The 138706-nt window shown below is 44.5% G+C and overlaps 10 protein-coding genes across 19 annotated transcripts; 4 read left to right on the forward strand and 6 right to left on the reverse strand.

The window, feature by feature from the left end:
* Positions 1-2572: 2572 nt before the first annotated feature.
* On the reverse strand, positions 2573-57753 carry LOC141500272 (DNA (cytosine-5)-methyltransferase 1). Of its 3 annotated transcripts, none has more exons than XM_074203341.1 (34): positions 57589-57753; positions 48805-48847; positions 47705-47812; positions 47243-47483; positions 46479-46551; positions 45884-45968; positions 42507-42547; positions 40593-40641; positions 39673-39756; positions 38969-39078; positions 37469-37587; positions 35642-35734; positions 33655-33806; positions 33212-33399; positions 31719-31908; positions 26890-26987; positions 25228-25375; positions 21447-21562; positions 21012-21213; positions 20779-20912; positions 20300-20473; positions 14349-14570; positions 13407-13599; positions 13017-13107; positions 12601-12732; positions 12123-12405; positions 10469-10610; positions 8110-8276; positions 6411-6588; positions 5919-6114; positions 4384-4547; positions 3847-3963; positions 3397-3487; positions 2573-2946 (listed from the first exon to the last, which is right to left on the reverse strand). In XM_074203341.1, exons 1-34 carry the CDS (start codon positions 57666-57668, stop codon positions 2912-2914), a joined length of 4539 nt encoding a protein of 1512 aa, XP_074059442.1. In that variant the 5' UTR covers positions 57669-57753; the 3' UTR covers positions 2573-2911. The 3 variants fall into 3 exon arrangements, with proteins under 3 accessions (XP_074059442.1, XP_074059443.1, XP_074059444.1); XM_074203342.1 differs by lacking the exon at positions 57589-57753 and adding an exon at positions 57336-57452; XM_074203343.1 differs by lacking the exons at positions 46479-46551; positions 47705-47812; positions 48805-48847; positions 57589-57753 and having other exon boundaries at positions 47243-47329.
* Positions 57754-58322: 569 nt separating this feature from the next.
* On the reverse strand, positions 58323-69465 carry S1PR2 (sphingosine-1-phosphate receptor 2). 2 transcript variants are annotated; one of them, XM_074203344.1, is made up of 2 exons: positions 69267-69465; positions 58323-64271 (listed from the first exon to the last, which is right to left on the reverse strand). In XM_074203344.1, exon 2 carries the CDS (start codon positions 64163-64165, stop codon positions 63113-63115), a length of 1053 nt encoding a protein of 350 aa, XP_074059445.1. In that variant the 5' UTR covers positions 64166-64271; positions 69267-69465; the 3' UTR covers positions 58323-63112. The 2 variants fall into 2 exon arrangements, with proteins under 2 accessions (XP_074059445.1, XP_074059446.1); XM_074203345.1 differs by lacking the exon at positions 69267-69465 and adding an exon at positions 68578-68665.
* A 10090-nt stretch (positions 69466-79555) lies between these two features.
* Positions 79556-85766, forward strand: MRPL4 (mitochondrial ribosomal protein L4). Its single transcript, XM_074203346.1, has 9 exons — positions 79556-79658; positions 79775-79832; positions 79918-80080; positions 84366-84417; positions 84501-84618; positions 84742-84848; positions 85045-85154; positions 85335-85408; positions 85562-85766. The coding sequence occupies exons 1-9, from the start codon at positions 79593-79595 to the stop codon at positions 85705-85707; spliced, it is 894 nt and encodes a 297-aa protein (XP_074059447.1). The 5' UTR covers positions 79556-79592; the 3' UTR covers positions 85708-85766.
* A 2353-nt stretch (positions 85767-88119) lies between these two features.
* On the forward strand, positions 88120-97603 carry LOC141500275 (intercellular adhesion molecule 1-like). The gene is made up of 7 exons (XM_074203347.1): positions 88120-88235; positions 88873-89163; positions 94688-95023; positions 95196-95489; positions 95597-95839; positions 96003-96242; positions 96909-97603. Exons 1-7 carry the CDS (start codon positions 88166-88168, stop codon positions 97094-97096), a joined length of 1662 nt encoding a protein of 553 aa, XP_074059448.1. The 5' UTR covers positions 88120-88165; the 3' UTR covers positions 97097-97603.
* An 88-nt stretch (positions 97604-97691) lies between these two features.
* On the forward strand, positions 97692-102069 carry ICAM4 (intercellular adhesion molecule 4 (Landsteiner-Wiener blood group)). Its single transcript, XM_074203348.1, has 4 exons — positions 97692-99759; positions 100377-100643; positions 100909-101223; positions 101480-102069. The coding sequence occupies exons 1-4, from the start codon at positions 99696-99698 to the stop codon at positions 101620-101622; spliced, it is 789 nt and encodes a 262-aa protein (XP_074059449.1). The 5' UTR covers positions 97692-99695; the 3' UTR covers positions 101623-102069.
* Positions 102070-103893: 1824 nt separating this feature from the next.
* ICAM5 (intercellular adhesion molecule 5) lies at positions 103894-114378 on the forward strand. 6 transcript variants are annotated; one of them, XR_012471899.1, is made up of 11 exons: positions 103894-104688; positions 105014-105334; positions 105790-106086; positions 106197-106451; positions 109058-109306; positions 109633-109878; positions 109975-110235; positions 110327-110566; positions 110688-110954; positions 111881-111973; positions 114292-114378. XR_012471899.1 is itself a non-coding variant. In XM_074203351.1 (11 exons), the coding sequence occupies exons 1-10, from the start codon at positions 104268-104270 to the stop codon at positions 111432-111434; spliced, it is 2862 nt and encodes a 953-aa protein (XP_074059452.1). In that variant the 5' UTR covers positions 103894-104267; the 3' UTR covers positions 111435-111481; positions 111881-112765. The 6 variants fall into 6 exon arrangements, 3 of the variants coding, with proteins under 3 accessions (XP_074059452.1, XP_074059451.1, XP_074059453.1); XR_012471897.1 differs by having other exon boundaries at positions 111130-112180; positions 114292-114346; XR_012471898.1 differs by lacking the exon at positions 114292-114378 and adding an exon at positions 112096-112765.
* Positions 113458-116339, reverse strand: ZGLP1 (zinc finger GATA like protein 1). The gene is made up of 6 exons (XM_074202165.1): positions 116120-116339; positions 115316-115991; positions 115023-115102; positions 114628-114721; positions 114080-114204; positions 113458-113800 (listed from the first exon to the last, which is right to left on the reverse strand). The coding sequence occupies exons 1-6, from the start codon at positions 116337-116339 to the stop codon at positions 113619-113621; spliced, it is 1377 nt and encodes a 458-aa protein (XP_074058266.1). The 3' UTR covers positions 113458-113618.
* FDX2 (ferredoxin 2) lies at positions 116222-119212 on the reverse strand. Its single transcript, XM_074203355.1, has 5 exons — positions 119023-119212; positions 118844-118907; positions 118656-118762; positions 117783-117870; positions 116222-117512 (listed from the first exon to the last, which is right to left on the reverse strand). Exons 1-5 carry the CDS (start codon positions 119174-119176, stop codon positions 117356-117358), a joined length of 570 nt encoding a protein of 189 aa, XP_074059456.1. The 5' UTR covers positions 119177-119212; the 3' UTR covers positions 116222-117355.
* Positions 119213-119378: 166 nt separating this feature from the next.
* RAVER1 (ribonucleoprotein, PTB binding 1) lies at positions 119379-127228 on the reverse strand. Of its 2 annotated transcripts, XM_074203353.1 has the most exons (14): positions 126779-127228; positions 125649-125715; positions 125053-125522; positions 124568-124759; positions 124282-124414; positions 124095-124195; positions 123454-123541; positions 122934-123124; positions 122761-122842; positions 122522-122637; positions 122132-122215; positions 121730-121864; positions 121381-121464; positions 119379-121292 (listed from the first exon to the last, which is right to left on the reverse strand). In XM_074203353.1, the coding sequence occupies exons 1-14, from the start codon at positions 126995-126997 to the stop codon at positions 121146-121148; spliced, it is 2109 nt and encodes a 702-aa protein (XP_074059454.1). In that variant the 5' UTR covers positions 126998-127228; the 3' UTR covers positions 119379-121145. The 2 variants fall into 2 exon arrangements, with proteins under 2 accessions (XP_074059454.1, XP_074059455.1); XM_074203354.1 differs by lacking the exon at positions 121381-121464.
* ICAM3 (intercellular adhesion molecule 3) lies at positions 127081-134249 on the reverse strand. Its single transcript, XM_074202166.1, has 10 exons — positions 134159-134249; positions 132937-133180; positions 132360-132446; positions 131750-132010; positions 129863-130180; positions 129470-129754; positions 129102-129353; positions 127639-127887; positions 127389-127551; positions 127081-127297 (listed from the first exon to the last, which is right to left on the reverse strand). Exons 2-10 carry the CDS (start codon positions 132962-132964, stop codon positions 127081-127083), a joined length of 1860 nt encoding a protein of 619 aa, XP_074058267.1. The 5' UTR covers positions 132965-133180; positions 134159-134249.
* Between the last annotated feature and the right edge of the window lie 4457 nt (positions 134250-138706).

Here is a 138706-nt window from a genome sequence, read left to right on the forward strand (position 1 = left end):
AATGTATGAAAATGATAATATTGTTAACATGTTCTTCAAAATTTATTATCACAAACATCTGCGTACCTATACTTTTATTTTTAGGTTTTTGCTAGGCAATGGGGTTAAGTGGCTTGCCCAAGGCCACACAGCTAGGTAATTATTAAGTGTCTGAGACCGGATTTGAATCCAGGTACTCCTGATTTCAGGGCCGGTGCTTTATCCACTATCAGGTGCTTTATCCACCTAGCCACCCTATACCTGTACTTTCTATCTAGACTGTGATTTCCTTAGGGTAGGTAAGTTCCTATGAATTACTATCAAGTGTCTAATGTGTCAGATGGGCCAAGTGTCAAGCCTTAAGTCAGGCTCATCTTCATGAATTCAATTTGGCCTTGGGCACTTACTAGCTTTATGACTCTGGGCATGTCACTTAGTTGCTTGCCTCGGTTTCCTCATGTGCAAACTGGAGTAGGAAATAGCAAATTACTCCATTATCTTTGCCAAGAAAACCCCAAATGGGGACAGTAAAAAACAACTGAAAAATGACTCCAAACAATAAAAATGTGCTAGGCTCTATCAGTGAAGAAATTCTATCTGCATAGTTCTGCTAATATTCTTCCCCCCTCTAGTTTCAGTATGTCTCAGACAAGTGACTTGCTTAGATTAACTCATAAAAGTACCTATGAGGTAGAATTTGAACCAACAACTTTTTGTCTCTGAAGCAAGCTTTATCTACTACACCAAAATGTCCCTATATCAAATCTCCAGGATATTGGATGATGTATGAGTAACTATAAAACACAAGACCTTGAGAAGTTAAGGGGAGGGAGTCTTAGGATAAATAAAATTTAAATAAGTTTATAAGATACTGGGATAAAGTATAAAACTGTAAAAAACCCACCACATGCAATGTGGCCTGGGGTGAGGGAAAGAGGCAAGAGCAGTACAATAGGATGAGAAAGCCTGAACTTGAGATATATGAATCTCCCCTTGCCTCCTTTAACAAAAATTATTTGATGATCATTCATGTACAACTTTTACTAGATCATTCACCACCTTGGGGAGGGTGGTAGAAAAATAAGGAAACTCAAAACTCGAAAACGGGTGAATGTTAAAAACTACTTGCATGTAATTAGAAAAATAAAATTTCAATAAAAGAAAACTCAAAGATTTGCCTAAAATGGATTCCCTCCTTACTTAAAACCTCTTGAGAATCCTTATTGGGCTGCTAAATAGTGCAGTGGATAAAGCACTAGGCAAGAGCACCTAAATTCAAATAGGCCCTAACCCTAATTTCCTCACATTCAGGGCCACTTCCATTTGTCCTGATCCATATCTGGCCACTGGACCCAGATGGTTCTGGAGGAGGAAAAAGAGGTTGGTGACACAGTTCCATCTCACTCAAATCCAGTTCATGTGCTTGTTGTGGCATCACCTCCCTGAAGTCAAGGTCATTCTTTGAGGATGAAGAACAAACATCATCACAGAATCTTTAGCTGCATTCCAGGCTGAATTTAGGTGAAATCTGTAGAACCTTACCAATCTCTCTAATTGTTCATTCTGCCCCCCACCCCCCAGTAACTGCCTTCAGGGAGGGTGTGGTTCCTTTTTAAATCCTTAAAACCTAGCACTGTGGCTTACAAAAAGCGGGCACTTAACCAAGGCCATGAAATCACATTTTAGAAAATATCACATTCGGGCACATCCCTGAACCCTTCAGTCATCCTTCTTCATGTGTAAAATAGTTTTCTAAGGGAAAATGTTCTATAAATTCTAATGCATTAACTACAGTCTTCCCCACTCCCATCCCTGTCATTAGTTTTGAAGCCAAAGCTGGAGGACTACTTGTGAATTTGGTAAAATTTGTCACACTGTCAATCTGACTAGAGTTCTAAAAATGAGGAATGCTTCATCTTAATTATTAGATTCTCTTTTTGATTAGAATTTAAGCCTGACATATACTATTTTTTTAAGGGTTTTTTTTGCAAGGCACATGGGGTTAAGTGGCTTGCCTAAGGCCACACAGCTAGGTAATTATTAAGTGTCTGAGACTGGATTTGAACCCAGGTACTCCTGACTCCAAGATGCTTTATCCACTACGCCACCTAGCTGCCCCTGACATATACTATTTATAAAACGGGAAAGCAAAGCAAAGATGATCCAATGTAAGATAATTTCCTAACAAAGCAGGGCTAAAAATGAAACAGGACTGTCAGGAGGGGGTAAATTCCCTGTCATTCAAGCAAGTATTCGAATAATGTTGAGGGATTTATTCATTAGTCAGAGCTAGCTCTAGATTATCAAGGTCCTTTCTAAAGCTGATTCCAAATGACTTGTCCAAGATACTGATAATAAGTGACTGATAAATAAACTAGAGTCAGAGTCAGGTGAAGGAGACTTCAGCTATCAAGCACAGGAATGAGAGCAGAAAACAGGGCCAGGAAAATAACTCCCACACTAAGTTTCCTGAGAATCATTCTAGGAGCTAGAGGGAAAAAATACACATCATTTTCCTCTGGGTAACAAAAGAAGATTAAATGTACACAGCCAGAAATAACTTTCACCAATACAGGAAACAGGAATACAGGATAATTTATAGGAGAGATTTATTTGAAGAAATATTACAACATATAAAAACTACATAAAGTATTAATTTCCACTTGTATAAAGTGGTAGATTATTTAATACAATGCATAATAAAAACAGATTTAAAAATCCAGAATGCACAAAGGGCACCGCACAGTTTGATCACTAAATGATTATTAGTTGATAATCTGAACATCACAAAACAGCTCAATGTCAGCCAAGGAGACAAACACTGTTCACAAGGACAGCTGAACAAAAACAGATTTCGGCATGTTCAAAAAAACAAGTCAGTGCATGTTGGAGATCCTGGTGCCAGAAAGGAAGATGATGGGAGTTCCAAAGGCTAATCCGTGGACTCTAAATTTTGTTTGATTTTTTCTGAGGAGAAACAAATTGAAGATATATTGAATAGAAAGACAGCATAGCATTATGACCACCAAATATGACAGTTTACATTTCTGGAATAAGAAACAATCCTATTTAAAATCTGAAAATGCTGACAGTCACAAATTGATGACAAACACTCTCTCTCTCTCTCTCTCTCTCTCTCTCATAAACTAGAACCCAGAGTTCTCCACAGAGTGGCTGCTCTCTCAGACACAGCCGGGTAAGGTATTAGAATCCTCAAGTCTTAGCATCAGGCACTCAATAAAGGAAGCCCACCCAGAAGAGGGGTGATTTCTTTCCTATGACTATGGTCTGAGCTGAATCTAATTGACCAATGAGGGGAGGAAAGGAACAACTGAGTTAACACACATTACCCTTAAAATGTAACAGTGCATAATCCATTCCCACAACACAAAGTCCTCTAGCCATACTAACACTTACCTGTGGCAATCTCTTTTAGTCTGGTCAACATACAAAGCTTGATCTCCAGGCCTATGGCTTTGGCGAGGGGAGGTGGCACTGCATTGCCCACCTGTGTGGAAAGAGAGGGATAAAACTTGGTTTTTGTGCAAAGGGTCCAATGTCTAGAAAGATCTGTGAACAACTTGCTTTTTCAGCATGCTATAAGGAGACAACATCAGTCTGACCAGATCTCAGAGGACTTGAATCAGGATACCACTCTACCCCAAGGAAGAATTCTCCTATTTCCCAGTCTGCTTTTGAGTAGGTCTTGTTCTTAGAGGCCTCAAGGCCACCTGCATTTTATATCAGATATTCACTTGGCAAGAAGACACTTCATTCTGTCCATGTATCAAACTATACTAAACTATGACAGAGTTCCTAACAAAACTACTTCCAAGTAACCTCAAAAGAATAGAGGTTAACACTGACCTGTCTATGTTTATCTAGGATGTTGCCAAACAATCTGTAGGTATCTGGGAATCCTTGGGATCGGGCACACTCCCGGACGCTCACTACTCGATGCTGTTCAGGGTGAAGTACTCGACCCTGTGAACACAAGAACCCATGCCATCAGCTCCCAAGTTTTCCTTTCATTAGAAAGCATGAAATTGTAGGAGCCTTAAAGAAAAGTAGAGAAAGAGGATTCTTGACAATTCTTCCTGTAACACGATGGCCAAACAAAACAAAACAAAACAAAAAACGGATCACTGCTTAATTGAACAAAGCTTTTGAAGACAATCTCCTGAAATAGGAATTTCCACTGGGATATGGATCATTGGAAAGGAGAGAAGTAGCAATGAAAATAATGCTCTGAACTTAACAGCCACCCCAAAGTGACAAATGGGCCTCAAAATGTAAGGTCATTTGTGGAGCAGCTCTAGGATAAGGAGTATAACCAATATTTTGAAGTTCCACAAGGGTGGGAAAACAAGTGAATTCCACTTCCTCTCCCTGACATTCCCTCACCTGCTTTCCCATGGGTTCAGGATTAGTAACTGTAGTGCTGAAGAAGCCATCCCATTCCAACCTTCCATAGAGTCCTGCCCAGTGATTGTGCCTGTTCCCAGTATGGGGCAGGCACCATGGAATCAAGGTGTTGAACTGTCTGTCTGCAGGATCACATGGTTTACCTGAATGGAAGGAAAAAACAAGATGAAATTTGGTGGTAAATGGTTATCTTGTATTTAATTTGATTGAGCATTACATTGAAAGGAAGCAATGGGATCAGAAGAGCCTCTTTCACCAAAGATCACAGTAAGCATCAAATGAATATGTAGGGGCAGCTAGGTGGCACAGTGGATAGAGCACCTGGAGTAAGGAGTACCTGAGTTCAAATCTGCCCTCAGACACTTAGTAATTACCTAGCTGTGTGGCCTTGGGCAAGCTACTTAACCTCATTTGCCTTGCAAAAAAAAACAAAACCAAAAACAAAAACCTAAAAGAAAAAATGAATATGTAATCTAAACATACAGGATCACATCATAAGGATAATTAGAATGGAAAGGATACCCTTTTCACACCTATGTCCAAACAGAGAAAGTTTTTTTTTTAAATAAATCTTTTAATGTATCCCTCCTTCCTATCTAAGGCAGAGAGTTCTTAACCAAAAATGGACAGATGTATCATACAATATAAAATGGACACTCTGAATTATAAGAACTGAAAAGCCTTCGAGAAAGAAAGCAAGAAATGTAGCTAGAATAAGAGAAAATAATAGAAAAAAAATCTTTGCATCAATTCTCATTTTACAGATGAGGAAACTGAGGCCCTAAGAAGTATAATAGTTTTCTCAGGGTCACAGGGCTAGTAAGTAATCTAGGGAAGGGTAAAACAAAGTATTCACAGCAGTATGGCAGTAAAAATTGGTTAAGATGTGCCATAAAAATTGACAGATGAGGAATCTGGAGAAATACTATAAGACATGAAAGGTAACAAAAACAGAGGCAAAAGAATATACAGGATTACAAAATTAATTCTAATGACAAAATGTAACAATCTTGATCTTGAAGGACTGATAAAGAAAAGGATATTTCCTCTCGGACAGTTAGGGATGAGTTATCAGATGCAGTTGCAGTCTGTTGGTTTGACTTGAATATTTTTGTTACATAGTCAAAAGGCAACAACTTTTTTTTTAGGTTTTTGCAAGGCAGATAGGGTTAAGTGGCTTGCCCAAGGTCACACAGCTAGGTAATTATTAAGTGTCTGAGGCTGGATTTGAACTCAGGTAAGCCTGAACCCAGGGCCAGTGCTCTATCCACTGCACCACCTAGTCGTCCCAATAATACTTTAAAATGTAAAACTATTCTAAGTAACCAAGTTTGAAAGAGACAGTTAAATTATTGTCTGTCAAATGTATTACAACAGGAAGACCCCATGTGTAATTCCTAGGATCTAAATGTAGCTGAGTAATATGAAGATCATTTAGAATCAATAAAGGAAAACTAGTCATTAATTTTCATCCCCTTTGAAAGAACAATTCCAGAAGAAACAAAACTACCTACCTTCTGCACAGGAGCAAACACCTCTGAGAGCTCCAGTGTTGCTACGCCCATTCTTCTTCTCATGATGGGTATATCGCAGTTTCCTGGTTGTGGTGCCATCTGATAGACGGATTTCAATGTTGGGTAGGTCACGCCAGTCTGATCCTGGGGCGAGGGGAATGTGTCTCATTCGACCAGCTACCAAAGCACTCATATCCTGCAACCCAAATCATCATTACATTTCTATTGTTATCTCAAACCCTCTTCCCACTCAGGTCTATCAGATATCAATAGAACAGATTCTGAAAAGTATTTTGGAACTTAAGATCATGCATTTTAAAGCATGATCTTTTACCTTGCAAAAGTAATATTGATAAGTACTTTTCCTTATGGAATACAACTATTCACACAGCAAATGATAACTAAATATCTAAAGCATGTAAGGTTTACATGACCAGCTACCAAACTAGACCAATGGAATACATGTGAAACTTCAGCTACATTTTGTCTTACCTTGCAGATATGATCCCTGAGGATGGGTTGATACTGTGAACCCCTGATCTGCCTTTGGAACCAGGACTGTGGTTCTCCATTGTATGAGATCTCCAGAGCAGAAGCACCATTCCTAATCTCGGGGAGGTCTGACATTGTGTCCCGTACAGTGATGGTTCGGAATGGAGCTGAGTTCATTCTGAAATACAGTACAACCACAGGTGGAAATTGAGATGCTGAAAACTATTTTGACCATACATCATCAATAATAATGCAGAAGGGAAATGTTGCTTTTGTAGTCATTCTAATGCAGAATCTCTTTTTTCTCCTCCAAACTTCTCTTGGTTCTCCTCCTACCTAACCATTTATTCTTAATTTCCTTTGCTGGACAACGATCATCATGTCCCACACCCCTGATAAGGGTTTACCTCAGGGTTTCGCAATGTGTTCTTCTTTCTACACTGTCTTGTGAAGAAGTCATAACTTCTAAAAGGTTTGAAAATCATCTCTAGGTAAATGACTCCCAAATCTATAGATCCATCCTTCACTTCTCTCCTAAGCTCCAAGCCCAAATCACCTACTTCTTAATATACATTTGCACCTACCTGAATGTCTCATCAATATGTTAGATTCAACATGTCTAGAAACAGAACTTATTTCCCCCCAAAAGATCCATCATGTTTTTTAACTATTTCTATTAAGGACACCACAAGTCTTCCAATCTCCCAGGTTATAAACCTCAGAGTTCTCTTCAAATCTTTATTCTCCCTCATCCCCCATATTTAATAAGTTGCCATGGCCTTTTTTGAACCTGTCCTCTTCTTTCTCCTCAGACAGACACCACCCTGGTCCAGGCCTTTATCACAGCTCAAATGAACTATTGACTAACCTCCAAGGTGGTCTCACTGTTTCCTGTCTCTACCCATTCCTCACAGCTGTCAGCATCAGTCTAACTCTTAATGCCACTCCCCTGCTTAAAAAGTCTCAGTGGGTCCCTATATTATCTATGGAAAAATTTCTGCAAATTTTGCTTGGCATTTAGAGCCAACTTCCTAATCAGGCTCCAGCTTATCTTGAGAGACTTATTTCACATTATGTCCCCACACACTCCATGTTCCAGTCAATCTGCTGGCTTGCTTATTTGTCACGTTTCCATGGTCTCATTCAGCTGACTCTGCTCAGAATGCTCTCTGAACTGAGCAATCTTATATCCTGGAATCCCTGGTTCTCTTCAAGTTTCAGGAAGCCCTTTCCTCTGGTTATTAGCAATTCTCTCAAACTTGAAATTAGCCTGTATATATTTTCTATCTATTTATCTGGGCACATGCTCTTTCCTATTGAACAATCTCCTGGAAGACAAGGGATGTTTTCTTTGTCTTTGAATCACGCAAGGCCTAGTACAATGCCTGGTCCAAAGCAGGTATTTAATAAGTCACAGACTTGAATTCTTGACTACAGAGTGTATACAGCAAACACTGCCCAGTCACACAATATTAAGTAGACTAGCACTAAGATAGGCTACCATAAAAGGCAGAGCACTCTATTACTCTGTATTGCCTCCTCTTTCCTTCTTCCTTTTATTAAAACCTAGGACCTAAGGCCCACTAGTGACACCTATAGACATTAGCTCTGAGGATTTTACGTAAGATTAAAGAGCTGGCTGACACCTGCAATAGGGATTGGTTCCTAGGATAAATGGAATACTTCTGCATTCCTTTACCTTGTTATATTGCTAACAAATTTTTTGTCATCCACCACTACACTGAGCTGGCAGGCTCGGGGTGCGAATACATGCAGGGGCTCCGGAAACATGGGGAGTTTCTCGCCTGGGGCTGCAGCCAGGATGATGGCCCTTCTTCGAGTTTGAGCAACACCATACTGGCCAGCCTGGACACAGAAGACAAAGCATAAATTCTACAAAGTTAGACCAAAACACTAGACATTATTTAAAAGTAAAGGTTATCTGTATTTCTGGATTCTAGGTCTACCTGTTAAAGGGAAAAACTGCAAATATGTATGGCAAGGGAGATAATGACTTAGGAACAAGTTAGATTTATTGAATTTTTATTAGTTAAATCAACCACACAGTTTTAAAGTTAATGCTGAAGTCATGCTAATTTATCTAACCATTTATATTTAAGTCTCTCACCAATGTAAGCCACTCTAGATCATCTGCTTGTGGCAGTAACCAGAAGCTCTCTCCTTTTCAACATAAGTTTTGCAGAGATTATGAAAAAGGGTAAAAACATCACTTGTACAAAAATATTCACAGAAGCCCTGTTTGTGGTGGCAAAGAATTGGAAATTAAGTGAATGTCCTTCAACTGAAGAATAGCTTAACAAACTGGTATATGTATGTCATTTTTTTTTATTAAAGATATTATTTGAGTTTTATAATTTTCTCCCAATCTTGCTTCCCTCCCCCCACCCTCACCCCACAGATAGCACTCCGTCAGTCTTTACTTTGTTTCCATGTTGTACCTTGATCCAAATTGGGTGTGATGAGAGAGAAATCATATCCTTAAAGAGAACAGAATTCTCAGAGGTAACCAGATCAGACAATAAGATATCTGGTTGTTTTTTTTTTTCCAAATTAAAGGGAATAGTCCTTGTACTTTGTTCAAACTCCACAGCTCCTTATCTGGATACAGATGGTACTCTCCTTTGCAGACAGACCAAAATTGTTCCCTGATTGTTGCACTGATGGAATGAGCAAGTCCTTCCAGGTTGAACATCACTCCCATGTTGCTATTAGGGTGTACAGTATTTTTCTGGTTCTGCTCATCTCACTCAGCATCAGTTCATGCAAATCCCTCCAGGTTTCCCTGAAATCCCGTCCCTCCTGGTTTCTAATAGAACAATAGTGTTCCATGACATTGTGGTATATGTATCAACCAGAAAATCATTGTACACCCTAACAGCAACATGGGGGTGATGATCAACCTTGATGGACTTGCTCATTCCATCAGTGCAACAATCAGGGACAATTTGGGGCTATCTGTGATGAAGAATACCATCTGTATCCAGAGAAAGAATTGTGGAGTTTGAATAAAGACCAAAGACTATTACCTTCAATTTAGGGGAGGAAAAAAGTTATCTTCTTATGTAATTTTGCTGTCTCTTATACTTTATTTTCCTTCCTTAAAGATATGATTTCTCTCTCATCGCATTCAACTTTGATCAATGTATAACCATGGAAATAATGTAAAAATTAACAGACCGCCTTCGGGGGGGGGGGGGGCGGCGAACAGAAGCAAGATTAGGGGAAAAATTGTAAAACGCAAAATAAATAAAATCTTTCTAGAAAAAGAATTAAGTGTTTCCAATGTCTTTTGTTTTTACATTAATCAAATATGTATATACCCTACCACCCCTGGAATTCAACCCTACCTTGTAGCAAAGAAAATAAGTTAAAACACAAACACTAATATAGTGATCCTGATTGTCAAACAATGTATACATTATTCTGCTCTAGCAAAGGATTTTCTTTTCTTTTCAAAGGAACCATCATTTGTTTTCCATTCTCTCAGAGTGAGGACTATGGCCATAAGACACTGCATACACTGTCATACTTATTAGCTGGGTACGTTAGTTTTGTTAACTTTTTGGTGAATTTCATTATAAGAAATAGTTCTCTGGAAGACCATACTTGAAATAAAGGTCAAAGAAAAGAAAACAAAATTTCTTTTTTTAGTTAAGGAAGATTGATTTTGGGATCAGAGGAACAACTAACCAGATGTACACAAATCTAAAAGATATTAGGTATTAGAAACCTCTTCTTGAAGTATCACTACAAATAAATTTCACATCTTCTATCAAGAATACAATTAGCTTAAGGAAAACAGGATATGAGAAAGGCTATCAGTTGAGGGAAAAAAAGGTAGTTTTATTTCACCTAAGGAGAGAAATGATTTAAAATGATATAGGTAACTAGATTGTGTGTCTTACACACCCACAGAAACCATGAGAAGCAGATATGGTAATAACAAACAACAGCACACTCAAGAACAGAGTGCTCACTAACACAACAGCATCAAATTCCTTGGTTACCTCTGTCTCCCCTGTATAGTTTCAGCATACCTGTAATACACCAAATGTGCACTGATATCCCATTCGAACCAAACATCGGAGGGTCAGCTTCAAGACCATGGAACGTTTGAATGACACAAAGTTTCTTACATTCTCTAGCAGGAAAAACCTGGGTCTGTAGTAATCACAGTAGCTGCAGGACAATGGAAATGAGTTGAATAAGATTCTTTGCAAAAGGAAAAATCAAAACAACTGAAACCCAGACACCTTTATTGCTAAATAATCCAATTAACTGAATTCTTTAAAAGAGATAATGTGGTAGACTGACCCACATCCTCAGTTCTCACTATTTTGTGTTATATTTGAATATGCCCTAGAATAGAACTTTCAGAACTTAAAATATAAAGCAGTGGTCATAAAAAAAATCTGGTACTGGTAAAAAGTAGAGAAATATATCAACAGAAAAGACAAGATAAAGAAACAGAAACAATAAAACTTAATTCCATGTTCAATAGAAGATTTCTTTCTTATGAAAGAACTCCAATTTAGACTCAGACAACATTAGACATATTCAACAAAACATTTGTGCTATTAATATAGTATGATCATGCTATCAAAAATTTAGAAGAGAAGCAGACCATATTCTTAACCAAACAAAGAAATGCAATTACAAAAAAAGTTAACTGATTATAAGAAATTGAAGTTTGAGCACAAACAAAAATTAATGTACCTTGGATATAGGGAAGGGAAAAAAATAAACATTAATATAGCACCTACTATGTGCCAGGCACATTGCAAATATTATCTCATTTGACCTCACAACAGGCCCAGAGGCCAGTGCTAGTATTATCCCCATTTCACAGTTGAGGAAACTGAGACAAATAGATGTTAAGTGATTTGCCCAATTTCACCCAGCCATTATGAACTCAAATCTTTCTGAACCCAGGCTTTTCACTGCCATAAACAATTGCATCTATCTGCTTATAACAGTGAAGGGAAATGGAGAAGATTGGACAGGGAAAAATATCTTTTTATCAAATTTGATAAGGATTTAGACCAAGACAAAGAAACAATTAAATAAATGATAATACCAAGAGTCATTCCCCAATAAATAAGTGTTCAAAGGATATAAACAAATAGCTTTGTGTATTTTCAAAAATAACATGAATTCCCCCCCATACATCTATAGTATCACTTTCTGTGGCAAAGAACTGGAAGCAAAAGTAATTGCCCAGGGGTTGGGGAATGGCTAAACAATTTGTGCCATACAAATAGAATGCAATATTAATGAGATAAAAGAAATGATTAATCATTACAGAAACATAGAAAGAGCAACATGAACTTATAAACAGTAAAACAGAAGAAGAAAACAATATACATAATGACAACATAACTGAAAGGAAACATACCCCCCCTAAAAAAAGAAAAAAAAAGTGAACATTACATATCTTTTTTGTCTATAAACAGTTTTGTTATATGGGGTGGTTCTCTGGAAGGGACAAGGAAAAGGATACTGGGTAAAACTATGATGATCTATGAAACAAGAGACAGCAATAAAAGTCATTTTATAAAACTTCCTGCTCTGGAGTGAGGCCATTCTCACGAGCAATGTGAAGATGCCCTATGCTTGCCACCCCCAGAGTAAGCTGCAAGCAAAGACTACAAAATAAAGATGAGGGAATAGTTATTCCCCAGTGCCATTCACCTGAGGAAGGAGACAACTAGAGAGTTCTTGAACTTGGAATAAGTGCGTGAATTGAAGCGGTTCATGCCACTAAACCCTTGGCAGGGTGGGCCACCACATAGCATTTCTACATCTCCTTTCTGAGGCAGCTTCTGGCCCAGGGAGTTGGTCTTCTCCCCAGACATAACCAACTTCAGGAGAACATTACAATCTTCTGTGAACACAGTGGTTCCAGGATTATTCAGACGGAATGCCTGGGCTGCAGGCTCCCACATTTCAATGGCCCACAATGTTTCAGATATTCCTGAAGGGGGGAAAAAAATATTTCAGGAGTTGCTTAAAGAAGATGTGCTGTGCATGTCATGCATTTTTAAAGCAAGATAAAGTCTCTTTAGCTAGAAAGATGAAACAAAAAGTTCAAGAGCCCTTAAAGAACCCCACATGGAAAAATGAAAGGCTCAAACTGTAGCTTCCAAGGGCAAAAACCCGCTACCTTTACCTGCTTGGTGAAAGCCTTCAGACAATCCCCCACAGCCAGAGAAGACATCCAGGGTTCGAAGTTTGGGCAGCTTTACTTCTATTGTTTCCTTTTCGCTTGGCTCCACTGCTACAGTTTTTCCCCTGCTTTTGCCTGGAGGTAAGAAATACTCATTGTTTATTAGCTCACAAAGTCATACCAAACACAAGGATTCCACTTTACCTAGAAACTCCCAATGCCTTACTATTTCAAAGGGAATGGCAAAAAAAAAAAAAAAAAAAGAGAGAAAAGGAGGAATTTGCTGAAATATAGCACAGTAGATTTCCTAAGGAAATAGCTTACAAAGTAAATTAAGAAAATAAGTTTGTTTCCTTTGGAGTAAATTACAAAACAGATGGAAAAAAAGTCTTTGAAAATAAGCCTGTAATACAACTAACCTTTTCCCTTCCCTTTTCCTTTCCCTTTATTCCTAGGACTACGAGCATGATTTGGAGGATCTTCAAAACTTTTAGTTTTTGCATTATAAGCCTAAAAAGACAAAAATCTGCCATTAGTTATTTCAAATAAAAGAGTAAGTCAATATAACAAACATTTCAACTTTGTTTCAGGGAGAAACTGAATTGGAGAGGAAGCTTGCTGAGATCTTTTCATGCACTGATTTTTTCATTCAATGTTAGCTCATTCTCCCTCCCAAAATTGTGACTTGAGTAAATCTGACAAGCCCACCCAAATAAATTCAGAAGAAAGTTGGCTGGATAAGAGCCAAAGATACATCCTGGGGGCACTCTACTAGACTACCTCCTAAGGAAGTACCAATTAATCATTACCTCAAGAAAATAGAAGCGATCGGAGCCACCAGCAGAATAATCCTGGATACATTCTGTTAAGTCTTCCCCATACTCTATGACACAACGGCCTTGCACAGCCTTGAAGTCCACAATTGCTTCCTCATCACTCCAGTATAGCAGATTAATATCTGCATGATGACTTGCTTTCATCGATTTGTGAGTATTTTCCGGTCTGGAATAGAAGAAATCTGTTGCACAATACCCTTCTAGAAAAAAAAAAATCTAAAGGGGTGTCATGAAACCAACTTACCCCCCAAAACCTCTCTAGTGACCAAACATGTGGCCTTAACCCCCTAGCTACCCAATATTTATCCCTGAGAAGGAATTCATTTTAAGATGTCCCAGTTAAAAACACACATAACCTGGGAAGAGTTACCAATGTTCTTAGCCATTAACAAGGAAAATGTATGAACTGCATGGTGCCTGTAAGTGATTAAAATTCTGAAGGAATGCAATATAGGATAGATAAGTTTTGGTACAGTAAGGGTAATGTTATGTGAATGAACATCTCAAAGAAAAAAAAAAGGTTAGTGACTGTAGAAGATCCAGAAGCACAGGGAAAAGTAGTAAAATGGCAAAGTTGAGTAGTTGCAAAAATGCATCAAGAGACTAGAAACTGATAAGGTGTTGAGGAAAGAGGAAAGGGTTCCAAAAGGAGAAGGGAAACCCTTGTTTCCTTCAGATTTTTGTCTAGGCTGATCCTGCAGAAACAAAGTACTTTGCGAACTACTGTATTAACATCAAAGTACTGATACTACCAAAAATAATTGGATTCTCACTGAGTCTATGCACCATATTTATTCTAAGTGCTAAGGAAAACCTCAAATATGTGAAGTTGCCATAGAAAGGTTCATTAATACTAAGCAATTTCTTAGAACTTTCCCACTTTCATGACTTCTCAAATTTATAATTGCTGCCAACCTGTAGAATTTGTTAACCCTGAGTTTGATGTCTGCTTCATTTGGTTTGCCATTACTACGTTTGTTACAAAAGATCTCTTTGATGCGGCCAATGCGATATGGATCAGGGGCATCCTGGTTGCTGCCTTTAATATATTCTGAATATTTCCGATAATGTTCTGGGTATAGTTCCTCATCCACAGACTCCTTCTTTGATCTCTTGGTTGGGCTACACAACTTCATGCTGCAAAAGGTGAAGGAAACTTTATTCAGGAAGATCAGAATAAATACAACATTAAATAAATAAAACAGATGTAAAATTTTTAGTTTTGTAGGCTTTTATCACCTGGGGAAAAAGAATTCAATCCATGTTATTTTGTTAGATACATTTACATTAGAATCTAATCTATCCTTCTACACTATAGTAGAGTTTCTATTCCAGTCTCAATTTATACAGAAGGCTGGGGTCAACTCCTAGTCATGCTTTCACTGAGGGCTATCACCACTGGGTTGACACCTAAACAGAGACTTGGTCTTTACTATACCTCAGATGACAAATATCTCTTTCAAGTTAAGCTAGATGTCATATCAATAACACTTAAGTGGTAACTACCATCTACCCTAATAAACAGCACCACTTCAGTCTGGACAAGATTCTGTTAAAATGAATAGCAACACTTCCTCTCAATTTTTAAAATTCCTTAGTTGTTTTCTTTCTTAAATAACAAGTTCACACACCTATTTAAGTAGTTCACATAGCAGGATGAACCTTTCATCTGGCTTAAAGGAAGCTCCTTACTTCCTTCAATGTCAAATAACAAAACACCAGCAAGTGTTTATTGGGCAACTATAACAGCGATCCTCAGTCACACTCCTCCACTCATGCTTCACTGTAATATAATAATCCCATAAAACCCTGACATTTAGTAAGATCCTGTGATAGAGAAAAGAGTCACTTGGGGAAAATTGCAGAGCTAACAGACTGAACTGGAAAAGGCAATAAAGAGATGTGGCTTCAAGTTTCCGATTGGTCCCTTCTGAGCCTCAGTTTCTTCAGATGTAAAATGAAAATAATCCTTTCCCAGATTATCAAAGAAGTTAAAAACAGATAAAATCTTATTATATGAAAAACAACATATGGGACTATATGCTTAGAATGCTTGCTGTTACTTCTGGCCAAGATAACAAAGAGAAGACAGGCACAGTTCTAAAGTCTCCTGTTCTTTCCCCATCTATCATATGAAACAAACCTCTTAACAGAAATCCGACCCACAAAACCCAGAAAGAAAAGCCAGGAGAAAGAACATCTACCTCAAGATTTGTCTCCTGCAGCAGCATTGGACGAATTAGGGCAGGCCCCAATCAGCCAGATTAGCAGCTGAATTGGAGCTGGGGAGTCTGGAGGCCCGAGAGGCGGACCTGCTGGATCAGTGGTGAGGCTAGACAGTGGGGGCTTGAGTCAACTAGGGAGCAGGGGCGCGCTGACCCTCTGGAGCTTGCCAACAGGGCTGGGTGGAGAGCTGCAGACATATCATCCCTAGGCTCCTCTGGTCTGAGGAACTCTAGAGTCCACACCTCCATTGCAGCTGAGGCCTCTTCCCAGAGCAAACATTTGCAGACTACTTCTGCCTCAGGTACAGGTGTGTGAGCAGAAGAACCAGCCCAGCTGACAATCAAGAGAGGAATGACCTCAGGTCAGGGCAAAGACCACCACTGATTGAAGGCAAAAGGACTCATTAGCTCCAACTCCTCCCTTCAAGCTAAGGGAGAAGGCCTCAATCAAGGTCACAGACACTCCAGAGAAAGCAACCAGCACCTCCTACTGGCCAGCCAGAGAAACTGCACTCAGTGAGTAAAGGCTCTATTGATCCCAAGCCCAGGTGAACCAGCCCCCTCCCCAACTCAAGGTCTTAGCAAAATGAAGAACGATCAGTGGAAAGATGGATCCACAGAAAAATTCTTGGAAGGGAAAGACCCTAACTCAGAGAGACCTGGAATCTCTGAGGAGAATACAGTCTGGTCTACAACACAGAAAGACTTCCTTGAAGAAATAAGGAAGGATTTTAAAAATCAACTGGAAAATTTGGGAGAGAATACCTTGCAACAAGAAAACAAATCCTTAAAAAATACAACTGGACAAATACAAAATGAGAATAAATCTCTCAGATCAATTGGACAAAGAAAAAATGAGAATTCAACTCAGATCCTCAATTGGGCAAATGCAAAAAGAAAATAATTCTCTCAAAACCTCAATTGGTCAAATGGAAAGCTCTTTCAAAAGTAGAATGGACCAATTGGAAAAGGAGTTGCATAAGGTTAATGAAGAAAACTCCTCTCTAAAAAAAAAAATGGAGTCTGCAGAAACTAATGACTCCAGGAGACAGCAAGAGCCAGTTAAACAAAACGAAAAAATAGAAAAAATAGAAGAAAATGTAAAATACCTCATCAGCAAAACCACTGATCTTGAGAATAGGTCGAGGAGGGTCAACCAGAAAATTATTGGACTTCCTGAGAACACTGAAGAGAAAAAAAGCCTGGACTTAATATTACAGATGTAGTGATGGAAAACTGCCCTGATGTCATGGAACCAGAGGGCAAAGTAGATACTGAAAGAATACATCCTTCCCCTCCAGAAAAAGATCCTAAAATGAAAACACCAAGGAATGTTGTGGCCAAATTCCAGAACTATCAGATAAAAGAGAAAATCCTGCAAGCACCCAGAAAGAAACAATTTAAATATCAAGGAGCCACAGTAAGGATTATGCAGGCCCTGCCTAGAAGGAGATATTTTGAAGAGCAAGGGAGCTTGGAATGCAGCCAAGAATCCACTATCCCACAAAGCTAAGCCTTCTCTTCCAGGGAAAAAGATGGACATTTAACAAAATGGAAGAATTCCAAAAATTCCTGATGAAAAGACCAGAGCTAAATAGAAAATTTGGTCATCAAACAGGAGGTTCAAGAGACACATGAAAAGGTAAAAAAAGAAAAAGAAAAAAAAGGTGGGGGCGGTAAAAAAAAAATTGCTATCCAATAAGTTGAAACTGGCTATATTCCAGCATGGGGAAAAAGATTCTCATAAATCTTGAGAATTGTAACTCTAGCAGAGAGAATACCTAGCCAGAAGTGATGAACATTCATGACCTATCCATGAGACTGCTATCCAATGGGATGTAACTGGCTTTAACCCCACTTGGGAGAAAGACTCTAATAACTCTCAAGAATTTTAATTCTATTAGACAGAATGTACATAGCTAGAAGTGACAGATACTCAAAATTTTCTATGACTCAGAATGATCTAAAAAAACACTACCTCCTTAAAAAGGGGGACAGGAAGGAGAAGGGAGGGGATTCAATGGGGTAAATTTCATTACACTAAGAAGTACAAAATACCTATGGTAATAGAGGGGGAAAGGGGAGCAGAGGAGAAACACCTATATCTTCTTCTCATCAGACTTGGCTTAAGGTTAACTTACACATACTTAGTTAACTTAAAAAACATATAACCTTTCAAGGATTAAAAGGGGAAAAGGGGAGGGGGGATGGAGAAAGGGAGGGGGAGTGGGGGGAAATAGGGGAACTGACAAAAGGAAGGGAAGGGAAAAAGGAAAAAGAGAAAGGGGAAAGGAAGGAGAGGGGGTGATATAGGAGGGCAAACACACTGAAGGGGGTGGCATTCAGAAACAAAATACTGGGGAATATAGATAAAGGGAGGGGGAAGGGGAAAATACAAAAAGAGGGAAGAAAGTATGGAGGGCAATAAAGAATTAGTAATCATAACCTTGAATGTGAATGGGATGAACTCTCCCTTAAAATGTAAACAAATAGCAGAGTGGATTAAAAACCAGAATCCGACAATATGCTGCTTACAAGAAACTCATTTGAAGCAGAGAGATACATATAGAGTAAAGGTAAAAGGTTGGAGCAAAATATATTTTGCTTCAGCTGAAGTAAAAAAAGCAGGTGTAGCAATCCTTATCTCAGACAAAGCAGCAGCAAAAAAAGAGATAAGGAAGGAAACGTTATCCTCCTAAAAGGTACCATAAACAATAAAGCTATTTCAATACTGAATATATATGCACCCAATGAGACAGCATCCAAATTCTTAGAGGAGAAGCTGAAAGAACTACAGGAAGACATAGATAATAAAACTCTACTAGTGGTAGACCTCAACCTCCCGCTCTCAGATCTAGATAAATTGAATCATAAAATAAACAAGAAAGAAGTTAAGGAGGTAAATAAATTGTTAGAAAAACTAGATATGGTAGACTTATGGAGGAAAGTGAATGGGGATAGAAAGGAATATACCTTTTTCTCTGCAGAACTTATACAAACACTGACCATGTACTAGGACATAAAAACCTAATAATCAACTGCAGAAAGGCAGAAATAGTGAATACATCTTTCTCAGATCACAATGCAATAAAAGTCATATGCAATATTGGGCCAAGGAGATATAGACCCAGAACCAATTGGAAACTGAATAACCTCATTTTAAAGAATGAGTGGACCAAAAAACAAATTATAGAAAGAATTAACCATTTTATCCTAGAAAATGATAATGAAACAACATACCAAAACCTATGGGATTCACTCAAAGCGGCTCTCAGGGGATATATAATAGCTTTAAAGGGAGGAAAAGGAGAAAAATATGGAACTTGGGGACAGCTAGGTGGAACAAAGGAGAGAGCAACAGTTCTGGAGTCAGACAGACCTCAAATTTGACTTCAAATGCTTAATAATTACCCATTTGTGTGACTTTGGCAATTCACTTAATTCCACTGCCTTGCAAAAAAAAGTGGAACTCAAAATCTTGCCTCCCCCCAAAAATGAATGTTGAAAATTATCTTTGGACGTAGTTGAAAAAATAATAAACTGACATATATATGCATATGTATATGTTTTTATATATTTATAGAGATTTAGCTAACCCAGGCAAACATGAATTTGCTTTGAAAATATAAATTCCATACGCCCAAAGGGCAACAAAAATGTGCATACCCTTTGATCCAGCAATATCACTACTGGGTCTATACCCTGAAGAGATGATGAAAAAGGGTAAAAAAAATCACCTGTGCAAAAAATATTCATAGCAGCCCTGTTTGTGGTGGCAAAGAATTGGAAATCAAGTAAATGTCCATCAATTGGGGAATGGCTGAACAAATTGTGGTATATGTATGTCATGGAACACTATTGTTCTATTAGAAACCAGGAGGGATGGGAATTCAGGGAATTCTGGAAAGATTTGTATGATCTGATGCTGAGTGAGATGAGCAGAACCAGAAAAACACTGTATACCCTAACAGCAACATGTGGGTGATGATCAACCTTGATGGATTTGCTTATTCCATCAGTGCAACAATCAGGGACAATTTGAGGCTATCTGCGATGGAGAATACCATCTGTATCCAGGAAAAAGAATTGTGAAGTTTAAATAAAGACCAAGGACTATTACCTTTAATTTATCTTATTTTATTTTAGGTTTTTTTTTTTTGCAAGGCAATGGGGTTAAGTGGCTTGCCCAAGGCCACACAGCTAGGTAATTGTTAAGTGTCTGAGGCTGGATTTGAACTCAGGTACTCCTGACTCCAGGGCTGGTGCTCTATTATTACCTTTAATTTAGGAAAAAAACTGATATCTTATACTATGTAATCTTGCTATCTCTTATACTTTTTCTTCCTTATGGATATGCTTTCTTATCACATTCAATTTGAAAACAATGTAAAGACTGCCAAATTGGCTTCGGGGGGGGGGGGGGAAGGGGAGCAAGATTAGGGGAAAAATTGTAAAAGTCAAAATAAAATCTTTAAAATAAAAACAATATAAATTCCATATTTGAAAAACATAAACCTCTGGTGACTCTATTTTTATGATGAAGACTTTTTATGTTTAAATCATGTTTTGTAAAAATAATTTCTAATAATTTCATGAAGTTATAGAAATAGATATGGATACCCTGATTGGGTGAATACTAACTTAAATCCAAAAGCTTCTGGCAAGAAGAAGACTCCATCTCCTGTCCTATACTGTACTCCATTTTTCATTGCCAGACCATAGAGCACCTTGTAGTCCAGCTCCTCCAAAGGCTCTGCTACTTTGGGAATTTCCTTCTGCCTCATTTCAGCAAGACGAGCACAACTTATACAAAACCTAGAAGAGAGGAATCAAAATATCAGTGATTTAAGCAGAAGAGAATAAAGACTAAATATCCAACCTATTGGTTTTGTCCTGGCATAGGTACTGATTTTAGAAAAAGGGAGAGGACCTTTGCTGTACTGGATTCCTAGACCTTGATAGTTCTGTCTGTTCCACATTTTCTTCAATATTCTATTACTCCAAGAGATACAACTCCTAATGTTCTCTGTGGCAATGGTCAGAATTAAACAATGGAACCTTGGACTGAACTGCAAACACAGACTTCAGACAAACAAGAGACTTCATTCCTAAACACTCACTTGTATTTGTTATCTTCTGTAGGCTGGATGTTTGGAGGAGATTCAAACCTTGCATAGTCTTGATCATACCACATCTGGTAGAAATAGGTCCTGCCATCATCTTCAACCATTTTAATCTCCATGTCCAATCCCCCCTTTAGAGATAAAACAGGTTTTTCATGCATGAATGCGAACATTTTAAGACAACAGAATGTAGTAGCACAGCAAAGCTAAGTCACAAAGTTTGTGCCTACCTCCATGGACCAGTTTTCTGAGGGAGCTTTATAAATAACATTCACTTTGCCATGGATATAGGAGAGCTGCATATCTTCACACTCATCTACCAAGAAGAGTTCCAGAGGGTCTGATGTTGCCCCAAGGACAGTATCTATTCCAGCACAGAACCAATGAGCATGGAACATCTGTCCACTGCTATCTTCCCATAATGCAGTGATTCTAGAATTTAAAAGAAAAACAATTCTAATTGCTCAATTAAAGAACATTATGTCACATTAAAAAAAAAGCTATTTGATGCTTTCTCCTTTAGAAAAGTCTAAGTCAGAATATTATGTACATTGTCAGTCAGGATCTCTGGGTCAGATATTTTCACTTCATTTTTAATTTGTCACAAGAAAGGATTTAATCTTGAAGGGTAGATGGAAATCTAAAATGAGACAAGCAACACAAACCTTGCTAAATATAAGGGTTTGGTGGGATCATCAGGACTGACAGAAACACAGTCTCCTACTTCTAGAGTTTCAGAGTCAATGCACACTTTCTGATAGTAATCCTTCTTCCCATCACTCTGTAAAACAAAAACATTGTTTATAGACCATATATGTATATATATAGACAGCTTGATTTCTGACCCTAAAATTCTAATTTTGGGTCTCCATTCCTTCATCCTTTTCTCTATAACTAAAAATTAACAATTACTTTATATTACTCAAAATACTAGTCTTCAGAAGTTGACCAATAACCCACTTCTTAAACATATGAGAATATATATCACTTTGGCTAGTGACTACAAAAAGAGTAAAAATATCTTGCTCTCTTACTATATGTAGTGCAGGAGAAAAGGGGACATCTCTCCAAATCCAAAAGGGGAATGATCAAAACAACCTTCCTCAAGCAGGCATTTGTGAAGCCAAAGAGAGGTATTAGTGCCAACTGCCAACTCTCCTGAAAATGCCTCAAAAACCAAGGCTGGGAAAAGTTTAAATAAATTTTAATAAATATTTTAAAATGTGTAAATATTTTCAAAAATAAATTGGAGGGGCAGCTAGGGGATAGAGCACAGGCCCTGAAGTCAGGAGGACCAGAGTTCAAATCTAACCTCACATAACTGCCTACTTGTGTGACCTTGGGCAAGTCACTTAACCCCATTGCCTTAAATTTTAAAAAATATTGGAAAAAAATATACTCTTCTTAGAACATTCATTCAAAACCTCAATTTCTTGTGACTAATTGGCTTGACTAAGCAGTTAACAAATTTTACTATTTCTAACTTCACATCTCAGCTGGGACAAGCTGTGTGATCTGATCCCAAGCAATATTTAACTCTGTGCCTCAGTTTCTTCATCTATAAAATGAGCATTGGCTCTCAATGTTGTTATGAAGATCAAATGAGATGTTTGTACAGTGCCTAGGCACAAGGTAGGTGCTTAACAAATGTTTTCCTCCCCCTACTTACAAAAGCTACCACTATAGAACAGGCCCTCATCACTGCACATTTAGATTATTGTAATAGCTTCCTAATTGATTACACAGGCTCAAATATCCCTCCCCTGCCTCAGTACTACAATCCATCTCACACACTACTACCAAAGTAATTTCATTAAAATATAAATCTGTAAACCTAAATAATTTGAAAAATATTAATTGCTCATTGGTAGATTGGGCCAACAACAAAAATGGCAACACAACCTAAATCAATTTATTTCATCAACATCATGCCAATCAAATACCAAAGGTTTGCTTTATGAAATAAAATAATAACAATATTCATCTAGAGGAACAAAAGTTCAAGGACCTCAAGGAATGGGGAAAAAAGGAAACCTAGCATTACCAAATCTCAAATCATATACCTAAAAACAGTATTCATCTAGATGATCTGCTATTGCTTTAAAAAACTGAGTGATAGATTAGAAACAGATCAGGTCTATAATATACAAAAGCAAACAATAATATCCTATTGGTTCAGAAAATCCACAGACCCCAGTGACAAGAGTAAAGACTATTTGACAACAGGAAAGTAGAAATTAGGCTTTTAACATTTCATATGATATAAAGAAAATTTCAAAAATTGATTAATGATGTAGACAAGAAAGCTCTATCATAAGCAAATTAGAGACATTAGAAATTATCTTTTCAATCAAGAAAGCTCTATCATAAGCAAATTAGAGACAGAAGAAATTATCTTTTCAATCTATCAATAGAGGAAGAATTCCTGACCAGTCAAAATATCTGGGGCCATAGAAGATAATGGACAATCTAATTATACAAAAATAAAAAGTTTCTGCACAAACAAAACCAATGCATTAAAATCAGAAGTAAACAGATTAACTGGGGTTGAGAGGTGGGGTGAACTCTACAGCAAGTTTCTCTGATAAAGATATTAGGAAATTATTCAAATTTTTAAAAAAGTAAAAAAAAAAAATAAAAAAACTTTCAAAAGTAAATAATTAAAAGGTATGTAGAAGTAGCTTTTAGAGGAAGGAATCCAAGCTATATGAAAATTATAAAAATATAAGTTAAAGCAATTCTGAAGCTCCCTACTCACATAGCCCCATCATATTGGCAGAGATGGGGAAAAAAAAAGAAAATTACAAAATATTGGAGAGACTATTGGAAAAGAGGAATATTATAGCATTGTTGATGAAGTGTTATGAATTGACCTAGACATTCTGAAAAGCAATATGGAACTACGTCCCAAAAATCGCTAAACAATACTTTGAACTAGTGATATGATCAGGCCTAAACCTCAGGGAGAACAAATTTTAAAATATAGGATACATACATACAAAAATTATTTATGGCAGCTCTTTTAATAGTTGCAAAAAACTAGAAACTAATCTGAAGGGGAAACTACATATTAGGAAATGGTTAAATAACTTAAGGCCCATAAATGGAATGGAATACTATTGTACCATTAAGAAATGACAAAAGGGACAGGTTAAATGAAAATTGGGAAGAACTCTATGAATGATAAAGAGTGAAATGAGTAAAAACTGTAACAATCTGTACAATGACCAAAATTCTATAAAGAAAATTTTTTTTTAAATTTTAAAATTTTAACCAATGTTAATAAACTACAATTTCAGAAGATCCTTAAAGATAAGTACACCTCCTGACAGAGGAGAAATGCTTTAACATAAAATGGAAAAATACATTTTTTTGGCCTGGCCAACGCCAAAATTTTTTTTGCTTGACTATAATTATGAAGTTTCTATTTGTCTTTATTTTTGTGGTGGTTGAAATTGAAAACAAATGAAAAAAATTTTTTTAAAGTACAGAAATGACCATATGGCTCCCTTAATTAACACCAGTGGTTTTCTATTGTCTCTATGGTAAGATATAAATTCCTAAGTATTTTATACTCTGCTCCAACTTTTCTTCTAGACTCATTGGAAATTATTCTGTGCCTTTTCCTGTACTATACATTCAAGTCAAACTGATGTTCTTTCTGTTCTTCATATACAACTTTGCCATTTCCCATCTGTATGCCTTTACAGTCTCTGAACCACATGGCTTGGAATGTCCTCGTTCCTTACTCTTGTCTCAGTGCCTCTCTCTTCCTTTAGGTCATAGGCTAAACATCACATTCTATATAAAGCCTTTGCTAATTCTACTCAAAAGTTTGTGCCCTCCTGATTACTTAGCTGGGACTTGGACAAATCACTTAACCCCATTGCCTTGCAAAACCCCCCAAAAATTTGTGCCCACCCTCTCAAACTGCCTTGTATTTAACTACTTTGCATATAGTTGCATTTTGATTTTATATTTAATATATATATATATGTATATATTTAAAGATACTTGTCAATGAACACTTCTTAAGGACGGGCCTCTGTTTGTATCTCCAGCACCAAAGCATAGCATTGGCATATAACAAGCACTTAATATCAATTGATTCTAAAAAGGTACTAACAATAGTCTCTACCCTATTTGCATATATCAACTTAAAGTCTGCCAAGTGTTTTCCTGACAATAACCCTGTGAGGTAGATAGTGCAAAGGATTATACAGGTTTTTTTGTCAGAGGACATCCTGGGAGGGTTGGTGAGCTGGGTAACAAAATCTTCCAGCTGTTCCGATTTCCAAAAAACCTGAAAAGTTAAGCATCCTTGAAATTAAATGAAGAAGAGAATTTTTTGACCACCAGAAACCTCCATGTGTTTCTTAGAACAGAAATATTAAAAAATATATATATTCCTAAGAATGAGAAAAAAGAAACTTTTTAAACTATTACCTTGATTGGAGCTCCAACCCAGGAGATCCTTGTCTTGTTCTGTTTCTTTTTCCTCCCTTGAAGCATTTTTTTGGGTGAGGGCATTTCAGGAATATTATCATCAACTTCTTCATCTTCATCAGCCTCTCTCACAGCCAGATTTGGACACCTAGAAAGTCACTGATCTTCAGTATAAGATTTTAAGATGAACTCTGGTGACTAGGAATAATTCATGTTTATTATATAGAAAAACAAAGAGCCTCTTTGCAAGAACAAATTACAATAGCAGCTCTCTGAACTAAGTCAAGTCTGTCTCAAATGTTTCATTAGGAATCTGGGATCTTAGAGCCTGCCTTTCGCTGCAGAACAATAAGCATAAGCATATTGGTAACAGACTCTACCAAACTGAACAGCCTTCAAAAAAAGACCCAAATGGAACCATGAATTCATCCAATCTTTCTGGAGAGAAATTTGGAATTATGCCCAAAGGGCAACAAAAATGTGCATTCCCTTTGATCCAGCAATACCACTACTGGGCCTATACCCTGAAGAGATGATGAAAAAGGGTAAAAACATCACTCATAGCAGCCCTGTTTGTGGTGGCAAAGAATTAGAAATCAAGTAAATCTCCATCAATTGGGGAATGGCTCAACAAACTGTGGTATATGTATGTCATGGAACATTATTGTTCTATTAGAAACCAGGAGGGAAGGGAATTCAGGGAAGCCTGGAAGGATATGCATGAACTGATGCTGAGCAAGATGAGCAGAACCAGAAAAACACTGTACACCCTAACAGCAACATGGGGGTGATGATCAACCTTGATGGACTTGCTCATTCCATCAGTGCAACAATCAGAGGTAATTTGGGGCTTTCTGCAATGGAGAATACCATCTGTATCCAGAGAAAGAATTATGGAGTTTGAACAAAGACCAATGACTATTACCTTCAATTTAGGGGGAAAAAAACTTATCTTATTATGTAATTTTGCTATCTCTTATACTTTATTTTTCTTCCTTAGGGATATGATTTCTCTTCCAGCATTCAATTTAAATCAATATATACCCATTGAAACAATGTATAGACTGGCAAATTGCCTTCTGGGGGGGGGGGGAGCAAGATTAGGTGAAAATTCAAAATAAATAAAAACTCAAAATAAATAAAATCTTTGGGGGAAAAAAGAGACCCAAAGATGACCACATAATGATTTTCTAGGGACCAAACTACTTAGATTGAGAGAATCACCACATAGTTTGACTACAGGATAAAATATGATTCAGACCCCAGTGGCTCTTTAAGGCTTTTAACTTAATACTTTTACAAGTTTTTATGGAAAAAATAGACAACAAATTTTGATTTTTCATTTTAGTGAGAGCCCTGTGATAGCTCAGCTTCTTTTCCTAAAGCTTTTAGTAAATGCATAGAGGACCGCATAAAACTGTACTGTGAGCTGCCATTTTGGACAGTCCTGTCCTAAAGTATAGAAGATGAATACCTTCAAAGACTGGACTTCAAGCCTTGCAGGAAAGTGATCAAGAACTGGACATGAATGAAAAGTTGAGAGGAGTCTTTTATATGATGAGCCCTAACGTGGGACATTTCTTTATAAATTTGTGTTATCCTAAACAAGAAAAGAAAGCACCCAGTACATGACATGGCTCCTAAGAAAAGCTGTGTTTTTACCTCCTCTGTAGACAAGCCTGCTTGCTGCGTCCACTGCCACCAAATTTAATCATATCCTGACAGGCTTTACATTTTCCACACTCGGGTTGTTGGCAAACCTGGAATAAAAGAGTATCTTGTTTTCAAAGGTTATGACTGAAGCTAATAAATCTATATTAAAAATTGAAATCATAAAGAAATATAAAAAAGCCATCTGAGGAGCAGAGTTAAGATGGCAGCATGAAGGCAGGAATTCCAGAAACTCATTCACCAAAAAAACTCCAAAAGCCATCAAATTATAACTCTAGCAAAATTTAGGGGCAGAACCCACAGAAAGACTGAGTGATACAATTTCCCAGTCTAAGACAACTTAAAAGTTCCACAGGAAGATTTGTTCCACCGGGACTGGGCGTGGGTAAAAGCCACAGCATAACTGCAGTAGCAGCGCAGCACAGCTGGGTAGGGCACCTGAGTCTGTGGCAGAGGGGGCAATTTCCAAACCTTTTCACCCAGGGATCATTGGGGACAGCCAGAAGAGCTAGTGAGAGAAATTGGCATCAGGCTATGACAGAGCTCAAAAAAAGACTTTGAAAATCAAATGAGGGAGTTGGAAGAAAAACTGGGAAAAGAAAGGAGATGCAGGAAAAACATGAAAATGAAGTCAGCAGCTTAGTCAAGGAAATCCAAAAAAATGCTGAAGAAAATAGCATGCTAAAAACCAGCTTAGGTCAAATGGATAAAACAGTTCAAAAAGTTACTGAGAAGAATGCTTTAAAAAGCAAACTTGGCCAGATGGAAAAAGAGATAAGAAAACTCTCTGAGGAGAACAAATCCTTCAGACAAAGAATAGAACTCAGGGAGATTGATGAATTTATGAGAAATCAGGACTCATTACTTCAAAACCCCAAAAAAATGAAAAATTAGAAGAAAATTGAAAAAAAAACTGATATAGAAAACAGATTTAGAAAAGATAATTTAAAAATTATTGGAATACCTGAAAGTCATGATCAGGAAAAGAGCCTTGACATCATTTTCAAAGAATTACTACAGGAAAATTGCCCTGCTATTCTAAAAGCAGAGGGCAAAATAGAAATGGAGAGAATCCACCGATCCCCCTGAGAAAGAGATCCCAAAAAACCAACCACTAGGAATATTATAGCCAAATTCCAGAACTCCCAACTCAAAGAGAAAATATTACAAGCAGCCAGAAGGACACAGTTCAAATATCGTGGAGCTGCAGTCAGGATCACACAGGACTTAGTAACAGCTACATTAAAAGCTCGTAGGGCTTGGAATATAATATACCGGAAGGCAAAAGAGCTTAGAATGCAGCCAAGAATCAACTACCCAGCAAGGCTGAATGTCCTCTTCCAGGGAAAAAGATGGACTTTCAATGAACCAGGGGAATTTCAAATGTTCCTGTTGGAATGGCCAGAGCTGAACAGAAGGTTTGATCTTCAGATACAGGACTCAGGTGAAGCATGGAGATTGGAGGAGAGGGGGAAAATATGAGGGACTTAATGATGAACTGCATGTATTCCTGTATAGAAAAATGACACTGATAATAATCATATGAACCTTCTCAGTTAATAAAGCAGGTAGAAGGAGATTTTATAGTTGAAGCACAGGAGAAACCTGAATTTGAAGAAAAAATAGGTGTAAAAATGGAGTCAATAGAAAAAAGGGAAATGTAATGGGAGAAAGAAAAAAGAGAGGGAATAGGCCAAGATATCTCATATAATAAGATTTTTTTTATTACAATGAGCTATTGCAATGATATGGAAGGGGGGAGGCAAGGGGGAATGAGGGAATCTTCGCTCTCATCAGAAGAGGCTTGGAGAGGAAACAGCATATATACTCAATGGGGTACAGGCATCTGGAGTAAGAAGGAGAGGGGGGGACAGGGGGAAGGGGGGTAATGTGAGTGATAGAGGAGAGGATGGACCATGGGGGGAAAGTGGTCAGATATAACACATTTCACTTTTTATTTCTTGCAAGGGGCTGGGATTGGATGGCCTGTCTGGGACCACAGGGCCAGGTGGATTCTGGGCCTAAGGGGTGGTATGGGGGCTGGAGGCCTCTTGGCCCCAGAGCCAGGGATCTGTCTGCTGCACCACTCAGCTACCCTACAGCAGAGTCAGAGTGAAAGGAGAGAAAAAATATAGTACATGGTAGCAGAGAAATATGAAAGGAGGGAGTTGCAATCAACAATGGCAACAGTGGAAAAATATGGAAGTAAGTTTTGTGATGGACTTATCATAAAGAATGTGATCCATCTGCGACAGAATTGTTGGTGTTGGAACAAAGACTCAAGCACATTTTTTTATTATTATCATTTGGGGAGGGGGGTGCAGGGCAAATGGAGCTGGGTGGCCTGCCTGGAGCTGCATAGCAGGGTGATCGTTGGTTGTCTGAGGCCAGATTCAGACCCGGGTGCTCCTGGCTCAAGGGCCAATGTTCTGTCCGCCACCCAGCCACCCCTACTAGTATTACTATTTTATTTTATTTTGGGTCTTTTTTTGGTTTCTGCAGGGTAGTGGGGTTCGGGTGGCTTGCACATCACACGGCTGGGTGATTGTTGGGTGTTTGGGACCAGATGTGGGCTTGGGTGCTCATGGCTCCAGGGCTGGTGCTCGGTCCATTGAGACACCTGGCCATACCTACAATTATTACTATTATTTTTTTTAATTTTAATTTTTTTCTCTCCCCTTTACTTTATTGCTCAAGTGAGTCTATATTTATGGGGGGAGAGGGTATTTTGTTTACTCTTAAACAAGAATATTTTATTAATGTATAAATAACATTATTTGTACAAAATGAGAATATTAAATAAAAAATTTTTTTAAATTAAAAAACAAACAAAAAAAAGAAATAATATGGCAAAATTTCCCCTGAAATCCTAGAAGTAGAGGATAAAATAGAAATTGATGGAATTCACCAATCACCTCCTGAAAGAGATCCCAAAAGAAAAACTTCCAGGAACATTATAGCCAAACTCCAAAACTCCCAAGTCAAAGAGAAAATACTAAAAAGTTGCTAAAAACAAGCAATTCAACTACTATGGCTCTATAGTCAGGATTACACAGGATCTAGCAGCATCTACATTAAGGGCTTGTAGGGCTTGGAATATGATATTCTGGAAAGCAAAAGATCTTGGTTTACAACTGAGAATCAACTACCCAGCAAAACTGAACATCCTCGTTCAGGGGAAAAGATGGGACTTTCAATGAAACGGGACTTTCAAACTTTCCTATTAAACAACCAGAGCTAAACAGAAAGTTTGATCTCCAAGTACAGGACTCTGGTGAACCATAGAGGGGGTGGAAGAGAAGGACTAACTATGAGGAACTTAATGATGTTGAACTGTTTGTATTCCTGCATGGGAAGAAGATATTGATAACTCATATTAACTTTCTCATTTATAAGAGCTGTTAGGAGCATATATAGACAGGGAACAGGAAGAAGCGGGACATAATGGTGTAATACAGTAAAAAGATGGATCAATGGGTGATAAAGGAGAAAGTACTGGGAGGAAGGAAAAGGAGATGAAGAAAAAGCTAAGAAATTTCACATAAGAGTCAAGAAAAAGCTTTTTCAATGGAGTGGAACTGGGGAAGGTGAGGGGGAATGAATGAGCTTTCATTTTCATCACAAATGGCTCAGAGAGGAAATAACAGGCACACTTAATAAGGTATAGAAATCTATCTTACCCTAGAGAAAAATGAGAGGAAAGGGGTAGGTTAAGAGGGAATGAGGAAGGAAGGGGGGAGTAGGTGATAGAAGAGGGAAGATCATAGGAGAGGGCACTCAGATTCAACACACTCTGAACACTCAGAATAAAAGAGAGAATAGAACAGATGAGAGTGAGGAGGAACAGAGTGGAGGGAAATACAGCTAGTGATAGTAACTGTGGGAAAAATATTGAAGCAACTTCTCTGGTGGTTATGATGGGTAAGGCAACTCATCCCAGAGACAGAGCCATTGGAATCTGAACACAGACTGAAGTACACTTTTTTTTCCCTCTTTCTCACTACTCTTGAGGTTTGTCATCTTTTTTGTGGGGAGGAGGGAGTTTTATGATTACTCTCACAACAAGATTATTGTAATAATATAAAATAAACAAAAAAAAGTCAGATGAAGTTTCATTAAATAGTCAGACAACACAATTTTCTCCTAGAGATGGAAAGATAGCATTGACTTTAGAGGAACATTTCTCTAAGACCTACACACTCTATAATGTTACTCCATAAGAAGGAATGGAACAGTACTGAGAAGAAATTAAACACTTTGTGCTCCCTGAGTGAGGGTTGTCAGAGACCATCCTAAGCTTAGATTGATGGAAAGTGCAGCAGAATTTTGAACACCTAGAAGGCTGACAAAGCACCATCACTAATAAAGATTTTACAAGTCTACAACATGAAGAAATGAAGTCCTGGGGGCGGCTAGGTGGCGCAGTGGATAGAGCACTAACCCTGGAGTCAGGTATACCTGAGTTCAAATCCAGCCTCAGACACTAATAATTACCTAGTTGTGTGGCCTTGGGCAAGCCACTTAACCCCATTGCCTTGCAGGAAAAAAAAAAGAAAAAAAAGAAAGGAAATCCTCAAAACTGCTTTTTCTGAGTCATCAAATACCTTGAATACTCAAAGATAGTTCATCTAATCTAATTACATTAGCTTTTAGGCAGTTGATATTTGTTACCCACTGAAAACCATTTATTATCCAAAGAATAACATTCAGGACAAATATCTTGTTCATCAAGGATCATACTTACAATCTCAAAGAAAGTTGTGTCCCTAAAATTTTCTTTGTACTAACTCAAATTTTAACTCTATCCAAGTGTGTGTTACCTCACAGACACCACAGCGCCGCCGCTTCATGGCATTCTCCTTGTCTTCTTCTCTTTCATTCTTTTCAATTTGCTCTGAGAAGAAAGTATCAAAAATCAAGTAGACTAGTTTGGTGGTAGTGGCTTTGGTTGGTCCTTTTTCCTTGTCTATTTTGGTAGGATGTCTAATAGCTTGTCGCCTTGCAGCTCGTCTGAAAGTCAGAAATCACAATAACAAATAAGAATGCTTTGATCAAGAGGCAAAATAAAGGGTCAGCATACAAAATAAAATGGAATGGAAAAAAATTATCTTTCTAAATGTATAGATTCAGTGTCTGCACTGCAAAAATAATTAAGCCAAAGAATTGGAAATTGAGGATCCCCATCAACAGGAGAATGGTTGAAAAAGTTATATGCTAAGAAATCAGGAGCAGTCAGATTTTAGAGAAGCATGGAAAAGAATTGCATAAACTGATGCCGAGTGAAGTGAACAGAACCAAGAGAATATCGTACACACTAACAACATCTTGAGATAATCAACTGTGAGAGGCAGCTCCTCTCAGCAGTTCAGAAATCAAGGAAACTCTTCAGAGTCCGGCTATGGACAATGCCATACATATCCAGAGAGATAATTATGGCATCTGAATGCAGAGCAAGGCATACTATATTTGCTTTTTTTTTTAAGGTTTTTACAAGGATTTGAACCCAGGTACTCCTGACTCCAGGGCCAGTGTTTTATCCACTGCGCCACCTAGCCACCCCTCATATTTACTTTTAAAAAACTTTTCTGTTTTTTCTTTCTCATTTCTTTCCCTTATCCCTTAGTTCTAATTCCTCTTTCACAACATGACTAATATGAAGGTATCTTAAACATGAATGTACATGTACAACTTTGACCAGACTGTTCAATGCCATTGGGGGGGGTGGGGGAGAGGGAAAGAGGGTAGTAGAAAAATGTGGAAATAATAAATATGCAAATGGATAAATGCTGAAAAACTACCAATGCAAGTAATTGGAAAAATAAAATTCAATAAAAAAAAAATTTCAGGCGTTTTAATTCAGAAAAGATGCAATCGATCATCAAATCAGAAAGATCACCTCCTATTACACCACCAGTCATACCAAGGAGGCACTAGAAGATTTTCACCAAAATGCCCAAACCAGGGAAATGAACATACAAGGAATTCTATCTCCCTCTAACAATCTAAGTCTGTCATATGGATTATCATACTAATAAGTAATTTCAAGATTTTACAGAATAACGCTTTAGAATTAGAAAAGTTTAGTCTTTGTGACTATCAAAATGGAAATAATTCCTTTTTAAAAAAATATATCATTTTTATCTTTTTGTTTATGCTTAGGGTTTTTTTGGCAAGGCCACAGAGTTAAGTAACTTGCCTAAGGTAATTAAGTGTCTGAGACTGGATTTGAACTCAGGTCCTCCTGACTCCAGGGTCAGTGTTCACCCACTGAGTCACCTAGCTGTCCCAAATTATAATTCCTAACAATCCTTACCTTTTCCCCAAGGTGACACCAGCTAATTTAATTAAATCTCTCATGCAGGGTGTAATAATGACAGGTTGCTCATCACTATCTCCAGCTTCATCATAACTTTCTACTTGTTCCACCACAAATTGAGCATGTCGAAGAAGAGAATCTTCTGTGAATCGATTGAAATTCAGTCCAGCTGGAGGAACAGTGGTCTTTTAAAAGGAAGGAGACACAAATAAAAATAAAAAGTTAATCTTCTCTTATCAACAAGCAAAGCTACCAGTCTGAATTTAAGGTTTTATATTGGAAACACTTCTCATAATCAGAAAAAGATCAGCCTGGCATTATGTCAAACTTTATTGATATGGAATAATAGGAACAGATTCTTTAAGAGCCCCAAATTCTATTTTCTATTTGCAATTAGCTTAGACCTTGCATTCGGCAAGTTAAGGATTGAGCACACTTACTTCAATCTTATTGAGCAAATCTTCATAACTGACATCAGGGTTATTCTGTAAGAATTCAACAACTATTTTACTCATATAGATCTTCTCCTGCATAAGTGCAAATATAGGTGCATATTCCTCACTAGGAGCCATCAGAATATAATCTGCAAATGCTAGAAGATAAAATGGATTATATATAGTGAGGAAATGACACAGGGAAACACAAATGAAAAACACTTAAGGCAACAAATTCAGCTGAAATGGAGTGAGTACAAGAGCACCAATGATGAATATATCAATTTTGAGACAGCACCTGCTTTCCAAAAGACCCTGAGATCCTCCAGCCTGGAAGCTACTGGATGAGGTAGTGCAGTAGGTCTGAAGTCAGGAAGACTCATTCTCTCAAGTTCAAATCTGGCCTCAGACACTTACTAGTTGTAGGACCCTGGGCAAGTCTCTTAACCTCATCTGCCTCTGTTTCCTCATGTGTAAAATGAGCTACAGAAGAAAATGGCAAACCACGCCAGTATCTCTGCCAAGAAAACCCCAAAAGGATCATGAAGCATCAAGAGTAGCATAGCGGGTAGGGGGCGGCTAGGTGGCGGAGTGGATAAAGCACTGGCCCTGGAGTCAGGAGCACCTGGGTTCAAATCCAGTCTCAGACACTTAATAATTATCTAGCTGTGCGGCCTTGGGCAAGCCACTTAACCCCGTTTGTCCTTGCAAAAAAAAAAAAAAAAAAAAGAGTAGCATAGCGGGGCGGCTAGGTGGTGTAGTGGATAAAGCACCAGCCTTGGAGTCAGGAGGACCTGGGTTCAAATCTGGCCTCAGACACTTAATAATTACCCAGCTGTGTGGCTTTGGGCAAGCCACTTAACCCCATTTGCCTTGCAAAAACTTAAAGAGTAGCATAGGTTAGGGACAGCTAGGTGGTGAAATGGATAGAGCATCAGCCTTGGAGTCAGGAGTACCTGAGTTCAAATCTGGCCTCACACAATAATTACCTAGCCGTGTGGCCTGGGCAAGCCACCTAACCCCATTGTCTTGAAAAAAAAAATCTAAAAATAAAGAGTAGCATAGGTTGGTACTAAGAGTACAGGATTTAGAGTTAAAAGAGTTAGAAGGTCTGGCTTGAAATCTTATTATTTCTCAGTCTCAACTGCATCCATAAAATGAGGGGATTAAACTTGAAGACAAATAAGGTCTCTTCCAGCTCTAAATCTATGATTCTATGATTCTCTTGAAAAGTAGTAGACTGCATGTACAGAATTTCAAATTCATTATTTGTCAGTTTATTTTGCTTAATTGCTCTTTGCTATAACAGTGACATGAAAACCAAAAATGTAGAGAAAAGATTTAACAATGTAAAATTATCACCAAAAATGAAAGAAAGCTTTTAAAATAAGCAAATCTAGAATCTCAGGCTTACTGTGAAGTTTTTAAGCAAATACTTAAGAACCAAGGTATAGTTGGAACTAGCTTTAAGAAAACAACTAAGCTAGCTTTTCATTAAAAGGTGAATCCAATTTGAAAAGAACAAAAATTTGACTTTTTTCTTTAGTTTTGTAAATTTTCAGGTTGGGATGGGGCGGGGGGGGAGACCAGCATTTATGAAGTACCTATTATGAGAATCTATTTGTACTAAGTTTTCTACAATTTTATCTCATCTAAACCTCACAACAACCCTGTGCTCTTATTATCATTCCCATTATACAGTTGAGAAAACGCAGGCAGAGTAGAATCCCTCAGCTAATAAATGCCTGAGAGTGGATTTACACTGGGGTCTTCCTGCCTCCAGGCACAGCCTTCTGTCCATCTGGCTCTAGGACATCCATGTAGCTGAGGCAGGGACAGCAACCCCTAACTTCTGCACACACTCAGCTCTGGTCATCTGAAGACCCTGATCAAGGGGGTTGACTCAGAGAGTTTGTAAATACCCAGTTTTAGAACTTGATGCTTTAGAAAAATGGTGCCAAGCACATCAAACCAACTCCCACTTTGACAGTACCTGTGGTGAAGCCAATCAAAGCTTTCTCGCCACCATCAAAACCAGTGATCCACCATGCATTTATGGGGCCAAGTTTTTTGGCTCTAACACCACCTAAGGAAAAAACAAAGAATATACATTTAAGTCCTTTTTTTTGTCTTTTAACAAGAGGCAAAGAATATTTGAAGTTTGACTAATGAAACCACAAGTAAAATGTCTTGTGTTCTGAATGGTATCAACAACCACAATTAAAGTCTGAGATTCCTCACTGTTACAGCTTGGTGGCCCTAGGTCTTTCTAGTTCAAGTCAGGTAAATATAAGTTCTGCCAAGTTGGAATGATTTCTGGGACAGATTTCGTGGCGGAGTCACCAAAGGCCCTGTCTCACTATTTGGTGGATTCATCACCAAAAAAGGTGAATAACAGGTGAGAATTTAGAAACCACAGAAAATTCACAAAGACAATTTAATATATCTAGTGATTATAACTGTCAAAAAAAAGAATATTTATATCAGTGAATCAATGATTCTTTTTTACTAATTCACATTTAATGTCAAATATGTCATTTCTAAGTGGTCAAATGACACCAAAAATTAGTCCCTCAGATTGTTATTATAAAGATTTTGGTAAAACCTTCAAATTCTAAGAATTTTCTAACACAACTAAAACGTCTAAATGAAAGGCCTAATGTCCAAATGAGTGTACAGCACTAATATAAAGAAAATGGAATAATATTAGTCAATTAGAATGGGTTCTTTCATAAAAACAGAAAAAGATCGTAGAATAAATTTTATTAAATGAAAGGTACAAAGCAAAAAACAAAACAATCAGAAGAAAAATCCTATTTTTAGATACTTCAGGTAAAAATGTTTTCTTAAATATCCAAAAATTTACATAATTTTATTTTTTTAAAATCCATTTCCAAAAGTATAAGAACTCTTAAGAACAGATATAGGTATAAAAAACAAGTCACCAGAAAGCACCTGAAGACTTGCTCAAACTAATAATAAAAATACAAATTGGGAATGAGCTACTATCCTTCAAGTTTTAAACTGGTCAAGATGGTAGGGCTATGACATTGCTGATGGGAGTTGTAAATTGGTACAATTTTTTAAAAAGCAATATGACAACATGCAATAAGCTAATGAATTGTCCATATCCTTCAATGCACTGAACGCTTAGAGTACAGTCATTATCCCTTAAAACTGGATGTCTTTAAAAAAAGGAAAAGTTCTGTTGAAACAAAAATTCATGGCAGTTTTGAAAAGCCAAAAAAACTGAAGAACTCCTATATGTACAACGATTAGGGTATTACTGAAGAAATGCTATATAGGAGGAGAATGTACTGGAATATTATGTCAAAGAAAAAGGACAAAAGCTAAAGAAAAGACATGAGGGGCAGCTAGGTGGCGCAGTGGATTGAGCACTGGCCCTGGAGTCAGGAGGACCTGAATTCAAATCCAACCTCAGACACTTAATTGCCTAGCTGTGTGACCTTGGGCAAGTCACTTAACCCCAGTGCCTTAATTAAAAAAAGTTTATAAGAAAAGACATGAAACTATGCAATGTGCTTTCCATTAGTAAAGAAGCTGACTACAGACACCAGCACAAAGAATAATCAAATTCAAATATACACAGATCATTCAGAAGAGGACTCAGAAGTAATGTAACTTTTATTAATAATCAAGAGTTAACATGCCCTTCAAACATTTTTCCGTGATTGAAGTTTATGGCATTACATATGATCTTTATTTAAATGTTGGTTGATGGTTATTCAATTAATAACAAAATCAAGGCTGTAAAATACTGTCTGTCCCAAATATGGTACCCTAAAATATGTATTCTTACCATCCAGACATGGGTTGTCATCGTAGATTGGTTTTACTGTCCCACTGAAGTAGAGTTCTATATTCTTCTCAATTAGGCCTGTATCAAATGGGCACAGATGGCCCTTCTTATCATAAACACTAGTGAGGGAGGGAAAAAAGGACTTTTTTGTAACTATCCTACTACAAATTTAAACCAGATACTGCAGTACTATGAAAGCCAACTCCTTTAATTTAAAGGGATTATATCTGAGTCCTGGGCTCAGTAAGCTCTTATAGCTATCATAACATGCACATACTTCCCCCAACCAAGGATAAGAAAACACAGCATCAAATGTATACAGAAAGTCCTCATTAACTTTGGACTTCTCTAAAGCAATGCTCATATATGATCATATTTGAAGCCTCCCTTGAATTCCCTCCTTCAAATAAGAGAATCATCTCTTTCTTTCAATTCTCACTGAATTTTTTTATTTCTTATAACAACATACTTTTTTTTTTAAGTTTTTTGCAAGGCAAATGGGGTTAATTGGCATGCCCAAGGCCACACAGCTAAGTAATTATTAGCTGAGGCTGGATTTGAATCCAGGTACTCCTGACTCCAGGGCCAGCGCTCTATCTACTGCACCACCTAGCTGCCCCAACAACATACATCTTATAAGGAAGTAACATGCCAGAGCAAAAAACCCAAGATTCGATCCCAGCTCTATTTACTATCTGTGTGATAAACCTAGGCGAGTTTCCAAATTCTCAAGTTTCAGTTTCTTCACCTAAAATTGAGGTACATTATGTACACACTGATATTTTTCTACCTCACAAGATTGTCATGATAATCCAAAGAGAAGGTATAAAAAGCACCCTATAACTATGGAATGCTATCTATGGCAAACTGATATATGCATAAATGATCTCCCCTATTGGATGTCCCTGAGAGTGGGCACTATTTTTTATTATTTCCTATAGTCCAACCCTTCAAATATTTGTCAAATGAAGAATTCCTATCATTGTCAAAGGGAAGGCAACCTCCAAAATGTGGAGATGGATTCAATTCAGAAACAATCCAAGGTAGGCTTCCAAGACAAGGACTAAAGAGGATTCTCCCATAACTACAGTTAACAGACATATTCTAAAAGTGCCACAACATAGAAGTATCTTCCATGAAAAGCTATTGGGGTAGACATGGGGATAAACTAGTTCTCCTCCTTCAATTTTTCCCCTATCTTTCTTTTCCTTTTGATCTCAAACCTTTATTAAGGCATAACTTAGAATTCTATTACAGTTCTTACTTGTATTTACTAAAGAGTTTCAGTGAATAGTATATAAAAAATACAAAGCAAATAAAATGTATTTCTCTAAGCAAAAAAATAAATTTTGAGGCCCTCAATGGATTTTTCTCCTGTGGTTACTTACAGGAAAAAAAGTTTCTCACCTCAGAGTCAAATATTTTCCCTTAACTGAATCTGTCACAATGATTAACACAAGAATCACAGTCCCAATTTCATCTCTCCAACACTCATGTTACCTGAAGGATGTTACTCTATGCTGTGGGAGATCATCATAACTTTCAAAACCATCTTCGTTGGCATCAAAAATGGATAATCGTTCATCTGTTAACATCTCTGGCTCATCCAACTAAGAGACATTTAAGAATTATGCAAAATAATTATACATAATAAATTCATTTCAATTTATTTTTATGTTATTTTAGCTTACCATACATTTTCCTAACTACTTAAAATTCTCTCATTTGTTCTTTCTTTTTTTAAAATCTTAAACAGGGTGGTAATATAAAAAAACTAATTAATAATAACTATTAAACCATCCACATCCTAAGTTCCTTTCTATATTTCAATTACTTCATTCCAAGAAATCTGTTAAGTTATTCAATCATCCCTCAACTTAGTCCTACTTCTGTGCATATACAGAAAATTTTCCCCATGCCTAAAATGTATTTCAATTCTTTCTTATTACATGTCTTACAAGGCTCATCAAGCTCTTCCTCAATGTAGTGGTCTCTGATCCACAGCCCACCCTACCCCATCCCTGGTTACTAATGTTCCTCAATTTACCTTCCTATCGCTCATCACCAAACAGAACAAAAACTCATTCAGGGCAGGAACTGGCTTTACCAGACTTTTTGTTTTTAATATCCCTTATGCCCAGTATGGTATCTTACATAGAAGTCATTAATAATTGTTAGATTGGAAAGGGGGAAAAAAAACTTACTGCACCATCAGGATCTCCTTGAAAAAATTTTAGATCAGGGTCATCCAGGTACTGCCTGCAATCCATACACTTGGGAGGGGTGGACTGCAGGGATCACATAAGTAGCATTTAGAAATAGTTAACAGTTCCCAATTTCTAGCAATTATATTAGAAACTGACATATATACTTTTTTTGAGACAACAGAGATAAATCCTGATTTAGGTAGCTACAGTCATATTTTAAGTTTACCAATAAATGTTTCCAACAATTTGGTAATAAATTATTTTTGAAGGAAGATAAATCACATCTCAATTTAGATTAAGTTCAGATTTTCTTAAATGAGGCAACTCCTAAAAAACACAAAACTAGATCTTTCTGAAACTAAACTTATCCCACAAATCCATCCCCTAAACACTGGCCATTTAACTGTAGTTTCAAAAATAGTGCTATATAAATTCTTTTTTTTTGTTGTTGATGTTGTTTTTATTTTTTGCAAGACAATGAGGTAAAGTGGCTTGCTCAAAGTCACAAAAGTACTAAGTATCCAGTGTCTGAAGCCAGATTTGAATTAAGATCTTTTTGACTCCAGGGCCAGTGCTCTACCCACTGTACCCCTAGTTGTCCCAAAATCAATTCTTGAAAAAAGTGCTTGAAGTTTAGTCCAATGGTCCAATATTATTAGCTGGAAGAGAAACTCTTTCTACCAGTTTGAATAGTGATAATTTAAAGCTGAAAAATTATGAATTATCTAATCCAACCCCTCAGTTTATATTAGAGAAAAGGGATCCCCAAAAAAGGCTAAAAGACTTGTCCAGAGTTATCTATTATTAGTTTATCTACTGAACAAATTTAGACTTTTAGTTCTATCATACTGGGTTGTATATACAAGAATAATGCATTTACTAAATACACTAGTATCTCCAATTCACAGACAACTTACCTTTACAGGTAGAACAGCTTTGCTTTGAACTACTTCTTTTATTTCAGATCTGAATAAAAGGCACAAGATAAGCAATGAAAATTCAACACTAAGACTCAACTTCTGCTAAATAACTTCTCAGTAACTCCTCATTCCATCTCTCCTCCCAAATTCTATGTAAGCCTAGGAAAGCTTCTACTTCTGTCTTCAATAAAGAATGCTCTAGTTCCAAATCTAAAATCCGGAGACTAAAAAAAGTAAACAGTAACCAGTAGTAGAAATATAGCTAATCTATCAAAATTTAAATCTCATAATCTGATGCCTTGGTGTGGTGTGGGGCACACAGGCTAGTGATCTAAGATATTAGATGGAGTTGTGAACTGGTCTAGTCATTCTTGAAAGCAATTTGTAACTGTACCTAAAAAAGTAACTGCATACCCTTTGACCCAGTAATGGCAATATATGTGTGTATGCAATATAGTGCATGTGTGTATAAACACACACATGTATATACACATACATATATGTGTATATATATCTCAAGGATATAAGATATAAAGAAGAAAAAAGAAACAAATCTCTACATACAAAAACAAATATAGCTGTTCTTTTTATAATGAGGAACTAGAACCTGAGGGGATTCTCATCAATCAGGGAAAGGTTAAAACAAACTATGGTATATGAATATGATGTACTACTGTGCTATAAGTAATGATGAATGGGAGTTTTAGAAAAATATGGAAAGACCCATATGAACTGGTGCAAAGTAACGTGCAGAATCAGGAAAAGTATTTTATACAATAACAACATATTATAAAGACTCTTGTTCTTGAGTAATACAGTTCATAAACTTTTTTTGTAATTTAATTTTTTATTCAGTTTTAAATTTTTTCCTTTTCCTCTGTCACTCCCCTAATCATCAAGAAGTACAAGAAGAAAAAAAGCAGAAATGTTAAAAATATTTAGTCAAGCAAAGCAATTCCTGTATAATCCTTGTGTTTTTTTAAAAAAGAAAGAAAATATGCTCTGAGTGTATTCTTGAGTCAATTAGCTGGAAATGCATAACTTGTTTCATTATGAGTTCTTTGAAATTGTGGTTCCTAAATCTTTCAAAATTATTTATTTGTCTTTATAATAAAATAAAGCCTCTAAAGAGGCTTCCAACCAAGCCCAGGTATCACTATATCTGAGGACCAACATGGCTAAGCTAAAGTTTGGTCCAATGGTCCAATCTTAAACAGGGTGGTGAGTAATCAATAACTATTAAATCATCCACATCCTAGTTCCTTTCTATATTTCAATTACTTTACTCCAAGAAATCTGTTAATTTATTCAATCATCTTGAACTTAGTTAGTCCTACTTCTGTGCAAATACAGAAAACTTTCCCCATTCCTAGTGAGGAGGTAATAATTGACAAACTCTTTGGGCATAGCAATTTATGAACAAAGGAAAGATTATCATCTGTATAAACAGGGGTACCTACGCTTAAGAAATTAAAGATCTTTCCCAAAGTATCACAGTGCAACTCCCCTGCTTACTAACAAAGAAAACAGGTTCAAAGAAGACAAGAGACTTGTCCATGTTCCAACAGAGAAAAAAAGCATAAGTGAATCCCAGGCCTACATCTCATTACACTGAACCTCACTGCTTGGGTCAGTAATAAATACTAGTTCCAAAAGGATACTATTTATTTTTATAAAACTAATTTTATAAAAATTATTCCCAAGAATATAAGAGATAAGAATCCAACCCAATAAAATGAGAAGTCCACTTTCTAATTTCTTCAGTAAGGTCTCAGAGTATCTCAATTGATCTGACTGCTGACTAGCTCTGGCCTCCTACTAGAAATCCCCTGATATCTTTTCCTTGCTCCCCAGAATAAAATAATTGTAAATAACACAAGATCAGTAAAACCAAAAATACACGTTTCTTACCCTTCTTTGACTTCAAATTTCATTTTCTTTTCCCCTTGTTCCTAAAATGGATAATTAAAAATGAAAAGATAAAAAACTTCATTAAAAGATTATGCTAAGAAAGGTACCAGAGCCAATTGACTGATGCCTGCTACTTTACTAGAGGATATGGGAAATGTAAAGACAACATGATACTCCTGACCTCAAGTAGTTTACAATATAGTTGGTGTGAATAGTGTGTGTGTGTACACACACACACACACACACACACACACATATTCATCAAACTATGTATGCATATATGCAATCCACATAAATGTACATATTCATATACATTTATTTATTTCCTATATAAAAAGTGGTAGACTTTATGTTACTAACTAGAAATACTACTGGAATTATAAAGAAAAAAATGAGAGTAACCTGGAATATTTAGGGAATCACTTTTATAAGGAATCTCCACTCAGTAATAAAAATATTCCTAAAGGACAGTTATTTGTCAAGGCATACAGCCTTTCTACTTTGATTAGAAACCACTCTAAAGTTGTCTATCAAAGTGAAAATCATTTTTAAAAGGATACACAATATGGCCCTACATAGACAAAGATTATAAAATAACTTTCATATAGTTATTAATAAGCCAGCATTTCTATAAGTGATAGCTAATGAGTCAGTATAAGATTCACTTGTAAAATGGTATAGAAGAATTATTATGAAAAATAAATCAAGGCTAGCTGGAAAAGCTAAGTCTCCCTTCAAAATCAGGCTTAGCTTGAAATAGCTACCTTTATAACTTTAAGAGCATAGGCACTTATGTGAAAATAAAGAACTTCATAGGAAGACTAGATTATATTTATATGCTTATTTTACAAATTATTTTCTTACGTAATATAAAGAAGTAGGAGAACTCCCATTTTACATATGAGAAAATAGGTTCAAAGTGAAACCCTACTAGTCATACATCTAAATTAACAGTACAGTCCTGTCTAGAATTCACATCTATCAGTCCAGTATTCTTTATACTATATTACCTTTAAAGACTTCTCACCTACTTCTAATCTCAAACCCCCCAATGAATAGCTTCAGGTCACTCCTATGGCTAAAATCTTTATTTGACCCTGCCATTTTCTTAACATATTATCAATCTTTAATTTTCCTCTCAGTCATATTGTACAGAAAATCTATTTATAATGGCTGTCTTTACCTCCTCATTGTCCACTCACATTTCAACTCTTCAGAAGCTGGCTTCAACCCTGTAATTCAATTAATCTATAATTCCCAAATCAAAATGCTAAATCCAATAGGTTTCCTGGCCTTCTTGACCCCCTCTCTACAGCTTTTTACACTGCTAATTACCTCCTTACCAGATGCTCTCTCCTCACTTAAGTCTCAATGACAAGGTTCTATCTATATATTCTCTTGCTTACTTAAACTGACCAAAGTTGCTCAGGTTCCTTTGCAGCATTTTCCTATTTTATCCTTTTAAGTGATTATGACTCAAGGCTCTCTTTTGGGTCTTCTCTTCCCTCTCTATACTCTCTTCCCTTGGTAATCTTATCATTTCATATGGTCAATTATTAGCTCTATACAGATATCTAGCTCTTATCCTTCTCCTAAGTGATAGACCAAGATATTCCATAGTCACCTCAAACGAAACATTTTTCCTAATTTTTCTGTGTCAAAAGAACTAATGAACTTTTCATTTGCCTACATCTGCAACTTGGGAGTCATACTAAACCCTGCACTCTCCCTCACCATCCATTATCTAAGTTTTCAAATCTTACTATTTCTACAACATCACTCAGCCTTCCTCAGCCCACCCAAATCAAATAACTTTCACTCTCATCTAGCCTGTTGCAAAAATTTCCTAACTGGTATTCCTGTCTCCAGTTTCAATCTCCTGCAATCTATTATGTACATGGCTGTTGAACTGATACTCTAAAAATATATAAATGAGCATGTCATTCTTTTGCAAGAAACTTTAATGGTTCCCTATTGACTCTAAGATTATATAAAAACTCTATCTGGTATTTAAAGTCATTCTTAAGCTGGACCCACTATATCTTCCTGGGAAACTGTTCGTCCATCATTCTCAAAAAGAATCAGATTACACCTTACTTCATGTATTTGACACTCCAAAGTTTTTCCATAGGTATTATTCTGTCTCTCAAGTCTATGCCTTGACATAGGCTTGTCTACATGTATAGAATGCTCTCCCTCCTCATCTTTACATCTTGGAATTTCCTAACTCCCTTTATGACTAGCTCAAGTAAGCTTTTCCTGATTCTCCAATGCTTTCCACCTCCCATTCCCCTAAACTTATTTCTGTGTGTTCATGTAACATAGATATCTCACATACAGTTAGGTATCTACAATACAAATAGGTTATATCTGACCCACAGTTTTCTACTCCAGCTAGGTGATATAGTGGATAAAGTGATAAAGCAACGTTCTTGGGAATCAGGATGAGATTGGAATCCAGCCTCATGCACTTATTAGCTTGGACAAATCACTTAACCCTGATTGTCTTGCATCCAGGGCCATCATCAGTCCTGATTCATATATGACCACTGGACCCAGGTGGCTACAGAGGAGAAAGTGAGACTGATTATCTAGCATAGCGCCCCCCCCATCCAATTCATGTGCTTGTCGTGGTATCACCTCCCTGATGTCATGGTCTTCTTTGAGAATGAAGGACAAGGGGCTGCTAGGTGGCACAGTGGATAGAGCACCAGCCCTGGAGTCAGGAGTACCTGAGTTCAAATCCAGCCTCAGACACTTAATAATGACCTAGCTGTGTGGCCTTGGGCAAGTCACTTAACCCCATTTGCCTTGCAAAAAAACTTAAAAAAAAATAATAGAGAATGAAGGACAAAACATTCCTACTCCAGTATAATGTCAGCTCAAGGGAAAGAACTGCTTCATTCACGGATTTGCAATCCCAGATAGTAGATACTACACAAATACTTGCTGAGTTGAATTAACAGAACCAACAGCAAAATTTAAAAGCTATGCCTAGGTGGAGTAGTGGATAAAGCACCAGCCCTGGAGTCAGGAGTACCTGGGTTCAAATCCGGTCTCACTTAATAATTACTTAGCTGTGTGGCCTTGGGCAAGCTACTTAACCCCGTTTGCCTTGCAAAAACCTAAAAAAAAAAAAGCTATGCCTTGATAATGTGGGTATTTCTTACCCCTCCCTCAGTCAAAGAATATTATACTTCCAACATGAAGTATTATCTTAGTTTCAAAACCCTACCCAAGGAAGAGAGGATCTTAAGAAGCTGCCAATTTGGGGGGTAGGTAATTCCAAGTAGAACCATATATCTCATGGTCCCAAAAGGGCCATGCATACAAAACAGAAAGCTGTAATTGGTAAACTTCAAAATTCTTCAAGTTACCTTTTCATCAAGATCTTCTTCCTTCTCTATATTCATTTCTTGCTTTATTTCTCCAGTTGCCCCTTCTGACTTCCGTTTACTGGATCTGTCATTCAAAATGCAACAATTTGAAAAGGAGGCCAACTTTTCATATCTTCATTAATATGATACTGCTCCCATAACTCAAGAGAACAGCAACTACAGATTTTACACTTACCTTGTGTACAAAAAGGTCCACATAATTTTATGTCACAGTTAAAATCCCAATCTGTTTGCACGTAATCTTATAAATTGTCACTATCTTCATCCCCAAAAAATGATTTTATAAAGGTGTTTTTAACAGCACTATTTTTCCACTCACATAATGAGATCTCCAAAAGATATTAACAAACTCATAGGTAACATTTAAATATGGTCTTCAGAAATAGATTTTCAATTTGCTATGTAGATTATTGACCAGGGAAAGGCCCCCTACAAAGGGAGAACTGGGTGCCTCATAGGTTACCAAAATAAATGAAATCCTCCAAATCCCTTCCACCAATAGTCTAACCAAAAGAATATTTAAATCACTATTAGTAAAGAAAAGTTGCCTAATTAAGGCACAGGCCATACTGACCCTTTTGAAAACAGAGATACAATAGTAGGTTGCTTGCCAGAGCTTCTCGTAACCCTTGAGCTAGCTGAAGATTCTGTTTAAAAAGAAAAAGAAACTCAAGGTAAACCCTCATTATATAAATGAAAACAGCACCTGGTCATAAGTACAATTTTAAAAAACCTAAAGGACAGAAGTTTAGTACTTCATCAACATGATCAAACCATAAGAGAAAAGAGAATGGAATGAACAACATTCCATGAGATATAGGAGACATCCTATTTTTCATCCATTCAGTTAACCATACCTAGCCTATGATTCCTATAGAAGGAAATATCATAATACAACTCATTGGTCTATTTTATGTTCTAAACTGGGATGAAATTGCATAACATTATCTAACACTTTAGCAATAAAACTTAAGTGAAAAGTTGTAGGCAGACAGTGACAAAGATGGCATTTGGGAGTTTAAGAGAACAAGCAGTAGGTTCAGAAATACATAGATTTAAAGGTTTTGAACCTATTTCTTTTATTCTCTGTGGTCTAATTAACTCATACTCAGTTATGAGTAAATTTGTGTTTACTATTTTTATTCAAGAAGTCTTGAGTGTTCTATCCTAAGATCTGTTTTATACTCAACTGGAGCGAAAAGGATCCAAAGATAGCACTACCCATGGGCACACTCTCACATTTGGTTAGAAACTAGAGAGTCCCTCTGCTTCAACACCAATGTAACATTAAAAATTGCTATAAGTAGCATATATATGCCAAAGTTTAAATGTGATTACTTTTAGCCTCGCCATCTGATTTACTTCTTCTAGGTTTTCTGGTTTTCGACAGAGATGTTGATGATCCAGTTGCTTCCTCCATCTCTACTGCACTATCTTCTTCAATACTTTTCTCAAGATCGTCGTCACTGGTGTAAGTACCGTTTTCTAAACAACCATTCACTTTTGGACTGAGAGTATGGTCTCCGTTCTCCAAAGATTCTTTATTTAACAGGAATTTTACTTTTGCCAAGTATCCCTCCTAGAGCAGGACAGAAACAATTTAAAAATAATTAGTATGTGAAAGCCTATAATAAAGCCCAGGTACTTTCCATTTTCTCTATCACCTTATTTAATAATATAAAGAAATATCAAGCAAAGGATTGTGGAAAAGATTCATTTCATCTCCCTGCTTCCTTCACAAGTACCCAAATACATAAGGGAAGGAAACAGGAATATTAAAAGTGGAACACTAAGACTTACTTCAGAAAGCTCTTCTTTGTGCAATTTGATCTCCAAATCAAATAACTGATGCTGTACCTCTGCTTGCAGAAATTCATGCAGTAGACTTAATTTTTTCTTAATAAACTCCTGGAGAAAAGAGTGATGATTTAGAGATTCAAGAACTTTCCAGGCAGTTGAATTGCAAAAATGTAGATGAATGACACTGGTAGCACACACAATTTAAACAAACAAGGCACTCAATAGCAAAGGAAAAAAATAAAGACCCACAAGAAAGAATCATTCTAAGACATATTTCAGTGTGATCACTAACCACACCTATTATGAAAAGGACCTTAGGACATAGCCTCTCATTTGAATTATAGGGGAGCAAAAAAGATCAAGGATATAGAAGATGAAAATCCCATTTCTATGAATGAAGTCAAGTTAAATGGTTTCATTTCCTTTTTTTCCTTCACCTTCCTTTCTTTTAAAGAAATCTTAAGATATCAGTTAATTGCAGCTTTTGAAATTGTTTAAGATAGCAATTTTCAATTCAACTATTCTAAATGAGGATTAGTTGAATACATGTTAGTTTTAATAGCAGCATAGGTTCTGGTAAGATATTTGGAAATCTATTCTTTTTGAAATATGTCTTCTTCTAGGATTAGGCTTTGATGATGACAAGGATATCCAGATCAGATTTCCCTGGATGGAAATTCCTTCCACCAATGCAAAGTGACAACCTTCTGAAACATTTTATCTTAGATAGTTGGAGCAATTATACAGCTACTATATATTAGAGGTAGAACTTGAACTCATCACTTTCTTACACCAAAGTCAGCCCTCTATCCACTAAAACCACATTATTTTAACAATATTTTAACAAAAAAAAAAATTCAAGGGGCAGCTAGGTGGCACAGTGGATAGAATACAGACCCTGGAGTCAGGAGTAGCTGAGTTCAAATCCAGCCTCAGATACTTAATAATTACCTAACTGTGTGACCTTGGGCAGGTCCCTTAACCCCATTGCCTTGCAAAAAAAAAATTCAAAATGATATTTCTCAATAAAAACTATCTTGGATATTGACAAGTAAACAGTACAATATAAAAAAGAAACAAATCATTTAAGAAAGAATTACCTTTTCTGTAAGAATATCCTCATCTTTTTCTAAATCTTTAAGCCTGAAAGAAGAAAACATAGTTATTATAGTACAAATTTTCCTATAGTTAAAACACAGATATACCTCCTAAAACCCATTCAAAGTAATAGAAATACATGTTTCTTAACCTTATACCTGGGCCAGGGATGGTAGATAATGTCAAGTTCTTAAGTCTCAAAAATGGATGCAATCAAAACACAACTACCAGAGCATTCCACAATATCACCAACATAGCTAGTTAGGTCAATGCATTCTTTAAAAGTCAAACTGTGTCCAGGGAATACTTTATCAGTTGATATAAATGAAATCTAGAAGACTCTCCTTTGCTGATTTATCATCCATCCCATCCTCTAACTGTGGGTATTCTCAAGGCTTTTTCCTGGACCTTCTCTATTTTTTTTCTTCACAATTTCACTAGCTCCCATAGGTTTAATTATCATTTTCGTGAAATAATTCTCAGATCTGTAATCAAGTGGGGTCTCTCAAGTTCCAGTCCCACATTGCCAACTGCTTATTGGACACTTTAAACTATATTATATTCCCTAGATTATCTTAAACTCAACATGTTTAAAACAAGAATTTATGCAGAGTGAAGTGATAAGAATCAGAACAATTTATACAATGACCTTGTTGTCATTCAGTCATATCTGTCTGTGACCATATTTGGGTCATAGTTTGCTATTTCATTCTCCAGTTCATTTTACAGATGAGGAAACAAAGGTGTCCAGGTTTAAGTGACTTGCTCAAGTTCACACAGGTAGTAAGTATCTAAGGTCAAATTTCAACTCAAGTCTTCCTGACTCCCAAGACCTGGTGTTCTATCCACTTCAACACCTAGTTGCCCCATAGAATGAATACCATGCTATAAAAGAAAATAACCATGAGATTTAAGAACCATGATTGATGCAATGGCCAATCAAGATTCTAAAAAGATTGGTGACAAATCACACTTCCTACCTCTTCGAAGAGAAGTAATGGATTAGAAGTACAGAAGGAGGCACATACTTTTCAGCCACTGTCAAAAAATCATTTTGACTCTAATTGTTACAAGGGAGGGATTTTGGTGGGGAGTTGAGGGAGAATTGTAGTGACAATAATAACAAAAAAGGGAAGAAAACCAAAAAAGAATGTCAATTAATAAAAAAAAAACCTAGGAGAGCAGAACAAAGGTCAGAACAGACAAAATTGCAACTACCATATTAAACCTGAAATAAACACTAAAAAAATACCCTCATGCTGTAGAGAACAGAGATTCATAGTTTCACATGCAGGTTTTTTTTCCATTTCTTTTTTATGTAGGGAAATGTTTGTTTTTGTTGATGTTTGCCAAGTTTATAATAACAAAAAAGAAAATTAAAGGCACACATTCTAAGTTTTTAAACTCCAAACTCTGGCACTTAAGTTCCATTTATTTAATGTAATTATATTGTCTTCTCCAACGAAAATAAAATTCCTTCAGAGTAGAGATTATTTCTTTTGTTTTTACTCGATGTGAATGGCTTCCTATCCCCCAAGGTGACCGGTGCTTAAAGTATTCTTATTGGAAGGATATGGCAAGGGTTGCTGGTTTAAGGAATTAGATACAAATCTTAAATTTCCAGAGACACCAATATTGAATTTGTTGGTCCTTTATGAATCACTTAAGAGTATAAAGAGTCAGGGCGGCTAGGTGGCGTAGTGGATAAAGCACCGGCCTTGGAGTCAGGAGTACCTGGGTTCAAATTCGATCTCAGACACTTAATTACCTAGCTGTGTGGCCTTGGGCAAGCCACTTAACCCCGTTTGCCTGGCAAAAACCTTAAAAAAAAAAAAGGGGGGGGGAGTTTTTCCAAAACTATGAGTTAATATTGAGGTTCCATGAGACAAATAAGGGATGGTGGGGGGGGGGAAGGAAAAAAAGATTCCCTTCCTCTCCCTTCAATCTCTTACAAAGTCATTTCAAAGCCATCTTTTCACTCTAAAGGGAAGCATATACTACACACAATCTCCTTTTTTTAGGGGAAGAGAGGAGTCAAATGGATAATTCAGAAGTTGGGAAGAACTGAAATTAAATGACTTCAGAAACCAACGACAAAAAAAAGGCAACATAACCCATTTCACCAGCTGTCTATCACTACTAGGAGAGTGAAATCCCTTCCCAGGCTCTATTTCACCTGTTTTGGCTAATTAAGGTGGAAGTTTTTACTTAATGGGCCAGCCACTATTGGGGGATGGGAATGGAAGGGAAGAGGAGACAGGTTTTCTATCTTAATTTATGAAGCTCTCAAAAATGCATCTACATTCACTTTTTAAAATTTCTCCTATATATTTCTTTTCTATCTCACGGTTTTCTTTTTCCCTTAATCCTAATTCCTCATATGAAAAATGACTAATCTGTAAACATGTTTAACACAAATGTATATGTACAATAGTCACCTGACTGCTGCTTAGGGAAGGGGGGGGTGGAAGGAAATTATATAACTTTAAAATTTGCATATGCATGTGCATGAATGTTGGAAAAATTTTCATAATATATAATTGGAAAAAGAAAAAATATCAATTGAGACAAAAAATGCATCTGTACTGCAGGCCAGATAACAGCAAAGATCCACCTGAAAAATATGAGTGCCTTAAAACTGATAAAAGATGGGAGACAAGCTACTGAAAAGAAAGTCACTACACAACCAAATGGCATCCCTAACCTCAATCTGGGTTTACTCGAAGTAAAGGACACATTACAGCATCAGTGTCTGCATATACAAGTTTACCATGACATTGGTTGGGTTTTATATGGCCATGAAATTATCAAGGAGCATGGAGGAGAGAAGAAAAATAGGGAGAAAATAGGCTTTCTCTATGTGAAGGAAAGCAACTGGATTTCAATGTCAATAGCAACAATCTTATCCTGCACAATTAGTGGGTCAGCAGCACTAGGCCCTGGCTCAGAATGGTTTTTACACATTACAAAAGTAAATCACAAAAGTAAATCAAAAGTATCTAAGGACCAAAAAATAATTTCAGTGATTAGGTCACTGTTCAACAGTGGGACTAAATATGTGAATATTCCACTGTTACAAAGTACTGATTATTGGACAATTGACAAGTTATTTATATTACTGAGACAATTAGGACAACTAGTTTATAATGATCTCCAACCACCTGCCATATTCCATCTTAAAAAAAACATCAAACATGGGAATTGATCTCATACAAATTTCTTCTCTCAATCACTAACCCTATGGAATTTGTTTAAGAAAAAGGAAGGCATTAGGATTGGTTCAAATGGGAAAAAATCATTACTTAAGAAGCTACTGGAGACATCTGGTTCTAAATTACTCAGGACAGGTTGATCGAAGCCTGTGCCCCTGGATACTAATTTGCAGATTAATAGAAATAACAATAGATTTGGAATCTAAAGACCTGGGTTTAAAATGAGTTCTGCTATTTCTATCTGTGTGATTTCTGGTGACATTCCCATACACACACCTTTTGGTCCCTTTAAAGGAAAAAAGAGGGAATGGACAGGATGACACCCCCCCCCCAAATAGTTCCTTCCCTATTATCTTACTGACAGAAAATAATCAATAAAATCAGTGGTAGTATGCAAACTGAAAAGATTCAAGGTTCGAGACCTACCACAGATTTAAATATAACTGCTCAAAACCCAGACTGCTGCCAGCTACAAATGCTATGTTCAAGACTGTAAGCAAGTGCACTGACACTGAAATAATGGACATGCAAAGAATGGCTAGCATGATACTCACATAGTTGTGGAACAGTGAGTTGAACTGAGATATTCACCAGAAAGAGTAAAGAAAAATGTCATTAAAACCAATTTAGGCAATAAATGTGGATTGCTGAAATTAAAAAATACTTTACCTTTGCCTATTTCATTTTATTTTTTAATAATATACTTTGAAAGGGTCAGAGGAAAAGCTTCAGTTAGCTTCCTTTTCCTGAACCTGTCTTTGATATGCCTAAAGTTAAAAGCTAGCCAGTGACAGAGAATACAATTAAAAAAAAAACCACTCTATAATAGTACTAGCAGATGCTCTTTTGAAATTAGGTTTCAAGACAACCCCAATCTGAGGAAAAACTGAAATTAGACATAGGTTTTGTAAAATGAGAGTAGCTGTCCTAAAGAAAAAGATCACTATCAAAACTAAGCAACAAAGAAAAAAATCAGCATTATATACTGGGCTTGTCAGTTTTATCCAAAGAAATAAGATATACAAATGCAACTACTCTCAACTTTAATAAGGTTACTAATACTGAATATTATACTGTTACAGGAAATGAGTTTTATATCAAATTGAATCAAAACATTAATTACTCTTCATCATAGCATAATAGCATTAAGCCATCCATCTTCCCTAGACACAAAATCCTATGCCTGTGGCTACTTTTTAAAGGAAGCTCCCTCTCTCATCTTGCCCCAGTCATGAAATGAACCAATACAAAATACAAATCTTTTCTTCCCACCTCCCAACCCCTGCTGTAATGTTGTAGAGGGATGTTTTATCAGGAACTCTGCCTTGTAAAGTCTAGTGGCCAGGTTGTGAGGCTTGGAACTTCTGCAACAAGGTTAAATGAGATGTATTTGTAAGAATAAAACTCATTTTATTGGTCTCTGCTTATCTTTGTCAAACTGGAAAGATATAGAAGCATGTTTTTAACGTTCAGATACTAAGTTGGATCTTAGTTTGATCCTTAGGTTTCCAGCCTAAGGCCTCCAGCATTCTGATACCTCTGTAGGTCATGCTCCCAAAACATCAAAGGGAAAATGAAGTGTTCTCATAGGCAATAGTCTTTGGAGTATATAAACAATAATCAAAATATTGCTTTAAGTAGCAATTACTTATGTGTAGTTTACAAATACTTAAATGTCTGAAATAAGTTGTTAGAAACTTAAATGCTATAAAATTCTTTAAACATTCAAAAGCTTAGAGGCAACAAAAGGCCTGAAAAGAAGAAAAATAAACTTTCCTGTAATTTTTGAAATGTCTTAAATGTATAGATACAACTTTTAAAAAATGTTTTTCAATCACGTCTGTCACTATTTAGAGGTCTTCTTGGCAAAGATACTGGGAGTGATCTGCCATTTCCTTCCCCAGCTCATTTTGTAGATGAAGAAAGTGAGGCAAATTGGTTTGAATGACTTGCCCAGTTAAGTAAATGTCTGAAGCCATATTTGAAACCCAGGTCTTCCTGATTCCAGGTCCAGCACTCTATCCACTGCACCTCCTAGCTGCCCCAAAATACATCTAGAAATTTTACTGGAGTCATTTTGGATTGCTTGGAGTTTATCTACTACAAATATGCAAGTGCTTTATTTTGTCATTTGTGATGGAAATCTGTCTTCTGCCAGCAAACACTAAGTCTGTATACTGGACAAGGCCTTGTACTAGAACAACTTCCCAGTTTTCTAACTAGAGAATATATGAACCTAATTAAACCATCAAGGTCATCTATTTGAATATCTGTGATTGTGGCGTAATACTGGAATCCCTCAAGGACCTACAGACTGTGAAAAGGGCTGTTTGCCCCTTTTCTAAATGGCTCCCAACATTCATGTTTTTTAAAATTCTCAGGTTAGTTTGTTTAAATAACTTCTGTGAGATCATCTGAGTACCTGCACACCTAGCAACTCCTCTGTCCTTCTAATTCCTAGGTTTGGAAGACAGATTATCAAATTGCTTTTAATTTTATACAAAGTTAAAAGTAAACAGATGGGGCGGCTAGGTGGTGTGGTGGATAAAGCACCGGCCTTGGAGTCAGGAGTACCTGTGTATGTTCAAATCCGGCCTCAGACACTTAATAATTACCTAGCTGTGTGGCCTTGGGCAAGTCACTTAACCCCATTTGCCTTGCAAAAACCTAAAGAAAAAAAAGTAAACAGGCCTGAGCCCCTGAAAAGGTATCATCCTACAAATGCATAAACTTTATTCTGTATGGATTTTTACATATACTTCTGTTTTCTCAGAAGCATTTTATACTTCCTACATGGTATTAATCTTTATTCTGAATAAGTGAAGCTCTAAGGTATCCCAGTTCCGGATGCCTGAAGTGCTAGTGTACATGATTTAAATATCTATATAAATTTTTATTTCACATTCTCTAAAAATTTAAGTTATTTTCATTTCAAATTAATCTATAAACATTCATTGTTTTGCCTAGCACAGGTACACTTTAATACTATTAATAAACCTTGCCCAAACAAGCTACTTAGTAAACATCTGCTGTACTTAACTGAATCAACAACTTTCCTGAATTTTAGTATTAATTTCTTTTGAAAAGTGCTAACTACAAATACAATTATGAGTACAATTATCATCATATACGATAGTTTAGTGTTCTCCAGAGGGCTCTTCCACTTGAATTTATATAGTAATGACTAAAAATTAAACTGAACTGGATATAATGACCACCGTGTTCTTCAAAAGCCATTTTTTGAGTCCCTACTCTCCACAGAATATTGGACAAGGGTTGGGTTTTGTATGGATAATTATAAAGATCCCAGGCCTGGGGGGAAGGAAGGCTGAGAAGAATTAAAAGTCAAATAATTAAGATGGTATAAAAGAATGCAAATGAAAAAATTTAAACACAAATAAGAGGCAGGAAGGACAGAGTAGTGCAGTCAGAAAAGGCCTGTGATCTAGTCCTGAGGCTGAGATTAGCTGTGACCCCTTTTCTTTCTAGAATTAGTACATGTTATTTATTTATTTTACAGGATTTGTCTGAGAAAAACATTTTCTAAACTAAAAAGCACCAAATAAATGAGAATTCTGGAGCTATCCTTAGTCCCACTTCATCACTGGAAGTCTTTAAGCAGAAGCAGGACAACTGTTTGTCAGAGATACTGAAAAACCTCACCAGTTCACACCTGGTAATGGTAAGATCAATGATCAATGTCAACTTCTCATCTCTGATATTTTAAGAGTAATGAAAAGTGCTGCTTCTGTTTTCTTATTAAGCCATGTTTTAATTCAGTCTGGCATCAGAGAAACTGAGCAATTTATGACTTTGAATGAATATATGTAAAGAATTTTCTAACAAGGCAATCCAAAAGTGAAATGATCATCAGAAGATAGTAATTAATTCCCTGTCAAATGCAGGTATTCCATCCAGAGCTTGAACTCATCAAAGACAGAGATGAGAAAGGAGGAGGCAGGTCATTAATAAGACTTCCCAAGGTCTATGATTCAAAGTGACTTGCCCATAGTTAACTAGATAAGTAACAGATACAGAACCAGAATCAGATCTCCCAATTTGCAATCCAAGTACTAACAAAACTAATATATTCTCATTATTGTATTTTGCATCCTGATCCTCAAGTTCTAAGACAAACTGTAAAAAAGCCCTCACTTAAAATTATTTAAGCTGAGAGCCCACTGACTTGTTTTAAAGTCTCTAAGCTCAATGCTTAAAATGCTTCTCAACATTTCTCAAAAATGCCAACTCTGAGTTCAACTAAGATTTGAAACTCAATTCAATATTGTTCAATGCCTTAGTGCAATCGGTATCAAAGTATAATTAAATAGGTTTTTCTGATCCTGAGAGCCGTCTCCCTCTTAAAATACTATTTAAAATAAAGATCAAGTAATCAGACACTTCATATTACACTTTGTAGATCTTACTAATCACAGCAATTCCTATAGGAGATAAGTATTTTCTCCTCTGTGAAATGGGAACAAGGGAGGGAATGATTTAGTTAGTTGCTGAAGGTCACAGGGTGAGTCACTGGAATGCCAGGATAAACTTGAAGTTCTCGGTTCCAACCACGAAAGAAGGCATGGTGGCAAAGGCATCTCAAAGACACCCACTACTTTTTAAAAACGATCTACACTGGGGGTGGGGTCACCAAAAGAAAAATTTCTGCCCAAGCAGACTAGGTAGCTGACCTCTGAGCTCGTCACCAAGAAATGCCTCTTTACAGTGACTTCATTCAACATCTTCACCTTGCTGGAGGAGGGAGCCAAGAAAAACTGCAAATTACCGCAATAAACCAAGTTAATCAAAGGCTCTCCTTCCACACTGAGGAGAATCCTAACGAATTAGTTAATGGGAACTGGAAGGGCACTGGAAAGCGGGCTCGACAGGCGCCCTGCTTCCTACCGCTACTCCACGAGACACAAATGCCCTCCCTGCCAGCCAATCAATTTGCTAAAATACTATTTCTAAATGCGCGACTCTGCCAGCCATCCGGGGAGGGACGGCCGCCGGCCCGAGGGGTCGTTCCAGGCGCTGGGCAAGTCCGTGCCCGGGGCAGCTGCGCCTGGCCACCGCGTGCCCCGAGGAGTGCCCAGGGCAGGCGCGGCGCCGAGCCCGGGGGCCTTCCCAGAGGGGCCGCTGCGGCCTCCCCAACGTCCCGGCCCGCCCGCGGGGGCCCCCCACTTCCTGTCACCGGCGGCGCCCCCCGATCCCCCCCGGCTCTGCGGGCTCCGGCTGACAGCGCCGCCCGGGGCCGGGGCCTCCGGCGGGGCCGCGGGGCTCCCGGGCCGGGGCCGGCCGCTCCCTCCCTCCTCACGCACCTCCGAGGCGCGACACGGCGTTTTGGCGCCAAACGTCCCGGGGAACGGGGCAGGCGGCGGCGGCGGCGGCAGCTGCGCCAGACGGGCCCTCGCGGACCCACGCCCCCGGCGGGAGCCGCGGCCGCGAGCCCCGCCAACGGCCAACCGCCGGCGCACGCGGGCCCCCGCCCCGACCCGGGGGCGGCCCGGCGCCGGCCCGGCCTGTCAAACCCGCGCGCGGCAGCCCGGCCCGGCCCGGCCCGGCGGCACTTACCGTCTGCGGACCTCCTCCGGCAGCGGGAGCTCGGGCGAGCCCGGCGCGGCCACCGGGGCCGGGCCGGTGCGGGCGGGCATCTCTGGTGTCCGGGCGCGGAGCAGGCAGCTGGGCCCGGGGGGCGGCGGGCAGCCGGCTCCGGCCACGGCGCTGGGGAGAGCGCGCGGACCGCCGGCTTTTCGCGCGGAAACCAGAACCGCCGAGAGGGGAGGGGGAAGGGGGAGCGGAGAGGGATATACCAATTAGGAGGGGGGCGGCCGGCCGGCGACGGGGCGGGGGCGCCGGAGCGACCATTCCGGGAAGGACTGTACCAAACGCAAACTCCCGGCGGGGGTGGGAGCCTCCCGCCGCTCCCCGCCCCACGCGACGCAGCAGGGGAGGGGGAGGGGGAGGGAGGTGGGTGTCAACGCCGGGTGCCCGAGAGGAAAGCGGGGCGGCCTGTACCATTGGCGCCGAAGAGGGAGGGGGAGGGAAAAAATGGACTGGCCCAACGTGCCTTTCGGGAGCTCGGGGGCAAGAAGGAGGGACGAGGGGGAGGGGCAGCCATTAGCCCCTGCTACCTGCGGGGAAGGGCAGAGCCTGAGGACCCAGGGCGCCCTCTAGAGGCGGGAGCTGGTCTGGCCGCGCTCAGGACCCCGGCTCGGATGCGGCGTGTGCGCCCACGGCTCCGGCCTGGGCCCGCCTGCCTGGCCCACCCCCGCCGCCAGGCCGGTGGGCTCGGCCCGACCCTCCATTCATTCCGGGGTGTCGCCCTTGACCGTGGTCAGGCTGGGCTCGCCGGTGCCAGCATCCCGGGATGTTGGGATGCTGGGCTAGAGATGGTCTCACTCAAACCCCTCATCTTACAAAGGAGATAACAGAGGCGACAAGGGCTCAACTCGTCCTTTTAGGGCGAATTGGCCTGTAGCTGTCAGTGAATGCGACCCATTAGTTCCTGTTGTCCATGTGATGCTGCTGGATGCCTAGGAATCAGCAGACCCCCCCCCAAATCTTATTGCCAGCTGGTTAGCTGACCCCTATCCTATTAAAGCTGTGGTTAGCAATCTTGAAATTAGTCAAGAGAGCAGTAATTGAGGAAGATATCTGGCCTATAAAAAAACAAATTGAAAAGCTAAGGTGCACCCCAAAATACAGGGTTGATCTGGGTCCCCTGGTCTTTTATTAATAGACTCAAGAATATTGCTGTTCAGGGGGTGGTTAGGTGGATAGAGTACCAGCCCTGGAGTCAGAACCAGAGTTCAAATCAGACACTTCATAATTACCTAGCTGTGTGGCCTTGGGCAAGTCACTTAACCCCATTGCCTTGCCAAAAAAAAAAGCTAAAAGAAATATTACTGTCCCCTATTTTCAGAAATTTTTTTATTTTTATTATTGTCACTGTGCCACCTAGCCGCCCCTCAGAAATTCTTTCAAAAGCTCTGGGCTTGAGTTTGAAGCCTTCCTTGCGATAATCAAACCCTCCTATTTCTTGCTCACTAAGGGAAAAGAAGGGAAACTTATCCAATGGTCTGGAGGTGAGTGAACTTTGGAAAGGTTGTCCCTGCCTAGCCAGAGTGGAAAAGAAGTACAGAACTAGAAAAGGCTTTAAACTAGCCCTAGAATTTTTCTCTTTGAACAATGCTTCCTGTTCCCAATTGCAGTCGCCTGCTGTGTTCCCAAGGGTAGAGGCAGAGTTCAGAAGCGGAACAGTCCAGAATCTGACTCTCAGCCAAACCAAGGTCAGACAAGAATAGGAAATGTATATTGCTGGTGACATAGTGGTCAGTCAGCCAGGAGACCAGTGGAGCTGAGTCACTGACAGTTCAGTGGGGTTAGTCACCCACACAGACTGGCACCGTGACTGAGCCACCTCTCCCAGGTAGAGGACAGCACATATAACCTAGCCCATAGTGAGAACACCTCCCCTTCTCAGTCCAGCTGAACCAAGGAAGAACTCAGACAAGCCAGACTTCAGAGTGTGCTGTCCCGGGCTTTGCCTGACCCTTTTCCCACACTTCTAATTCAATCAAATTGTAGAAATGAGTTTGGCACAAATTGATGTCCCAATACATTCTCCTTGAAATGCAACAGAAGCCAAGTGAAATACCCCCTCTTATTATCTGGGGCCCAGAGAAGGCTTGAGAGGGTGTGTGTGTTGGGGAGGGGTATGTGTATGTAAGGAAGGGGTGGGGGATAGGATTAGTTCTCTGTTCTATCCCCAAGCCATGACATGGGATGTGGTCCCAGGCTTTCCCCAGAACATTTTGTGTCCATGCTCAGCTCCCCACTTTTCTTATGGCCTGAGTTTATGGAAAGCACTCCTTCCTCTTGAAAACTGGAAGAAATAAGTTCTTCCATTTCTATAGGGTAATTCTGGATTAAAGAAAGCTGACTTAAAAGTTATTTTTATCACTGGGAGCTGGGTTAATGTTGCTGCCATTCCACAGAGGGGTAAAGTGAGGCACAAAAAAGAGGGGAACCAGAGAATGCAATGGCTGACTTTAAAATGTGGGTTTCCAAGCTCCAAGCTTCACATCCAAGTATCTCTTCAAAATTCCCCCTTCTGCCCCCCCCCCCCAGTCCTTGGGGTTGTGTCACTGGAGAAGCTGCTCCACAATGCCTCTGGTCAAAAGCTCAAGTTTCTAAACAAAGTTGTCTCATTTTTCCAGGCCTTAAGTGGAATTTGAGGCCCTTGATTAGTCTAGAAAGAGTGTGTGGCTGGGCCAAGAGGAGACTGTCTTTCTGAAACATGGCTCTTTTTGCGTCTACTAGTTTTCTAATTGTATCTGTGCTTGTAGAAAGCTGTCTCCTTTTTTTCTGTGCCTATATGGAGGTATGCTTGGTAATACACATGTTTTCTTTGGATTTGTGACCTTTCACATATCTAAGAGCATTCCTTATGTGTCTTTGGTTGTATATTGCTTTGTCTTAACAGAAAAATAAGGGTTCAGAACTTAGAGAATTATTCTTCTTCCCACCTTCATTCCAACCCTTATTCCATCTGCCCTGAGCTCTAGAGGAAATCCATGGCTCACCAAAAAGAGGCCTGGCTAGGTTCTAAAGAGGTGACTGGAGCTTCTCTGCACCTGGGTTGAAGTTGGCAGCCTTTACCTTCCTGTGGGGATGAGGAAATGGGGGAACACTGACTGTGGTCGTAGATGGGTAGAAAACCACTGCTCTTCTAGCTCCCCAAAATTCTGGCATGTGTTGATGACTGGAAAGCATACTAGGGGCTTGGATGTCTGGGTTCTCCTCAGCAGTCTTTGGCAGGAGGTGGTCCTTCCCCTGTGCTTCAGTTTCCCCAGAATACTGTCAGGCCTGAAGAGGGCAAAAAGCTTTGTCCTAGAAGAATGTCCTGCTAACAGGGGAGGGGGGAGGGTGAGGAAGGAATTTGTCTCTTCGGGGAGTGGCTCAGTATGTATCAAACCAGCCTCCTGAGAACATGGTGTTTCTGAATTTCTTGAGTGTCATTCAGCTCTCCTATCCTGCTGACGAAACTATGGAAAAATCTCTGGATAGCAATAAATGGTGGAAATCAATAAATCACTACATTTCAGTTTTCTTCGAGGAGGAGGAGTGGCTACCCTGAGTGAAAGGACAACCCTGTGGATAGGTCTGTCCCCAATCTTCTGTTCTTAGAAGCCACCCAAATCCTGTTTTGGAGTATGGGGAAAGAGTCTGGCAGGAGCTTGACCAGAGGAGGGTTTCTAGGGCAGCAGAGTCAACAAATCCACAAATAATCTAGAGAGACTTGAGAAGAAAGGCAGGCTGGGGTTGGAGGGGCCTCTTCAGTTTAGACATCTCCACCACCCCACCCCCTCCCCAACCAAGAACCCCTGAGTGTGTCTGTGTCTGTGTCTGTGTGTATGTCTGATTGTGTGTGTGTGTGTCTGTGTGTGTGTATGTCTGATTGTGTGTGTGTATGTGTGTGTGTGTGTGTGTCTGTGTGGCCAACTCCTCAAAGCCTGAAGGATAAAAGTCCACCCTTAGCAGCAGGACCCAAACAGAAGACAGTGCTCAAAGAGGCGACACTGAGAGAAGTCGAACTGAACCGTTTAATCAGCCCAAGGTCAGGGGCTGAGGGAAGGGAGAGGCATGTGAGATCTCCCAAGAAGGCAGACTTCTGGATCTTCTCTCAAGAAGGTAGACTTCTGGGTCTGTGGGGTCTGTGCCCCTCCTCTCTTTTTAAATCTTCATTGCAGTTGTCTTTGGCAAAAAAGTCTCCTCTCAGAGTCCAAAGAGGGCCCTTTGGCTCTATTAGTGGACAATAGGCAGCTTGTGATATCCCTACCCCACCCCACCCCCAATGGGAATGGCTTCCTAGCCATTCCACAAGAAGCTTTAGGACCGGAAGGAGAGAACTGTTCCCCCCTCCCTTGGGTTACTTCAACAAAGACCAGAGAAACAAAAATGTGGAACACTCCAACTACAGGTCACTGAGGAAAAACAAGGTGGGAGAGAGGGGAAATGGACACACACACACACACACACACACACACACACACATTTCTCTCTCTCTCTCTCTCACATAAATATATATTTTTCATTTGTACCGTTTTGATTCCCTTTCCTCCACAGGATTACAAGTTTTCTGTGGAGTTGGGTGGTGGGGAGGGACAACAACCCAAAGGCATCTATTTTTCCACTCCCTTTCAATATAACTTGAACTGGGTAATAGCAAGTCTCCTAGGATTAGAGGTCTCATGTGATCTAGGGGATGTGAAACCTTATGCAGTATGGCAAAGGATGGATAAGTGGGGAAGGAAGCTGGGAAGGGAGGACTGAGCTTGGGGTCCATGGTGAGAATAATATATAACCCTCACATAGTGAGAATATATAACCTCCACAAGAACTAACCCTAGCTTTTTTCACCCCTGATCTGGGATGTCAGGAGTACTCCCCTACTAACCAAACTGGTCTAACCAGTGAGGGGGGAGATGACAGGAGACCTACAGGGGAACCTGGCTCCTGAGGGGAGACCTTCAACAGACTGGCCTCCTCCCTGTTCCCCCAGTCCTCCAAATCAGGTCTTTGAGATCTCAGTTTCTTCTTACTTCATTCTCCACCCCACAACAGTGTACTTAGCCACAGAAGCCCAAGAATGGGGCCTGGCAGCCCTTCCCCTTCCCATCTTGTGATTTCCCAGCATGTGGTAGGGTGAAGAAGGGAAGGAGCTATAACCGTCAGCTGTCAAGATTTGGGGAAGCTGTGGACTTACACAGTTGGAAGAATAGAAAGGGAGAAGTCTCTAAACCCTTTAGAAACTGGAAGGGAAAAGTGGAAATTAAAGGCATTAGATAAGGGAAAGAATGAGTAAAGGGATAGTGGTGGAAAAGATGGGGTATCTACAAGGACAGTGCCCTTGTAGTGACCCCTCATACCTCTCTAATCTTACTTCAGACTCTTTGGGAAAGAATTCTATCTCATTTCTCATTCCCAATCTTCCAGAGATTGTGGGCTTTGACCAATTCCAAAGAGTCATTTACCCTTCAAGTTACCTATATGCCCTCTGGCATCTTCTTCTGACCTCCCAGTCAAACCTCATTCACACCACTGTGTTTCCCTCCATGAATGTAGGTGATGTGGGCATCTGGGTGCCACGCTCCAGGGAGCTTGAGCTTCGAAGGGGCAAGAGGCAGTGCCCTGGAGTCCCTCCGTGGCCCTGCCGGACTCTCGGCCCACAGCAGCACAGGGGCCGAAGCACCTCCTGCCTCAAATCCCGGCTTCGCCACGTATAGATGACAGGGTTGAGCAGTGAATTGAATGTGGCAAAGGCAAAGAAGTAGTGGGCTTTGTAGAGCACAGGGCAGGCCCGGACGGGGCAGGAGGTGTCCAGTAGGAGTATAATGAAGGCTGGAAGCCAGCAAAGGATGAAGATACCCAACACAATGGTCACTGTCTTCAGCAAGGCCAAGGTTTGTGGTCCAGCCAGCTCTGCATGGCTAGATCGTACCACACAATAGATACGTACATAGAGGGCAACTATAGCCAGTAAGATGGCAGTAAAGATAGTCACCACAAAGCGGATGTAGGACTTCGCATAGAGTGGCAATACTGTGGAGCAGGCATCCAGATGACCAAGGCAGTTCCAACCAAGGATGGGCAGACCCCCCAGGGCCAGAGAGATGACCCAGCAAGCCCCGATCAGCAGCAGCATCCGGCAACTCTTGTCGCTACCGTATACCTTCACTTTTGCAATAGCTACATGTCGCTCAATGGCAATAGCCAACAGGCTGAAGACTGAGGCAGACAGTGTGATGAAGGCTGTGCCCTCTCGGACAAACCAGAGCACAGGGGTCAGCTGCATTGTTCGGGAGCCAGACAGTAGGGTATTGGCAATGAAAGCTGCACCCGCCAGCAGATCAGAGGCTGCCAAGTTGCCCAGAAACAAGTACATGGCTGAATGAAACTTACTGTTCCGAGCAAAAGCAGTCAATACAAACAGGTTCTCTAGGATGATGGCACAGCAGAGCAGGACGATAAGAATTGAGGCTAGATGGCGAGATGACGTGTCTGGGGGTACAGGAGTCTCCTTGGTGAAGTTGTAGTGTTCAAACACCTTGTCTGGATTCAGGTAATCTTCAAAAGGGCTGCCCATGGCCAGCCCCCAGCTGGGGTGGGGTGTTGTCCCACACCCCACCCCCTACTCCCACCAAAAGCCAGATGGGACTCAGTAGCCACTCAAGGCCATGGGATTATGAGAGCTAGGGAAAAGAAAATACAAATCAGTGAGCAACTTGGGGTGGGGGAGGAATGGGGAGGAATGGGGAGGAACTGATTTCTACTCCCACCCAGAGTCATTAACAACATGTACTTAACCTTGGAGAATAGACCTGGCATTCCCCCCCCCCCACACACACACACACCCTGCAGCAGGAACAGTGGCCTATATCCCTGGACACTCTACCCATTGGCCCATCATCAGGGGCAGAGCCTCATGGTGCAAGCATAGTCTAAGAGATTCAGGTTGGCATCAAAAAGGATCAGGCAGAAATTTTCAGTGTTTGTCAAATGTACATCTTGTTCAGTTCCACTTCCCAACTTTTTATTCATCACCACTTCCCATCTGTTGCCTTTCCATCAAAATTGTTTCATCCCTGCCACGAAACCCATACCTGACTCCCCTTTCTCTTTTCCCTCAACACCAACAGACTCAATCTCAACTATGACCATTAATATCAATGAGTATAGTCTTTTGCTGCTTTTGTGTGCTCTAAGTATTATATCAGACATAAATTTCATTTCCTCACCCAAATTGTTTACCCTTAGATGTAGTCCTTTCTCTTTACCCTCCTCCCAAAGTGTCCAGATCTGGATTTTTGCATACTAGAAGGATGGCCCATGATGCTCCTTGGGCTATTGGGCTGATAGCACACTTTTTTACCTGATCATCTTTGTTACATGTTCACCATCATTTCCCAGTTGGGGTTTCAGTTCCATTAACTTTATATGCCCACAATGATAATGGTCCCAGTGATTACAGGTGGGCAAAAGGGATACCAGAGTCTAGCTGAACCCTAGAAATAGCTAACACATTTCTTTTCAGAGATTATTCTACCCCTCTCTTTGTTCTACTGGGTCCTCCAGACCAAGAGCTTGAGTTCATCCACGTCCACTCACCCCACCCCCAAACTTGAAGGAATCTGATGGTAAAGACTTTCCTCTGGCCTTAGAAGGGAACTTTGATCTAAGAAAAGGGACACACACACAGTTTGTCCAATCTTGTGCATTAGGGGGATGAGGATGAGGGGCTGAGTCAGGGAGGAGAGACAGCTTTTTCAAAAACAACCCTTTGTCATCAGCAGGATGGGGGCGGGGTGGGGGAGGGGGTGGAGGGTGAGCTCAGACAGGGTGTCCCAGGAGGACGCAGGCAGGAGGGGGGAGGACCTTGTGCTGAGATATATTCCAGATGTGTGAGGCCTCTGGATTGGGTGGAGCCCATGCTCCAGTCACATCCGGTCCAGGGAACTGATGAGGGAGAGAAGACTGGGGGGATGGGCAGCATGAGGGAGATCATGGGAAAAGGGGGAGACTAAAGAGAATGAGAAGTTGGGGGGGAGTGTCTAGCCTCAAAATGAGAAATTTCCAAACATAGCAAATGGGGACAATGCTCACAGGAGGAAGGAGAGATGCATGTTGGGGATGGGATAGCCAAACTCTTGGAGAAGCAGATATTATGAGTCTCCTGGCCCAACACAAAACAAGAAGGGGCCTCTTCTAGGTTGCTTAGAGCAAGGGGAGAGGGGCGGGGAAAGAGAGTCTCTCTACAGAGAAAGCTCCCCAGTTCATCCAGTTTCATGCTCCCAGTCAGACCAGCCTCTCCCATATGGGAGTATAACCCTAACCCGCCCTTCTCCCCACCCCCACCCACTCAACACCTCACATTTCAGAAGGTTCTACTCTATAACCCAGGGGCCTCCCCTTATGGGATAGGGCATCAGATCAAGGTAGTAAGGAAACAACTCCCCCAAACTCCATCATAACAAGAAATAGGAGTTGGTGCCTTCCCATAGTCAGTCTGGCTGTGCTAGTTCCTAAAACTGCAGCAGTGATCCTGAGCGCTAATACCTACCTCTGGATCTTCACCTTGTGTGGGTCCCTATACCTTCACACTAGTGCTGCTTTCTGAGTCTTCCCGGGAACCCCTTGAACTGAGACTCCCCCAGCCTTTTCAACCTCAGGGACAAACCATGACCAAGTCTGAGGGTCTGGTCCTGCATGGTTGCTTTGGCTCTTGGCCTAGTTCTCTACCGCCTGGGGTAGGGAGGGGGGGAAATCTGAGGCAGGAGAGAGGGCATCAGTCCTGGTTTGGAAACAGAGGAGGATTTGTCTGTCTCCCTCCCAGGACTGTAGCCCTGCCCAGCTTGGTTGACAGAGGCCCCTTGTTCCTGGGACTCAACCTTGGGCTCCATGACACTCTCTGCCAGATGGAGTTCAACCAGAGGCAACTCTTTCTTGGAGCCCAGACCCCTCAGCCCAGGACAGGACTTACATGCTTGGTCTCAAACTGTGGGAAAAGACTCATAAAGGAACCAGTTCATCTTTTGGGTTATTTCCAAATCAGAGAGAGACCTATTGCTTGACTATTTCCTTCTACAGACTCCTTATGGTGCCCTCAGAGTCCAGCAGGTGACAATGTCCCTTTGAATTCTGATTCTTTGGCTACATTAAGAAGGCAAACCGCAAACTCTGGATTTCCTTAGAGGAATGAATGCAATTACTGCCATGTCAAACCTGGGGCTGGATGGAAATTGAGACACTGACCAAAAGCACCAGAGTCCCATCAGGCCACCCTGAACCTTCCAGAACCGTAACTTCTCAGATCTGCTCCTTCCATAGACTCGTTAGCAACGAATACGAGTTCTGCCTCTTTGAACACCCACTCCCATTGGCTGTTTTTGCTATCTGCTGGATTATTGCTCTTTTTCCAGATGTAACAGACAGGTGGAACTGCTGAATCGAATAACACCCACAAGCTCTGTATCAGTCACAAAGTGAAGGGCGGTCCCTATGACTCCTTTCCAGGGCCCCAAGTCCAAAGATTGATTGACGATTGATTTCAGAAGGAAGGAAAAAAATCCTCATCAGTTAATGGGCCAGCAGATTCCTCCCCTTTCCTCCTCCCAGATACCAGGGCAGTTATCTGGTTCCTGCCCTGGCCACCTGCTGCCGGTTCCCACAGCCTCAGAGGCTGGTGTGGACCACTCTGGAAGTGAGTTCATCAGATCCAGGGTCTCCACAGGAGGCCTAAGGAGCAGAGGCGTCACAGCCGGGTAAACCGAGGCACTGGCTCTCCGGATCCCAGTCCTGGTGGAAAAGCATCCTGGAGACAGAGCTTCCCCTCCTCCTTCCCGGGCAGCCTCGGGGCTGGAGCTGAGACCCCGGGTGTGGAGGGGCAGGAGGGGCGGGAGATGCAGGCGCTCGTCCCGGTCCCAGGCCCCTCCGGCTCGGCCTCCAGCTCCGGAAATCTCCAGGCCCAGGGTGGAATGAGGGGTCAGCGCCGGAGCGCCAACGGCCCGGTCTGCGCTTGGGTGGCCCCGGGGGCCTCCCTCCTCCCCCCCGGCCCGAGGCAGCCCCGGGCGCGGAGGCCTGCCGTCCTCACGGCCAAGCCCGGGGGCCCGCAGCACCTGCCGCCGGGCATCTCCCCGGGATGCTGCGCCGCGTCGGGGCACCGGGGGCCTCCCGGGCTCCCAGGCTGCGCGTCCCTGCGGCAGCCTGCCCCCTGCCCGGCCCCTGGGGTCTCCCCGCCCCCCTCCGCCGGGAGCATCTGGCGGCCCCGCCCCCACGGCGCCTCCCCGCGCCCCTGGAATGCCGGGCATCCGCGCCGGGCATCCGCGCCGGCCTGGGCTCCCCGGCGGACTCCGGGGCTCGGGGTGGGGAGGGGGCCGGGGAGGAGAAGGAAAAGGAAGGAGGGGGCGGGAGCGGGAGGAGGAGGAGGAGGAGGGGAAGTGGCGCGGCCCGGAGGCCCCGGGACGCGGGAGGGGGCGGGCGCTGCCAAGGGCCGACGGGACCCGCGCGTGGGCCCCGCACCCGGCACGTCTGCGGGCCCGAGGGAAAGTCCCCGCCGCCCCGCCGCGGTGAGTCAGGCCGGGGCCGAGGCCGGGGCCCGCGCGGGGGAGTGGGGCCGGCACCCGGCGTGGCGCCCGGGGCGACGCGCACGCTCCCTCCCGGGCTGCGTTCCGGGACCGGGGGAAACTGAGGCAGCGGGCGGGGCCCTGCCGCCGGGGGAGGCCGGCCCGAGCCCCCCGCCCCCGAGCCCCGGGCCCGGCCCGGCGGGGAGGGGGCGCGGCGGAGCGCGGCCCTCGGTGGCACGCGGGGAAGTCCTGGAAGCCACAGGGGGAAAGCCCCCTCGCGGGCCGCGCGGCGGAGGCCCGGCTGCAGGCGGGGGCCCTGCGCCTGCACGCGCTCCCCGGCCCCGGCCCGGGGCCCCGCGGGGCGGCAGCCGGGGGTCGCCGGGGGCGCGCCCCTGCCTCCCGCCCCTCTCCCGGCGACCATGCCCCGCGCGCTCACCTGGCTCCTCCCGGCCGCGCCCCGCCTGCGCCTCCGGAGCCGCCGAGCGGGGCCCCCGGGGCCGGGCCGGGCCGGGGCCGGGCCCCACGCCGCCTGGCCCGGCTGCCGCTCCCCTCCCTGCGCTCCCCCGGCCGCCGCGGCGGGAGCTGCTGCTCGGGCAGCCGGGCCGGCGCTGCCTGGGCGCGGGGCGGGGAGAGCCGCCGCCTCTGCGGCCCGCTCGCTCCTCCCCGGCCCTCCCCCTCGCCTTTCCGGACGCGGCCCCGGCGAGCCAATGTCTTCCAGATGTGGCGGAGCCCCGCGCCCGGAGCGGCGGGAGGGGCCGTACCTGAGCGGCCGCCGCAGCTGTCTTCACTGCTCACCCCCTTTCTGTGGCAGCCGGGGCAGTCTGCGGGCAACCAGGGGGGCAGACGGGGAGAACCACGACTTCCTCGTGGCCTGGCCTCGGGGGTCCCTCCCAAGGCAGTGCGTCCCTTGTCCCTCGCCCACCGAGGGCTCTAACCTGGCGCAGTCCCCTCCCCCTCGTCCCCTCCCCCGCCCCAGGTGCTCGCTTAAGTGGACATTCCTTCAGCTCCGGGAACGGGACGGGGCCGTGACTCCGCTGACCCACCGGGCTGCACCGCCTCCTGAATTCCTCCTCCTCCCGCCTGACCTCCCAGAGTCCCTCATCTCCCTGGCCTGGGATCCCCTACCCTGAGGCTCCGCAGAGATGAGATCCAGCTTCTCCCAGCAGCCCGCACTCATCAAATCTTGCTCCCTGGCGTCTTTCAAAAATAAACTGTACCCTTGGCCAGTTTCGCTTTTAGGTCTTTTTCCTAGGGAGCAGCTCCAGATGAACTGGGAAGTGGAGGGTCAAGAAGCACATTGACATCTGATTTCAAAGGGTATACGGGCCACTATAAAAGTGGAGGAGAGACTTAGGGGAGTACACAGAGGGAGGCGGAGTTTAGCAGAAGGGACCCAGACTTCGCTATACAGAGTAGGTCCTTGTTCTGGAATGGATCTCCGCCCCCCCCCCCCCCAAACTTACTCATGTTCATCTCCTCTGAGCTTAATCGGGCTGGCACAATTAAACCACCACTTGAAGCTCTATTTACTCCACATTTTTTTCAGTCTTAATTACTTACATTTTTATTGGGGTTTTATATCAAACCTTTTTTTTGAATTTAAATATTTTGTATATTTGTTTTTTCAACTACAGGCAACAGCAGTTTTTACCAATCTTTTTTTTGCAAGGCTTTGAGCTTTACAGTTTTTCTCCCTCCCCCTTCCCAGACAGAATTGCTCCACAATTTTGATTCCACCATTTATTAGACTCCTTCCTTGCCTTTATTCTAATCTGATTTGACTCTGATTGATTCTTTGTAGGTTTGTCCTCAAAATAACCTGTTCCCTGGCTCAAGCACATCCTCTACAGACCAATGTTCTCTTATCTATCTATCCTCAACTCAGAGATGAATTCTTTCCCTTTATTCTCACCCGCCCCCCCGAAGAGTAGGCTCCTCTGCCCCATCTAGCTGGCTGAGTGATAGATCACAGGCCCTAAAGTCAGGAGGATCAGAGTTCAAATGTGACCTCAGATGCTTGGTACATACTGTATGATTCTAGGCAAGTCATTTAACCCCACTGCTTTTCAAAAATGCAAAAAAAAAAAACCAAACTCATTTACTGCTTTCTTCAGCATCTGTATTTTTTGAACCACAAAAGATTTCTACTAAAGAGAAGTGCATGGGGCTAAGGCTGAAAGTGTTCAAAAGCTGGAAAGGCATGACTATCCTCTTGGAGGGACTGAGACTGGACCATGTAGTATGAGAGAAACCAGAATGGACCCTATGCATGGATGTCATATCCAAACTGAGCCTCTTTCTGGGGCCCATTTCAGGATATTAGCCCTGGGAAATGGCTGTAAGCCAGAACCAGGTGACTGGAATTTCTTTTTTCCTCATCCCTCCTTGCCTAGCAGAATAGGTAGACACTAGAGTATGATACAGAAAGATGAATTCTCAGCTATCTCCTGGAGATTGCTGAACGGATATCCCCTCACTGATTCAGGAACCTGAAAGCTGCTGAGGAAGTCACCCTGCTCCACTTCTGTGGCTTGTTTTCAGTCATGTCATTATAATTGCGGTTCGCTGCCTCCTTATATAGAGATGGGGAGAAGAGAGATTGTGAAATCACCTTTGTAGAAGGCAGGGAGAAGATTCAGATTTTCTCCCTACCAAAAAGAACAAGACTGACCCCCCCCCCCCAATGATCTTAGGGACTCACAGTCTCAGACTCATATATTAACAGGCATAAATTCAGGACAAGAAAAACATATACCCAAAGTTGTAAAAATTCCTACCTGTTGGGTTTTGAACTCAGACTCATTGACAACCCAATTTCTCAGTCTCATAGACAAATAGATTCAAAAAGGAACCCATGAAATAGAAAAGTGGGAGCTACTAAAATACAGTACAGGCAAAGTGGATTAATAGAAGGCTGGATGAATCAATCCAGAGTAGTGACCGCTGTTTTTTGGGGGGTGGGGAAATCAGGGTTAAGTGACTTGCCTGGGTTAGTAAGTATCTGAGATCATGTTTGAATTCCTCCTAACTCCAGGGTTGATACTTTATCCATTATGCCATCTGGGTACCCCTGAATGATACTATTTCTATGCCAACTTGAAGACTAGATGTCTCTAGCTGAGCTCCCCTTAGCTCAGAATTGTTCAACTGTTATCAATGACTTAGATGAAGGTGTAGAGAGAATGATTATCAACCTCCCAGTTAAAGTGAAACTGGGAAGGATAACTCAAGGCATAGACAGAAAGATGTGCTCATCTTGTTAACTCTAATTGGGGGATAAATGTAAAGTTTTCATTTGAGATTCAAAAATCAACTTCACAGGTCCAGGATGGGGAGAGAGACATATGAGATAGAGACAGGGACTTTAATAGACCACAAGTTCAATATGAAACAACAGTGTGATAATTTAGCAGCCAAAGACTAGAACACCTTTGCAAAATGGGGGTGGGTGGGTTTGAATTAAATTGCCTCTGAGGTCTCTTATGTCTAGATGTGTGAGCCACACTTTAAACTTAAGCTACATTAATGGAGGCAGAAAACTCCTTTTCACAGGGAAAGCAAGGAACAGTCCCTCGGTCACTGCCCACTCTATGTTGTTTTCAGTTCAGGACACCACTTTTTGGAAGGACATTGTAACAAACTAATGAATGCAGAGGACTTTGACCAGGAAGGGAAGGGGATTGGGAAGGATTCCATATGAAAATAGTGGAAGGAAACAGGGGTATTTAGTTTGGAGAAAGGAAAACTTAGAAAGACAATGATATTTGTCCTAAAGTATTTAAAAGGTAACAAGGTAGGAGAATGGAAATGAGTCTGGACCTGGAGTTAGGAAAAAAATGATTTCAAATATGATCTCAGACACTTTCTAGTTGGTTAATTCTGAGTAAGTCATTTAACTTCTTTAGGTCTGAATGTCTTTATATGTAAAATGGAGATCATAATAGTTCTTACCTCTCAGGGTTCGGTGAGGATAAAATGAGATAGTATTTGTAAAGCATTTTGCCAACATTAAAGTCTTTTATGAAATGATGATTCATGAGTTTTGTTCAATTTGACCCTAAAAAACAGAACTAAGAAGAAAAGTTACAGAAGTTTCAGAGAGATATATACATCTTAGGCTTGTTGTTAGAGCTGTTCAAAAGTGGGCAGGGGTCCCTGAGGAGATGATATCATCCTTTAATGAAAATTTGATGAGTATGTTGTAGATGAGATTTTGTGTTCAGGTCCAAGGAATGTATGCTTCTCAAGTTTCCTTCCAATTCTGAAATTCTGTGGTTCTGAGACTTATAGACTCAGTCTCTTGATGTCTCTCTCATGTGTCCCAGGTATAGAGCTCACTTCATAGCAATCTCAATAAGGTGAACCACCAGTCCAGTCCCTTTTACTTTTCCTAATATGGCAACTGTGTGTTTGGAGAGGGACAGAAGGGATAAGAAGTCTCCCTTATGAACAGAACCGAGAGAACATTGTACATATCAACAACAACATTGTGCTTTCATCAACTGTGATGGCTGCAGCTCCTCTCAGCAGTACACAGATCAAGGGCTACCCTGGTAGACCCTTTATGAACAGTGTCATCCACATCCAGAGGAAGGAAAAAACAAAAACCACAGAATCTTAATGTATACTATGTTCACTTCTTTAAAACTTTGCTTATATTTTCCTTCCTATTTCATGGTTTTCTTTCTTACCCCTTAGATCTAATTCCTCTTACACAAAATGACTAATATGTAAATATGTTAAACACAAATGTACAACTTTTACCAGACTGTGGCTAAGGGAAGAAGGGAAGGAAGGGAGGGTGGTAGAAAAATGTGTAACTCATTAATTTGCAAATAGATGAATGTTGAAAAACTACCATAGAATGTAACTGAAAAAATAAAATATCAATAAAGAAGTCTCCCTTATTCTAGTCATTTTGGAACCGGGAATTCCAGATGCCTCTTTGTTTTATCATCTAAGTCCCTCTGGACAACTCCCATCAGATTCTGATTCACACACATATCCCTAACTCTGGCTGGTGGGGTGGGGTAAGAGAATAAGAAGGATCTGTGGTTCTATGACCTTTACCCCCATTGGACCTTACCCCTCTTTAGAGGGGAAGTTTTCACTGGAGGTGGAACCTAGACCAAGGAGCCCTGACTCCAGCACTCTGGTCCTCTCTTCTTTGCCTGCCCAGTGGTAGCATCTGGTAGAATAGGCTGGGGGATGAACCTGGGGGTAGGACAGGACCTTGTTAGAGGAGAAGGTTGGAGTGATAATTCCCCAACATCCCCGGGGCTATTCCAGTTCCAAGTGACAACTGGATCCAGAACTGGGGGAAGGGAACGCCTTCGTCAGAGAAGATTTCCAGATGTTCTTCTTGGCATTCTGAAGGGGATGGGGGGATGAAAGAATGGGAATTTGAGGGGGGTGGGGCCCAGTTTTGGCTGCAAGAGGCACTGGGGAGGCCTTGAAACTCCAGCCCCAACTCTAGCCACGTCTGCAACAATGTAGCAATCTGGTCTCAAACCCTCAGGGGAGGATCAATCAACTCTATAGGAGGGAAGGATGGACACAACCTGGGCCCTTAGCCGCAAATAGCTCACCTCAGTGGTTATATTTGTATGGGAGTCTGTGTGGGTAATTGGGGGTGAGCAGAAGGAGAGCAGCTGCTCTAGACACCTGTTTACCCTGTCCACCCCCCCTCCACCTCCTGCCCCCATCAGTATCATAGCAATCTCTCATTATCCACATGCTCGTGTGTATCCACATACAAGTGTATTTGTACATGTGTGTGTGTGTGTGTAAAAGAGAAAGCTGCCTGAGGATAGTGACTATTACATTTTTGTCTTCTGCATCCTCAGTGCTTAACGGAGTTCTAGGAGCCTAAAAGACTCTCCTCAATAAATGTATGTTGGTTCAAACTTCATTTGCAAGTCTTTCTCGTTACAATAACCCGGTGAAGTACTTTAACTGATGAAGAAATTGAAGCAGAGGTTAAGGTGATATCACTTAGCTCCTTTGGGAGTCAATTCTATCTCTTTATGAAGACTACTTCCAAATTTATATTCCTAGCTTTCTTCTCTCTCCAGAGATCCATTCAGTTCTACATCCCCAATTGACTGCTGAGCATCTTGCCATGAATATCTAATGGATATCTCCGAGTCAGCATATCCAAAATGGAACTCATAGTCGATCTCTATCCTGCTTTCAATTTCCTGCTTCTCCTAGTTAGTCATCTTGGCTCACAACCCCAAAGTCAACCTCCACTCTTTGCTTTCTCCTTTTATAGCCACTTCACAAAAATTAGCTCCACAATAAACTAGATGGGGGCGGTGGGGAAGAAATAGTTCATGTGAAAAAAGATATCAAGATTTTAAACCATATGGTTTAAAATGGACCATTAACCCAAAAGGAACCAACCGTCGACAGTAGCCAAAAAAAATCTAACCTGTTTACTCATCTGTAAAATGAGGAAGTTGGACCAGATGGTCTCTGAAGTCCCTCACCACTACATTTGTTAGAATCAGCAATTAAAATGAGTTGCCAAGACTTATTGAATCGACTTCCATGACTCTTCTCTTCTCTCTCCCTTCCTCTCTATCAAATTGTCATTATCCTAATTCAGACCCTTAACCCCTCTGAAGAGAATACTGAAAAAGCCCTCTTGGGGGGGGTGGCATTTATTAGCTTATTTATTTTAGTTTGGGTTTTTTTTAAGGTTTTTGCAAGGCAATGGGGTTAAGTGGCTTGCCCAAGGTCACACAGCTAGGTAATTATTTAAGTGTCTGAGGCCGGATTTGAACTCAGGTACTCCTGAATCCAGGGCCGGTACACTATCCACTGAGCCACCTAGCTGTCACTTATTTGAGATTTTAATTAAGTTCTAAATTCTCTCCCTCTCTTGATAGTCTATAATTTATCAATCCCTTCTATTTTCCAATTTTTTTGCCACCACAAAAATAGCTGCTATAAATATTTTTGTAAATTTTGTAAAAAAAAAAAAATCAGGCTTCTGGAGGGATTTGCTTGAAATGATGCTGAGCAAGATGAGCAGAACCAGAAAAACATTGTACACCCTAACAGCAACATGGGGGCAATGATCAACCTTGACAGACTTGCTCATTCCATCAGTACAACAATCAGGGACAATTTTGGGCTGTCTGCAATGGAGAATACCATCTGTATCCAGATAAAGAACCGTGGAGTTTGAACAAAGTTCAAGGACTATTCCCTTTAATTTAGAAAAAAAAAAAAAGATTATTGTCTGGTCTTGTTATCTCTTATACTTTTTGTTTCTTCCTTAATGATATGATTTCTCTCTCATCACACTCAATATGGATCATTGTATGCCATGGAAATAAAGTAAAGAATGACAAATTGCTTTCTGGGGGGGAGGGAAGTAAGATGGGAGGAAAGTTGTAAAACTCAAAATAAATAAAATCTTTAAGAATAAAAAAAATAAAAAATAAAAAAATCAGGCTTCAAATTCCATCTATGACACTAAATGTGTGACTCTAAGCAATGTTTTCTCTTTCTTTGGGGTATAGAACTAGTAGTGGTATGACTGGGTCAAAGAGTTTCCACACTTTGATAGTTTTTTGGGTAACTTTTGTTGTTGTGTTGATGTTCAGTCATTTCAGTCCTGTCTGACTCCACTGCCTTTTCATGTCACCTTTTGGGGATTTCTTGAAAAAGATACTGGAATGGTTTGCCATTTCCTTGTCCAGCTCATTTTACAGATGTGGAAACTGATGCAAACAGGATTGAGTGACTTGCCCAGTCCCTGCTACTAAGCCCACACAGTTACTAAGGATCTAAAGCTAGAATTGAACTTATCAAGATGTTTCTTCCTGACTCCAGGTCCAATACTTTATCCACTGTGCCAACTAGCTGCTCTTTGGGCAACTACTTTAGATTTATTTTAATTTGTATTTCTCTAATTATTAGTGATTAAGAGCATTTTTTCATATAGCTATGAACAGCTTGAATTTTTTTCCTCTGAAAATTTTCTTTGTTTTGATCTATTACCATTTATTAATTGAGGAATGACTCATTTTTGTACATTGGACTCAATTCCCAATATTTTAGAAACACGACCTTTTTCAAAGAAACTTGCCTTCAATAGTTTTATTTAGTCTCTCTGCTTCCAGCCTTTCTTCCTCTAATCTTTATTTCACAGTTATGAAAATAACCTTCCTAAAGCTTAAATATGATCAGATTACTTCCCTGCTCCAGAATCTTCAGTGGGGTTTCCTATTGCCTCTAGAATAAAATACAAATTCCTCAGCTTGATATGTGAAGCCCTTCATGAATCTGACTCCAGATTACTTTTCCAAACATTTAATACTACTCTACTTCATAGAGTCTACATTCCAAACTAATTTTTTTGCACTCCATCTCCTTTCTCCCTGCCTTTGCATATGCTGGTGACACTTCTTATCTCCCTAGTTAGTGCTCGATATCAAATTATCTTACATTTACTTCTCTGTATACATGTTGAATCCTTCAGTAACATATAAGCTCCAGCAAGAAAAATTAGAGTTTTAATTTTCTCTGTATCCTCCTCAATCTAGTATATAGTAGATTCCTAATAATGCAGCTAGGTGGAGCAACCAATAGAGCACCAGGAGTTAGGAAGAGCTGACTGAATCAAACTCAGACACAAACTATCTCCTGTGAGTCATTTCACCCTTTTTTGCTTCAGTTTCCTCATCTGTAAAATGTGCTGGAGAAGGAAATGGCAAATCATTCCAATATCTTTACCAAGAAAATCCCAAATAGGATCAGGTATAACTGAACAAGATTACTCATGATACTTAATTTAATTCTTAATTTCATTGCCTAGAGTCACACATTTAATAAGTGTCATAGATGGAATTTGAAACCTGATTTTTTTTTCCCTCTTTGTTGCTCCTCTCAGAATCACCCAATTGTGCTGAAGAGAAACTCAAACTCTCTCTATCCCATTCCTGAAAAGTGACCATGGAAGCTCTGTTTTAAGACCTTTATCTTCTGCACAATTATCCAATCCCAGGCTATCCCTTATCTACCAGTGCAAATGTTGGACCCACTTCATTTCTCTCACATGCATGTAACCCTTCCAACCCCCACTCCCAAATTTCTACCTCCCCATGAAATAGAAATTTCTTCAGTCTTCTTGGCTCTTTCATAAGCAAAAAGGATGGGGGAAGTGTGGGGTGTCCTCTGGGGGATCTTTCCTACCTGTTTTTATACTAATGGACATAGAAGGGGAAAGGTCTCAATCAGCTGAAGGGAACTAGAGTCCAGGATCAGCCTACTTCACAGTCTCCTTCCCTCCTGGCTCCCACCCTCATCTCCCCAGTGCTGGACATCTGGTATAGATGGCAGCAGAGAGGCAGATCCAATTTACAGGTTCAATGTTTGGATCCTGTGTCCATACTCTAGTGGCACTGCTCTGATCATGTTCCAGCTTGGCCTTGGTAGAGGGTACAGGACGGTGCTCAATTATGGTTAGGGAAGAGACTCCTACTGCCTTCAGCAAGCTATATCTTTAGTTCTGAGTCTCTGTGTCTTGCCTCAGTCTCCCTAAAAGAATATAGTCAGAATGCCATGGAGAGGGGTCATGTGGACAGATCTAGTTAAAGATTGACTTAAGAGCCTGCACAGTCTGACCTTTGGCTCTGTAGCCCACACGGGACTGGGGAGAGACAAGAGTTAAGTACCTGGCTCTCCTCTGGGTGCTAAGATGGGAAGGTTGGAGAGTTTGGAAGAGAGTGAGATCAACATTAATCAAGATAGGGGTGAAGGAAAAACTTCACCACATTGATCAAGAAGGGTCCAGCCAGACCAAGGTTACTAAGAAGGTGCTGCACTGATCACCCTGCCAGGAGAGGAACTACACAGATCACATGAACCACACTAACCCATGGAGGAAAAGGGTATACAAACTCCAATGACCTTGAAGGGACTAGATTCACCAGAATGATGAGGCAACAGCTTCAGTGAGTGATGTAAGTGGAGAGTGTCCTGGGTGCACCCTCTGTGTATGACCTAGAGAGGAATCTGAGTGTGTACTTTAAGCATAGGAGAAGACTTCATTTAGAGACCTCCCTCCAACAACACCAAGTTACATAGCGCAACTTTGGGCAAATGTCTTTCTCTGGGCCTCAGTTTCCTTCTCTGAAAAATGAAAGGGTCTGGAGTAAAAGATATCTGAGGTCCTTTCCATAATGCCAATAGCAACATTTCAGACTCTATATAAATTCAGTTATGATTGTCATTAATTATGTAAATATTTTATTTTTTAAAATATATACAAAAATAGTTTTCAATATTCATCTTTTTTGGAAGTTTGTGAGTTCCACATTTTCCTAACTCCCTTTCTTCCCTTTCCCTTCCCTACAAGTAGTCTGATACAGGTTATACATGTATAATCATGCTTAACATATTTCCATATTAGTCATATTGTAAAAGAAGAATCAAAAGTAAAGGGGGAAAAACATGAGAAAGAACAAACATGAGTTTTAAAAAGTGAAAATAGTATGCTTGGCTCTTCATTCAGACTCCATAGTTTTTTCACTGGAGGTAGATGGCTTTTTTTCCATCACAAGCCTTTTAGAATTGTCCTTGATATTGCTGTTACTGTGAAGAGTGTTCTCTTGGTTCTGCTCACTTCACTCAGAAAGTCTTTCCAGGATTTTTCTTTAATTTTATTTATTTAAGGCAATGGGGTTGACTTGTCCAAGGTCACACAGCTAGGCAATTATTAAGGGTCTGAGGCCAGATTTGACCTCAGATCCTCCTGACTCCAGGGCTGGTTCTCCATCCACTGCCCACTATTTCCAGGATTTTCTAAAGTCTGAGGGCTCATGATTTCTTACAAACTAATTATATTCTGTCACACTTATCCATAATTTGTCCAGCCATTCCCCATTTGTTGGGCATTCTTTTAATTCCCAGTTCTTTGCCACTACAAAAAGAGCTGCTGTAAATAGTTTTGTGCATGAGACTCTTTCCCCCCTTTCTGTGATCTATTTGGAATATAGAGGCATTGCAGGATCAAAGGTTACCAGCTTTGGGAATAGTTCCAAATTGTTCTCCAGAATGGCTGGAGCGTTTCACAACTCCACCAGCAATGCATGAGGGTCCCATCCAGTTTTTGTCATTAATACTACTATTCCGATCCAAATCCTCGAGTTGGAAGGCCCTGGAGGACCCGGAGGAAGCCCTGGACTGGCACGAGGGCAGAGGACCAGAGGCTCCTCCCATTCCTCTGCTGTCCCGCTTAGGCCCCGCCCCTTCTCCAGCCCAGGGGGTGGGCGTGGTTACGAGGAGAAGGCGGTGCCTGAGCCGGGCTGCCCCTCCCCCTCCGCTGGGTCCACACCTTCCCGCTCAGAATTCGAGTTCACGTCCGTCGCCAATGACGCTATTTCCGGGCGCCCCCGGAAGTTACTCCTCGCTAGGAGTAGGAGCCTTAGTGCCGTTATGCATCTGATCCGGACAGCCCTGGGGGCCTGGGGACCGGGTCGGGGCCTAACCTCAGCTGGAAGGGTGAGGGGCGGGGTCGAAATGGGCCCAAGCTGGGGTAAAGGGAAGGGGTCGCGGGAAGGGCGAGGGCAGAGGTCAAAGGTCACCCGGGCCCCTCTCATCGCCTCCTCCCCGGACAGGCCCTGTCCGCGCTGACCGGCGGAGACCTCACGGGTCCGGAGCATGCGCTGACGACAGGTCAGGGGTCACCAGGGAAGGGGCGGGTTCAGGGGTGAAGAATCCGGGGTCTTTGCTCATGCCCGGCACCCCCCTCCCGCCTTAGGACCCCCTTGTTCCGCCGGCGCCCCCTTGCTCCGCCGCTGTGAGCTCCCGGTTCCCGCACAGCGGACTCCGGTACAGGCCTGGGTGGAATCCCTCCGGGGCTATGAGGAAACGCGATTGGGCCTGGCCGACCTGCACCCCGATGTCTTCGCCGTGCCACCCCGGTGAGTAGCAGGAACCCCCCAACTTCCCTGCAGCCCGCCCACCGGTCCGGGGTTACAGAGGAAACGAGCCGCCCCCCGCCCCGCCCCCCACGTTTGCATTCAGGCCCCCACCCCTCACTGGAGGAGGTATTGGTGGCCTCCAGTCTTGAAAGTCACAAGCCCCCTGCCCTCCCCCCTTAATCTCATTTCTGTAACCTCCTGGAGGTCATACCAAGGTCCCTGCACATTTTCTCTAAAAAGCCTCTTTTTGATATTTAAAATACTCACATTTACCTTATGCTACCATCTCATCAAAGCACAGCAGGGGTCCTGGTTTTTTTTTTTTTTTTAGGTTTTTTTATGCAAGACAATGGGGTTAAGTGGTTTGCCCAAGGCCACACAGCTAGGTAATTATTAAGTGTCTTAGGCTAGATTTGAACCCAGGTCCTCCTGACTCCAGGGCCAGTATTCTAAACATCTAGCCCCCCCTGGGTCCCGGTTCTTAAAAAGCTATTCTATGCAAATACAAACTCTTGACAGCTCTTTGCTGGCTGGAAGGGGTGATAAGATTTCTTCTCTGCTTGAGGTCTAAGAAGACCATTAGGTTCAACCCTTTCATTTTAATGGGGCTGGGAAAGGAAGCTTCATGGCCACATCAAGCCCCTTTCTTTACTCCAGACTCCACCTTAGCTCAGGAATCCTCTTGCCTCTTTCAATGAAATGACTTTTTTAACTGATGGTGATCATGGGAGGGGAGACAACCACCTCCAATGTGCCAGACCACATCTGATCACTTTACAGATATCTCATTTAATTTTTGCAGTAACCATATGGGTAGATGCTGTTATCTTTATTTTACAAATTAGGAAGTGAAACAGAGGTTAAATGACTTGGTCAGGGTCACCCACCTTGTAAGGGACTTGAGACCATTTTGAAACTCAGGTTTTACTAACTCCAGGCTCTTACCATTTCACCACCTAGTTTCCTCCTTGCCTAATAACCTCTCCCCAAAGCAATCCTTAGTCCATAGCTGCCAAGGTGATATTTCTCTAAAACTAGTTTGCCCTTATTTATCACTTCTCTATTCTATAAACTAAAGGAACTTTATTCTGTAGGATGAAATATCAGGCCCTCTGTTACAGAATTTAAAATCTTACACAGTTTGAATCACTCTACCTTTCAGTCCTCTTCACATATTCTTTGGTCTAGCCAAACTGAACATCTTGTTATCCTTCATCCAAGGCCTCCTCACTTCCATCTCTGTTCTTTGGATAATCCATCCCCTCCTTCCGAATTTCCTCCTTCCTCATCAGTTGTAGAATCCTTTATTGCTATCAGAGCTCTGATTCACCCCAACTGCTAGTGCCTCTCTGTCTTTATTTTATATGTGTTTATGTACATGTATTGCCTCTCCTCACAATGTAAGCTTCTTGGGGCAGCTAGGTGGCGCAGTGGATAGAGCACCAGCCCTAGAGTCAGGAGTACCTGAGTTCAAATGTAGCCTCAGACACTTAATTACCTAGCAGTGTGGCATAATTACCTAACAGTGTGGCCTTGGGCAAGCCACTTAACCCCACTACCTTGCAAAAAAAAAAAAACTTTAAAAAAAAAGAAGATACAAAATGTAAGCTTCTTGAGGATAGGCACTTTCATTTTTGTTTTTGTATCCCTGGCATCTAACATCGGGCTCAGGACACAGGAGGGAGGTACTTAATAAAGGCTTGATTCTTCACAGATGCTTAAAGGACACATAGCTAGGAAATTGGGATTCAAGGCCAGCACAAGACTTTGAATTTAGGCCCAACAGGCATAATTTAGAGGATTAGCCCCTGCTAATGGTGGAAAAATTTGTCACCAGGGAATTGGCTGAGAATGACCCATTTTCAGCTCTTCATTGAACCATCTCTGAAATTGGAGAAAAAAGAGTCAATGGAAAGGAAACGGGTTAATCCACATAGCCTTGTTGAATAATATGGTATGTGATATTCCAACAAGGTCAAAACTATATGGGAAGTAGAGTGGCTAGGTGGTGTAGTGGATAGAGCCCTGGCCTTGAAGTCAGGAGGACATGAGTTCAAATTCAGCCTCTGACACTTAATAATTACCTAGCTGTGTGATCTTGGGCAAGTCACTTAACCCCATTGCCTTGCCAAAAAAAAAGTTTTTTAAAACTATATGGGAAGAAAGAGAAGGATCATAGAAATCAGAGCACAACTGTGAAATGTGGATGCCTTGGTGGTGGAAAAGGGATCTTTAGAGATCAATTCTTTTTTTTTGTCTGCCATCTTTCTCTGTGACTAACAGTCAGAAAACTGCAATTCCTGAGAGTTAAGTGACTTACTACAGGGTCACCACAGCCAGTAGTGGGAGGTTCTGGAAGTCTTCAAGCAAAAGAGTAAATGGCCCTTTGTTGTTTTGATTGTACGGGGGTCTCATGCTGTTTTGGATTAGGTACCCTTCCTTCTCTGATTCTGTAATAGTATTCTGTGACCAATTTATTTCCTGTAATGCTGCTAAGTCCTTCATAAATGTTTTTTGTTGGAGAGCCTTAAGGCAATGACTCTTCACCTCCTACCTTGGCACAATTCAACAAGCAATATTATCCCCATGTGCTGGAGATACAAGAACTAAATGAAGCAGTTCTGCCCTAAAGGGGCTTTCATTCTCTGATGCACATACATAAATAAGGAAGTGCAAGCTGATTTGATAAAGAAGAGACCACTAATGACTAGAGGAAACAAGAAAAGCTTCTTCTTAAAATTGCCTTCCTTAGCATTTGAATTTTGCCTTAAAGGAAGCTAAGGATTCTCTGAGTTCCCTGTGAAGAGGGCTTAGGGGCAGAGCTTGTGCCAAGGCAAGGAAGTGGTTGGAGGGCTGGGATCAGAGACCAACAAGAAGACCCTTTGAATTGTTGACTCTGTAAAGGAGCTTCCTATGAGATGTTTGGAAAGGAGGTTATGTTGGAGCCAGCCTGAGCAGGCTTTAGGTGACAAGCTGAAAAATGTGTTTGTTATACTAAAAGCAATAGGGTATCACTAAAGATTCTTGATTTGAGGAATGACCTGGCCAGATTCGTGTCCTAGGAAGATCATTTTCTTAAACTGATGAGATTAATTGGAAGATGTCCTAGAGAAGGGAGAGATGAGAGAGGGGCAGCTAGGTGGCACAGTAGATAGAGCATGGGCCTTGGAGTCAGGAGGACCTGAGTTCAAATCCAGCCTCAGACACTTAATCATTACCTAGCTGTGTGGCCTTGGGCAACCCACTTAACCCCATTGCCTTGCAAAAACTAAAAAAAAAAAAAAATAAGAGAGAGATGACAGGAGACAAATTAGGAGGGTACTTCGATTTTCCATTCAGGGATAAAGGGCATGAACCCTAATGATCATTTAAGTGGAAAGATGGAAGAGGTCTTAATGGAGGCAGAATCAATATATCCTACAAACTTATTGGATATAAAGAATGAGAAAAGAGTTGGCATTAATTTTTAGATTGTGGAGGCATCTAGGTGGCTGGGTGGATAGAGCATGGGCCCTGGAGTCAGGAGGACCTGAGTTCATATCTGGCCTTATACACTTTAATAATTGACTAGCTGTATGATTAACCCCATTGCCTTAAATAAATAAAATAAAATAAAAAATTTTAGGTTGTGGACCTTGATGGAAGGTGAAAATGGGTATGCCCTCAACAAAACTGCAAAATGGAGACAGGGTTAAGGAAGGCAATTTTAAGTTTGAGATGTCTTCCGGAATGAAAATCAGATGAAAGCTGAGTATATAGCATATGGCAGTCAATTGCTTACAGATGAAAATTGAACCCTTGGGAGCTGATAAAATCCCCAAGAGAAAAGGCATAAAAAGAAAAGAGGCCTAGGACAGACTTTAAAGAAGAGCCGGCTAGGTGGCGCAGTGGATAAAGCACCTGGAGTCAGAAGTACCTGGATTCAAATCCGGTCTCAGACACTTAATAATTACCTAGCTGTGTGGCCTTGGGCAAGCCACTTAACTACATTTGCCTTGCAAAAAAAAAAAGAATAACCACAATCAAGGGTCAGGACTTGGCTAGTGGTCTAGCAAATGAGACTAAGAAGTAATGAGATAGGTAGGAGAACCGTGTTATATTTGGATTCACAAAAACTGAAGGAGAAAAGAATATCTAGGGGAGAGAACTGTAGTGACTTTCAGTAGTTAAAGAGGCAGAGAAGTCAAGGAGGGGTGAAAAAAATTTAGTGAATACATATCTCTTGGGGATCATCTGTTGAGAGTTCTCAGCTCTTGCCTGTGGCTTTTCTTTTCCTTCCTTTCAGACTGGATATTCTACATGAGGTTGCCATGTGGCAGAAGAACTTCAAGAGAATTGTGAGCATCATTTTAATGGGTAGGGGCAGCATAGGGCAAGAGTGGGCATTACGATAACTCTCTTCCTCTCCTTCCTCAATCAGAGTTATGCCAAGACCAAGACACGGGCAGAGGTGAGAGGTGGTGGAAGGAAGCCCTGGAAACAGAAAGGCTCAGGTCGGGCTCGGCATGGGAGCATCCGTTCCCCAATCTGGCGTGGAGGTCAGTCCTGTGTATTTGGGGGTATTGAGGACAAGAGTTCATGAGCTAAAGTGTCTGCAGTAGGAATACATTAGTCATTTATCAGACTCTTCCCTTGCTTCCTCTACCCCATCCCTATTGCAGGTGGTATTGCCCATGGTCCACGGGGTCCAACTAGCTACTACTATATGTTGCCTATGAAAGTTCGGGTGCTGGGCCTCAAGGTGGCCCTGACAGTCAAGCTGATGCAGGTACCAACCCCTCATATAGACAATGGGAAGTGGGCCTGCAATGTCTTGTTACCTGGGAATGGTCATGGTATTCCTGGAAGGACTGGAATCCAGCACTCTGTCATCCTGATCCCTGGCAGGGGCTTGATGTCTTTTTCCTGTCGTATACCATCTGTGAGAGGGTCTAGATGTTGAAGACTTCATTCTAACCTCCCAGGATGACCTTCATGTGGTAGATTCCTTGGAGCTGCCAACCTCAGACCCAAGATATTTAGTAGACCTGGCTCGGTACCGACGTTGGGGTGACTCTGTGCTCCTTGTTGATGTGTGAGTGATGCCTATGTGCTGTGGGAATGGTACCAATCTTTCCTTGGACTTAGTTTCCCCTATTTTGGTTGGAATTTCCAGTTCAAGAATGGGTTGGAGGGTCTGAAAGGGCTCCCAGGCCCAGCCAAGGCTTCTTCATTTCATTTCATTCATTCATTCATGACTTGCTCTGTGTTCCAGGGATGAGGAATTGCCCCAGAATATTGTTTCTGCTGTATCCAACCTGAAGACCATCAACTTGGTGCCAGCAGTTGGTGAGTGACTCAATCATGGGTACCCCACTCATTAAAAGGCCTCCCCTTTTTTTGGGGGGGAAGGGTGTCACTCACAGGCATATGGGATTGGCTAGATCTGTGAGATACATGAGAGGCATCTCCAATCCTGGCCTCCCTCTTCCATCCCCACAGGCCTCAATGTCTACAGTATGCTGAAGCACCAGACTCTGGTCTTGACTCTCAACACTGTTGCCTTCTTAGAGAAGAAGCTGCTGTGGCACGATAAGCGATACACGGCCCTCTACCCATTCCGCCTACCCTATAGCGACTTCCCTTGACCCTCCGGTGTGACTACTTTCCTGGTTCGGGCAGAGAAGAATAAAGTCTTTATCTCTTATTGCAGTCTGCTTTTCTGTCTTTGATAAATCTGGACCCTGAATTTGTATATTCTGGAAACTGTTGTGGAGTTCTGGTTCTGACTTTGTTCTTCCTCCTCCCCTATTCCCCTTCCCACCTGCTCTTCTCAGCCAGCATCTGGGGTTGGTCTGTGAATCTGACTACCTGACACCCTAGAGGAAATCCGTAACTTGCCTTTCCTCTCCCAGACACCTCAGTGCTGCTTCCTATCTCTCCAACCATCGACCCCTCTGGGAAGAGGATGCTGGCCTCAAACCCTGAGAGCAGCAGAACATCTGTTTCCTTTTCTTCCCTTGCCTCTCCTCTTCCCCATTGAAACTTTGATTCTTGATAGACTGGACGACTCCATTGAGGGGCCAGAGTGAGACGCTCATTCTTTCTTACCCCAACACTTAACAAGTGAGTTTAGAGTTTGGGATTTACGACTACTTGCCCCACCTTCAACTCTCATCACTTAATTCTTAACTGTGGACTTCCCCTTGCATTCTTGGGGAAAGGACCAATGAAAACCAGAGTAGTCTGAAAACTGAAGAAGTCCTGCTTTCCCAGAGCAGCCGCATGGGGCCGCCCTTAGCCACAAGTCCAGGATGAAGGTTCAGATACTAGTCCAGTTGAGTTTGGGAAAACCTTCACCTAAAAATAACCTGTACTTCCCACCCAACAGCTCAGGATTTTCCACTCATAAACTTGAACTTGGGTTTCCTAAATCTGATAATATCTAGTGATCTAATGAAATTTCCCATATTCTCCTTCCTTTCTGACATCTCCCCTTCAGAATTCTAACCTGGACTCTGGGCTAGGAAGGAGGAGGGGAAGGAAGGAATGGGGTGATAGAATCTTGTTGCTCTTGGTCTTGATAAGGGAGTGGCTGAGTGTCTCACTTTTCCTGCCCTGGGGGAATGAGGGAATTTGTTTTGGAATGAGATTGTTCGGGTGTAAGAAGGGAAGGGGGATTAGGGCGGACCCCTCTTGGGGTCTCCGAGGAAGTGAGGGCTCTGGTTGAGTACACAGCCCCCCAGTGTCTTTACATTCCCGGTATAGGGCCCCCTCCCCTTCCCTTTCTGTTGTGAGACCTCTTCACCCCGTGGACACCATGGCAACAAGTTCAGTGTGGGTCCCACAACAGGAAACTGGGGGAGGGGGGAAGGGGACAGCCTAGGTGTCTTTGACCAGACTAGCAGATCCATCGTCAAACTGAGAAAGGGGCCCCTAAACGTCCGTGATCCATCGAGTTCCCCAGTTCTGGAGTAGGTGGGTGGGCAGAATCCGTGATGCAGGGGGCGGCTCACCCAGGGAAGGGGGCTCTGGGATGGGGAGGATGGCCCCCAGCCTCGTGGGTTCGGCGGCTCCCACATGCCAGCCGGGCTCAGGTGACTGCGCGCCAGGGCTGCCTCCGCGATCAGGATGGAAGGAGAGTGGGGGGGCCCCCCCAGGCTCCCCCACGCTGCCCCGGCCCCGAAACCCAGGCTCTGATATTGTTGCTCCTGGGTCTCGCGCTCCGAGCAGAGGCACCTTGCCCTGCCCCAGCCGAGGCCCACCACTCTGGGGCCCGCGGTTAATCAGTACGTCATTGCAAAGATGCCTTCTTCCCCTTTTCTCTGACTTAGACTGTGGCTCCCAGGCCTGGGGGAAGGGGAATGCGGTCCTGGAAAAAAGAGGCCCCGGGATGGCAAGGAGGGGGCCCTGCGCCCGCCGCCCCGGGCCGGCCCCCACCGGGGCTCCAGCAAAGTTCCGCATTCCACCTCCTAAGTGGGGGGATGAGGGAGACAGGGAGGGGCTCCGGGCGCTACAGCCTCAGTCTGCTGCAGAGGGGGTCTCCACCCCCCTCCCCGAACCCTCCGGCTCCCTCTGCCCCCCAATGTTTAGTTATTAGGCCAGAAAAAAAAGAAAGAGGCTTCAAAAATAAAACCAAAACGCTAGAAAAACAGCCCCCCCCCCCCCGTCTCTAAGCACAGAATACATTCGGGGGTGGGGGCGGATGCATTGAGAATCCCGAGCGTTGTAACAAAAAAATAAAGAGGAACGGTCATCCATAGATTTGCCGGGGCCTCAGTCTGCTCTGGCCAGGCGTCATCTTTCTCCTGGCTGTGGCACGCGGCTCCGATCCCAAAGCCCGCTCCGGCCCCCCACTCCCCCCACCCCACCCCAATGTGTTGCTTTACTTTGGAAACTCCTCAACTGGCCCCCTTGCTCCCCCCCAGTCCGGAAATACCGGGCATCTTGTTCTGAAGGGGAAAGTGTGAGGTTTCCGGGAAAGGCAGCACCGCCTCCCCCGTCCCTAGCTCCAGTCCGGCCCCCTGATCGCCCAGGGGAGATCATAAAAGGAGCCCCGCGTCCCACTTTCGCATTCTGTCCCGGGCTAGCACCGACTCCGCCGACATGCAGGCTCCCAAGCCCCTAGCCGTGAGCCTGCTCCTGCCCCTGCTCCTGCCCCTGCTCCTGCCTTCAGGTGAGATCCTCGGGCTCCGCTAGCTCTTCCTCAGCCGGCCCCGGGTCGGAAGGACCGTCCGATTGCTGCGGGGAAGGAGAGGGACAATCCTTCCTAGCCCTCCCGGGCTGCCCCTGACTGCCCCGGGCCAGGACTGAGGGGGCTGGAGGGAGCCTGAGAATCTCCGGCAATCTCCAACTTCGAATGGCACATAGGATGGAAACGGCTCGAAGACCTGCCTCCGAGGGGGATTCGGGGGGTAGAGGGCGCGCAAGGAGGGGCTCGGCCACTGGCCCCCAGAAGCCTTTCCCCTTTACTCAGAAGCCTTCCCTCTCCCTCCTGTCCCTCCCAGGGGACAAGTCTCGAGTCGCGTGCGCTGGGGGAATTCCAGAGCCGAGTTGCCCTCGGGGAAGTGAAGCCCGAACCAAAAGCGCCTAAACTTGGGGTGGGGCAAACCCGGGGGGAGTTCCCTTCAAAACTCCTGAAATTAGGTAATTGTAAAACTAAAAGAAAAAAAGAGGTGGAGAATTTAGTGAGGAAACCCCCCCCAAAAAAACTCCTGAGATTAGTTCCTGGGGGACAGAGTCAAAATGAGTGGGGTTGGGGCCGGGGTTGGAGTTGGAGGGTCAAACTCAGGACTCGGGTTCTATCCTTGCAGGAACCCAGGAAACCTCGAAGCAGACCCAGCCCCATGTCTGGTTGGATCCCCAAAGCTGTCTGATCCTCTCGGGCAGTTCGATCGTCTTGAACTGCAGCACCGACTGCGCAGAGCCTGTTGTCATCGGCCTGGAGACGGAGATCAAACCGGAAAAAAGGATAGTGGAGGCTAGCGGGACGCATTGGAAAGCCTTCAGGCTGAAGGATGTGACCCAGGATAACAGTCCCTTTTGCTATGTCAACTGTAAGGGAGAGAGTCAGAGCACAGCCAGGGCCACTATCAAGGTGTATGGTGAGTGAAATCAAGCTGTTTAGTCTCGGGAATCCTGGGACTAAGGGCTCTGCTATGGCCCTCCATAACCACGTTGGGCGGGCAGGGATTGGGGAGGAATAGGGGAGGCGTTTTGAGCTTGGGTAAGGGGGGGTAGGGGTGGAGGGAATCTTTGGTGCTATAGAAGTGATTTACCTGGGCTGAGAAAATGGGAAGAAAGGGTTGGGCTTGGCAAACCGACAAAAGTCTAGTCACCTGTATCATTTCTTAGGAATTCACTTCAACAAAACAAATATTTACAGTTACTGATTCTATGCAAGCCTCTGAGGGAGGTAAGAAGGAATGTGAGACCCCATAAAGCAGGGCTCCTGCCCTCAGAGAGTTCACAGTCTGGAGATTGCACAGATAACTACAGTTTGACAATCCAGTTGGCCACAGGAAAAGGCAAGACCAAACAAGAGTTGTTAGACAGTCATAAACGACTGAATCCAGATGAGTGATGAGTGATCCAGATTGAATCCAGATGAGTGATCAGGAAGGAACATTAGAACATGGGAAGTGTCCATCTCCTCCAGGGACCTTTTCAGTCTCCTACAGACCTTGAAGCAAGCTACCTTGAAGAAGGGCTGCATTCTCCCTAATTTTTCAAACCCCCAACTTTATTTTTTCCCTATTCATTTGATAAACATTGAGTATCAACTGTATTCAGAATATTGTGCTGGTTACTGGAAGAGATACAATTTGAGATAAGGCATAGTCCCTTCCTTTCCCTTTACACTCATCACAATACAAATTTTAGCTGATAGGTGCAAACCACATGAGCTAGAGCATAGAGGGTATTTAGATTAGGGAGGTTAATGAAATGTCAGGGTTCTTCAGTTTGTACCTTATTTGATAAGTAAGAAGGAGCCAAGGAAGGTTGTTGAGTAGAGGATTGGCATTACCTGATTTGTCCATAAGGAGGATTTGGTGGGAGGTAGGGGGAAGGAAGCCATATAGATAAAGCAGATAGAAGAGAAGGGAAAGAGAAAGAACACTGGTAGGAAAACTAATAAGGGAGCCCTTGCAAACTTTCCTTTAAAAGAGTAGTCTGCCCCAACAACCTTGAACTAGAGTACACTTCAAGCCTGCTCCAGCTAGGAAGAGTAAAGTTCACTAGGGACTTCCCTTTTGTGAGCCAATAGTACCCCCTTCCCTAGCTCTTCTGCAAAGAAATCTGAGCCCAGGGCAGAGTCAGCTAAAAAAAGTTTTTAAGGGTAGAATTCAAGTGAATCAGGACAAACTCTGCTTGTCGCCTTCCACCTTCCCGTCTAAATTGACAACAGAATTCTAGTCTTCAATTTAAGTCTGTTGAGATCTTCTCAGGTTACCATCTTCCCTCTAAGTCCAGAAGTGTTTACATACTTATTGAACTTAACTTAGCTCACTGTCTCCTGACCTTTTGCAGAAGAATAGGGATAGGGACTGGACTAGCAATTTGATCAGCATAAGGAACTGTCCAAGGAGGAAATTAATTGTACCAAACTCTCTATTCTAATATCATTAACTATTTTTAAAACTTTTGCAAATTAGAACACATAACTCCCAGGTTTATAAACCATCCCAAAAAATGGGCCATGGGGGCAGCTAGGTGACATAGTGGATAAAGCACCCAGGGGTACCTGGGTTCAAATCTGGTCTCAGACACTTAATAATTACCTAGCTGTGTGGCCTTGGGCAAGCCACTTAACCCCATTGCCTAGCAAAAAAAAAAAAAAATGGACCATGGCTTATTCTCAATAAAGCCTTGTTGACACTATAGCTACAGTTTCCTTTTTAAAAAAGATTCTCTAACCATCTCATTAATAATTTTTGCCAGTATTTTTTAACTAATATATTCTGCTTTTACATCTAGGAAATCTTCAAATGTATCTCTTCCCTTCCCCCAGAATAGAAAATCATTCACCATAATAAGAATAAATAAAAAAAGAGGAAGATATTGGAAAGCAATTCTGCAAAACCAACCATTGCATCAACTGAGGCTGCAGTATATGTAGTGTTCCACCCCTTTAGCCAAAGGAGGAAAGGGCATTTTTCTCATTTCCTCTTCAGAGCCTCAAGGTCTAATGTTAGCAAATTCTGTTTTCCTAGAGTTTGCAAATTACATTTCTTCTCCCTTTGAAAATTCAATTTTATTTTATTTTAGTTTCAAAGTTTCTTCCTCGTCCTATCCTCCAATCTACCCATTGAGAAGGCAATTATATATATATATATATATATGTATGTATATATATATATATATACATATGTATATACTCATTATAAATATGAAGCAATGCAAAATATATATCCACATCATCAATGCATCTTTTTTTGGGCATGGGGAAGGCAATTGGGGTTAAAGGACTTACTCAGGATTACACAGCTGGTTAAGTGTCTGAGGCCAGATTTAAACTTGGGTCCTCCTGACTCCAGGAGCTCTATCCATTCTAGCATCTACCTGCCCCTACCCTTGTTTTTCTCCAGTCTTCTGGATCTTCACTTATTCTCTGATCATCCAAATATCCTGACGATGACTTAGCAATGGCATCCGCCAGTTCTTAACTGTTATCAATCAGGTGACTTGGATTCAGAAAGTGTCAAGAGGGACTTTCTTACTATGTCCTTATTATCCAAAATATTAACATCCTTTAGCCATTTTTTTGTTCTTTTTTCATTCCAAAGGTCATTCTTCTTAGGAAAAGAAAATGAACAAAAAAATGAATGGAATAGTTTTTCTTCTCTCAGTTATCAATTGTCTTTATCCCTTCCACATGCAGCACTGGCCAGATTTGCCCCTTCTTTTAGCTTCCTTTTGTACCCCAACATCACTTAAATCTTCTTTTGTTCTTAACTTCTTCCCTGATCTGAGCTTGTTTTCTTGCTATTATTGTTCCAGCACTGGGCCATACTTTTGTATTCACCCTCATTACTTTCCCTTGTTGCTATCTATATTGATGAGCTTTCCATATATCCAAACTGGTCTCTTTAAACAATTTTTATTTTTCCTTCTCATTGGAATTGTTTCCTTTTGTGTCTTCACAATAACCCAGAGGCAGCTAGGTGTTGAAGTGAATATTCTGATTCTAAACTCAGATTTACTAGTTTATGGGGTGGCTAGATGGCATAGTGGATAGAGCACTAGCCCTGGAGTCACAAGGACCTGAGTTCAAATCTACCCTCACACACTTAATAATTTCCTAGCTGTGGGACCTTGGACAAGTCACTTGCCCCCATTGCCTTTCAAAAAAAGAACCCCCCCCCAAAAAAAAGATTTACTAGTTTACACACTTACTAGCTGTATGATTCTAACAAGACTTAATTTCTTTCTGCCTCAGTTTTCTCAACTGGAAAATGGAGATAATGCTAGCAGGGTTGTTAATGGTATCAAATGATATGATATTTGTAAAGTGCTTAATATGTAATAGTTGCTTAATAAATGATTGTTTCATTATCCCTGCCCCTTCAGAATTTTATTCTGGAGAGTTATTCATCTCTCCTCAGCTGATTTTTCCAGTAAAATTTTAATCTATGAGGTCCTATCTACCCTTTTTTCCAAAAGTCTTGGAAATTTGCTTTTCCCAAATCAAGGTTGCATATCAAACATGACCAGTTTTCTTATTTCTATTAGAAATTTTAAGATGTGTTTATTTTCCTCTCAAAGTTTCTATCATTTCCCCTCTCAAAGCAATCTATTTATCCTGTTAGTGAAAATTGGATTTAGAACTGAATTTCCCCTTGTTTAAAAGATCCCTTGTTCTTTTTTTTTTAAATTGCCTGTTGATCAATGATGACTTTTTTTTTCTTCTTCTAAACTCCCTCTTGAAGGAAAAACACAAACATAACCCTTTTAACACATTCATAAGCACATCAAACAAATTCCCATATTGACCATGTCAAAATTGTATCTTATTCTGAATATTTAGTCCATCCTTTCTTGGTCAGAAGTTGGTTAGCATTTTTTTTTATCATTAGTCCTCTAGAATTGTGGCTGACCACTGTGTCCATCAGTTATTGTCTTTTGTCAAAGTTCCTCATTTTTTACCATTTTATTTGGTATAGTATAAATTGTTTTGCTCACTTCATTCTACAATTCATGCAAACCTTCCCATATCTTTTTTTAAAATTGTATTTATTTAAGGCAATGGGGTTCAGTGACTTGCCCAAGGTCACACAGCCAGGCAATTATTAATTGTCTGTGGCTGGGTTTGAACTCAGGTCCTCCTGACTCCAGAGTCGATGCTTTATCCACTGCACCACCTAGCTGCTCCCAAACCTTCCCATTTTTAATGTATTCCAATACATTTATACATAAGGATTTGTTCAGCTATCCCTCATTTCACAGGCATTTACCTTTGATTCCAATTCTTTGTTTCCTCCACCATTTAAAAGATGAGTTTCATTAAAGAAAAAACTTAAGCTCAGGGAGGATAAGTAACATGATCAAGCTCACACAAGTGGCAGAATAGCACTTCTAATGATAGTCATAAGGCTCTCCTCTTCATTGAATAGCTAACAGTGGTAGGGCAGAACTTCACAGGAGTGAACAACAAAGGCAGTTCAGGAACAGCTGTATGACCTTATGCTAGTCTCTTTCCTTCTCTATCTTCAGTTTCCTTCTTTATAAAATAGATGATAGATTAATGGATATAGGTAGATGAATAGATGGATGGATGGATGGATGGATTGATGGAGCATGTATTAAGTTCTTACTATGTACCAGACACTGTATTGGCATAAAATATAAGTAAACAAGATGGTTCCTACCTTCAAGAAGGGTTCTGTGTTTTGTTTTTCCTTTTTCTTTTTTTTTGCTTTTTAAAAGCAATGGGGTTAAGTGTCCAAGGTCACACAGCAAAGTAATTATTAAATGTATGAGGTCAAATTTGAACTGTCCTCCAGACTCCAGGGTCTGTGCTCTATCCACTGTGCCCACTAGCTGCTCTGGGTTCCATGTTCTAAAAGAGGGCAGAAAACACATTAAAGGAATCTGGAAAGGGAGATGGAGAAGAGGGTACTCTATTATTGTTGCAGATGGGGAAATATCTGAAGAAGTGAGCTGGGAGTGAAATGAGCATACCTCAGCTCCTCATGAAATGCCGATCCGAGCTTTGTGTAGGCAGTAAAAATAAGAAAGGCATTCCTAGGGCAGCTAGGTAGTGCAGTGGATAGAAAACCAGCCTTGAAGTCAGGAGGACCTGAGTTCAAATCTGGCCTCAGTCACTTAATAATTACCTAGCTGTGTGGCCTTGGGCAAGGCACTTAACCCCATTGCCTTGCAAAACAAGCAAATAAAAAAAAAGTTTAAAAAGAAAGTTAAAAAAATGAAAAAAAAAGAAAGGCATTCCTTGGCAAAGGAAGGTAGGTGTCAGCCAGGCAGAAGCAGGACAATGTAAGACCTTGGGAAGGCCTGGGATGCTCCATACAGCTTGAACCATGATGCAAAACAAGAGTGGGGGGGGCAGGTAACTAATCAATACCTCTTCCCACTTGCTTAATCCTACCTAGTGCCTTCTCTGTCTTCCAGAGCTACCAAAAAACCTGGAACTGAAACTGGAACCTTCTCTGGAGCATTCCTCTACCCCCTGGATCCCTGTGGGCCAGAATTTCAGTTTAAACTGCCACGTGGCAGGTGGGAGACCTCGACAGAATCTAGTGGTGAAGCTGCTTCAAGGAGACCAGGAGATAAAGGAAAAATCAGTCCCAGATAATAGCCTTGATCCTGCTATTGTCCAATTCTTGGTCAAAGCCAGTAGGAAGAATAATGAGGCCAACTTCTCCTGCCTGGCTGAACTGGACCTTCGGTTTAAGGGATTAGAGCGTTATCGGAACAGATCAGCTCCCCGGAAGTTCCACACCTTTGGTGAGGATTTGGGTGGGGGCTGGGAGGGATGAGGTTGAAGGGCAGACTTAGGGGCTGGGTAGGGGGAGGAGCACTAAAGGGCCCCAGGAGGATTTTGGCCACATTGTGGCTGACTGTTCTTTCCCCACTGACTAGTCTCCATCTCTCTCTCCCCCCCCCCCTTTCCTCCAAGTCTTGGCACCAGAGCCCCCAGAACTTGTTGCCCCCAAGTCCTGGGAGAAAGGGACTGAGCTGCAGGTGAGCTGTGAAATGGACAAACTGTTCCCGGTGGAAAAAGCCCACATACAACTGTCTTGGAAAGGGCAGAGGCTGACTCAGGTCAGCATTTCCCAACTTAGAGATATGCTAAGGGCCACAGCCACATTCCCGTTGGCAGAAGAGGAGGAGGAGGGTGTGAGAGAGCTGACCTGCAGTGTGAACCTGGGAAATGAAATCAGGAAGATATCAAAAAACGTGACAGTCTATAGTAAGGATGGGAAGGGATCTGATGGGACTGATGGGGGAAGAGGCCAGGGGTGGGAATGAAAGGTTTGGTGAAGACAAGGATCACAATCCAGGTCTCCTCTCCTCTAGCTTTCCAAGCACCTAATCTTACAGTCAGTGAGCCCATCCAGGAGGGAGATCTAATGAACTTGACCTGCAAGGCCCACCCACCGGCCACAGTAGAGATTATGGAATTTCAATCTGATGAACCTGGCAGGTTATCCCTGATAGTCCAGGAGAAAGACAATGGACGCAAGATTATCTGCCGGGCCACTCTGGAGATACTGGGAGAGAAACTGAATAAAACCAAAAGCCTGATACTAAATGTCCAATGTGAGTAAAGACTCCTTACCTCTGACCCCTTACCTTTTTGCTGCCAAGGCAGTAACCTTTTACTCTCTCCTCTAGCAATTTAGAACTCAGTGTCTGTGTGTATTGGGGTAGGTGGGGAGGAGACAGAGCTGATACTCAGGACTGACTAACCCCATATCTACAGTCCTTCCAAAGCTGAATTGCCCTGAAGTCTACACCTGGCAAGAGGGGACTGAGCAGATCCTACAATGCACAGCTAGAGGAAATCCTGAGCCCAGTGTGAAGTGTATCCTAGAAAAGCAACATAACGGGATGCCATATGGGAAAAAGCATCAAGTCATCCGGGACTACAATGGCACTTACCTCTGTACAGCTTATAACCAGTTGGGAGAAGTTAACCAAACCCTGTCGGTGTTGGTGATGTGTAAGTGACTGGGGAGCTGGCCAGAGAGGGAGGGGGAGGGATGGATGAAGATCAGGAACAGAACCTTTCTCAGAGAGAGCTGGGAACAGAAGGCAGAAAAGCTATGTAGTTGGGTTTTTTTTTAATTTCATTGATGAGCCTAGAGTCCTGTAGTTACTGAGTAAATGACTGTTCAGTGGAATGGTTGAATGGGCATAATGTTTTAGGAGGGTCATAGAAACCCAGAAATAGGCTAAGGTGGGGAGGACAATGAAGGTTTTGCAGCTGGTGACTAGTCTGAAGAAACTGGGGATATTTAGCCTGGAGAATAGAAGTCTTGAGGATGGAGAGGCAGGAAAACTAACTGAGGCTGAAGTATGAAAGGATTACACTTGTTCTGCTGGGAGTCAGAGGTCAGAATTAGGGAAGAAGTGGGAAGGGAGCCACTGAGAGGAAGAGTTAATCTCAAAATCTCAAAATAGAATGAGCTGCTTTAGGGATGAATTCACTTCACCATCACTGAAGGTATTTGAGGCTAAAGAATTGGTCTCTCCTGGTCAAGGAAGCTTTAAGAAGGGTACTTCCCCTTTGAGAGACTTCGATAGATTTAAACTGAAATTCTGTCCAGTTCTGGGTTCTTGAACTAGACAAAGCTATGGAATATTAATGGAGCCACCTTTCTTCCAGCCCAGGATGTGGATCCGTGGCCAGCTGTCATCGGCATACTAGTCAGCCTGGTGGTTGTGGGTATTCTGATGACAATGGGATATTTATATTACCGGCAGCAGCGGATTAGAAGTTATGAGCTGAAGAAAGCTCAGGAAGCAGCAAAAGGCATGCCTCTGATGACTCCAAACACCAGACCCTGCCCCTAGAGGGGATCCCACCCTTCCCTGCACAAGCACTTTTTTTTGAAGAGTTGGAGGGCTAACTCCTTGAAGAAACTAGGTTGTGATCAAAAACCTGAAGCTAGAATCAAGAAGTTTCCCGACACTCTTCCTGAATCTCAGGATGGCATGAGAGGCCTTGCTTCATCTCTGGGCCTGAGGCAATCTGAAGGCCCTTTGGAGCCCCATACAGGGGGGCTTGACTGGGTGATGAGAACAAGATTCGAGAACACAGGTCTGGAAGAGAATGTGACTGACTACTGGTCCCCTGAGTCTGAAAATGGACCCAGGGATGTGTCCAATGACCCTGGCTGGAAACAACAAAACTCATGTAGAGCCTTGAGCACAGAAGGGGAAACACTAGCTGAGAAATTGTCTCAGCCCTTTGGCGCTAGAGAGTATGGAAGAGGATGGAATAAGATGGAGAGGGGTCTTCATCCATGGTTTGTTGTCTTCCTTACTCCCAATAAAGCTTGACTAATGTCTCTGACTCTACTTCTGGGGTAACCAACAACTTATGGAAAGTCAACACACTATGTCCTTTCATCTAACCTAGGACCTGGTAGAGACCAAAAGCAGTGGGGATAGAGTGAGTGTCAATGATTCTAAAATAAGGCCATCTGAACATACACAATTACTGCTTTCATGTGAGTAGGCGCACAGGCATGCACATACACACACAAACACACACACACACACACACACACACACACACACACACACACACACACACACAAGTTTTCTGGTAGCCCTCTCCACTTTGCGACAGTTTTCCTTAAGCACATCTTTCTGACATCCAAGACCATCACTTTTTTTGTTTGGCTTATTTCTCCTTGTTCTGTCCTCTCGGATGAAGCATAATATGCCTAATCACATTATGCTCTTTAATTAAAAGCGGGGTGGCTAGGTGGTGCAGTGGATAGAACACCGGCCCTGGAGTCAGGAGTACCTGAGTTCAAATCTGGCTTCACACACTTAGTAATAACCTATCTGTGTGGCCTTGGGCAAGCCACTTAACCCCACTACCTTGCAAAAAAAAAAAACTAATTAATTAAAAGCACCTATTAGTCACCCTTCCCCATCCATTTCCAGGTCTTAAAAACCAATTCTTTCAAGGCATGGAAATCTATGCCTGTAATCCTTGCTACTAGATGAGAATGGGACTGGTGAATTGTTTGAGTTCTAGAGTTCTGAGAACTACAAAAGAAAAAAAGGGAGGGAGGGAGGAAGAGGAAAAAAAGAAAGAGAGAAGTCACATGGCTAGTTTGCTAATGTGTTTCCTGAATGAAGCACCCAAAAATGAACACGATACTCCACAAAGAACAGCATGAGTTTTACCCCCTAATAGAGACTTTGAATTTTATCTTTTTAGATTTTGCTGGGATGGTCTAACCTGTCAAGACCTTTTTGGAAGGTTTCAGCTATTAGTTTTGTGTCATGTGCAAATTTGATAAAAACAGGTTAAAAAAAAGTAAACTTAAAGGCCTTTATCTAAGTTGTAGATAAAAATGCTAAATAGCAATGGCCAAACACAGAATCCTTTAATCACTGACTTTTGGGTCTGACCATTCAGCTAGCTCTGAAATCCACTTAATTTTATGCCTAGCTCTCCATTTTCAACCTGTGTGGCTTGGTGCTAGAGTAAATCACAAGGGCATAGTACAGTATATTTTATTGTTTTTCTTCATGAATAGAATTATTAGATGGGGGGTGGCATGCTGGGGATACTAAAATAAATTCCTGAAACACTAAGAGTACCATGAACTGAGAAAGCTTGAGAACCTCCAGTCTAGCCTAAACTCTTTTTTTTCATCCATGAGAATATCATGACTTTGTCAAAGCAATTTGCTAAAACCACATATTTACAATAACCCTCTGATTTTCTGCTCTAGAAACCTGGTTGAAAAAAGGCAATGAAGTTAGTTTAACATGATCCATTCTTCCTCTGACATTGGATGATCTCTTACATGATGGATCATGGATACCTCTCATATCCCTTGGAGGACAAGTGGCCTGACTCTATTTTAGGAAAAACAACATTGACTCACCGCCAATATATTCAGTTGTCCTTTCCTCTCTTCTTTGCTTTTTCAACTTCCCAAATTCCACCTATGCTGGTACTTTCCCTTATTGGATTTTATACTGACACACTATTTTTGAATGAACATTTTATTTAATTTTATTATAACTTGAAGAGAGTTATAATCATAAAGCTCCTTTACTATCTCCTCTTTTAAGAGGAAGATCAGTCTTCATTTCAGCACACATTCAAACATTTCCCCTTTTACCCCCCTCCACCACTACCACCCAAACTCCTGTTCCTGTGATCACAGAGCCCCTTACATACTTTTCTCCATAGAGAGCTCCAGGGGATTCTGTTCTGCCTCAAAGGCCATGGTAAGGAGTTGGAGGGTTATTTCTTGATACACCCCCTTCAGACAAACTCTATGGAGGGGGTGAGGGATAGAGTGACTCTCATCCCTACTGCTGGCCCCTAACATAGAGGCCCTCAGAAGCCCAGGGTGGGGCAGTCTTTGACCTTATCTCTGTGCCTTCTGAGAGGCTCCTCAGTCTTGGGATCCCTGCCATGAGGGTATCCTCCTCTCTTGCCCTACTAATCCTGCTACTGACAGCTTCTGGTGGTGACCAAGGTGAGAAATGGGGGGGGGGCAGTAAGGGAGGTTCTGTCAGTGGTACCTGGATAGGACATGGTGGATCGGGAGACTAGGAACCCGAATCTAAGTTGGAACTTTAGTAGATACCTTCTCCAGGAGTTCCCTAGGCCACAGAAACTGGGCTGGTTATTGGGGATTGCAAAGGAGAAAAGATGGGAGACTATAACTAGAAGCCTAAATTGTTCTCTCTCTCCTTTACTCTGTACCTTCTTTCCTCAGGCTCCTGGAAAAGGTAATAGACTGGAATGGCTGGTTGTGGGAAGAGAGTGTAAGCTCTATCCTCAGACTCCATCTCTGTATTTATCTCTTCTTCCCACCTCCCACTGGGAGTGTTCAGAGTCTTTGTATATTTGGTCTGGCTGGGATAAGGCTAGAAGAATTCAAAAGGTCTGTCCCTTTTCTGCCTATCCTCTCTTCCTAAAGGACTTCCTTCAGTGCCTTCCTCATTAGGATCCCAGAGCATTTTTGAGCTCCTATCTGGCCTCAGAAAATGCCAAGGGTTAGTTTGAAATGATGAGAACCAAGAAGAGAAAGCTCAGAAACCTGAGATCTCAGAAAATTGAACCTCTTTTTCTTTATTGCTCTCTCCGCAGGGGTCCATGGGCCCTTCTGGGTTCAAGTCTTGCCACAAGAGGTGAACATACCTCCTGGCAGCTCTGTTTGGATCAACTGTAGCACAAGCTGTCTCCAGCCTGAAGCCTGGGGGTTGATCACTCCACTGACTCAGGGCAAAAAGGAGACAGGGCCAGGATGGGCTGCTTTCCAAGTTCTGGATGTGAGGGTCTGGGATTCAGAAGCCCAATGCTTTTTCACCTGTGCTGGAGAAACCCAGGAGGCCACTGCCACAATCAAGACCTATAGTAAGTGGAAGGGGAAAATGAAATGGCAAAGGATCCTGGATCTCAGAGAGACAGGGACTGAGGGGCCAGAGAAGCAGCTGGGGACTCTAGGCCTGGGACCCTGGAGCGTCCCAGGTAGTTGTGGGTTGGAACTGGCTAGGCCTAAAGAAGTCTAGGGTTCTGGGGTTGGGTGTATTTTGTCTTTAGCTTCCAGTCACTGTCATATTCCTGAGTATCAGGAATCCTGGACTCAGAGGCCCATCCCCATCCTCTCTCCCTTTTCCAGGCCCTCCACAGACTGTGGTTTTGGAAGAGCCACCCCTCCTGGATGTGGGCACTGAGTACAAGTTTCACTGCCATGTATCCTTTGTCTTCCCTCTGGAGCAGCTAACTTTGATCCTGAGCCTGGCAGGCAGAGCTATTTTCTCTGTTAATTTAGCCCAAAATGGTTACCGAAGTGAGTCAGCCAATGTGACCTGGACTTCCAAGCTGCGGCCACGCCTCCAAGACATGGGACAGCCCATGTCCTGCCATGCACAACTTAACCTTAACGGCTCCCTGGTCATCCGAAGCTCCAAGCCAGTGAGGTTATACTTCCAAGGTGAGGCCCAGACCAGATGACCTACAAATAAATAACTGGAGGGATTTATCTAGGGGATTCCTGACATTGGGATTAGGAGAGAGACTTATTTCCCACCATCCCCAACAACCTTGGGAAGAGGGAGACCAAATGGGAAAGGACAGGAAGATACTGGGAGGGGACACCTGGGGGGGGGGGGGAGGACCTGAAAGAGCAGAATAAATGAGGCCTCTCCTTGCCTCTCTTCATCTCTCCGCCTTTCCTTCTTCTTCTGCAGAAAATCTGATGTCGAAGGTGGTCGCCTGGATGTCTTTAGCGGCCCTGGCCGGCTTCCTCCTCCTCATAGCTACAAGTGTGTTCCTCTTGCAGCCCAGGGGGCAGCTGCAGGCAGAAGCCTTGACCCCAGCTGGGCAGGCGTGAGGGAGGCTGATGCGTCTGACAGCAAGGGGTGACCAACCGCCCCAGGCGGAAACAAGGGGGGAAGGCTGCCCCTCCTTTCAGCCCCTTGTCCTCTCCATGCACCAGCAGCCTGTACTGGTTTACGTTTATGGACGTGGCCACGGACCCCTCTGGACTCCAGGCCACGGTCTTGGGTTCCACGTTCTTGAGGGCACTCGGATGACAAAGCTGGGTCCGAATCGACTTGCCAGCGGTGTGACCTTAGGCTTTTCCTCCTCAAATTGCTTATAATCCCTACCTCACAGAGTTGCCACCAGTAAAGCGCTTCTTAAACCTTAAAGACTATAGGAATGCCGGAGCTAAAGCGCCTCGCTTCCTTTCCCCGCCCTCCCCCCAGCTCGGGGCACAGGCCGCTGCGTCACCCCCAAACCTTGTACAAGGCCGGGTCTGGACCACCAGCTTCCGGTGTCCGCTCCAAAGCAGGAGCCCCAGAAGCCTGCGGGGCCCCGGGCGCCCCAGCTTGGGAGCGGAAGGTCTGAAGGGGGGGTGGGGGAGGGAGGTGGGGCCAGGATGGCGGTTCGGGTCTCAGGCCTAGAGGCGGGGCCTCGAGGAGAAGAGAACCCCAGCCGGGCGCCCCCTGGGCTCCTCCCCGCCGGGCCGCGGGGCCGGGCTGCGGAGCCGGGCTGCGGGGCCGGGCTGCGGAGCCGGGCCGCCCTCTTCGGCCCCGGGCGCCTTATCAAAGGGAAACAGCGGAGGCGGAGTCCAGGGGAAAGGGCCCGAGGCCAGGCGCGGGCTGCCCGGGCCAGACCCTGGGACCCCATTGGCTCGGCTCCCGCGGGCAGGGCAGCCCCGATTGCTCCCAAGCGCCGGCTTGCGCGGAGGGCTGGGGAGGGCCGAGCGGGGCGCCGCGTCTGGCCCGGCCCAGGTAGGTCGGCCACGCGTGGGCTCCCTCGTGTCCAGAGCGCGGGCCCTGCCACCACCAGGAGGCCTCGGCACCGAGTCAGTGGGGACACCACAGCCCAGAGCCCCCGACTGAGGCTCCCACTGACAGGCGCGCTCGGTGCGGATGCGCTCGTGCACACCCGGGCGCACACACGCGCGCGCACTCCCACTCCCGCGCGCGCGCGGCTGTCTCCAGAGGCGACCGGGCTCTGGCTCCCACCCCGCCGGCGGGGCTTCGGGGCGCGGGGGCGCCGCCGGCAAGGGGCCTTGGCTCCCCGGGGCGGGACGGTGGGAGGCCACTCCTCGCCGGAGGGTGGAGCCGGGGCGCGGGCCCTCGGGGATCGCGCGGCCGGGTGGAGCGGTCGCTCCCCGCCCCGGGCTGCCCCCGCCCTCCCCGGGGCCCGGCCGCGTCCCCGGCGGAGGCGCCTTCGCTGTGCCCAGGTGCGACCTCTCCAAACCCGGCCCCGAATGGACGGGCCCCCGAGCCGCGCTCCCCGCGGGGCGGAGCTTCGCCGGGCTCCTCGCGCCTGGACAGCCCGGGAAGGAGAGCGGAGCGTGGCCCCACTTGCGCCCGCGCCTTCCAGCCTCGAGCCCGGGGCCGGGACGAAGACAGGCGGCTCGGGAGCCGCCCCGGCCTCTCTGTGACCGAGCCGGGAGGTTGTGACGGCCGCCTCCTCCCCGCGGCCCGGGGCCCGAAGCCCAAGGCCCAGGCGTCGGGCTTCACACCTACTTCCCGCCCCCCGCGCGCCCGGACTGGGAGGCCCAGCGGCCCCCCTGGTGCGGGGCGCCAGTGAGGGGGGAAGGGACCAGGAGATCGGCCCAGGCCCCCAGTTGGAAAAGGCAGCCGGAAAGGGTCCCCTGGCTCAATTGAATTGAATCAATAAGCATTTATTAGGCACCTACTGTGTGCAAGGCTGCGGCGAGCGCCGGTGGTGCGGGCGGCCCGAGGCCGGGGCCCCCTGCTTGGGGGGTCTCCGGCCCCTTGCCTTCTCCTCCCGCGCTCTCTCTCTCTCTCTCTCTCTCTGTCTCCCCTCTCCTCTGCTCTGCTCTCCTCTCCTCTCCTCTCCTCTCCATCTCCTCTCCTTTCAGCCGCCTCTGCCTCCTCCTCCTCCTCCTTGGATACCAAGTTACCAACGTTAAACCAATCCCCAAGCGCAACTTGGCCTCCTCCACACCCCGCCCCGCCCCGCCGCGCCGAACCGAGCCGAGCCGAGCCCAGCCGTCCTCCCCGCTTCCCCCTCTCTCCTCTTCCTCGCCCTCTCCGTCTCCGCTCCTGGGCGCTCCGGCTCCGCCGGCGATGACCTCCTCCCGGGCGCTGCCGCTCCGGGCGCTGCTCGGCCTGGTGGGGCCCCTCTGCTTGGGGCTGCTCGTGCTCTCAGGTAAGAACCCCCCCACCCCACCCCCACGCCCGGGGGTCCTGGGGGGGGCAAGGATGCCGGACTCGCGGAAGCAGCGGAGTGCGAACCCCGACCCGTCTCGGGGCTGCCCTCCCACCCCCAGCGGCCCGGAAAGATGCCCCACTCCGCTTAGGGCCCCCCCAAGCCCGCTCCATCCCCCACCCTGGGCCGTGCGCGCTCCCGCCCGCCCCCGCCACACGCGGCTTGGGGACCAAGAATCTCCGACGTTCCTCCCTCTCCCTCTCCCCGAGCCCCGAAGCTCCTGACACGACTCCGGACCGGGAGGAGAGTGAGCGGCGCCCGGGACTCGCGAGGGTCTCCAAAGAGATGGGGCTGTCAGTCATCCTGGACCCGGGGTTGCCCTGGGAGAACGACCCGAATTGGGGGTGGGGGGCTCCGGGGCTCCCCGGAGCGGGAGAGCCTGGTGGCTGTCAGCAAGCCGGCCATCCCCCCCTGAGGGTGCCCGGTCCCCACTTAGGGGCGGCGCAGGAGCCGTACTGGGCGGACCTGCAGCCCAGGACCGCCCTGGTGGAGCGAGGGGGCTCGCTGTGGCTCAACTGCAGCACCAACTGCCCCCGGCCCGAGCGGGGCGGCCTGGAGACCTCGCTGAGGAGGAACGGGACCCAGAGGGGGCTGCGCTGGCTTGCCCGTCAGCTGGTGGACATCCGCGAGCCCGAAGCCCACCCCATCTGCTTCTTCCGCTGCGCCCGCCGGACCCTCCAGGCGCGTGGGACGATCCTCACCTACCGTGAGTGAGGGTGGAAGGCGTGAAGCGCACCTTCTGCAATCCTCTCCCTTCCGCCTGCCCCACGCGCAGGTCTCCGACCCCCTCCCGGCTCCCCGAATCCTCTGCGCCCCCCGTGCTTCCTCAACACCCTAGCCCCATTTCTGGTCGGGCGCTCCCCATCCTCCACATTCTTCTCCATCTCCAATGTCTTCCTCCTTCCCCACTCTGCATTCCTCTCCTTCCAGGCCTTCTCGAGGCTCTTTTTGCGCCTTTCTCCTCCCCAGCATACATCTTTTTCTAGTCCTTCCCCCCCTTTTCCCGTTCCTTACACACCCTGTGCCCACAGAACGACCAGATCGGGTGGAATTGGAGCCACTACCTGCCTGGTTGCCCGTGGGTGCGAACTTCACTCTAAGCTGCAGGGTCCCGGGAGCTGGACCCCGAGGGAGCCTTTCCATCACTCTGCTTCGGGGAGCTGAGGAACTGAGTAGGCGGAGGTTCCCGGGAGAATCGCCAAGGGCAAGGGGCGCTATGGCCACGTTCACAGCCACAGCCCGAAAGGAAGACCACAGAGTCAACTTCTCTTGCCGTGCGGAACTAGATCTTAGACCCCATGGACTGGGGCTCCTTCAGAACAGCTCCACCCCACAGGAACTCCACACATTTGGTGAGTGGGGACAAGCTACCCTGCCAGATTGAGAATAAGGAGTTGTTGGCCCTGTTGGAAGAGTTTGGGAAGATTCTCAAGTTTGATGATACTGTTTGTATCTGCTCACCCCCTGGGAAAAAAACGGCACCAAGCTCCCCACCTGTCCAACCCCAATTTTCCCTTTAACCCTAGACCCTAAGCTCTCTTAAAAGAGCAGGGTTTGGGGGCAGCTGGGTGGTGCAGTGGATAGAGCACGGGCCCTGGAATCAGGAGTACTTGAATTCAAATGCGGCCTCAGACACTTAATAATTACCTAGCTGTGTGGCCTTAGGCAAGCCACTTTAAACCCTTTGCCTTGCAAAAAAAAAAAAAAAAAAAAAACCCCCAAAACAAACAAACAAACAAAAAAGTGCCCGGTTCTCTTATCCTCCCCATTCACTAGCCTAGCTCTCTTCTGGTTTCTATCTGCACAGCCTTGGCCCCAGGGCCCCCTAGCCTAGCATTCCCCAGGCTTCTGGAAGTCGGGACAGAGCAGCCTGTGAGCTGTGAGATGGACAAGCTCTTTCCAGTTGAGGAAGCCCACATACAACTGGCTCTAGGGAGCCGAATTCTGAGTCCCAGGGTCACGCAGGATGGGGACAAGCTGAGGGCTGCTGCTACTTTCACTGTGAAAGAGGAAGAGGTTGAGGTCGAAGGCGAGCAGGAACTGTCCTGCACCGTGACCCTGGGGGGACAAAATCGAAAGGCCCAAGGAAATCTGACTATCTACAGTAAGGAGCTTGGGGCGGGGGAGGGTTGGCCCCACCGGGTGGCTGAAGGGGAAAACTGAGGAAGGAAGCTAGGAGCTTGAGGTCATGGGCTGTGGCTCCTCTTCCTCCAGGCTTTCCTCAGCCCAACCTCACAGTGAGTGAACCCATTGTCAGGGAGGGGACCTTTGTGAATGTGACCTGTGAAGCCCGTCCAGATGCCCAGGTGAGGCTGGATGGGGCTCCTGAACCTCCCCCCGGGGAGCCAGCCTGGCTCACTCTGACTGCTAGTGAAGAGGACGATGAGCGGGTGTTCACCTGTGAAGCTCTCCTGGAGGTGAAGGGAGAGATACTTCGTAGGAACCGAAGTCTGGAGCTTCAAGTTCTGTGTGAGTGAACCTGTGTTCCTGCCCCCTCCCCACCTTCAACAATCCCACAGGCTCTTACTAACATCCAAGACTGACTCCCTTTTAATGTAATTGAATCAGTTCACCAGCTACCAACCAAGGCAGCTCATAGGGTTTTTTTTTTATTTATCGGAAATAGAGAGGAAGCAGCATTTTGGATGGGAGCCCTGTAATAACCAGGGTCAAAGCTTTTCTAGACAACTTCCACAACATCAACAGAGCCAAGACAATCTTGACTCCAACAAAACTTTCGCTGTCAAACACCCTGGGGATCTAAACCAAAATAAGAGTCTTTAACCTCAAGGAGTAGGGAAAGGGCCTTCATGAAAATAAACTAATAGGAAACCATTTGGGGGGGGGAATAGCATTAATTTGGGGGATCAAAGAAGGTAGAAGAGGCCTAAAGGAGGAAGAAGATAATCAGAGCCTTCACAAAAGGAAGGAAGGGGAGAAGAGAAGGAAATGCATTCCAAGAAGGGGAATTTCCAGTTTGGTTAAAATTCCTGAGGTTAATGTCAAAATCAGTGGTCCAAATTTTTCTGGAATGCAATGCTCAGGAAGGGGAGGATTGTGACAGGGGGAAGTGCCTGATTGTGGAGGAACCTAATTGGCAGAATGAGTTGTTGGAGACAATGAGGAGCAGGTGGATGACATCACAGAAACACTGACTAGAAGAGTTGGAAAGACCCCTTTATGTCCTGGTCAAAGAAGCTAGTAGGAGGCTATCACAGCTGAATGGTGCAGTGACTAAAGAGTTGAAACTTCAGATAGGAAAACCCAAGCTCCCAATTGGAGAGTTGTATGACCCTGGCAAATCACTGACCCTTGGTCTGCCTCGGTTTCCTCATCTGAAATGGTAATAATAATAATAATAATAGCATCTGCCTTCTATGTTTTTGTGGTGGTTTTTGTAAATATAATGTAAATGAAATCATTTTTGTAAAGTGCTTTGGAAACTTTAAAGCACTATTTAATGATAGTTATTATTGTGATCATCCAGATGAAAGGTAATAAAGAGGGTGTAGTATGATGGCCCTGTGGATTCAAAGAAAAGGACAGATGGGGAGAGTGTCATATAGTTGGAATCTGCCAAGACCCAGATTTGAGGGAAGAGAAGGAAAGAGTCAAAGATGACTTCAAATTAATCAGTCAGTGTGACTAGAAGGATAGTTTCATGCTCAATATTTTAAAGCAGGGGCAGCTAGGTGGCATAGTGGATAAAGCAGCGGCCCTGGAGTCAGGAGTACCTGGGTTCAAATCCAACCTCGGACACTTAATAATTATCTAGCTGTGTGGCCTTGGGCAAGCCACTTAACCCCATTTGCCTTGCAAAAACCTTAAAAAAAGATTTTAAGGCAGGATAGAGTTACTTTTATTTTTATAGTATTTGAAAGTTTCAAAATTCTTTTCAACCATTATTTTATTTGAGTCTGACAGACTAATTACTTCAGTTATTCTTTTTCATTGCAGAGAGTCAGAGAGGTAAAATGACTTGTCCATAGTTCACATGACTAGTGTCAGATGGTGGATTTAAACCCAGATCTTGCTAACAACAGATCCAGTGCTCTGTCTGCTAGGTCACACTAAACAGGTTGAGTATGGTGTGCTAATGGGACATATGAAAGAGGTACACAACAGCCAGAAGACCATGAAGGACTGGCATTCAGGAGACGCATGAGGATTGGAGATAGATATATAGATATGTATACATATATGTATATATATATATATAATATATGCATATGGGAATCATCTAAGTAGAGCTAATTATTGTATCCATGAGAATGAATGAGGACACTAAGTAAAGAGTTGCTTAGGGAGTGTGATATGGATCTAGCAAAGAGGACTGTAGAAAAGCAGTCAGACAAGCATTGTCGGCTCTCAGAATTAGAAGGGACCTCAAAGACCATCTATCAAGTTTAATCCATACCAGCAAAAATGGCTAATCCAAGCTGTTCTGGAAGAAAAAGCGCCAGTTGGCGGTGGAGATAAGTGGATGAGGCTATCCACTTAACAAGTCCACTCTACTAGTTTTGGAGAACTTGCTTAGGAAATTATTCCCCATGTCAAGCCAAAATGTGTTCCTTTGACTTAAAAGCTTTTATTTTCCACTTGACAACCCTTTAAATAGTTGGTGAAGTAAGGTATTTTCCCCCAGGCTTCTCTCCAAGGCTACATTGAATTCTTTAAGCAATTCTCATCTTGGGCTTTTTTACTATCCTGTTTGCCATTCTCTGGGTATTTTCCTGCCTATCAGCATGCTTTTAAAATGAAGAAAGGAAGAACCTCTACTCCTATCTGCCCCACTCTTGATTTCTGATCTCTGACTCTATCCCACTCATGTGATCTTGGGTCAAATCATTTCACCCTCTGGGTATCTGTAAAATGAGGATAAAATGAGAAATTCAGACTAAAATTCTGGGACCTTCTAATTTTGCATTATCCCTGATTTACTTCTTTGTGCTGATTTTTCTCTTGCTTGCCTATCTTCAAGACCCTTTTTCTAGAGCTGAAACTCACACCCACTTTGGGATTCAGTCCTGAGGTTGGGGTTACAATCAATAGGGAACTCCCTTCTTTCCCTCCAGATGGGCCAAGACTGGATGAGGCAGGCTGTCCTGGGAACTGGACATGGTTGGAGGGAATGGAGTCCACCCTGCAGTGCTGGGCTCCAGGGAATCCACCACCAGTTGTGGAATGTATCCGGCCAGAAGGAGGGCCTGCCATTCCTCTGGGTCTTCCGCTGCCCATCAGCCGGGATCATGCAGGCACCTACCAGTGCACAGCTTCCAACCCAGTGGGCCAAACTACTAAGGATGTGATGGTGATGGTGGAGTGTGAGTGACAGAGGGGCCACCACACCCATCCTGGCTCAGTCCCATTTGGGGGGAGGGCCTCCATTCCAAGAAATGGGTGGTGGAGACTGGGGAAAAGGATTGGGGGAAATACCCAGCAGTGCCAGGGCATTATCCAGTTGGGATGGAGCAATGTCCAGCAGAGTAGCAGGGTTGGGACCCCTTCTATTTTTAGAAAAGTGAGATTCTTTTCTTTGTTTATAAACATTGCTGTCTCTTTCCAATGACTACATCCTACTAATCGAAGCCCCCACTAAGCAAAATAAGTATTGGTGGGTGTCTTTCAATATCTTCCCTCCTGCTACCAGATGAGCCAATCCTGGATCAATTAGGTTGCCCAGAGAGACGTATATGGCTTGAGGGTACAGAAGAGGTGCTGACCTGTCAGGCTCTTGGGGTCCCACCACCCACTGTGAGCTGCATCCTCACTGGGACCAGGACTTGGCTTCCTGTGGGTCAACTTCGAGTCACCCGGGAGCATGCGGGCACTTATCGTTGTGTGGCTACAAACTCTCGGGGCTCAGCCTCCACAAATGTGTCCATCACTGTTGAGTGTGAGTGGAGAGGGAAAGGGGATGGGGTAAAGGCCAGGGGCCAGAAGGCAGCCTAGAGCAGGGCAGTGGCTGATGACTGTCTTGTACCTATGGCAGATGCACCAAGTTTTGGGGAAGTTGACTGCCCTGGTGCTTGGACCTGGGTCAAGGGCTCTGACCACCAGTTCTCCTGTGAGGCTGATGGGAACCCAGAGCCTGTGGTGCTGTGTGCAAGGGCAGGGAAGCTGGGCCAGGAGGAGCTGCTTTTTCCTTCTCTGGGCTCTCACTCGGCCCATGACCCTGCTCCCGGCCTCTACTACTGCAATGCAACCAATACTCATGGCTCAGCCAGCAAGACGGTCACCATTAGTGCCGAATGTAAGCTGGGGTCCCAGGGTGCAGGATGTAGGGGCCCTCATCAAGATGTCTGGACCCCTGTTACTGACAAGTTAATCTTGCTGCCTTCTAGCCCCACCACAAATGGATGAGATCAGCTGCCCAAGCCACCAGACGTGGCTGGAGGGGACACAGGCACCAGCACTGACCTGCAGGGCCCAAGGCAATCCCGCTCCAAGGGTCCAGTGCTCCCGAGAGGGGCCAGAGAGGCCAGAGAAGGCCAGTGTTACCAGGGCAGATGCTGGGACCTTCCACTGTGTAGCCACCAACAGTCATGGATCAGACACAAGGATGGTCACCATTGGGGTGGAGTGTAAGTGACCAGTCCTGGAAAAGATTCCAGGAAGGGAGAAGAGGGCAGGGTTCCCAAGGGGATAAAGCCAAGGATAGGATTCTGTCTGATACTGGGGATAACAAAGCTTCTCCACCCCCAGACAGGCCCCTGGTAGCAGAGCTTGTGGCCATGCCCCCAGGCAGTGTGAAACCTGGGGGAAACTTTACGCTGACCTGTCGGGCTGAAGGATCCCCCCCGGCCCAATACAGCTGGCGAACACCCCCAGGAGCCCCCAACATTGGTCTCTCAGGCAATAACAGCACCCTCAGTGTATCTGGCGCCCTGGGCAGCCACGGAGGGGTGTATGAGTGCGCTGCGAGCAACACCCATGGCAGCCATGCCCTTCGGATCACCGTGCATGTGACTGGTAAGACGAGGCCTTGGGGAAAGGGGCTAACTGTCCATAATGCAGAAGGTTCCAGGCTAGCTGCTCAGCAGCCTGTAGCCTAGCTCTCCTGTGGATGTGAAGGGTCCCTGGGGTCTAGCCCACAAGCCAAAGGAGTGTGACTCAGTGACATGACCTCATCCCTGGCTGTCCACAGGGCCCTGGTTGTGGATTGTCGTGGGCGGGGTGGCCGGAGGGGCCTTGCTGCTGGCCAGCCTGGGTGGCCTCACCTATTACCTCCAGTCCACAGCCTGTAAGAAAGGAGAGTACAACGTGCAGGAGGCTGAGAGCTCTGGGGAAGCCGTGTGCTTGAATGGGAGTGGGGCAGGGGCTGGGGGTGGAAGCAGTGGGGCAGGGGCTGGGGCAGGGGCAGGGGCTGGGGCTGGGGCTGGGGCAGGGACTGGGGCTGAGGCTGAGGGGGGAGGAGCAGAAGTATACTCCATCCAACTGACTGCCACGTGAGCCCCCTTCCTCTGGAGCAGGACTTGCCACACCCGGGACCCAGCTGGGTAGGCAGCCCTTCCCTGGCATGTATTTATTGATGTATTTATTTATGGAGTCTGAGTGCCAAGGCAGCTGTGATCCAGGATCCCTAGGAGCCCTTCAGCCCCTGCCCCCTGAGTTTTCTATCCCTTAATAAACTTTTTATAAATGACTTCCACTGACTGTCTCTTGCTCTCCCCCCACCCCCTGTCTCCTTCTCAGTCCATCTTTTCTTTAGGGAAGTTTGTTTCCAGGTCTACACTTTATGTGAGTCTGCTTCTATTTCTGTGTTTGTCTCTGTGTTTCCAAGGTAGCCAGGTGTGCTTGAAAGAATCATAGGCTGGAGATGGCAGGGGTTGGGGGAAGAACCCTGAATGTGACTTGCCCTTTGGCCTTAGCTAAGTCCCATCATTCTACTTCTCCAGAACCAGGCTCCCCGTCCCTCAAATGAGATTAGATGGATTGAATTCTGGGATTGCTTCCAGCTCTGGCATTTTGTTCTAGGATTCTGCATCTGTGTGAGTTCCTTTCTCTTTCTGTTTCCCAATCTCAAGGTTTCCTCACCACACCCTTTCCCCTACTCACACTTCAGTGTGGGTCTTTATGTAAGAAACTTTGACACCAGACCCTTCCATTCCAGAATGAAGGAAACCTACCCTACTCTGCCCAGTCTTTAGCTGCCAGCCTGGTAATCCTTTCCATCCCTGGCCTCAGGATCTGAGGATGTGAGCACCAGGATCAATCCCAGTCTTCATGGGGCCAGGCTGTCTCCTCTGAGCTATCTCTTCCGGCCAGACTTAGGGTTGCTACTCCCTCAGTTTCCTCTGGACTAAGTATGAGTGAGAAGGAGAGGGAGTAACCCTAATGGGCAGTTCTGGACAAGGTGGGATGCATTCTGCCCCAACTTCAACCCCGATAGCTTGGAGGGGGAAGAGGAGGTCCTAGAGAGGCCAGAAGAGTCTCCTCAGCTGCCCTCGAACCTCCAGCGTAACCTTCCACCACTACTAACTCCTGGACAGAAAGAAGTCGGAATCTCTTCGAGAAACACAGCCTAGGTTTAGGAAAGCAACTTTGGGCAACGGAGGACAGAGTTAAATCACAACAAAGAGCAGATGAGTAAAGTAGACTAAGTGGTCAGGACTCCAAGGTGTTTATCTCTAAGAATTTCACTAAAATCCTCCAACAATGGCAGAGAGGGGAAAGAACAAAATGGAGAAAAGTTTCAATGCCCAAAGACTTCAACTTCCCCAGATTTACTCAATTTCAGAGAGGGGAAAACTTTTCTTCTCTTATCCTTTCTTCCTCCCCCCCCCCCCCCCCAGGACTTTATATAGGTAAATTGAGATACAGAGTAGGGTCAATAGCTGTTATGTTGTCTCTACTGTGTCTAGACAGGAGTCTCTGGAATATCATGACCTCAACCCAGAGGAATTTAAGTTTGTGCCTAATAACTTTCATTTCTGTAATCTTCAATCTCTGTATATGATTGATTTCGGGTGGGAGCAGAGTATGGACAGGACTTGAGGGGCTCCTGATACCTGGAGCAAAGTAAAACCCAGGCTCTGAACCAGCTGCTTCCCATCTGCTAGAGCCTTAGTCCAAACCCTACCCCCACCCACCCACCCCCTGGTCAGAGATCCCTGTGGAAGGATGCAGCTTCGGAGCTGGGGTGACTCAGTATGTTTCTATGGAGGAGGTAACAACCACACAGACATGTCACCAGCTGATGCTCTTCCCCTTCCTCATTTTCTGTACCCCTCCCTTCAGTTTTCCCTCTTGCTTTTACCCCAACAAATTCCCAGATAGGACTTAAGACTGTTGTCAGGGTTAAGACTGGGAAATCCCCTGGGGAGTTCTGATGCTATAGCAAGAACTTCCCTGGAAGAAATGGAAAATGGAGGTGTCTAGAATAAGGTGTATAACTGTGTGTGTGTGTTTAGAGGAGACTCCTTCTTCCCCCTTCTTCCCCTCCCCCCCAAAAAAAACCCCAACATAGAGGGAATCATTGCAGGGAACACGAGAAGAAGGGTCAAGAGACAGTAAAGGTCAAAGTTAGTAGAGCCATGCCTCCTCCCACCTAATCAGACACAGTTGTTCTCTGATGAACAGATCTATTTTATTTTTCTAACTTTTAATTTGGCTGAGTGATGGGAGTGATTGTTGTCACTGCTCTGGCCTTCCCACTGGGACAGGAATCCACATTTCATCAGGGCTATGCCCCAGGTTAGTGGGGATTCCTGCTCCCTCTCCTGCCTTCACTGAAGTTTCTCTGGGAAAGCTTTTTTCTTTCTCCCCATGGAGCCGGGGCATCCGGGCTCGGACACTAGAATCATTGCCTTCAGTCCCTTTGGAGCAAAGGGGAGGAAGAGAGAAATCACATATGACAGACAGACACCGGCCCTAGAGTCAGGAGGATCTTGGTTCAAATCTGACCTTGGGCAAGTCAAAAAACTAAATAAATAAACATGACAGACAAGTGTTCTCCCTCTCCCTTCCAGTCCCATGAACTCTCACCTTCATTCCTCTCCAGCTCTAACTCCTCAAAACATGGGTGTGGGTCCATGGAGTTAAGGATAGGCATGTAGGGAGAGGGTCAGGACCTGGGGAAGGGGGCAATTCCTCACCTTTCCTGCCAGGGCCTTGTGGGGTACAGAGCCAGGCCCCACAGCGAGTACAGTGTCCAAGTGGGCAGATGCTCTTTCTGGGTACAATCCAACAGGCAGGGCAGTGGATTCCATACTTTTTATACCTATGTGAAAGCAGTAGGTAGGGTGTAGTAACAAGTATTTATATAGCTCTTTTAATGTTTTCAAATCAAATATCTCATCCACAACAGCTCTGGGAGTCAAGACTCTACTATTATTCCCATTTTCAGATGAGGAAATTAAAGGAAACAGTGACTTGCCCAGGGCCACATAGCTGGTGAGTGTCTGAGACTGGATTCAAACTTTGATCATCCTAATTCCACTGTACCACTTCACCCTGGTATCAGAAACTAAAACGTTTCTCTCCCGACTCTCCAAGGACCTCCACAGGAAGGAAGGATGTTCCAATGCCTGCATTCCTCTCCCAAGTAGGATAAAGCTTCCTTCCTGGCCCCCAGGCCAACTCAGGACACCAAAGCCTGGTCCCAAGGTCATTTCACATCCCTTGCTGCCTACCCGTTATGTACCTGATGCCACAAGCATTACACAGTGGGGTCCCATCCTCTGCATCACGCCACAGTGGGGTTCTCTGGGTTCGGCAGGAGGCGCAGCATCGACTCCCTAGAAGGTCAGAGGTGTGATGGGGTGAGCCACCTGGTGAGACCCTCTGCCCAAAGCCTGTTTAGTATTCTCTGGGTAGAAATGGGCATCTGTAGCTCACAGGCTTGCCCTCCCCACAAGGCCTAGAAGTCAACCCAGGTGGTCAGTGCTGAAGGAGAAGATGAGGCAGCCTTGGTGATGGGGAAGAGAGAGAGTGAGAGAGGGATTGGCAGAAGGGCAGGAAGCAAGATCTGAGCTTCCAGCTGCCAAGGAGTCTCCTACTCCAGGGGTGAGCAAGAAACAGACTGATTTCCCCACCTACCTGGGGAATCTTGATGGCTTGATGTGCTCACCCCCATGGCACTGGGTGAAGCCCCCCAGGTCCGGGAACCACAGGCTGAACTGTAGGGGGAATTAGGCCGGTTAAGACCCCCCCCCCCATCGTCTCTGGGTTCCTGGAAGCTTCCAGGCTTGTTCATGAATGGAAGGAATCACTGCTCTACCACCTTCCTCCCTTTTGCCCCAAGTCGGTCTATCCCCCACTCTGCCGGCCCTAGGTCTCCCTGGGCCTAGAGAGGTGAGGAAGGGGGCCCCTCGTCCCAGCGCCTGAGGTACCTGAACCGGGCAGTGATGAGCAGCTGGTGCCCCTCCCGGTCAGGCTTCAGGTGCATCCGCAGCACAGCGCCCTGGAATCCCGGCTCCAGCCCCTCGGCTCCCCGCCGCGGGTGGGGCTGCTTTCGGGGGCTCCTGCGGGCCAGGGCCTGGCCGCCAGGCCCCCGCCCCGGTCCCCCTCCCAGCCCCACCGGCTTCCTGGCCCTCGGGGGGCTGGGTCTGCGACACTGGAGGCTGAAGAGGGCCAGGGGGTCCCCGGCATGCCAGGCTCCGGGCCCCCGGGGGGCCGTCAGGGGCGGTGGGGGCTCCAGCCAGGGCTCGGCTCGGGGGGCTCCCGGGGCGGGGGGCTGCGGGGGCCGCTCCGCTGTCTCCTGGAGGAGGCGCAGGCCGCGGGCTGCAGCCGGGAGGGCCGGCCACGGGGACCTAGGGGAGCAGGCAGCGGAGTCAGGCGCCCTGCCCCAGGGCCTGGGGGCCCAAGCCAGGCTCGGGGCAGTGGCCCCCCGCTGACCCCGCGCAGGCGCGGGGCATGGCCCCGGGGCGACCCCGAGGCCCCCCGAGGCCCGGCGCGGGGGGGCGGGGCGGGGCGCTCCGAGCCCCGGGACACCTGCCGCCTCCAGGGCCCGGGGTGACGGGGCGGGCACGGGGCGCGGCGCCCCCGACGGCCCCCCTCGAGCGCGGCCTCAGGCGGGGCGGGGCCGGTGGCTCCCCGAGGGCCCAGAAGGGGGGGGAGCAGCTCGGAGACCCCACCCCAGACCTCCTGTTGTGGCCCGGGCGCCGCCCCGCCCCCGCCCCCGCCCGGGGCTGAACCCGCAGCAGCTGAGGGGGGCGCGGTCGCCGCAGAGGCCCCACCCCATCCCGAGGGTCGCAGACCCCCCGGGCCGCCGGCGCCGGGCGAGCTCTGCTGGGTGTTCTCTCGCCCTGCACCAGCACTTACTGCTCGGGCGACCACGGGGCGAATCACCACTCCTACCGACCAGCCCCCTCGTTTAAAAGCCAGGGAAGCTGGGCCAGCCAGTCCTGTTCTCATTCTTCCCGGACCCGGAGGCCCAGAGCACGAGGCCGTCCCGGCTTGGCGTCTCAACAACCCACTGACCCGGGGCTCACTTCCCTGGGCCTCACTTTCCTTATCTAGATTCCATTTTCCTCAGTGAGTTATCAGCCACCTAGGGGCAGCCGGATAGTGGTGGACGGGAGCCCGGCTTCAGCCAAAATGAGGACAACTATCACCTGTCTGTCTCACAGAGCTTCGGCGGGGATGAAAAGGAATATGATATGTAAATTACTCTGTAAAGCCCAATCCGCAAGTATGGACTGTTACATCCCCTTCTGCTGCAAGGACTCCACATTCCCTCAGCAGCCGGAGAAGCCAAGCCGAGCGGGCCAGCACCCTGGACTTCTGAGTCCTCCAGTCCCGGGGCTGACCCAGAGCCTGAAGACCTAGGTTTCACCTTTGCTTCTATTCTGCTTGCATGTATGAATCTGACTCTGGCTAAATCCTTTCTTTTTTCCTCTTCTTCATTTGGGAACATTATCTTTAAGGTGCTTCCAATTTAATATCTTCTGTCCTTATAAACTTAGATTTATCCTGTTTCTCAGGGTGGTGGTGGCAGAATTACAGCAAAATCCTCCTAAGGTTCCTCCATGTCCCAAAGAGGTTCCACAGACTCTGGTGAACAAATTGTTTTATTGTGGCTCTGACAAGACAGACACCCCCAGTTTGGCGGCTCAGGAGTCCCATTCTCTCAACCCTGAAGCAAGAGAAGAACCTTTTCCTCTCAAGCACAAGTTTAGAGTTCTCCCAAGAAAAGGGAGACTTCTCCATGGCTTCTCTTCTCAGTCCCTTCTGGTCCGGCATAAGGCGTCCATGATCTGGTCAGCTTTGGTCAACAGGGCTAGGCCCTGAGAAAAATAGGGCAAGAGGTGGGCTATATGTCCATTAAGGGGGTCCCATGCTCAAGCTGGGCAGCTGCCAAGCCTTGTGTGAGAAGACCCACGTGTCTAGCAGCTGCAGGTGCCTCCAGACTCCTTGGCTGCTCCTCCCAGTCAATGGGGCTTGGGGACGTGGCCATCCACATAGAAGTTTCGAGTAATTTTCGGCAAAGTGAACTGAGCACCCTCAAGCTCCTTTGTCAAGATGATCTGGCAACCCAGTCTCGAATTCTCTTGCAGCAGTGGGGCCAAGTCCAGCATGTCGTCTTCCCTGTCCATAGAAATAGTGGTCAATAAAGGAGTCAGCAGGTGTGGGGAGCAGATTAAGTTCTGTACCTAACACTCATCTCAGGTTGCCCAAGGCCCTGGACAAGCCCTGAGCCACCCACCTCTCTCCTCCCCTTGCCATCCATCCAGATGACACCAGTGGCCCCTGGTTACTGTGGTGCATCATCTGCTTTTGGTTCAAGCCTCTTGGACCAGGACCAGAAAGCCTCAGCCCCAAGATAGTCTCTGCCATTTGACTGTCCCTAATCCTTACCTCTCTTCAGGTGGTGGCAAAATGGCCAGATGTTCCTCACTCACATAGACATGGCAGGTGGAACAGGCCAGGGAGGCCTCACAGGCTCCTGTGGAAGGAAAGGGCATGGCTGTATCAGATGTTTGTGTTTTAACTGTCACAGGAAAGGGTTGAGATGGCAGAGGAAGGGAAGGGGCGATTCCTGAGATGACCCATGTAAACATAAATTCCTCCTGCTCCTCCCTCTTAGAATAGATTGAAAAACAAGCCAGGAAGAGGGACAGGGAGTGGGATGAATGCCTTAAAAAAGTACACCAGAAAATAAAAAACATGCATAGATACAGGGAAATTAGGGGGAGCGAGGTTCATCTCTCTAAGTTATCTCTTCCGGGGCAGGGGAAAGTGCCCCCAAGTGCCAGGAAAAGCCTGGAATCATGGTCTCCAGCTTCTTTCCTGATTCTAGGGCAATGAGTGGAGGGGTCTCCGGACTGACTGGTAGATCTCAGGCTCGGTTCTACCACGGCACAGGTGACTTCAAGCAAGGGCCTTCCTCCCCGCACCACCCTTCCTGCTCCTGGCACAGATGGATGGGGGGGGCAGGGATGTTGTATGTCGGCGGGGAACTTGTGTTTTGACTGTCACAAGGAGGGGGTGGGCTGGCAGGGGAAGGGGAGCGGGAGACCCGAAATGACCCGGTAACAAGCTGGCAAGGAAACTTTCTTCCAAAGTAGCAAAATCCAAACGAAAAACACACCCACCCGCCCAAAATGCACCCGAGGGTGAGTGTCTGTGGGCCTGGCCGGGGGCGGGGGTTCCCTCGGGCTCTACCGTCCGGCGATCGGCCGCGGCGGGCCTCAGTTTCCCCTCCGGGGCCGGTCCTCGCGCGCGGCTCACCCTCCAAATCGATGCCGTGCCGCTGGGCCACGCGCAGCACGTCCTCGCCCACGCGACCCCTCACGGGGATCCGCTTCCCCGAGCGATCCACGAACACCACGTTCACCCTGGGGAGAGGTGGCGGTCACGGAGGGGCAAGGCGCGGCGCGGCCTCCGCCTCCCCCTCCCCCGGGCCGGGCCTCACTCACAAGTCCTCCGAGAGGGGCTCCGCGTCCGGGGGCCGCTTCTCCTCCTCTTCCTCGGGGCGAGGGCCTGGAAAAGAGCGCGCGCCTTGAGAGCGGGGCCCGATCCACGGGGGCGAAGGGGTTAAGCCGCCCGGCCGGCCGGCTCGGTACTGCGAGGGGAGGCGCCCCCCTCCCCCAGGCACCTGAACTTCGGAAGCCCCTGGGTCTGCCCGGCCACTGGGCGGCGGCTCTCCCCGCGTCGGGCCCGCAGGCCCCCGGGCCCCGCCACAGGCGGCCTCCCGCCGCCCGTATCCACGCCCCGGCGCTCCCGGTCCTCCCCGCCATGGAGGCGGCCATGACAGACGCCACGTGACCCAACCAGCCCGCGGGCGCCTGCGCAGTCGGTTCCCGGCAGAGCCAGGCGGCCCTCGGCTTCTCTTCCCGCCTTCTTGGCCCAAGATGGCGAGGTCATGCAGGCCGCGGAGCCGGCCTTGGGCCCGCCCCGCCCCGCCCCGCGGGCACAATCCTGCCCGCTGGCGAAGAACCACACACGCGCCACTTTCATTAAAATCACTTTTACTTAAAAACTTTAATTCAGCAAATGTGGATTTCAAGGGACAGTCGTGTTTAAGAGGACAGAGCCGCCACCCCCACCCAGGGCTCCGGAGGACGCAGGGCCGGTCCAGAGGCCGCGGGTGTGAGCCGAGCTGGCCCAGAGATAAAGTAGACCGAGAGGGAATCTAGAAAACATTGGAGTGCAATGGGAAACGCATGGCAGGAAGTCTTTGGGGGGGCAGGGGGGTGAGGGTTAGGCATATGAGGTGATGTGCCGGGGCACATGGAGGCACTAGAGGGGGTTGGCTCACTTGAATTGGGAGAGGGGCAGCCCACCCTAAAAGAAGCGGCCTGGGATGGCCCTTTCCTCTCCCTGGGAACAAGAAGATATCATTCTGCATGGAGACTTTGGCCTTAGGGCTAGGGGGCAGCTGGGGGTCTCCAGCTGACACAGTCGGGAAGAAATAATTTCATAAAAACCAACTGGGGGGGGGTGAAATGAAAGATAAAGCTTTATTTCAAAGGAGACCTCTGCAACCGCTGGATTGCAATCCAGTCACTCCCCAGCATAGCTAATGAGGGGAGGGGCTGACTTAAAGGATCACCTCCCAATCTGCCCCTTCCTCTTTCAGCTTATTTGGTCCTGAGTTTTAAGGAGAGAGAAGGGTAGCCCCAGCAGCTTCAGAATGAACCACAGATGCGGAGTTCTCTGGACTGAGCAGGGCTGAGGCTCAGGGCCTTAAGGCATGTGGGGACACAGGAAGGGATATTTCTATATGAAGATCAGAAGCAGCTGCAGGCAATGGGAGGTAGCCACACCTGCAGCATTTCAAAATAAAGGGTAGGGGCAAAAAAAAAAAATCACCTCTAAGGTATGGCTAAGAATTTTAAAGCCATAAAGAAAATATGAAAGTTGAGCTTTCCCAGGCTCCCGGGGATGCACAGGAATCAGGGACCTGGGTTCTTCCTGGCTTATTATTAAAAAAAACACACACACAAGGAAATAAAAACAATTGTTAAAAAAAATTTAAAGGCAACCTACAGATGCAGATTTCCCTAAGGAGGAAGCTGCATGATGTCCAAGGCACTCAAACCCCAGGATCCAACATAGGCCCAGCCTGATGGAGCCACCCAGGGAGCCCAAGACGCCTCTCATGAGACACCAAGGAGAAAGAAAGGAGCAAGACAAGACACACAAAGACATGACAGAGAATGGACAGAGAAAAAAGAGAAGACAATGAAGAAAGGGGTCACAGAGAAAAGCGTATTGAGAAGAAAGCAAGATTGAGGTCACAAACCCTAGGGGCCTCTTAAGGCTACAATGTTTCGGGGACAGGATCTCTGGTGGCCCCCCCCCAGAAGTCCAAAGTGGGGCAGAGTAAGAATATTGCCCTAGAAGAGTGACAGGTCCCAGGGTATGGAGAAAAGACACCCTGACCCCTGCCCAGTCTGGTCCCTACTTGTTACTTGGAGGACACCCCCACTTTTTCTTTTCCTCCACCACCACTGAAACACTGAGCCTCAAGAGCTGCAGGGCCCCAGGGAGGATGTCAAAAGGTGCTGGTATTGGAGGGAACAACCCCTATCCCCTGGCACAGCCATTTCTACTGAGAAAGGGGCAGGGTCTAAGGGGGCTGGCCCTGTTCAGAAGGCAAGTTCTTTACATACACTTTGTTTTTTTTGTTTTTTTTTTTAAATTGGAAATCCGAAAGTGGGCTTTAAAAGCAGTCAGCCAGCCTAAGGTAGGGTTGAGATTCTGGTCAGGGGTTCATTAGAATATCCTCTTGCGTTTCAGGTAGGAATCTGCATAATGGCCCCCCAGGCCCTGGGAATGCTGGCCCACATAGCCTCCTTCGGGACTAGGCTCTGGGGAGGGTAGCAGGTGGGAGAAGCCCCGTTTCTGGCCACCCATGGGAGTCTGTGAATGCAAAGTACAAAGCAACAGATGAAAGGCGGTCCCCCTCCCCCCCATCTACCCCACTCACCACCTGCCCCAAGCCATTTACCTTCATCAGGTTGCCATGGCTGTCAGGGCCAGGACCCAGACCCAAGAGACCCTCTCCAGAGCCCAGGGGGGACGAGCCAACAACCTGAGAGGTGAGGGAGCCATCAGTCTCAATATCCTACTCTTGCTAATCTCCCCTCTGCCCTGCAGAGCCTTTTCACCAGATCGAGTTGCTCTTTCCCATAATTCTTTCATGAAGTTGAGGCTTTAGCACCCCCGCAATTAAAGGGTATCTCTGCCAATAGGCTTCACCTCCCTCCAAGGCTTGGGATTTCTCTTGTCAAGGGCAGGCAAGGGGTTCTTAGCGTTCCCTTTTCCCACTTTCAGCAGGGACTACTAGGGAATCTTACCTTGTTGAGGTGACTCTGCTTGAGGCCAGCCTGCAGACCACTGGTGAAGTAGGAGGTAGGGGAGCCTGAGTAAAAGTGGGGGAGTCCTCCACTTGTACTTCCTCGCTCTCCAAACCCACTGGGTGGGGGAGACATCTGTAGGGAGCCAAGAAAACAGGGGCCAGGGTTAAGACTGGGGAAGAGAAGGGCAGCTGGGTGGCACAGTGGATAGAACCCCAGCCCTGGAGTCAGGAGTACCTGAGTTCAAATCTGACCTCAGACACTTAATAATTACTTAGCCGTGTGGCCTTGGGCAAGTCACCTAACCCCACTGCCTTGCAAAAACAAAACGACTCAAACACAAAAAAAGATTGGAAAAGAGAGTTGGAATGGGATAGGATGGACAAAAGAGAACTCTCTCACCTTGTGTCTGCTATGCCCAAGTGGCCCTAGCATGGGTCCGACAGATTCTCGGGGATGGGAAAACATACGCCGTGGTCCTAAGTCCTGGGGAAAAGACCATACAGTTGGAAGGAAGGGTTCAGAGAGGGGGACTAAATACTTTCATAACCACAGCCCATGTAGTCTCCTTGACCAGAAATTTCCTTTTTGCTCACTCCTAAGCTAAAACCTGCTCAGAGCCAGCCTTACTTTGGGGGAACTTGGGAGCATGTTTCAAAGTCAGTAGGCTCTTTGGTTGTTGAATTAAGAATGAGACAGAATGTGTGAGGCTTCATGTATGTGATGAGACAAATTGGAAAAAAAAAAGGAACACAGAAGAAAGAGCAGAGGATCTCAGCCCCTGAGACTTACTGGTGGGTAGTCAAAACCATAGCCATCTGAGGACAGGCCTGAATCAGTGGACAGACGGCTACTAGAAGCACTGCCCAGCACGCTGGATTTAAGGTTAAAGGCTTTGCTGCCACCTCCTGGGACCAAAGAGAAGAATCTTTAGATTTGTTCTCCTTAGAGGTTATTGTACCACACCTCTTCCCAACCAGAGGGTTACTCCAACCCAACTCCCAGCCTAGACACCTTACTGGACAGGCTACCTGTTGGCAAGAGACTATGCAGGTTTAGATAAGGGTTCAGAGGGATCCTGAAGTCCTTGGGTGGCTCTCCCAACAGTGAGACCTGGGCAGAAAAACACAAGTCACCTTTGGCAAAAGCAAAGCTTCTGATAATCCTGCCTGCCCCTCACCCAGAGGAAGGGTTTATGCCTTACCCCAGAGGCTGGTGGTGGTCCGTTCTCACTCAGTTTCTGTAATCCACTCAGAACAGAGCCACGAAGGGAGGCAGGAGGTGGGGTAAGCTGAGTGGCTGAAGCCCCCAGAGCCAGAGTTTCACGGTCTCCCCCTCCTGTGCCCAGCAGTGGTGGCAATAGAGATGGTGGCTTCCCTCGAACTGGAGGCATATCTACAAAGAAAAGATCTGTCATAAACAGAGGCAGCCCCAACTCTCCACTGCCCACTCCCTGTAAACAATAACTACCCTGACACCCCTGGATCTAATCTCTTCTGAAGCTTGTGCATAGTTTCAGATGGTCCCAAATTGTTTGTGCTGCTCCATCATTACTCCGTGTGGATTTTATATTTCTCATTATGTTTCCATGCCATTTTTCTCATACAAAATGTAAAGAAAGAGATGCATAGTGTTTGGCATTCAGTAGGTGCTAACTTACTACATGCTTCCTGAATGAATGACTTTGTAGAATAAGCAGAGTGGGCAGCACAAGCCCAATTTACCTGCAGGTAACTCTCCAAGAAGAGTGTTGCCAGACTGGGCTCCAGACTGGAATGAACTCAAGGGAGAGTCTCCAAGGATTCCTGGTTTCTAGAAACAGTTTGATCAAAGTCAGAGATCAGATGAGTTTAAACACCCAAGAGCACAAGGTGTCCAGTCAAATAACCCAAGGGGAAATATAGTCAGGAGCCCCAGTTGTGGGAGAAAAGGTAAAGTATTCATCAGCAAATAAGAAGGACAAATGTTATTCCAAGGAAGACAGACAAAAGCAGAAAGTGAAAGTTCATTCCAGAAAGTCAGGAAGATGAGGCTTATAAAGAAAAGGAGGGGCCAAAAGAAAGGTCAAAGTCCTTAGGGGAAGCTGGCTCAGGGCTCTCTCTGGGTAGGAAAAGCTCCTAGATAACAGGGATGGAAAGTGGACTTTCAGATGACCACAATGATCCATCCACAAGACCCCCAGGCTGAAGCTAGGTCACTTATAGCCAGCCAGGCAGACACAGACAAACGAGTCTGTAAAAAGAAGAGTTATGCTTCTACAGAAAGGAACAGAAAGTTGCCTGGCAATTGTGCCCAAATACTGACTCTGGTGGACAGCTGGTACAGAGTATGGAATTATAGCCCAAGTAGGGAGGGGAGGTAGTACCTGCTGGACTTGGCTCTGAGTTTGAAGGGCGAGCTGGAGCAATGCTGTAGACAAGGCTGGGCTGTTCAACAAAGGCATGGCTGGAGGTGCACCTAGGAGGCCTGTAAAACCAGAAAAATCACTTCACTCTTCCTACTCTCTATTCCCTATCACCCAGGAACAATCTTAGGCATTAAGGGAAACTTACCCTGCTTGTTTCCACTTCCAGGACCATGCAGCAGGGGATTCAAGAGAAGTTGTAGAGATGCAGGAGGTCCTAAGCTACTGAGGATCTGAAGAATATTTGGCTCAGGCAGAAGCCCCTTCCCCCTGTTCAGAGCCTTAAAAGATAAACCAAAGAATCCACTCATAGTCTAGCACTCCCACATAGAAGATAACCCAGGTGCAGACACAAAAGCAAGATCTCTCCAAAGCTCAGAAAACATGGGTTTCTTAGTAAGCTTACTGCTCTGTGTCCAGGTAGGTCTACTTACTGTAGCCTGGGCAGCAATGAGGGCAGCTAACATGCTCCGTCCAGGGGGGCCTGGGGCACAGAAAGACACTCGGATAGGGCTCCCAGCCAGAGTCATCCCATCTGCCTGCTGCTGGGCTTCTTCAGCCATCTGTGATGTCTCATACTCCAGTACTGCAAACCCCTTCAGCTGACCATCCTGGCCATATGCGAGCTGTGGGGCAAAAGACAGAGGAAATGAATGGGAAAGCTGATCACTACCCACCCCCCAGTTTAGAGAACAGGCAAGTCAGGAAATCCAAGGACAGGTCATTATGATGTAAGAGAAAAACCAGTAAATTTGGAGCCACAAAACCCTAATTCAAATTATGGCTCTGGCACTACCTATGGAACCTCAATTAAGTCATTCCCTGTCTCTAGGCCAATTTCCTCCTCTACAAATGAAGGGGACTCTAAGGTTCCTCCCACATTCCTATTAATAAAGGCATCAGAGCTAGGACTGCTCACCTGACAAAAAGTGGGAGGGTGTACAGAAGAGAGGGCCTGTTGCAATTCATCCAAATCACTGTAGCCTTGGGGCAGGTGGTCAACACAGAGGCAGCGTGAATGCAATAGTGCTGGAGTCAGCTGGCTGGCATCTGTCCAATGAACATACAGTGTCCGGGGGCCTAGCGGCTTGCCCAGCAGGTCTGACTTGGCTCGAGCTGCCGAATCCTTCTTCATATACTCCACGAAGCCATAGCCCTTGGAGTGACCACTGCGTTCACTGTACACCAGGAAGCAGCGCTCCAGGTTGCCAAAGGGTCTCACCAGCTCCTCAAACTGCTGCTGTGAGTAGGTAGGGGGCAGGTTGGCGATACAGAGCAGGGCATCCGTGGGTTGCAGCTGCACTGACAGCTCCTTATCCCTCAGGTGGCTCTGGTGAAATTTGCGGATCGCAGACTCTGCTTGCTCCCCATTCAGCAGAGTCACAAAGGCTAAGGTGGAGGGATCACAGAGTTCAGAATCACTATAGCAGATACAACTGCCTGCAAAAACTCACCCTCTTACCCTTCCGGGGGCCATCTTCCCTATTCTATACCCCCAGCCAGAGCCACACTCACCAGTCCCCTTGTACTTGTCCACAAAACAGTACTTGAGTTCATAGTCACTGAGTAGGTCGTGAACTTCCTATAGAAATAAACACATCAAAAAAGTCACCTAGAGACTAAAATTAGGGATATCGGGAGGGGGAAGAGGTGTGAAGAGAAGAAATAAATTCCAGGATCTGGGGCAGTTCCTTGATGCTAACAGCAACAGTGTTCTTCACAGGAAAGCTGTGGGGGCGAAAAAAATGATTGAGTTGTCTGTGCCAGACACAACATTCCTTGGGAGACACGGTGTTCTCCGCAGAGCTGGAATGGTGGGCAGCAACTAGAACTGGCAGCTCCCGGTCCAGACACGATAACATCAGGCCGGAAGCAAGCAGCATTTTCCCTGAAACCAAATGGCCTCCAGATCTGTCCCCTTTCCTTCTCCATGGTTCCAAGACTGGAGATCTAGAACATGGGCCGTGGGACGGCCAGCCTGGGCATGGACGTTTCTTTACAACGGAGCTCTCCTTCCTGGGGAAAAACCGCCTTCCGAAGCCCCATCTCCTGTGGCTCGTCCGCGTTCGCAGTACTGGCGTGCTTGGGGGCAGAGGAGGGGGCTGCGCCCGGGGCATGCACAAGTGCCCACTAAGGCCGCAGGCTTGCCGGGGGGCAATCCGGCCATGCCTCCCAGTTCACCTGCGGAGTCAGCGCTCTGGGGCGCGCGCGTGTGGAGGGGCCCGTGTAGGGAGGCTCAGCGGGTCGGGGTCCCCCCGCACCGGGGGCCGCAGCGCCGTCTCCAAAGCGCTTCCCCGGCCCCCACCCCTCCACGTCAATCATTCCGTCTGGCCCAAGCCGGTTGGTCGGTCCGGGACCGCCACGCCCCCTCGGCCCTTCCCCGGCCTCCCTCCCCCCCGCGCAGCACGCTCCCTCGGCGCACCCCGCCCCGAACTCCCACGTTGGTCGCTCCCACTCCCTCCCCACCCCCAGGCGCAGGACGTCCCTCGGTCTCTCCCGTCGCCAGCTCTCCAGCCCGCAGACCACCCGAGCCGCCCACGGTGGTCTCGCTTCCTTCCCCGTCCGCCCCCCAACACACGCCGGGTGTGAGGGTCCTTCCGGCCTCTCTTCCCTTGCTGCTCTCGCTTCCCCCCCCCGCGTCGCACCTGGTTGGTCACGTCCCCCGGGAGGCCCCGGATGAGGATCTTTCGGCGGTTACGGAACTGGCGCTCAGTCCGCTCCAGGCGGCTCCGCACCTCTTCGGGGTCTAGTGGCGGCAGCTTCTCGTCCAGCGCCCGACGCTCCCCGACGCCGCCCGCTTCAGTCTCAGCCTCGGGCTCCGGGCTCAACGGGGGTCGGTGAGTAACGGACACGTCTGCCGCCATCTTGGGAAACCCGGCGCCTTCTGGGACCAGCGAGCCGGGGCGGAGCGGCCTAGAGCGGCAACGGCGCCGCGCCCGTCCATTGGCTACGGCAAGTCCCACCTCCCTCCGCTTCTTTGGCGACCCATTGGCTGCGAACCTCCCTCGCCAGCACCCTGTCCACTCACAGGCGAGCTCTGTTCCCTAATTGGCGTTTGGCCGCCTATTATAGGTGGGCAGACGTGATGGAAGTGGCCGGCGGAAGCGGTGAGCACGCCTCCCCGTGGCCCCGCCCCGCGCGGCAGGCGGACGTACCACGGAGCGCTAAGAAGAGGCCGGAGGCGGGCTCGGGAGTAGCTTTTATTGACCCGGGCCGAAGCTTCCGCGCTCGGGCCTCTAGGGCTCCTGGGCGCACGCGACGTGGGCGCCCCGATTCTGCAAGGGGAGCATCTGGGGGTAGTAACTGCCTTTGTGGAGGTTCCCCCGGAGCAGCACGGTTGCGATCGTCGCCACCAGGACCACGACGCCCACGGCCACCAGCAGCCCCATGACGATGGGCACCGAGTCCCTGGGCGATTCTGCGGGCGGGGAGGAGGGGAGAAAGAGGGAGGGTCAGGCCTCCAGGCGGCCCGGCCCGGCCCGGCCCCTGCCCGCCGGTCACTCACCCTCCACGGTCACCGTCACCCACGTGGCGGCCTGGCCCCGCCGGCTCCGGGCGCTGCAGCGATAAGCGCCCCCGTGGGCCCTGGTGACGGGCACCGGGACCCCGACAGACAGGCTGCCCTGATCGTTGTCCCGGATACAGGTCACCGTCGGGACGGGGTTCCCCCTGGCCCGGCACTGCAGGACCTGCATGGTCCCTTCCCGCCAGGTCCACCGCCCTGGACAGCCGGCCTCATCCAGGCGCGGGCCATCTGTGGAAACCAGGAATGCTGCTGACTCCCCCAGTTCCAGCCCCGGGAGCCAGAGCAAGGAGTCAGGGATGTTTATCTGATTAAAGTGGGACACGCAAAGTGCCCTGTGAACCCTAAAGCACGCCTTTGTTTTCTTTTGTTCGTTTTATTATCATTAATAATCAGGCCCAGGTCAATGACTGTTACCTTTAAGCATAAAGCACAAACTTCTGAGACATTGTGCAGTTTCTACACTTGACTCACTGTGTGACCATAAAAGGCCAATTAGTTTCTCTGGGCCCCTATAAAATAGGCTTAATAAATACCTATACTATTTAACCTTACAGGGTTACTCAAGAGGTTTTTTTTAATTTACACACACACACACATATTGAGCTTACTATACTTACAACCCTGGGAGGTATCTTCATCAGCATCATCATCACCATCATCATTTTATTATCATTATTATTATTAATAATTATTATTATTCCCATTTTTCAGATGAGGAAGCTTAGGCAAATAGAGATTAAATGACCTGCCTTAAACTGAATCTGGATTTGAACTCAGGTCCTCCTGACTCCAGGGCTGGTGCTTTATCCACTGCGCCACCTAGCTGCCCCTGTATTATTAATTTCTACAGGCTGATTTCAACCTACTTTTCCAGTCTTGCATAATCTTCCCCTTTGCTTAGTTTGTTTCCAACAAAGCTGTTTCCTACACTGTCTCTGTCATACCTTCAATGCCCATCCTTCCAAATGGCTGTTGAAATCCTCAGCTCAGCTCCCACCAATTCCATGAAACATTCTCTGGTTATTTTCTCAAAGTTAATTTATCTGGATCCATCCTTTGCCCTGACCTCATTCTACACAATAGCCTATTGTGTGAGAAATTTGTATATATTTATTCCATCTTAACTAAGCACCTTTGAGAGCAGCAGATAGGGTATTTTTCATCTTTTATATTCTCCAGGGGCTCAATATAGGGTTTTGAACTTACTAGTCTATAGCAAGTATATTATTTATTTCTCCCATTGCCTGAACAGCACAAGAACTTGGTGATCAAGAAGTAGTACTCAGGGCGTCTAGGTGGCGTAGTGGATAAAGCACCGGCCTTGTAGTCAGGAGTACCTGGGTTCAAATCCGGTTTCAGACACTTAATAATTACCTAGCCCTGTGGCCTTGGGCAAGCCACTTAACCCCATTGCCTTGCAAAAAAAAAAAAGTAGTACTCACACTGGACTAGAAGCTGCAGGCTCTTGTTCCTCCATAACGTTTCTCCCAGCAGTTCCAGAACAGCTTGGCAGGTAATCCAGGCCCCATCGTATTCCTCAGTGGCATTCAGGGAGAGCTGGGCAATCTCACCAGATGACCATCTGGTCCCATTTATCCGCACCCTGGCCCCTGCTCTTGCCACACAGGTCACATTCACTAGGGTCCCCTCAGGTACACTGGCCTCACTGATCACTAGGTTAGGTGGAGGGAAACCTGGGGAAAGGAACAGGGACCATTGTGGTAGTTTTAGTGAGCTGAACAGAGCCCTGACTTTATCTTTGCCCTACCCCCCTCCCAATTTCTCAGCCTCATAATGTGACTCTTCTTACTGTAGATGGTCAGATTTTTCTGGACTTCCCGGTTTTGACCTCCCAGGGTCACATTGCAAGTCAGCTCCCACTGGCCCTCTCTCTCCCCCTTGGCTACAGTTGCTATAGCTGTAGCCCTGAGTGTGTGCTGGTTCCTGATAACTGTAGGATTCAAACTTCTCCCTCCCAGGTATAGATGGATTTGGGCATTCTCCACTGGGAAGAGCTTGTCAACTTCACAGCTTACAGTCTCCTCCTTCCCGACCTCCAAAAGCTTGGGGGCCATGAGTTGAGGGCTTCCCAGGGCTGAGAGGACAAGGGAGAACAGAAGAGAGAGGCAGTTGAGTCAGGTGGGAATAGACTGGAAAGGGCCATTGGCTTCAACACAACCCAGCTGCTCGTTTTGTCCCTTACCAAAGGTGTGGAGCTCCACAGGGTCTGAACTGTTCTGATAGAGTTCTAGTCCTTGTGCTCGAAGATCCATCTCTGCTCTACAGGAGAAATTGACTCCATGGTCCTCTCTCCTGGCTGTGACTGTGAGTGTGACCTCAGCCGCCTTTCCCAAGTCTTGTTCAGAGACTGTCTGTCTACTCAGCTCCTGAGATCCCCGAAGCAGTACCATTGTCAAGTTTTGCCTGGGTTTCCCACCCCAGACTTGGCATCGAAAGGTGAAATTCTGGCCTACAAGGATCCATGGAGGCAGGGGATCAAGCTTTACATGTTCTGGCGGCTCTGGGAAGAGGGAAGAGAATTCCAAGTGGTCTGTGGGAGTAGAGGATTGCCCTAGTTTCCCTCCACCTGCTCATAGTGGAATGATTCCAGCTTTGAAAGCAACACAGTGAAACTTGATTTAAGAGGACCTGCCCCAAATACAAAGTGCTCATCTGGCATTCTGATCCCTTCATCCCTCCTATCTTTCCAGTCTTCCTTTTTTTTTTCTCAAAGCAATGGGATTAAGTGACTTGCCCAAGATCACAAAGCTAGGTAATTGCCAAGTGTCTAAGGTCACATTTGAACTCAGGTCCTCCTGACTTCAGGGTTGGTGCTCTATCTGCTGCTCCACCAGTCACCTCCCTTTCCAGTCTTCCTACACTTTTCCTTACTTGCCAAACTTCTTTGATCCAGTGGCACTCCCCATCTAGCTATTCTTCCAACAGGATGCTCCATATCTCAGCTCTGAGGTCCCTCATGCATAAAAAAAATCTTCCTCTTGCACTTTAACTACTGACTCCCTTCCCTCCTCTTCCCTCCCCCCTTCCTTTAGGTCTCAACTAAAATCCCATCCTTTGCTGGAAGCCTTTCTCAACCCCTCTTAATTCTAATGCCTTTCCCCTGTTTTTTATGTCCTATTTTCCTGTATGCATCTTCCCCATTGATTATAAGCTCCTTGGGGCCAGGGACTGTCTTTTGCCTCATTTTATATCCCCCATACATACTAGGCACTTAATAAATGTTGATTGATTGCCTTGGCCCATTTTACAGATGAGGAAACTGAGGTTGAACTGATTGTCCCTCAGACGAAGTAACAGCTCTTGAGATCTGCTTTCTTTGCTTCCTGACTTCTTACCCTGTAGCATTCATGGCACACAACCTATCCAGATCCTCCATAGGTCACTGATGGCACATGAAATTCCAGCATCACAGGCTCCTATACCCACAGTCTTTCATGGCATGTGCTCTCACCTGACCCACCAGCCATGGGAGTCTTGCCTGATAAGGGGACCTTACTGGCTCAGATTGAGCATCTAGGCCTGACTCCACTGTGCCTGGAGTCTGGAAGACCTGAGTTCAAATCTAACCTCAGATAATGTTATCTGGGCAAGTCACTTCTTTTTGCCTCAGTTTCCTTGACTAAAATGGGGATCATCATAGCATTTGCCTCCTAGAGATTTTGTGAAGATTAAATGAGATCATATCTGTCAAGCATTTAGCATAGTGCCTGATACCCCAGTTGGCACTCAACAACAGATGCTTGGGGTTTAGCATGCTAAGAGAGAGGGTCACCAGTTCCCTCAGAGGATCTTGGTGAGACCCTTTCATGGATTAGAATGAAAGGAGACCTCCAGAGGAGAGAGGTACTAGAGAGCTCCTAGAGGTAGTAGGGATGGTTGTCATGGATAGCAATGAAAGCATGGGTGAACTGCCTGGGAAGACTTTAGGAAACACATTTGCCCATGCCCAGGAAATTTTGTTATTCTGCATGTCAATAAACCTATAGCAAGACCTTAGTTGCTCTGTCCAAGGTATGACTCTGGGTCATAGTCAGTAATGGTGCATACCCCCTCCAATACAAACACTCACGAATCACAGTGATATTGGTACTGGAGAGCATCTGAGCTTCCCCAATGCAGTTGGCAAAGCAGTGGAGTTGATTATCCTGGGTTACATTTCTTAATAGAAATACTATCCATCCGGTCCCGTTGTCTACTTGTATCTTGTTAAGTTGAGTCTCCAGGCCAATGCGCTCTGGCTGCGTGCAGTTTGTACTGCAATTCACTTGCACGTTTCCACTAGGAGTGATCACTGGATGAAGGGGTTGTATCCATATGTTTCCTGGAGCCCCTGCAAACACAAACCTATGGCAGTTGCCTCAAGATTTCTTTTTACAGATTTCTTCCTGATTTACTGTCTAGGCCCTCTTTTCACCCTTCCAACCAAATTCTAGAGACACAGAAATTCTAGAGTTCCTTTTACCCTCTGAGGAATTAACCTCTTCTTGAGACCAAGCAGGGCTAAATTAGTAGGGACTGCCCTCCAGGTTATCCTCATGGGCTCCAGGGTACATACGGATAAAACCCCTCCTTTCCCTGAGTACAGAAACTAGGTCTCTCAGTCCCCTCCTTGCCCTTCTCTTAGTTAAGAGTGCAAGATCCCTGGGACTACAGCTAACTATTCTTTGCCAGTGTCTCACCTGAGAGTATGACAGCAAAAACCAGCAGCTTCAGAAACGACTTGGGCCAAGTTTTCAGGAGTGCCATGGAGGGCCTGGGTTGAGTAGCTGAAGAGTGAAATGGGGCAGCCTCCTGTCTTCCGGGGGGTAGGGGTGGGGGTAGGGGCAGAGGTTCTAAGTAGAGGCTTTTACCTCAGAGGAAGTGGCAACTCTTGAGCCTGTGACTCCCCGAAGAGAGGCTGCTCAGTGAGAAGGATGAGGCCAAGCCCATGAGACAATTTTCCAGTCCCCAATGAAGCATCTCTGATCTGCATGAAATCACTAATCCCCACCCCCTACAGGAAGCCCTTGGCCAACCGTTGGGTTAGATCTTCCTTTCTGCTAAACCTGAGGATTGAATGGTGGAACTAGAGTTGGGGGAGGAGGAACCAGTTGTCCTACAAGAAATGTTCTTTGCCCAGCTTTGGTGCCTGGGCTTATATTCTGTTCTCAAGTGGGAAAATCACAAAAGATCACAGCATTTAGGGCTAGAGAACAAAGTGAACAAAGAACAAGTGAAAGTGGTCATTGAAGCTTGAAATCTGTAGCAGTGTCCTACCTGTTAGGTTAGGGATAACCCCATACATGACCTGCTGTCTTCAGAAAGAATGTGTTCCAACTCACTGGAAGTCTTCCAGAAGAAGTTGGAGCACTACTTGTCACAGATGCTGAGTGGGAATTCTTTCTCTGCTATGAGTCAGGCCAGATGGTTGCTGAGGTCTTTTGCAACTCTTAAATTCTTTTATTCTGATGCTGTGCTGAGGTCTTTGCAAGTATCATTGTATTTGATCCTCACAACAACCCTGGGAGAAAGGTGATATTATTATCCCCATTTTACAACTGAGGAAACTGAGGCAGATAGGGATTAAGTGAAGTGTCTGAGACGAGATTTACACTCAAGTCTTTCAGACTCTAGGCCCAGATCTCTATCCATGAGACCATCTTGATCCCTATCCAAATATCTAACTGAATCTACTCCCTTCTTTCCCAAGAAGCTTAGTACCTGCCTCAGAGTATTTCTTGGAGGTACCTCAATTCCTGCCTTACACAAGGAGACCTCAACTCACCCATTGATATTCCCTCTTAAGCCTTTCAATTTCTCAGTCACCTCAATTCCGAAGACCTATCCTTCCACTCCAATTCAACTCCCATAAGGACTAACATACCCTGAACCTCCCCATCCTCCATTCATGTTCCACTTCCATTCTGAAGAATTTAGAAATTCCTTTCCCTGACCACAATTTCTTTTTTTTTAATTTTATTTATTGAAGGCAAAGGGGTTAAGTGACTTGCCCAAGGTCACACAGCTAGGCAATTATTAAGCATCAAAGGTCAGATTTGAACTTGGGTCTTCCTGATTCCAAGGCCATTGCTCTATCCACTGTACCACCTAGCTGACCCTGACCACAGTTTCTTATAATTTTCTCTCTCCCCCATGCCTTATAACTGGCTTAATTCTTCATCATCACCCTGACTTTTATTTCTTCCAGCCCTTAGCCTCCTTCAAAGAAATCGAGTCAATTGTTTTGGTTTCACTTCCATTCTTGACCTTCTAGTTAAACAGTTCTCTCCTCTACTCTGAAATTTCTTGCTCCTTTATCATATCACCATCAAAATCCTTCTCAGAAGCTAACCTTAAATCACTCCCACCATCTAGTTTTTCTGCTCCATTGCAGAATATTCATTCCCCTGTTTCCAAATATGGATAGAAGTTATGCAATCTTGAATCTGCTACAAATTTCTGTTATCTAATATCAACTTCAATAGAACAATACTTTTACCTTCTGCTAATTGATTCTCTCTAGCACCACTCACAGCAGCTATACCAAACCTTCTGTCTTCCCCTCAGACCTCCACTCACAATCCTCCTCCCTCCATCCATCTTCTCGGCTGAGAACTTTGCGTCATACTTTATTGAGAAAGCAAAAGTCAGTTATTTACCATGAACTTCCTCCATTCCCCCACCCCACTCCCAGCTGAGAATGCCTTAGACATCATCCCTCCTTAGTTTCTGATAATGATGTGGCCTGCCTTACTAAGGGCATCCCTCTCCATGTACCTGTAATTCAACTGGTGCATTCTAAGTCATTGTGGCAAAGGTGTGTTGGGTAACCATGCTTCCTCTCACTTTGCCATCTTGATTACACTCTAGGCTATGATATCATATTTGATAAATCCAGTGCCCTTTTCTCAGTCCTTTTCTTGATCCTGTTGATCATACTTTTGCCTGTCTGGAATTTCATGAGACAGCTTTCTCTTGGTTCTCCTCCCACGGTTCTATTCCTGACTCCCCTCCCCCACAGCACACCTTTTCTGACTCATCATCCATGCCCCACTCCCTGAGGGTATACCCAAAGACTTTTTGGGATCTCTGTTGTCTCTACACTCTCCTTTGGTGACCTCATCCTCTCCCATTGAATTATCATCCCTATGTAGATGACTCCCAGATCTGTACCTCTAGGACTAGTCTCTCTCCTGAGCTCTAGTCTTGAATCATCATCTAGCTGCCCCTAAGTTACAAATGCAAACTTCTAAATGGTAGACAAGACATCTCCCTGGAGCTGCAAGTCACTTGCAAAGATTCCTAGGTAATTTTGCATCTAGGTCATCATCCATCAGGCATCTTGAACTTTGTCTTGCCAATGAACTCCAATGACTCCTGGAAGAGAGAGTGAACACCTCTGTCTCAGTCAATCCAATTCACACATAAATCAGTTCCCTAGGAACTGCTAAGAGTGAACTTTCTACCCCAATGGGAAATCTCCTTAGAATATGAGATCTTATCACATTCCCTAAGAGCTCATCTTCTCTTGTGTAAATATAAATACAACTTCCTCAGTATAAATGATGTCCTCAATTTTTATTTATTATTTACTTTAATAAAGAGATTTCCTAGCTACCCAATAATGTGTGTTAGTGGGAGAGAGACAAGTTGGTGAGAGTAAAATAACTGTTTCCCTTAAGAACAGTCTGAGAAGGGGAGGCTAGGTGGCTTAGTGGATAAAGCACTGGCCCTGGAGTCAGGAGTACCTGGGTTCAAATCTGGTCTCAGACACTTAATAATTACCTAGCTGCGTGGCCTTGGGCAAACCACTTAACCCCATTTGCCTTGCAAAAACCTAAAAAAAAAAAAGAACAGTCTGAGAATGTACTTTTTATTCTGAACTCATGAAATTGAAGAAGAATTAAGAAACTTCTTGTTGAAGGTGAAAGAGGAGCATGTAAAAGCTGACTTGAAGCTTAACATCAAAAAAACTCTAAGATCTTGGCAACTGGTTCTATTAATTCTTGGCAAATAGAGGAAGAAATGGAAGCAGTGTTAGGTTTTATATTCTTGAACTCAAAGATCTTTGCAGATGGTGGCTGCAGCTATGAAATTAAAAAGACACTTGTTCCCTGGAAGGAAAGCTATGACAAATTTGGTTAGCATTTTAAAAAGCACAAATAACACTTTGCTGACAAAGGTCTGTATAGTCAAAGCTATGCTTTTTCCAGTAGCAATGTATGATTGTGAGAACTGAACCATAAGGAAAGTTGAATACTACGGAATTAACTAGTTTGGGATGACTTTTGAGAATCTCTTGGATAGCAAAGAGATCAAATCAGTCAACACTTAAATAAATTAAGAATATTCCCTGTAAGGAAATAGTTTAAGCTAGAGTTTAAATATTTTGACCACATAATGAGAAGACAGGACTCACTGGAAAAGGCCCTGATGTTGAAAAAAGATGGCAGGCAAAAGGAAAAGGTAACAACAAAGGAGGAGATAGGTAGATAGTGTCATGGAAACGACAACGATGAGTTTGAACAGTCTTTAAGATCATGGAGGGTAAGAAGGGCCTGGCATGTGTCTCTGGGATCATAAAAAGTAAACTGAACTGAATAATAATAATAATAATATGTCATACCCCTAGACCAAAGATATTTGATATGTAGTAGATATTATTCTAACCTAATACTCCTCTTAGAGGTAGAAGAATAGTGGAGAGATCATCCAACTACAGCAGTCCTTGATCCCGCCCAACCCTTCTCAATTAGGCTGCTAGCTATGAAGGCAGAGCCTTCATCCACTTCTCCACAAGTGTGGAAATTGTAGTATCTCTTAGAGACAGAATGGGCAAGATCCTAGGACAGATTGTCTACCATCTCAAGAAAGGGGAAGGGTATAGAGGGAGGAAAGGAATTTAGAACTCAAAATTTTTAAATATGAATATTTAAAATTATCTGTACATGTAATTGGAGAAAAAGAAGACACTACTTTTTCAAAAACCACAGGTTATGCTATCCCAAAAAATGAAATTGGTGTTTATGTTCCATCTATGTCTTTATTCAAGTCATCAATAAAAATGTTAACACAGGGGCAAGCACAGATGCCTGGACCACTCCACTGGAGACCTCCTTCTAGAGTATCATCAAAATATTATTGACTATACTCATATATACTTTCACAAAGTTGTGGTTAATGAAAGCAGATTGCAAAGGGTTGTGGAATGAGGTGAAGTAAAGATAATGAGCTCAGATTATGATTTATAGAAGACTGGTTCTGAAAGAGAATAAGTATGAAATATTTTTTAAGGATCAAAGGAAAAAGGAAGGATCAAAGGAAAGCAGTGTGTGTGTGTGTGTGTGTGTGTGTGTGTGTGTGTGTGTGTGTCTGTTTTAGAATAGAGAAGAACTGAATCTAAAGGGGGAAAAAGAGAGAATCAGAAGACCTGAGGTTGAAATTTCCCTCTGACACTTATTTTTGTGACATTAAGCAAAATCACTTAGACTCTCTGAGTCTTCATTCCCTCATCTGTAGAATGAAGGAGAGAGTTGAAGTAGACAATCTCTAAGGTTCCTTCCAACTCTGAACTTATCTAGGATGACTGATAGAGCAGGGTCCTGGAAAAGACAGAAGGGTATGGGATAAAGTAGAGGGACTGGCTATAGGAATAAGGAAGGCTACCCTTCCTTTGTGACTACAGAGAAAGAGAGGATGTGTGAAGTGTCGTACAGAGAAGTTTGGAGGAGTAGAGAAAGGGACTGAAGGAAATAGCTTTATGTAGTCTCAGTGTCTTCGTAAGGCAGGTGGTATTGAGAATGAGGGTAGAGGGGTCAGAGTTGGACCTTTCAGAAAATAGAAAATTTGTGAAGAAGTATGTGACAGTAAATAAACTATGAAAAAAAAAGGATTGATTGCCTTGCAATTGTACCAGGGCTTAATTCAGGTTGTACAGGATAAATTTATAGTAGATGTACCCAGCAGTTTCCTAACTTCCTTCAGGAACATTAGAGTTCAAGAGTTGTGTGGTAGAAATTTGTTAAGTTGAATTTGAGTAAGAAGAGTAGATCACAGGAATGAAAATTTCAAATTTGGAGAAGAGGACATTATTGCAGTGACTGATCATTGGATCCAATATTGGATAAGGAGGAAAAGAGGATCAGAAAGGCTGTAAGAATAGAAGGAAACTGGGGAAGGCTAAAATTGAAATTTTTTTTTTTAGGTTTTTTTGCAAGGCAAACAGGGTTAAGTGGCTTGCCCAAGGCCACACAGCTAGGTAATTATTAAGTGTCTGAGACCGGATTTGAACCCAGGTACTCCTGACTCCAGGGCCGGTGCTTTATCCACTACGCCACCTAGCTGCCCCTAAAATTGAATTTTAAATATGAATATTGTGCAATGTAATTGGAGAAAAAGAAGATATTACTGTTTAAAACCCATGTAAAGTACTATCTCTTCTTCCCCACCACCCCCATTTCCTTTTCTCAGCTTCCTTTTGTGTTGTCTTTTCATATTGGATTGCAGATTCCTTGAAGGCAGGGGCTATTTTTCTTTTCTTTTTTGTATTTATATATCCAGTGCATAGCAAAAAGAGTCACACAGATAGAAAGTGTCTGAGGTTGGATTTGAACTCAGGCCTTCCAGACTAAAAATCAAAATACAGGTAAATTAAAGAACTAAAAATCAAAATAAGGACAAATAAATCAAGAAATATTTACTGGGGATCCATTATGTGCCAGGCTCTTTGCTAGTCCCTGGAGATGGAAAGACAAACTTGAAACAATCCTTGCTTTTAAGAAATTACTATCAGGTACAAAATAATTAGAAGTGTCATAGCATGCTGCCTGCTCGAGGGCATTCTACTGGGACTTTGCACTGGATTTCTGCCTTCTATCAAACCTGTTTCTAGAAGGGAATGATAAAGGGGCGGCTAGGTGGCACAGTGGATAAAGCACCAGCCTTGGAGTCAGGAGTACCTGGGTTCAAATCCGGTCTCAGACACTTAATAATTACCTAGCTGTGTGGCCTTGGGCAAGTCACTTAATTCTGGTTTCCTTGCAAAAAC

Source organism: Macrotis lagotis, chromosome X (assembly GCF_037893015.1).
Source record: "Macrotis lagotis isolate mMagLag1 chromosome X, bilby.v1.9.chrom.fasta, whole genome shotgun sequence".
Classification (NCBI taxonomy): domain Eukaryota; kingdom Metazoa; phylum Chordata; class Mammalia; order Peramelemorphia; family Peramelidae; genus Macrotis; species Macrotis lagotis.

What these genes read in the sequence shown, in the direction of transcription:
- ZGLP1 (XM_074202165.1), bottom strand. Translation starts at nt 116,339, where the DNA reads ATGAGAACAGGACTGGCTGGCCCAGCTTCCCTGGCTTTTAAACGAGGG. An exon ending in GCCCCCCTCAGCTGCTGCGG is followed by an intron (nt 115,992 to 116,119) that starts GTTCAGCCCCGG and finishes GCCCCGCCTGAG; the next exon opens with GCCGCGCTCGAGGGGGGCCG. An exon ending in AAGCCATCAAGATTCCCCAG is followed by an intron (nt 114,722 to 115,022) that starts GTAGGTGGGGAA and finishes CTGACCTTCTAG; the next exon opens with GGAGTCGATGCTGCGCCTCC.
- LOC141500275 (XM_074203347.1), top strand. Translation starts at nt 88,166, where the DNA reads ATGCAGGCTCCCAAGCCCCTAGCCGTGAGCCTGCTCCTGCCCCTGCTC. An exon ending in CCGGAAGTTCCACACCTTTG is followed by an intron (nt 95,024 to 95,195) that starts GTGAGGATTTGG and finishes CTTTCCTCCAAG; the next exon opens with TCTTGGCACCAGAGCCCCCA. An exon ending in CCTGATACTAAATGTCCAAT is followed by an intron (nt 95,840 to 96,002) that starts GTGAGTAAAGAC and finishes CCATATCTACAG; the next exon opens with TCCTTCCAAAGCTGAATTGC.
- RAVER1 (XM_074203353.1), bottom strand. Translation starts at nt 126,997, where the DNA reads ATGGCGGCAGACGTGTCCGTTACTCACCGACCCCCGTTGAGCCCGGAG. An exon ending in GGACAAGTACAAGGGGACTG is followed by an intron (nt 125,523 to 125,648) that starts GTGAGTGTGGCT and finishes CCTCCACCTTAG; the next exon opens with CCTTTGTGACTCTGCTGAAT. An exon ending in ATGGTTTTGACTACCCACCA is followed by an intron (nt 122,216 to 122,521) that starts GTAAGTCTCAGG and finishes TCTTTTCCCCAG; the next exon opens with GACTTAGGACCACGGCGTAT.
- S1PR2 (XM_074203344.1), bottom strand. Translation starts at nt 64,165, where the DNA reads ATGGGCAGCCCTTTTGAAGATTACCTGAATCCAGACAAGGTGTTTGAA.
- ICAM4 (XM_074203348.1), top strand. Translation starts at nt 99,696, where the DNA reads ATGAGGGTATCCTCCTCTCTTGCCCTACTAATCCTGCTACTGACAGCT. An exon ending in AGCTTCTGGTGGTGACCAAG is followed by an intron (nt 99,760 to 100,376) that starts GTGAGAAATGGG and finishes CTCTCTCCGCAG; the next exon opens with GGGTCCATGGGCCCTTCTGG. An exon ending in AGTGAGGTTATACTTCCAAG is followed by an intron (nt 101,224 to 101,479) that starts GTGAGGCCCAGA and finishes CTTCTTCTGCAG; the next exon opens with AAAATCTGATGTCGAAGGTG.
- ICAM5 (XM_074203350.1), top strand. Translation starts at nt 104,268, where the DNA reads ATGGGGCTGTCAGTCATCCTGGACCCGGGGTTGCCCTGGGAGAACGAC. An exon ending in TCTGGAGCTTCAAGTTCTGT is followed by an intron (nt 106,452 to 109,057) that starts GTGAGTGAACCT and finishes CTTTCCCTCCAG; the next exon opens with ATGGGCCAAGACTGGATGAG. An exon ending in TGTGATGGTGATGGTGGAGT is followed by an intron (nt 109,307 to 109,632) that starts GTGAGTGACAGA and finishes TCCTGCTACCAG; the next exon opens with ATGAGCCAATCCTGGATCAA.
- LOC141500272 (XM_074203341.1), bottom strand. Translation starts at nt 57,668, where the DNA reads ATGCCCGCCCGCACCGGCCCGGCCCCGGTGGCCGCGCCGGGCTCGCCC. An exon ending in AAGAAGATCTTGATGAAAAG is followed by an intron (nt 42,548 to 45,883) that starts GTAACTTGAAGA and finishes TATCCATTTTAG; the next exon opens with GAACAAGGGGAAAAGAAAAT. An exon ending in ATTTGCTCAATAAGATTGAA is followed by an intron (nt 33,400 to 33,654) that starts GTAAGTGTGCTC and finishes TCCTTTTAAAAG; the next exon opens with ACCACTGTTCCTCCAGCTGG.
- MRPL4 (XM_074203346.1), top strand. Translation starts at nt 79,593, where the DNA reads ATGCATCTGATCCGGACAGCCCTGGGGGCCTGGGGACCGGGTCGGGGC. An exon ending in AGAAGAACTTCAAGAGAATT is followed by an intron (nt 84,418 to 84,500) that starts GTGAGCATCATT and finishes TTCCTCAATCAG; the next exon opens with AGTTATGCCAAGACCAAGAC. An exon ending in TCTGTGCTCCTTGTTGATGT is followed by an intron (nt 85,155 to 85,334) that starts GTGAGTGATGCC and finishes TCTGTGTTCCAG; the next exon opens with GGATGAGGAATTGCCCCAGA.
- FDX2 (XM_074203355.1), bottom strand. Translation starts at nt 119,176, where the DNA reads ATGGCCGCCTCCATGGCGGGGAGGACCGGGAGCGCCGGGGCGTGGATA. An exon ending in GAGCCCCTCTCGGAGGACTT is followed by an intron (nt 118,763 to 118,843) that starts GTGAGTGAGGCC and finishes ACCTCTCCCCAG; the next exon opens with GGTGAACGTGGTGTTCGTGG. An exon ending in GCACGGCATCGATTTGGAGG is followed by an intron (nt 117,871 to 118,655) that starts GTGAGCCGCGCG and finishes TTCCTTCCACAG; the next exon opens with GAGCCTGTGAGGCCTCCCTG.
- ICAM3 (XM_074202166.1), bottom strand. Translation starts at nt 132,964, where the DNA reads ATGTATGGGGTTATCCCTAACCTAACAG. An exon ending in GAAAAATCTGACCATCTACA is followed by an intron (nt 129,354 to 129,469) that starts GTAAGAAGAGTC and finishes TCCTTTCCCCAG; the next exon opens with GTTTCCCTCCACCTAACCTA. An exon ending in GGTGACGGTGACCGTGGAGG is followed by an intron (nt 127,552 to 127,638) that starts GTGAGTGACCGG and finishes CCCCGCCCGCAG; the next exon opens with AATCGCCCAGGGACTCGGTG.